Raw genomic sequence first — 144,179 nt, 5'->3', positions numbered from 1 at the left:
ACTTGTATTTTAGCATTGTACAGGTTATAAAATGTACAATATTTTTGTACATGTTACAACCTGTACAAAATTGCAACTTGTACACGACATATACAAATCAAAATAAATTAAAAAGGTTAACTCATATACATGTTCAAGGTGGCCAGGTGTATTTACATCCTTGGTTTAACCCATACCACTACTAAAGAATGAATAGGTCCATAGGGAAACGTAGTGGTTTGGGAAGAAATGATGATTTAATGATTGACAAATGATAGTGACATTGAGTCAGAGAACACAGTCTTGCAAAAAAACTTTCATTCTGAAATAATGAAATGTATTTTGATGTGGTATTCATATAACATTACAAAATGCTCCTTTTATTAGGTACAATCAAAGCCCAAGTGTTATTATTGTGTGTGTGCCATAAATCATCAATATGTTAGATTTTCAGTTATGAATTCGGACAAGTGAGTTCAGAGTTCGGACAAGCTGATTTTCTTGCCACTTGTCCAAAGGGACAAGTTAGAAAAAATGTTAATGTAGAGGCCTGTTATCGCGTCCACACACTCTTCTTTTTTAATTCGAATTGATTCGAGTTAACTAATTCAAATTAGTCAATTCGCACTAGAAATAAGTTTTTGTTAATACGAATTAAAAGCTAACGTCGTTTGGACAGTAAAGCAAATTTGACGCACATTGTAATTCGAATTAGAATTGACGTTAGGACGTAAAACGTTTCTAATGCGAATTAAACTAATTCGAATTAGTTAATGCGTATCATGCGTAACTCAGCATGATATGAATTCACTTTGGCCTATTCATTATAATAACTTATAAATGAGTATTTAACTTAATTTTCTTTTTCTTTTAATTTAATCAGTACTACCTCAGCAGGGTTGAACGCACTGGATGTTATTTGAAACAAAGTCCTCTTGAAATACTTTCCACTGTGGAAATTTGGCTTACAGAAAGAAAATGAAATTTACTACAGTCGATTACTAGTTGTAAAGTGTTAATTTCGGAACAGAATAGTTCATCATATAGCTGTGTTGAAACTGACTGACTCATTAAGGATTTTAAGCTTTGTAAAAAGTTATATCTTGTTGACTCAAGTTTACAGCACCTTAAAATAAAATGTATACGGTTCTCTTTTTCCAAGCCGCACAGCGGACATATATATATTGTTCACTTGAAATTTACTAAATTTAGCTTTATCACATTGAAGTGTATACGCATTACACGCAAGTTTAGATTTAATACAAGCACGAAGAGTCGAATAAGGATCCGATCCACATGTATTCTAGATGGAATGAATATTTCCAAATACATGTACATGTAGCATCATCACAGTTCAAAAGATTAAGAGATGATTTTCCTGATGCCTCAGATTTTAGTTTAGCAGACCAGTAATAATTTACAGAGCAATCAATACAAACAATTTTTTCTAACTAGCTTTAGATGGTGGATGATTTAGTAAGTCGTATGGTGACGGGAGATCATAGAGATCTGTGATAGTAACGAGTTCACGAAACCAGCTGTTTGACGACTCTGTTTTCATTGCCAGTTGACGGAAGGCTAATTCTCGTTCAACAGAATTTTTATTATCAATAATGTTTTCTAAATATACCTAGTGTTCTTTTATGAAGCTCTGCTTCAATAGGAATTTGTCCTAAAAGTAGATAAGCTGCAGCATTAGCTGTACGGTCTGGAAGATGTTGAATACGCTTAAGAAATTTTATAAAGTATGTAGAGAGATAACTAATGTCAGTTTTAGAGAGTAAAATAACCTCTAGCCCATATAACAGTCTTGGAATTACGTAGCAACGGATTAAATGAAGGGACACTTTTGGATTAACACCGTTGAGTCCATATAACCCAGCGCCCATGAGAGAATAAACAGTCTGTCGAGCTAATTGTATGCGACATGGGACTACATCCTTAGTTCCAGAACGGGAGAGCTTATCTCGCTGAATTCCTAAATGAACAGCATTAACTGGAGTATCCAAAAGTTCTCCATTGATGGACCAGTCGTGAGAGTCCCGACATCTGTAATTCTGTACACAAGATTTTTGATTGCTTATCAAATAACTGAATTTATTTGCATGAGAAGTTTGTAAAACTAGCATAGTCTGTATTTCATATGGACAATTAGAAACTAATGTGACATCGTCAGCTACAGTAGGCACGCCTACATAATGAGGCCAATATGCGAACCAATACTATATATATGTTCAAGGTTAAGTTTGTTAAGGGTGGCCTAGTCCAAATAATTATGAAGTAAGGCGTCAAAGAAAAAAATCATTACAGCCTTTCAAGACGTCATAATTATTTCCAAGTAAGGCGTCAAAGAAAAAAATTATAATAGCCTTTCAAGACGTCATAATTATTTGGACTATTTAAAGGGTGGCCTCGTGAATTTGTCAGTATTGTTTTTATATCTGTAAAAAAACAATTCTATTGATTTACCTTATATTTTATGACAATTTGATTTTAACATAACATACCTTTGAATGTGAACAGCTCTATTTATGTGACATATATGTATGTTTTCATATTGGCTATTGTACTGTTTTCTGGTTTTTGCGCCAAGCAACATAACGGAAGTTTAAGGATTTCCAAATCGTACCGGTATTTAACGACTTAAACGAGTCGCCACAAACGAAGTCGTCCTTTTACGAGGGTTGTAATGGGATTAACTCTTCTTCTTCTTCTTTCGTTAATTAATGAAGGATTTGTATATCCATCACATTAATGATGTGTCATCTAAGTGCAGGAACTTGCTAACACCACGGTATTTCCGGACAAGTGTTTTAAAAATCTAAAGTTGTTTAATTTCTGAGGGCCCTCATGGGGTTTTTGATTATGTGATTACTTGGCCGTTTTTTTTAATGATTATTTGATTATTAAGCCAAATATTTCATGATTATTTGATTACCTAGGACTGTATTTTTAGTTTATGATTATTTGATTACTAAAGATAAGCAAATATTTAATGATTATGTGATTATATTGGCAAAAAAATGGTGATAATGTGATTACTAGGACCCCCCCATGAGGGGCCTCATTTCTTACCTTCTTCTTCTTCTTCTTTCAGTATCTTCCTCCTGTGGTTAGGAGCACATCAATTTCTTGATTTTACACAATGGGCTTATATTACACGGACTTTAATATACAGCTAAAATCACTTTGTTATTTCACAGTATAAAAAGCAATTGCATCTATTAAAAGACGATGGGCTTATTTTACATGGACGATATTAAAAGTTATTCACTTTGATACTTCGTTAAAAATAGTCTAAAATCTAAAATGACACTGATTCACTTCAGTAATGATATTAGTAAAACCGTGGTCTGACACTATTATATATGACTCTATATTCTAGAAGGCATCAGCTACCACTTTGATACGGCAATTGTCTGTATATTCCGTATATTATTGATAATATCAACGTATTCCCAAGTACATATATATCTCAACTGTCCTCCATGTACTTCTCACTTCTAACTGTTCTTTATGTTCACTATTTTATGCTCTGAAAAGGATCGAAAGAAAGCTCAATTCCATGTTATTGTTAATGGATGTATATATTATGATAGAGCATTAATCTGACTTAACCTCTGTTGATGTAATTTATAACACAGATTCCTAGAAATTGTTTCAACCATATTTAAAAAATTGTTGTCGTTTGGAAGTATAGAACCCGCTAGTTTTCTGCAGTCAACAATTAATTGGCTTAATGTTTCCCTATTTTGAAAATTTGTTTTCCACTGAACGATCCCAATTTTATTTATAACAGCCTGTTTTAGTGGGGCATAAAAAGTCCTACGGACCCCTTCCAGAGATGGACATCTAGTTAGGAAATGTAGAAGGTTTTCAAGTTCCTCGAGTTTGCAGAGGGGGCAAATTGGGTCTGTACTTCCTATATTAAATTTAGCTTTGGTTGCCTGTAAAAGGTAGGTCCCAGTTAGTATTCTAGCTTTTGTTATGGCTTTCTTTGTATCCCCCGGAATTTCTGTTGCTGTTTTCCAAACTGGATGTATTTCTCCTATATTGATAATGTCAGTACAGAGCCTAATCAGGGTTGATTTTTCTTTACTTAGAGACCTAAATTTATTACTCCAAAATGTATTGATAGCATGTCTAACGGATTGTTTCCACTTAATTTTTGTTGGAAGAAATATTAGAAGCTCATCAATGCTTGGTAGGCTATATTGAAGCAGGACATTTTCAGTTCTGTGTAGAAAAGTTCCATTGCAGATTTCTAGCCGATACTGACGCAACAAGATATCCCTAAGATTTTGATTTTCAGACGCTAGGATTGAATGCAGAAGGCTTAATTGTCTTTTGTGAAGCTCGGCCTCTATAGGGAGGGCACCCAGTAGTGAAAATACTGCAGCAGAAGCTGTTCTTGTTGGAAGAGCCTGAATATTTTTTAAGAAGGATAAATGGAAGTCACTCAAGTCGTTGATTTGGCTGTTCGTAAGAGGCAAAACTTCTAGACTGTAGAGCAGACGGGGTAATATGTAGATTCTATAAATGTTATAGGAAATCCTTGGATTCAAGCCGTTTGTACCATGTACACCTGTTGACATAATTATATGAGTGAATAGGTTGTTTTTCGAGCTAAACTAATGCGGTCTTTCACATTTATTATATTTTCATTTTTTGATGATCTTATAATACCTAGATGTGAGGCCTTATCTGACTCTGCAACAGACTTATCCCCAAGAGACCAGGAGCATATGGATGATTTTCTAGAATTTGTGGAGTTTTCATTTTGTTTAATGAGAACACTCTTTTCAGGGTGGATATTATATTGATGTTCTTTCGAATATGAGTCTACTACATTGAGCATGATTTGCATTTCTTCATCCGAGTTAGATAAGAGTAGGATATCATCTGCGCAAGTAGGACATCCTGCATAGTTTGTGCCTAGATATAAACCAATATTTGAATCTTCTAACTGTCTTAAAAGGTCTTCAATATAGATTTTATAGAGATGCGTGGACAGGATACCACCTTGACGGACTCCCTGTTGAACTGGAAAGCTGTTGCTATGTTAACCCTTGAAGTAAGGTCATTGTACATTTCGTATATATATAGTTTCCCAAATCTCAGGAGGAATGTCTTTTTGGAACAGTTTATCAAGAAGGATGCTGTGGTTGACTACGTCAAAAGCTTTTTGAGTATCCAATGCTGTCAAGAAGAGAATTTCCTTCATCCTTTTTGCATTCATATGTGCCTCAGATATCAACAGAGCAGCCATGGTGGGGGAGAGACCGGAGGTAAAACCAAATTGTTGAGAAGATACATTCGAGATTGGATCTATAATTTTTTCCAGAAGTGCATGTTCAAATAGTTTTCCAAGAACAGATGAAACCGTTATACCACGATAGCTATTCATAATTTTGCCGTCTTTTCCTTTTTTACAAACTGGTGTTATTATGCCAGATTTAAAATGTTCTGGGGTTTTTCTGTCAGCTAATATTTGATTAAAAAGATTCTGTATATATGGGATGATTACTTTATCAGCCAATTTTAAATGCTCTGCAAAAAGGCCATATTCATCTCCAGCTTTTCCTGAATTAAGATTTTTAATAGATTGAATTATTTCTTCCTCTGTAAAATTAATTTTAGTTTCTATATTATTTTCTGAGAGTTCCTTAATTATGTTACAACGGAGCTAGCACATACGAAGATATTCCTCATTAAAATTTGTATCATCTTTTGGCGTGGCTAGATTTTTATAATACTTGGCCAGGACTTCTCTTTGTTCATCTGGGCAAGTAATGTCTTTTTCTTCATGACGGATGACTTGGGTTACAGAAGTTTTGTTATTGCCTAGATTCCTTTTTATGAGTTGGAAAAAGGTTTTTGATGAGGGTTTCTGTTTTAATTGACTAAAAAAGTTTTCCCTTTCCATAGCTCTTTCCTTCCGGATCATTTTCCTGGCATTATATTTCGCTTTCTTAAGTTGTTTAAAGGAGTCATCTAAGCCTCTTTTTCGACCACCAATATCCCATATCCTGTGTTTTTGTTTACTGATGTTTAGCAAAATTTTGGATTCGGCTGAGACCTTCAGTTTGGGGCCATTTAGTTTAATGATCCTTGACGGTATAGCAAATGTTTCTCCTTTTTTTAAACAGTATATTAAATTTCCAACCAGTTCAGTAGAGGTTAAATTTGGAGATTGGTTTTCTTGAAGTGTTTCTTTTAATTTTCCTTGGTACTTATTTAAATCCGCCCTATCCCATTCAATTTTAAACTTTTTCCCTGAATTAGAACTTTTTTTAATGTTGTTAGATTGTATTTTAGCAGCCAGGACGCAGAAGACTGGAACATGAGTTGATAGATTGTTTCCACAAGTGTTTTCTATTAAGATTTTATCTACTATATCCAAATCCTGAGTCAGTATATAGTCAATTTGAGATGAAGATAACCCATTGTGATGGAAAAAAGTATCGTTATCCAAATGATTGCCTTTATTTATCCATTTGCCTTGAGTTTTGAATGCTCTTAAAAGCTTATCATGGGGGTTTTTCCTTGATGTTTTGAGAGTTCCGTTCAAGTCGCCACAGAGGATATGAGTAAGATCAGAATATTTTTCGGTTATATGTGACACTATGTCTAGATGTTCTCTATAGCCTATTTGTGAATTTTGTGCCAGGGTTGGCATGTATGCATTTATGAGACATACTGTATGGTTTTCTAACTCTATCTTTATAGCTATTACTCTTGAATTACCATCTGGAAGTTTATGAATAAATTTATTAAGAGAAGAAGGCCACATGATTGCTGTACCTGCTTGTCCTCTGCGTGCTTTAAAATTAGGAATTGGATCATTGTCGTCATGGGAGCGTGAAAAAATGGTGTGTAGAGGAAAATGCTTTTCGAAGAAATTTGTTTCATATCCCCAAAGCCAGTGTTCTTGTAAACATATAATAAGATTATGGTCTTTAGCATGGTCTTGGAGATAGTTAAAATTTGATTTTATCCCTTCAATGTTGAGAGTCATTATTCTAAGTCCCGGGTGCCTGTCCACTGGAACTGGTTTATATTTGGTGGTTTCTACGATGGAGGAAGATATAAAAAAAATGGTGTGTAGGATCTGTATGAGCGACATCTTTCTCAGGAGACATAGTTTGTATTGAATCATTAAGCAGATCTAATTCATTGACTGATTTTTGAATTACATTTATTGTTATAGGATGACTGGTTGATGATTTGATTTGGTGGTCATTTTGGATATTGGATATTGTGCTCTCAGTTGATGATTGAGTACGATGGTTAATTTGGGCCTCAGTCAGTTTAGCTTACCGTTATTCGTCTTTAACCTGCACCGTACGTGGAACACTACTCCAATATTTTTAGGAAAAACGACACATAAGAAACGTACAAATAAAACCACAGTGATCATAAAAATAACTATCAAACTTAAGAATAGTATGAACCAGGAATGAAAGCTATCGAACTAGCCATAGCAAAAAAAAATCAAAATCTTATAGTTGGTTACTTATCAATTAAACATCGTCATCATACCACCATGAACCTGTACCAAGTGAACCTCATATAATATATATATAACCCCTCAATGCTTGATGCATTTTTGTGCTGCTCGTGATAAAAATAAGAAGATGTAGTATGAGTGACATGCAATTAGACAACTCTCAATCCAAGATAGTCTTAAGCAACTATAGTTTATGGTACTACCTTCAACACGGAGCTTTCAAGTGTGAACGCATTCATTTCTGTAATTTATGAACTTCAAGGTTAAATAGTTAGAAATAATATTACGTTTAAAAAAAAAATCATTTGTATTTAATCGTTCATTCTGACAGGGACGTATATGTATTATAGGTCCCTGATTCTGATAATAATAATTTCTCACTCAGTTCAAGTTTCACCATGATCGAGTGCTTATTTTATAGAATCTGTCAGTTAATTTGTTATTTACTGAATTATCTCTTTAATTAAACGAGTGTATTACTTATCTAATGCATTTGATTAACTAGGGGGGCTAGGATGAAATTTAAAAAAAAAGGCAGGATGAGCAAGTGGGCAGAAAAAAACAGGATAAAGTTGTAAGAAAAAGGCAGGACCAAACATAGTGAAAAATAAAAAGGCAGGACCGAGATCACAACTAAAAAATATGCAGGACAAAATGTTTCATCCTAGCACTGAAACGACATATATGTCGCCTTGGCATTAAGAGGGTTAAATGGTTATGGCATACAGAAAATTATAAGAACATTTGAAACTAGTAGAGAATTGAAGGTCTTTCAACTAAAAGCTGCTAAACTGATCTATGAATACGAGAAGTATTTTTTTTTATCATAGGCTGTGTCGTGGACGTGGTTTGTTGATAGTTATTTCGTTCTTATTGACGATACTCTACTACATTTCTGGTTAAATAGACCTTTTGTCTTGACCATACATCACTAGCGGATTTAGGGGGGTAGGGGGTTCGGGAACCCCCCCCCCCCCCCCGGTAGGAAATCTTAAAAATATTTTGACCAAAAATTTGTGAACTAACCGTATACCATCTTGGTCAAATATCAATTTCATTCAAATTTGATATCATGCAATAAATCTAATTATCAAAGTGGCATGTTTTCATAAGACTCTGTTATATACACAAATATCATAATCACATTAAAAGAGGGAGAGTCAAACTCGTAAATCTAAAACAAACTGACAACGCCATGGCTAAAAATGAAAAAGACAAACAGAAAACCCCGCTGTATACCTGTTTATTAATTAGGCTATCAGCCTGGCTACAAAGGACTAAATGAATATGTCATTATTCCGTTTTAGGTAATGAGGGTTTTTTTTAATACAAAGAAAAATAGGTAAAATTTTTTGTTAAAGTAAGTCAACATGATGAACAAATTGTGAAAATGTCTTTAAAGGGCAATAACTCCTTAAGGGGTCGATTGACAATTTTGGTCATTTGACTTATTTGTAGATCTTACTTTGCTTAACATTTTTGCTGTTATAGTTTATCTGTATCCATAATAATATTCAAGATAATAACCAAAAACTGCCAAATTTCTTTAAAATCATCAATTCAGGGGCAATAACTGAAAAACCAGTTACCCAATTTGGCTGAAAATTTCAGGAAAGGTAGACCTTGACCTAATTAATACTTTAACTTCTTGTTTTATTTGCTCTAAATGCTGGAGTTTTTGAGATATAAGCCAAAAACTGCATTTTACCCTGTGTTCTATTTTTAGCCATGACGGCCATGTTTTTTGACGAAATAAAAAACAAAACAAACAGTTTATTTTATACACCCTACTGATCATTCAGTTGAAGTTTGGTTGAATTTGGTTGAGTAGTTTCAGAGGAGAAAATTTTTGTAAGTTAGCAAATATGATGAACAAATTGTGCAAAATTGTCATTAAAGGACAATAACTCCTTAAGGGGTCAATTGACAATTTTGGTCATTTAATTTTTTTAAAGATCTTACTTTGCTGATCATTTTTGCTGTTTACAGTTTATCTTTATCTATAATAATATTCAAGATAATGACCAAAAACTGCAAAATTTCCTTAAAATTACCAATTAAGTGGCAGCAACCCAACAATGGGTTGTTTGATTCATCTGCAAATTTCAGGGCTAATAGACCTTGACCTAATGAACATTTTTACCTCATGTCAGATTTGCTCTAAATGCTTTAGTTTTTGAGATATAAGCCGAAAACTGCATTTTACCCCTATGTTCTATTTTTAGCCATGGCGGCCATGTTTTTTGACAAAATGGAAAATAAAACACAAACTTTATTCTAGATACCCTATGGATCATTCAGCTAAAGTTTGGTTGTAATTGGTTCAGTAGTTTCAGAGGAGAAGATCTTTGAAATAATTTACGACGACGACGGACGCCAAGTGATGGCAAAAGCTCACATTTCCTTTTAGGAAAGGTGAGCTAAAAAGAGTAAACCAAAAGAAAGTTAAACATCAAATGCATGTTCATGTAACATAGGCAGGTGTTACCTGAAGAGCTCCCGAGTTTTTTTTTAAAAGAAACCTTTCATTCAACAATTGTCAATATTGTTAACAAAGGTTGGGAACAAATCCAGGGACAAACTACGTATCTTGGTGCGATTGAACCTTTTTGTCATAGTGCGAATTGCCAGAAGTGGTTTCTACAGTTAGTGAGTACATCCGGAATTGAAAAAAAAATCGTGTAAGTGCAGTAGCTACTTGACACTTTTTTCCATAATATCCGGCTCCCTTTGGGAGCTTATGAACCTAGTATTGTCCTTACCACAATCCTCAGCTGGGCACAATAATTTACTTCTAATATAAGTTATAATTTTTATTTGTAAACACAAAACATGAAAAATATATATACAGTATAAGGCACAATTCCCAAGAATTAAATAACACTTTTAAAGATGTATATATAACATAACAAGAGTGGATACACTGAAATGTCTTGCCTGTTCTAGTGTTCATAATATAATTTATGTTGAAAATTTAAAAAGAAGTATTATTTATGTTGAAAGTATATAAAAAAAGTTTATACCACAAACATAACATTAAATTAAATATAACATTAAATGACCAATGTACATGAGGTCAAGGTGAGATAATCCCTTTCAGACAGACAGTTAACCTATTGCTAAAAGTATCTCCAAAATCAACCTCATAAAAAAATTAACTTGACCAATGAACCATTAAGATTAGGTCAAGATCAACTAACAATTGTTAAACAGACATACACATCATCCTACATTTATTCCCTACATCAAATGTAGTTCTACTATCCCTAAAGTATCTGAAAATATACCAAATCAGAGAAATTTATTTTTGACCAATAACCATGAAAATGAGGTCAAGTTCAGATTATTATTACCAGACAGACATTTTCACCTTACAAACATTCCATATACTAAATATAATTGACTGGATGCTTATAGTATCTGAGAAATAGACCAAAACACAAAAATTTAACTTTGACCAATGAACTATGAATATGAGGTCAAGATCAGTTGATTATTGCCAGACAGACATGTACACCTTAAAAACATTTCATACACCAAATATAATTGACTGGATGCTTATAGTTTCTGAGAAATAAAGCAAAACACAAAAACTACTTTGACCACTGAACCAGGGATATGAGGTCAAGGTCAAATTACACCTGTTGGGCAAGTACACCTTACAATCATTCCATACATCAAATATGGAAGAGCTATTGCTTATAATTTCAGAGATATGGACCTAACCCTGTAAACTTAACCTTGTTCACTGATCCATGAAATGAGGTTGAGGTCAAGTGAAAACTGACGGACTGACATGAGGGCCTTGCAACATACGCACATACCAAATATAGCTATCTTATTACTTATAATAAGTGAGAAATTAACATTGCAAAAAAATTGAACTTTTTTGAAAATGAAGTCAAGGAAAATGGTCATATGACAGACGGAAAGTTCATAACAAAATGCATCTATATACAAAGTATGAGGTATCTGGGTCTTCTACCTTCTAAAATTTTAAGCTTTTAAGTTAAGAGCTAACACCGCCATCAACGCCTTCACCGCCTGATCACTATCTCTAAGTCTCGCTTTCTGCAACAGAAGTCGCAGGCGAGACAAATACTTACAGAACGCAAGAAAACATATTTAATTTGACTCTAGTAAATATAAACTAGAGGCTCATGAGAGCTTGAATCACTCACCTGGCTTTGATAAGATTAATTGAACATTTGTATGTATTAATTACCCTTAGGGTCCTATGTTAAACAAACTCCCCCTGCTGGCAGCCATCTTGTATGATGGATCGGCTACAAAGTAACAACACTTAGTCAGCACCTTATAATGATCATTCATGCCATGTTTGGTTTCCATTTAGTGGCTCTCTAAAAGAAGACATTTGTAATTTATTCCCATAGGGTCATATGATAAGCTTAGTCCGCTGCTGGTCACCATCTTGGGTGATGGATCAACAACAAAGTAGCAACACTTGGTCAGCAACTCATAAAAACATTCATTTCATGTTTGGTTTCAATTCCTGAAGCGGTTTTCTAAAAGAAGAAATTTGTAAGTATTTCCTATAGGTTCCTATGTTAAACTAAGTCACCCACTGGAGGCCATATGGGAGTATGGCATAGGCTACAAAGTAACAACACTTAGTCAGCACTTTATAAGGAACAATCATGACATGTTTGGTTTCATTCCATTTAGTGGTTCTCTAAAAGAAGAATGTATGTATTTTCCATGGGATCCTATGTTAAACTAGGTTCCTGATGGCGGCCATATTGGGTGATGGATCAGATACAAATTAACACTTGGTCAGCACTTCATAAAGAACATTCATGCCATGTTTGGTTTCATACCATTTGGTGCTTCTCTAAAAAGGAGATTTGCATGTATTTCCTATAGGTTCCTTTGTTAAACTAATTCCCATGCTGGCGGCCATCTTGGATTATGGAATCGACTACAAAGTAACAATACTTAGTCAGCACCTTATAAGGAACATTCATTATATGTTAGGTTTCATTCCATTTAGTGGTTCTGTAAAAGAAGACTGTATGCATTTTCCATGGGATCCTATGTTAAACTAGGTCCCTGATGGCGGCCATATTGGGTGATCGATCAGATACAAAGTAACGACACTTGGTCAGCACCTGATAAGATAATTCATGTCATGTTTGGTTTCATTCAATTTGGTTGTTCTCTAACAGAAGACATTTGTATTTCCCATAGGGTCCTATGTTAAACTAAGCCCCCCTCTGGTGGCCATCTTTGATGATGGATTGGCTACAAAGTAACAACACTTGGAACATTTATGCCATATTTGGTGTCCTTCCATTCAGTGGTTCTCTAGAAGAAGTTAAAAATGTAAAAAGTTAACGGAGGATGCACGCAAATTGATGAGAAAAGCTCACTTGACCTTTTAGGTCAGATGAGCTAAAATATAAAAATATATATGCAGGAAAGGATTCAAATGAACAAGTTTCAGATAACTTACTAAATTCTGGCTAATGACGCTAAACAGCATAAGGAAAAAAACATCCGAAAATTTTTATTCAACCTTTTTTCATTAACTTAGAAAACTTATCTTTCTGACATTAAATCAATTTTTAGTAATAAAATCAAAACCATTTCTTGAATCTCAATCAAAATGAGTTCTGGTGTTACTTTCCACATTCTGGCTAATGACGCTAACAGTATGAGGAAAATTACATCCGAAATCTTTACTAAACATCTTTCATAATCTAAGAAAACTTATCTTTCTGACATTAAATCAATTTTTAGTAATAAAGTCAACATTTCTTAAATCTCAATCAAAGTGAGTTCTGGTGTTACTTTCCACATTCTGGCTAATGACCCTAACAGCATGAGGAAAGTTACATCCGAAATCATTACTAAACATCTTTCATAATATAAGAAAACTTATCTTTCTGACATTAAATCAATTTTTAGTAAAAAAAATCAAAACCATTTCTTGAATCTCAATCAAAATGAGTCCTTGCCATGCATTATTATATCTATATTTAATCTTATTATGCAGTAGCATATTTTTTTCGTTGAATTTACAGAAAGTCAGTTCTGTGTATTTCTAGCTGTTTTGTTCTTCCTTCTTTTTGTAATTACCTAAAACAAACAAGAACAGATCTAGCATAAATTGGGTATTAAAAAAACAGAAAACATAGCCCAAACAATTTAAAACATGTAACATTTAAATCAAAAACAGGAATTAAGTGATTAAAATATGGGCACACCTCTTATATTATATGGTCCATGACATATTTGAATTCAACAATGATTAAGTTACATTTAAAGTAAAGAAAAATATCAGCTATTCACTATCAGTATTCATAAAAAAATATGTGAAGATGTGGTATGATTGCCAATGAAACCACAATGAACAGACAGACAATCTGTTGGCATGAACAATACTATATAATATATATACCCTCTCATTCTAGTTACCTACAGGGATAATAATGAACCATCACTATCATTTACTATCAATATGTGGAAAAGTAAATGTTAAATTTTGATTGTGCTACTTGAATTAAAATCCATACCATATTGAATAAACACAACCATAACTTGTACCTTTACTTATTCCTATTAATATTGGAATTAAACTAGAGGCTCATGAGAGCCGGAATCGCTCACCTGGCTTTGATAAGATTATTTGAACAATTGTATGTATAACCCATAGAGTACTATGTTAAACAAAGTCCCACTGACAGCCATGGATGATGGATCTGCTACAAAGTAACAACACTTAGTCAGCACCTTCTAATGATTATTCATGCCATATTTGGTTTCATTCTATTCAGTGATTCTCTAGAAGAAGACATTTGTATTTAATTCCCATCTTAATTTCTGCAAATAGGTGAAACATTTCTTTGTGTTAAAAGTTTTTTTACTATGAAAATTAAAAGTCTCAGGCTAAAGCTGCAAAGTCAAACGCCGAGGAATTAGTTTGGCGCTGAAATTTAATTAGCGCTAAAATTTAAAGTTTACCGCTGGGGTTGTATAGTATTGCTCTGAATATGTTGGGATCAGCGCTGAAGAATTATATAGTCTAGCTCTGACGATATTGAGATCAGAACTGACGATTTAATGTCCAGCGCTGATGATGGTAAGTCTTGCGCTGAAGATATAACTGAAAACTCAAGCGCTGCAAATATAAAGCTGTAGATATATTTAAAATTCTGCAATGGATATGGAAAGACTGGCGCTACAGATGTGAAATGCGCGGTGGAGATAAAGTTCAGCGTTAAAAATATAAACCCAAGGGCTGAAAATGTAAAGTATAGTACTGTAGATTTAAAAGTCTAGAGCTCGAAATAGGAGTATGGTGCTCTAAATGAAACGCAGTGGTGGATCCAAAAGGGGGGGGGTGTCGGGAGTTGGACCCCCTTTTTTTGGTACGATCATTGCATTTGAATGGGGACGTATGGTTGAAACCCCCTTTATCCTGTGTTGGGAACTTGGGACCCCCATCCCCCTTTTTAAAAATTGCTGGATGACTGCCCCTGTAACTTCTAGCGCTCGGTGTTTAACTTTATGTTTTTTTTAAACTGCAATGTATATTTAGTAATTATATAAAATCCACAGTGCTGTTTCGCCGATGTACAACCCACAAATTCTTTTATTTATATCTGAATTATGAACTAAATTGAAAGAAGTATTTTTATTATTCTAAAAAGGTCCTGTGTATGAGAGGTCACCTTTAACAAACAAGTTAATAAAGAAATGCAATTGTTAAAATACTTTAATTGTCAGATCAAGACTTAGAGATTTAGTTATATAACGTGTTTTTGGATGGCATTTCCCAATACAAAGTCTTGTGTAAAACCCATATCTTTTACACCAACACGAAATTGTTCTCCCAATTATATTCACGTATACAAACACCTTGTTTTATTTTTAGACTAAGCGGGAAATATAACTGCTTTAACCCAACTAACATTATTTAGATGGTGTCGAAAATCGTTAAACGAGCGGGAAATATAACTGTAAGCTATATACATAATGCTGATTATGCATTTCTCACGGATATTTGATACAGCGAAGGTCGTTGTTTTATCATCACTCCTACATCATGTACATTCCATCCTCTAGTTTCCGCCGTAATTTATAATTAATCTGACAGTGCTCGACATCATTTTAAAGTCACTGCTACACCGACAAAGTAGTTTGTTGCATTTTAGATATGACATAAAAAAAACATTTTGTCAATATGATATTTTATATATTAACTATTCTAAGACGACGACAATGGAACCATGACGTTTCTTAAAAATAAAAAATCATATTTCTGAAGTGAATTGAAATAAATATAAATTGTTTCTTTTAGAAACATAAATTGTTTCTATTAGAAACAAGAACATTGATTTAAAAAAGTTTCATCCTGTGTGTTTTGGAAAAAGAAAGGTTTTTCCTTTATTTTTAATAGGAAAATAATGTTTGTCCCATGCAAGGATAACCATACCCCCTTAAACAGATGAACTGCCGGGCCAAAATTGTATTTGGCTTTCATTTATTTAATTTTAATCATGCCTTATGAAAAGGTGATTCAGCTTTTAGGCTCGGAGAAGATTAGCTCATAAATATTATACCGTACTACAATCAGTATCTTCTAAGGAGGCTAATTAGCACCACACATTTTTTTTTAAATTTCTTCCTAGGTTTGCGTTTTCAATTCTTAATTTATTTTTGTATATGTTATTATCAGACACTATAATATTGGATTTACATTTACATTCATGATATAATTTTAAATTTTATAAATTTAACAAGAAAATAGATATGGTAGCAGGTACAGCCAATTCTTATTGAAAGAGACAAAATAACAAAAAGGACGCGGGTATAGTAGATTAGAGCAAAAATAATGACAAACAATTGTGAAACTATAAGTCAAATAGAAACAATGATGTTTTTACTTTAAAATGAATTATTTAGAACAAAGATTTTTTTTAATTTTGATGTTAGAAAAAGTTTGTTGAAATTTCAGAATACGACAGATTCTTTGTTATTTCGAAAATGTCTGCGTTATTCCGCAAAAGTTTGCGTTATATCGCAAAGGTCTACGTTATATCTCAAATGTTTGCGTTATTTCACAAAGGTTTGCCGTTTAGCACAAAGGTTTGCCGTTTAGCGCAAAGGTTTGCGTTCAAACGCAAACATACATGTAGGAAGAAATGTGAGGCGCTGATAGGCTTCTGTAATCTTCCGCCTATACATTAAATCTTTATTATAGGGAAATGAGTAGGTCCGGTAAGGGCCAGATTTGGCCTCAAATTTCAAGTTCATCTGACGAAAGATTTTGGACACTTTTTAAACACTTAAATGTCTATTTCAATTGATTCAATTATTTTTTTGTGAAAGATTTCAACTGATTCACTCATTAAAAACGCTCCTATTCAAGCTTAAATATGAAAAATCTATCAAATATGCCAAAAACTGTCACTTTTCATATGGTTTTTGTCAAAAATTAAAGTGGCCGCATCTGTGTTCATCCTCGACCTTTATACATGTTAAGTATTATCATCAAACACAACTTCTATTTCAATATCTAGAATGAACACGAATGCGGCCAATTTCATTTAAGACGGAAACTGTCTAAAATTTAACTAAAATGCTGAAATTGTGAAGATTTCAGTAATTTAGTATGACTTAATGATGCAAGTACCCGTTATATGTGAATTGTCAAAAAAACAGCCCATATTTATGTAGCAGAGGCATTATACCTTCCCAAAAATAACTCAATGTTTACATTCAAACAATTTTGTAAAACTGCTATATTTTGGGGCCGAAAAGGGGTCTTACTGAACCTACTCCTTTCTCAACTGGACATTCAGTTTGATTTATTCCACTCCCAATTATTTTATTACCTTTTAGAATAAATAAATGTAGATTGTGCGCTTATCCCAGAGATTCGGACACAGATCCAGAGTAACCAACAGTTATAAATAATATAACGCTGCAATATACCAAAGTCGAAATATAAGAGTTCTTATATTCAGTCATTGGCTGAAAAAGTTCAACCCCGCTGATACTTTTTTGCTCTACATATTTAAGCTTTGGTCTAAAGCATAAAATATGAGTAACACAAGCTTTACAAAATTAATTATTTTCATGACAGTATCGAATCGTTAATAAAAGGAGGACTTCTGTTCTATAATCCCTGAGAGTATCAAAATGTGTTTCGGTACTGACATACTTTTCACAATTTCGCCGATGATAAAACTTCGAAATTATTTTAATAGAAACTAGTGTTCTAACTCCATAAGGGATAGCTGAACTTACGTATATTTTTCTATTCTTTGTATGTTCCTTTTGGTCATAACGCTTAGCATATACCAATATATCTATACATTATAAAATTGAGAATGGTAATGGGGAACATGTCAAATAGATAACAACCAGACCAAGGAGCAGACATCAAAAGTGGCTTTGAACTAGCTGTCAGTAACTGTGAGTACTCTCAGATCTGTACTCAGTGTCTTTTTGTTGTTGGAATGTAAAAGTACACGGCCAAGTTCACTTGTATGTATAGTATTTGTATTTTTATCCATCTGATGAGTTAATAGATGTAGGAAGACGTGGTGTGAGTGCCAATGAGACAACTCTCCATCCAAATAACAATTTATAAAAGTAAACCATTTTAGGCAATGTACGGCCTTCAATGCGTCCTAGCTTTGGCTCACACCGAACAAAAAGCTATAAAAGGCCCCAAAATTACTAGTGTGCAACCATTTTACCGGGAAAACCAACGGTCTAATCTATATAAAAAACGAGAAACGAGAAACAAGTATAAATTCATTTACATAAATACACGACAACTACTGTATATCAGTAATCCTTTTATAATTTTCAACTGATTTTTTATATTTGTTCTTATGTTGTACTGTTACACCACTGTCCCAGGTTAGGGGGATGGATGCACTGCATGAAATGATGCATTTAATATAAAATTAAATGCATATGTTATGCATATTAAATTTCAAATTACAAAAAATATTATGCATTTACTTTGCTGGAAAATTTCTAATTTAATATAGATTTAAACTAAATTTAATATTGCAAATAAATTCCCAAATTTCAACCTAGTTTAAAGGTATTTTTAAATCTAAATAAATTTCAAATTTAGAGAATTTAAGTATTCACTAAATTTGAATAAATTTCTAATTTAAAGAAATGTTTATGTAAATTAAATTTGAATAAATTTGAGATTTAAAGAATTTTTAATATAAATTAAATTTGAATAAATTTCAAATTTAAAGAAGTTTTGATATAATTTAAATTTGAATAAATTTGAGATTTAAAGATCTTTTAATATAAATTTAATTTCAATAAATTTCAAATTTAAAGAATTTTAAATATAAATTAAATTTAATTAATTATGTAATTTAATTACATGTAAATTCAAATAAATTTCTTGTTTATGACTTATTTAAATTAGAACTTCCATCAAATTTAATGCAATTTAAAGTCAATATAATCCTGTATAACTACTTACAAAACAATAGGGCAAATGAATAATAAAGAAAAGGCAGAATTTTTCCCTCTGCTTTTTGGAAAAGGGATGTTGGGGATTTGTTTTTACTTTAACCCAAATATCTGGTTTGAAAATTAAATAAAAAAACAAAAATTAGGAAAAACAGGAATTTTTAATGGTGATAACTTTGTAGCTACTGTACATATAAAATTGATCCTCCAACTTTTCTGATCCATGTTTACAAAGTATTAGACTTGAAAGGCATGGATTGCTGCTCTGTGTATTTACAGTAGAATAATATTTGTGGTTTCAAATGGCAATGTGCAAATGTATAATTTGTCAGTAACATTGAAGACTGTATTTTTCAGATGAAACTTAAACAATAATCCAACGAATACATGTCACTCATTTGCAAAGCTCAATACCATTTTGTAAATATGCCTTTACCTATATGTAAAGAATTGCAACGCATCTGAATTTATATAAGAACTTGAAGAGTTAGAATCTAAGACATACAAAAAACACAAACACCAGATATAAACTATAGGACAAGGCTATCTATGTGTGATTTGGATTTTGACAATGGCAGCAATATACAATACAGGAGATAACAAAAACTTTTGGACAAAGCATAACCATACACAACAATTTCTAGCATTTTCTTATTGTCATCCTGTCTTGGGCATAGTTATTTTCACTTCTAATCGGGTCAGAATAATAAAAAAAAACAATTTTGAGTTATCTCCCTTTGTACTTTATACTTCAATAAAAGAAACAAAGTATCTAACAAATTAATTTTATTCAGATACTGACAAATTAGAGTTGTTTTGGTGATAAATTAAAATAAAATGTCAAAAAGTTTGTTATACAATTTTAAAAACATTTAAAACAAATAAAAAAACACTTTTGTTTAAAAAAAGTCAAGTTCTACATCAAAGAACCTCATCAAATTCAAACTAATTAATAAAATAATGGTTATTGACAAATTAACATGCTTACTTGTATAGATTATTTAAGAATCATAACAATTGGGTTATAACAAAAAGCAAACATAGGCACCTCTAAATTTCAAGTTTGGCATCATAAAAATATTAATGAATAATCTCCCCTGCTAGCATTATTGATCAATTTTAAAAACTTCAAAAAGCAAAAAACAAAAAACATAACATTATTTACATGATTAACATAATTCGTAAATTCACAAGAGTGCACACACTGAAATGTCTCGTCTTCTTTACTTATCATTGATATTATGTTGATAGTCCTAAGTATAAAGCTTTATTAAAAACTGTCACATAAACTTAACATTAACCAAGATAACTAAACAAAGAGTAATGAACCATGAAAATGAGGTCAAGGTCAGATGAACCATGCCAGGCAGACATGTACAGCTAACAATGCTTCCATACAACAAATATAGTTGACCTATTACTTATAGTTTTAAAAAAATAGACCAAAACACAAGAACTTAACACTGAGCAATGAACCGTGAAAATGAGGTCGAGGTCAAATAAAACCTGCGCGACTGACATATAGATCATAAAATATTTCCATACACCAAATATAGTTGACCTATGGCATATAGTATTAGATAAAAAGACCAAAACTCAAAAACTTAACTTTGACCACTCAACCATGAAAATGAGGTCCAGGTCAGATGACATCTGCTCGCTAGACATGTACACCTTACAATCATTCCATACAACAAATATAGTAGATCTATTGCATAAAGTATGAGAAAAACAGACCAAAACACAAAAACTTAACTATAACCACTGAACCATGAAAATGAAGTCAAGGTCAGATGACACCTGCCAGTTGGACATGTACACCTTACAGTCCTTCCATACACCAAATATACTAGCCCTATTGCTTATAGTATCTGAGATATGGACTTGACCACCAAAACTTAACCTTGTTCACTGATCCATGAAATGAGGTCAGGTCAAGTGAAAACCGTCTGACGGACATGAGGACCTTGCAAGGTACGCACATACCAAATATAATTATTCTATTACTTATAATAAGAGAGAATTCAACATTACAAAAACTCTGATCTTTTTTTTCAAGTGGTCACTGAACCATGAAAATGAGGTCAAGGACATTTGACATGTGACTGACGGAAACTTCGTAACATGAGGCATCTATATACAAAGTATGAAGCATCCAGGTCTTCCACCTTCTAAAATATTAAGCTTTAAAAAAGTTAGCTAACGCCGCCGCCCGATCACTATCCCTATGTCGAGCTTTCTGCAACAAAAGTTGCAGGCTCGACAAAAAAAACATCCTGCTGCTCGAACATTGATTAAAATTTCATTCCAAATGCTGTATGCAAGAATAAAAATAATAAGGTGTAATGAAATACTTCAAATATGTACAATTGAATAAAATAGCACACAAATAAACTTTTATCAACAAAATTATGTAATGTCAAGCAAAAAATTATCAATATTGAATATGTACTTGGACAATTGAAGAAAATAATAAGTTTATATGCTTATAAATATATTTGGTGTATTGACTGTCTCCTGATTAGTTAAAATTTTTTAGTTTTATTTTCAATTTTTTTTGTTTACAAATTTTATGAAGTCAACATGTGCATGATGTGTGTACTTTGTTATTATTTATATAAATAAAATAAAAAAATTCTTTGAGCCTTATTTTTGATAGAAATTTATAATGAATGGCAATAACTTATTTTGATTTTATTGAACCATAAAATTAATTTTCAACTATTTACATTTTACATAATCCTCTTCGCAGATTATCTAATGTAAAGATTCAAAAAGTTATCTCCCTTTGACCAAGCGATTATAAATAATGTGAAATCTTACAGGAAAAATCTTGACAGCAAATACAAGACACTGAAATGAGCCACACTCAAATTATTATTCAGCATTTAATTAATTAGAAAAGGCAACAGAAAGTTTAAGTAAAAAGAAATATGTGTAGCTTAACCAAACACATTAACATAATCTGATGTCACCGATATGCTGCACTTGTAAATAATTTTAATAAAAAATGCAAATGTTGAAATAAAAGAGCAGTAATTCATTTTTTTACTTTAAAAAATAATCAAATTCAATAAACCAAACCACTTCATTTTAAGGGTTCCCCCCTTAAACTGAAAACTGTCAACTATAATTCAAAAGTAAACATGAAGGTATTTTTGTTCTTGCAAATTCCAAAAGTGTACCTTTGAATTGGTCCTTATTAAAATTTAAAGAAATTTTTATTGATATCTCTCAATTTTGTGTCATATGCCCGTAAGTAAAAATCCATGCAAGTTCTGTACATTTCTTGTGACAAGGCCTCTCTGATTTACTTGGACCTCAGCTCTTTGCCTTGTGCATTCAGCTGTCTCTGGTATTTACAGTCTAGTAAATGACTTTAGTTTATCCATGTAAGATTTAAAATCTTGTGACAGTCAAATCCCAGTTGTGATCAGGCGAGTTTATCTACAGAATCACTGTCCCAACTTGACATTAAATCAATTTGCATGGCCTTTCTAAGTTTGTCCTTTTCTGACACTGGCAGTTTCTTGGTTTAAAGGGCCTTAGCTCTATTTTGTAGCTTCTGTAATAAAGTAATAAAAAAAAATGTTTAATTTTATTAAATTGACAAGTGATATATATGTGACAAAACCAATAATTTTCTGCATGCAATTATTCTATCTTAATGCAGTTGTAATCAAAATCATATATTTAAAAGATATTCTAATGAGTGACCCAAAAATATCTCGTGGAATAACTCTATAAAAAGAATAGCTAGAAGTTGTGATAAATTTTCTATTTTCAATGGACCATGAAATTGGGGTCAAACCATTAATTTATCCTTAGAAAGATCATAACATAAGGCACATGTATATTCATTTTTAAGTTGATTGGTCGTTAACATCATTAACAACTATCCTGACCAAAAACTTTTACCAAAACTTGAACCTAAAGCAGAACAGATGAAAGAATAAACAAACAAAAGCATGGATCATTAAACATAAACCCCTTCTACTATTGTAGGCTGGCATAACAATTTATTACAACTATTACACATTGTGATTTATTTATCAACATCAAAAAAATTATTGATTTGTATCAGTTTAGTTTTTCAATTATATTTTAAAACTAACTCCTTCTATCATTGTTTGGTCTTATTCACGGTGTAGAATATATACAACTTTTATAATTTGATGTGTGATCCCCTCAGGGGTTCAGGCTTATATTTTGGCAAGTGTTTGATGTGTCTATGGGCACTATGGAGGTCTAAAATTAGGTAGCACCCCATTTTTTCCCTAGGGAGATTGATATTGGAATAGCTCATTATTGAGTTTGTTGTCTTTATCAATTTCAATATAAATCACAATATCAGGTACAGCAATTTTTTTTTCTTTTGACATATAAGAAGTATTTGTAAATAGTATTAAAATACAATCAGCTGTATACAATATAACCAAAACAAAAATCTGAGACTGGATTACTGCCCTTTTATCTATTTATTATTTGATCTATAAAATAATATTTAATCAATAGAAATGTGAAAATTTCAAACAAGATTTAAGTCAGTTATTGTTTGATTTGGCTAATTCTACTAAATACACAATTATTTTGATTTTTGTTGTTGTTTTTTGTTTTCCTGCAATTATTTTGAAACACTCTAATAAAAATGAGTATGAATTCAATCCTCCATGATTCTATTCATGCTATTTGTTAGATGTCTCTACTCTCATTGGCAACAACACTTCATCTCCTTATAAATTAATTTTTGCAGGCCTCAACTAACAGTATTTTCCATAAAATATATAAAACAATAAAAAGCTAGTACAATCATGACAATGAGTACTATTAATTTATCCCAAGACTTGGTCTGGTCATGTCAAATTAATGTAATCATCAAATAGCTTACTTCAAAATAGAACCAGCTGCTGTTTTACATGTCCAGACTAGATTGTTTATGCCTATAAGCATCACAAACAGCTGCTTACTGGAAAATAAAACATAAAAAGTTCCTAAAATAAATGTGTATTGCCAGGAGATAATTAGTTGAATTTAAACATTCATATTATATTTGTTAAACTTGGTCTAAGGAAAGGGTGTACAGGATTTCCAATACTCAATATATATATATATGTCTAGCGGGACGGCTGCAGTGCAGGCGATTTGGTGTCACGATATCACAGTAGCATGGGTTCGAATACCCGCGAGGGAAGAACCAAAAATTTGTGAAAGCAAATTTACATGTACAGATCTAACATTGTTAGGTTGATATTTAGACGAGTTGTATATATATATATACATGTATATAGCCCAGGTGGTCGTGTGGTCTAGCGGGACGGCTGCAGTGCAGGCGATTGGGTGTCACGATATCACAGTAGCATGGGTTCTAATCCCGGCGAGGGAAGAACCAAAAATTTGCGAAAGCAAATTTACAGATCTAACATTGTTGGGTTGATGTTTAGACTAGTTGTATATGGCAGATTCCATATAAGAAAGTGAAACAACTCCCATAAGCATGTTAGGCAAAAATCATACGCAATGAACTTCTGTTTTTGAATATATGCTTTACTAATAAAGATAAAGACAATTTGACCCCAAAAAAATTTATGAGCATCATCCTTTTAAAATAAACGAAGCCTTAAATGTTATGTTTCTGACATAAGATTTGACAGACTTTATTATTTCTGACATAAGATTTGACAGACTTTATTTTTTCATACATAAGATTTGACAGACTTTATTTTTTTCATACATAAGATTTGACAGACTTTATTTTTTTATACATAAGATTTGACAGACTTTATTTTTTCTGACATAAGATTAGACAGACAAATTGAGTTTCTGACATAAGATTTTGACAGACTTGATTCTGACATAAGATTTTTCATACATAAGATATTTTGACAGACAATATATATTTGTTTTTTTTTGACTGACATTGGAAATCAAATCCTAGTTGAAAGTCATTTTTAAAACTCCTGGAAAATACTGCAGCCTAACATCTAACAAGATTTCACCTCAGGTCAAATTACTTAAATTGTTAGCACATTCAAATGTTTCAGACATAAGAAAACAAGTTAGACAGATCTTATGTAGGAAACATATAAGTTTAAATTATTGCTTGAATAAAGTTAAATAAATGAATCAACATGGGTTTTTTCTTATGCACAGCATGATTTACAGTTTTAACTGGCATATATTGGAACCAACAATGATTTTGAAAGTTTTTACAGCGATGTTCCTGACGTAAGATTTATTGACAGACACCGAGCTATAAAGCAAGATATTTGAAAGAGAAAAAAAATATATATCACAGATGTTTTTGACTAAAAAAAGTAACAGATTTGGGAACAGGGATGTTTGAATAACCTGACTACACTAGTAAATACCAGTATACAAGTGTCAACATAAAGCATTGCAACACATAAACATTGTGTAAAAAAAATGGGAGTTAATTCTGTCAAAATTTTTGCATTTTTTCAACTTGTTTTTATCATTTCTACTTTAAACAGAAACAATCATATCCAAAAATTATTTTTATAATTTCATCTAACATCATTATTCATCAAAACATTCACAGATTATCTTTCAAATAACAGTAATTATTATTTTTATCTATTTATTCATTTTGACAGACATTAATTCCATTTCTTACATGGAATCTGCCATATATATATATATATATATATATACATGTATATATATTTTACAATGTTTGGCTATTTGAAACATTATGATCACATGCATATATGTATATATTCTGACAGACATTTCAACATACATGTAATATACATAAGGTATATTTATAGATTTTAACAAGGCTAAGTAAGTATATAAGCTGATAATACTAAAAAGGCATATATGTACATGTAACTCTATCTTTTATCAAAGACAATGGCACGTCTCTATTTGAATTACATGACTTACAATGTACATTTATATCTTTTGAAAGATTTTTAAAATCATAAATTCAGAAAATGTAGACAAAATATATATATATACAATATACAATGATATATACCTTTATATGTGAAGGAACATGGATGGCTGTTGTATTCCCTTATCTTTGAGCATCTGTTTCTGCTTGAAATCGATTATCTGTAACAATTGGTGCAATTCTTCAATTTTTTCACTGTCATCAAGATTTCTGTTTGGGAATCCATCATCTTCTTTATTAGCTAAGTAAAATAAAAACTTTTTGAGAAAATGTAAATATTCAACATGATGTTCATACAAAGTGATATTAAGTTTAAATTCTTTTATATAAATGCCTTTTAAACTTGAGTCGCTGAACTGTAGTAACATGTATATGTTACAGTAAATAGGTGAAATTAGGAATTACATGTAATTACTAAACACTTCAGTAAATACCTGTAATTACTAGCCAATTTAGTAATTACATGTATTTACTAGTTGTTTCAGTGATTACTGGTAATCACTGATTTTTTTTGTCATTTTTACAGCTATTTACTAACTTGATGTTTTTGTTTTAAAATTAAAAACATAATTCAAGATATCAAATAAGAAAGTAAAGGGGTAGGGATTTTAACGGCGCTAACTTAAGGATGTAGGAATATAATGCACATCCAAAGTGCATACTCTTTAGTGTTTGTGAATTGAAACTGGAAAATGGTTGTTTTATAGCTTTTGAAACTCCGTAAATATATGTATGCAAGACAATGATATCTATCCAAAATCAAACTAAAATCTCCATCATGCACTGTGGCTCAAAACTTTAAAAAAAACTTTCTCCAAATATCCTGGATTTCTACCAAACTTCATGAACTTGGACAGAAGCTAAATGTTTATGATCATAAAATAATATCCAAAAGTAAAGTTTGAAAAAAAAATCCTTTTTTTCGTATATTACTTATAAATGGACTAGTTTTGTCCCAGTTAACATTACATACACTCTGTAGTTAAAGTTTTTAAAACATTAGATTTTATAAACCATCCTGGATTTTTACCCAATTTTGACTGAAGCTTCTTACAGTACTAGTCAACAGATAGTATCTAGAGGAAAATTTTAATATTTTTTCCTCATTTTTGTTGAGCCTGCGATTAACAGCAAAAGTAACCGAGACTACATGTATTTGTTCTGCAAAAACCCTTACAATTTTAATAGCTTAATACATCGATAACCCATCTTCAGCTAGGGGTTGATTTGAAGGTCACATGAATACGTATTCAATGAGGTCCAAATATTCACTTGCAAGTGCACAACTCATCAACCTTGTTTCTCAGCTAATTTAACAAAATAAAACCAGAATGGCTGCTAACAGTGAATTATAATTTTACAATATCATTTTTATAAATGATTTAACAACAAAAAAAAAGATATTTTTTTTATATATCTCGAAGCTAATGCACATACCAGGCCAACCTTAAAAATATGTTTGTTTGCAGTTTACCGACTGTACCTTCAGACTGAAGGGTCGGTAGGTAGGAAAAATATTTTATTTTATCAGCCAAAATACAGTTTAAACAAGCAGTTAGACTAAACCAAGTTTCTTGTGAAGAAAAAAAAAACGTTTTAAAACAACAAACACTGGACATGCTGAAAACCAACATCAAATTCAGATAAAAAAACTTTTTAACCAAAACTGAAACTTTAACATAGTGTCATTATCCAATTTATGACATAAAATATGGTATAATTATTAAATACTGGAACACTTATAAACAAGGAATGTCATTATGACTAGAACTGTTTTAAAGAAATATATTCAGACATGTATGCTTCTTGACTAGAATGTTTTCACGAGTAGAGTATTTTCATCAGAAAAATGTAGATATTAAAGATTTATAAGACAATGTATTAAAGAGTGTATTTTTAATAAAAAAAATTACCATTGAATCATCCTCAATTGAAAAAAAGGCAACTTGAAAATAAAGTATTAAGACATTCGACTGTTTTCATATTTCTAACAATATTTAATTATATGTGATAAGGTTATATTTTTGCCAGGCTTTAATGAAAACCAAAGAAATCTAAAGTTTGGGGTGAAATCCATAGCACCCCATTAAAAGTAAACGGTCTGTACTGAAATGTTTTTAATGCATAAAAAAAATTGGCAGCATAGCTCCTAAGGACATGTTTTAATTGAATTCACACAGGCCACACAGTTTGGGTATATTTAATATTGTAAGAAAGAGAATAATTGCAATGAGTGGGGCAGCCCCCCCTTAAATTAAAGCCTTATCCTAAAGGAGCATACAGAAATTACTCATTGCAATCGAAGATAGATTTAATATAGAGAGAGTATATTTATTTTTCAAGCTAACCATTCATTTTCTCTACATCTTTGTGTAGTTAGGGTTGCTTCTTATTGATTTGGCATGATCTATATCCATTAACATTTCAAATGAGCCCATTTCTCCGTACAGGCGTGTTTACCACAGGCACTTGTCTCAGAAATTTTTTTTCCTATATACCTTAATATTAAGGTATATAGGAAAAAAAATTTCTGAGACAAGTGCCTGTGGTGTTTACAGATATCCATGAAGATTTAAGTCAAGGAGGAGTGGTTTCATCTTTGTCGTCTTCACAACGATTTGTAGAAAATATGCCATACTTCAAGCTGCTGTCGAATTATTTAACCACTGAAATTTGGGGTGAAATCCATAGCACCCCATTAAAAGTAAATGGTCTGTACTGAAATGTTTTTAATGCATAAAAAAAATTGGCAGCATAGCTCCTAAGGACATGTTTTAATTGAATTCACACAGGCCACACAGTTTGGGTATATTTAATATTGTAAGAAAGAATAATTGCAATGAGTGGGGCAGCCCCCCCTTATCCTAAAGGAGCATACTCATTGCAATCGAAGATAGATTTAATATAGAGAGAGTATATTTATTTTTCAAGCTAACCATTCATTTTCTCTACATCTTTGTGTAGTTAGGGTTGCTTCTTATTGATTTGGCATGATCTATATCCATTAACATTTCAAATGAGCCCATTTCTCCGTACAGGCGTGTTTACCACAGGCACTTGTCTCAGAAAATTTTTTTCCTATATACCTTAATATTAAGGTATATAGGAAAAAATTTTTCTGAGACAAGTGCCTGTGGTGTTTACAGATATCCATGAAGATTTAAGTCACGGAGGAGTGGTTTCATCTTTGTCGTCTTCACAACGATTTGTAGAAAATATGCCATACTTCAAGCTGCTGTCGAATTATTTAACCACTGAAATTGGTTCCATAAAGTCAGGCTCCACAGATTCTGTACCCGATTTGTTTGAGACAGAATGGTTATCGTGTCAGTTATGAATATCCGCTGCATCATCGTCAATGATATCATCACACATCATTACATGTGCCTGAATCTGTATAAACAGTTTACTAATAAACTTTTTTTGTTTGTTATTTGTCTTAAAATTGACACGAGACGACAGCGTAAAGTACTCCTCCGTGACTTCATGGATACCTATAAACAATTTCCATGTGCTTTATCATTAAATGGTCACATGAACGCTTGACGGGAAGCTAAGAAAAACCGTTCTTGAAATGCGTAATTGACCCAGACTTTAAATCATTTCCGGAAAGGACCCAAAGTTCCGGATCGCGTCAATAGAAGTATTAAAAAAAATTTCTTCAAATTTAAAGCAATAAAATTTTCACAGTCGGGAGGATTTTCAAGGGTCGGTCGGTAAACTGCAAACAAACAATATTTTAATTTAAGCCCCAGTTCATTCCAGTTCTTAACCTACATAACGTTATCTTATCTTTATAAGGTAATAAGTCTAAATATTCTTCATATTCAAAGAGTTCTTTAAAAAGTTAAGACCATGAAGACATAATGCTTTGGGAGAATTTTCCATTTCTGATTTCCATGTCTGCTGAAGTTGGTCAAAAATTATCTGTATTATAATGCTCAACTTAAACCATTTTGGATTAAAACTAAAGTTACTCTGATTTAACCAAATATTTGAAAGTCCATATTTATTCAAGATATTTTTTATACATATCAACCATTCAAAATTTTAAGTGTACTAACTGATCTTCTAGTTAGTATTACACAGCTAAAACAATGTTGTATTATGGTCAGGTGATCAAAAGTTATGGTTGTGTTAGCAGTCAGTAAATAGGTGTAAATATTCATTTTAAATTTAGTAATTACTGGTAATAACTGGGCCGTTTAAGGAATTACTTGTATTAACTAAGTGCATGAAGTGCATCGGGAATTACCTGTAATTCCTAAATTTTAGTAATTACATGTAATTCCTAATTTCACCTATTTACTGTAACATATATAAACAGCATGTAAAGGTTTGGAATGTTTCCAAAAAAATACTCAATAATCATAATATAAATGAAGGAAGTATGGTAACCTACATGTATGTATCATTTGTTTGGCTATAGTAATTGGATCAACATCAGTTGGTCTTTAGCGGATAGCATTTATTTTGGAAACATACCACATTGTTTACTTTAATCTAATTAATCTTCATATACAACATGTACAATGTACATATACATGTATCTTAGTTTTCTCGTTTGAATTGTTTTACATTGTCATATCGGGGCCTTTGTGGTATGGGCTATTGTTGAAGGCTGTACAGTGACCTATAGTTGTTAATGTCTGTGTCATTTTGGTCTCTTGTGGACAGCTGTCTCATTGGCAATCATACCACATCTTCTTTTAATATATCATTAAGCATTTGAATCACAGGCACTTGTTTCTATCCATTGGAAGACCCACTATCAACGTATATTTTCGAGAAGGTACCCAAGTAATTTTTTCACCTCTCCGCTTAAAACCATTATTTCTGGTAAATATATACGTTAATAGTGGGTCTTCAAATGGATAGACACAAGTGCCTGTGATTTGAATTTATACCAATATCAAGGGTACAACTGATACGTCACCTGGGTAAGTAAGGTACATATACCTATAGAACAAGTCAATTATCCCATAATCTTAAAAACTATAGCACAGTTTGTTATTATTCCGTGACAATAAACAATAATTTGGTTTGCACGACACTTTGACCATGTCCCCTCCTTTTTAAATAAGGTTTTGGGAATAAAATATATTGGGCATGAATATCAGATTAATCATAAAAAGTAAATTGATTGTGTAAGGTTATGTAATATATATAAATGATCTATATTAAAGTAATGCGGTTACCAAATCGAAAATCATGTTGAATTTGAAGTGTGTTCTTCTTTTGGGATTTGAAAATCCCGCAACATGACGACTTAAACATTGCTATAATAGAAAACACTCGAGACAACCGAAAGGTGCACGGTCGCACTAAATACCAATAATATGTTATTAAGCCAAATAAAATAATGTATCCTAATTGATAGATTGATATGATGCGTATATAATATAATTGTTTAAAAGATGTGAATAACAGAATAAATGAGAGACACATGATCTCCAGAAATTAACTAGTAAAGATAATAAAGTATTTTCCTGGTCTACTTTTTGGTCTTAACTTACACTGTTATTATAACAACATTACAAAAAAAAAAACGCGGGACATGACCAGATAATAAATATAATTTTTCATACGTACAAATCAAGTTGATCGAGTTACCTGGACTCATAATATTCACATATTAGTATAACCCTTAATATATATTTCTCAAATTATTGCTTTAATAGTAAGCATAGGTACTTGGGTACAGGACATTTTTTTTACCCTACCCTTTTTTTCCAAAATCTGTTATATTTTCGTTTTCTCACTTTCGTATTATTTATTTTTTTCGCGTCTGTCTGTACGTGTCATTAGAACATAAATACACTACAAAATACTTGGTTTTGCTATTTACTATCAATTCCAAGTTTACTATCCACAGCGGTCACGGATATATTACTAAAGAGAGTGAATTTTAAAATAGAAAACGAAAAATAACGGATATTGGAAAAAAGGGGGAGGGTAAAAAAAATGGTGACATCCCATTAGTCTGACAACCATTATTCGGACAGCCCAATACTCCGACAACATGTACTATTCTGACAGCCCATTATTACGACAACCCATTACTCCGACAGCCCATTATTCCGACAATTCGGTTTTTCTTAGTGTATGGATAAATTTTCTCAAAAAAAAAAAAAAAAACCAACTCCGCTCTCTGATATTTGTGGTTGTCCGTTTTGATTCCAATTATTTTTTGCATGCGGACATTAATTTTGTCTCAGTATATTGGAGTTGATACACATGATTATAGCAACTGCTCAGTCCTTAACCTCGTCCCTCTTTCGTTTTGCGTGTCTAGTTACTTTATTTATCTTTATATTTCGTTGTTTGTGTGTCTACTATCAGTCTGTGCTGTTCTAGCTCGCTATTTCTTGCATGTGTGTCTTTATCTACCTTCTTTTCACTAGATCTTCGAATCCCCCTTTTCGCGTATCAGGGGAGTGAGGTTCCCCCACTATGAACTACATAAATAAATAATACATCGGAGTTGGAAAACACTACCCGCCCTCTTTGGTCGCAACACTGTCTCTCCTTGTATCACTCATCTGAGTTTTATTTAAATTTATTTTGTTGCAGAAATAATGGGATAAAATAGCGTCAGTCAAAATTAGAAAAACAAACGGAGACAAATACGTACCCAGAACCTAAAAAATAAGAAGACAAATAGGACGAAATATGTGCTCAGAAAAGATGAGCAATTCCAATCATGAATACGGTATCATGTTCGGGAATGAAAATCCACGAAATACGGAGACAGTACATGTAGCACTTCTAATAGCGATCGTTCAGACATAATCCGAGAGATGACACTCAATATTTTGTTGGGAGACCGATTTTGTATCCTAAGATTATTTTAAATTCTAGAAAGATATGCCTCTTTTTTAATGATTGGTGGAGATGCAGGACTGCATGATGATTTACAACAAAACTTATTACGAAAAACAAATATGACGGACATGAATATTTCGGCAATTTCTATCTAAATATGCATAAGGAAAAGTGATATCGGGTCAGTGACTGTATATGTCATAGAAATATACAGTCAACGCATTTTGACTGCTCAAGTAGAACGAGTGCAGCATAAAAGACAATAACAAACTAGTAGAATAAGACAATGTGTGACATTCTTGTCCTTGTGTCTTTGTCAAATTGTTTAATTGTAAAAACTTAGTAATATGTGTTTTGTGGGAAACTTATTTTTCATTTAAAAATTGGTTTCAAGAAGAAACATATTTAGATATCATTGATTTTAAGAAAGGTAATTTATAAGTTAATTCAGAATCGGTGCTCTTCCATTACATGAAGAATTGAAAATGCTAAATACTCAAAAAATCGTATTGTACAGCTGATAAAGTTTAGGATGAGCGTCATTTTTCAATCGAATGCTCACTTCATTATAATTTGAGGGAGGAATTCTTTCGCCATATTTCTAGCACATATCAGAACTTTAAAACGTTAGACAATTATGATTAATTTCGAAGTGAACACAAGAAAACTTTACTATTATGGAGAAAAAAATGAGGATCATATCGTCAGTTCTTTTGAATAATGTAGTACATGTCTGGATACTGACTGTTAATTGATATTAATACGTATTTTTTTTTATATTTTGTCTTAGCTCCGATTGTGACTGAGGCTTATAGTGCTATAAATATAATTATATCATATTAGTATTGTAATGTCTTAATGTTGACACAATCATTAGACTGGCCGCCGCTTCGAAAAAGTGGGGGTATACTGTTTTATCTCTGTTTATTTGTCTGTCCGTCCGTCCAACCGTCCATCCGTCAGTTCGCCGCCCGTCCCATAACTATTTTCGTTGCATCTTTTTCATGAACTACATTACAAGGATTTCTGAAAGGTTTATTGAAGTCAGTTATATCGTGTGATGCTTTTTCAAACTCATTACTCATTACATGACAGCCAAGTTGAAAACTTTTGTCACATTTTTCTCAGGTACTACAATACCATGATTTCTGATATTTAACTTCAAGGTTTATATAAGTCAGTTATACTGTGTAATGCTTTTTCAGATTCACAACTCAAAAACTTTCTATCTACCGAAATATTTGGGCAGGGTATCATCAGTAGCTCGCGCCATCAATGCTTGTTGTTGATTTACATAGATTCTTTAATTTGGAAAATAAAATATTATTTTCTGTTTTATTCTATATACAGATTTCGAATTGAGAATTAACATTGAAAGTATACGAACTACCTTAGCCTTGTATTATATATACGGAGTTATTTCTTAAAATATGTTATTACAAATATAAACGTAATAATACAGACAGACACATTTTATTTTACCCTGATATCCTGATACTTGACTTGATAAGTGTCGGAATTATAGGTTGTCGGAGTATTGGGCTGTCGGAGTAATGTGTTGTCGGACTATTGGGTTGTCAGACTAATTGGTTGTCGGACCAATAGGCTGTCGGATTAATGGGCTGTCGGAATAATGGCGTGTTACCAAAAAAAACAAAGTTCCGATGATAGTAAGACCCTTATTACTATACACATCCTTGATTCATGACAGTGATATATGCATTATAAACTGTATACAGAAATATACAAGATATTGACTTCTAAATTAACTTAATGTTACCTCAGTTACTGACTCCATGTTGACATTATTGTGTAATGTTGGTGTTAAATGAGATAGGTGTTGAAATTTTTCGTCGAATAACTGAATTTGGTGTGTCGATATCTTCTGATCCTCCACATGCCCCGGGCAAATCCAGAGGCGCTAACCGGGCATTCTTTTGCATCTGACCGAGAAGACTTTCAGAAGGACTGTATAGACGAATCTTTAATTGTTTTAGAACCTTCATCAGACCCGAGTCTTGCATGGAGATGGACACTGATAGACTTAAGTACTGGTACATTGTATTAACGATTTCACTACGAGGAATATCATCATCTTCAGAATGTGAGAGACAAGCAAATCCGCCAGACGACATATCCAGACAGACTTAGTCAATGATGCAAATAATATTCTTGTAGACTTGTAGCCAGACTGGTATATATATATATATAAGCAGACTGGTGGACGTGTAGGACATGAAGGCAAACTGTTAGAAACGTAATCTGGCGGGTAAACATGTATATCGACTTGTAAACACGGAGACAGACTGACGGACACATAGAGACCGCGGTTAAAACGTAGTGACTTGTGGACATAGCCAGACTGTTGAAAATCATATGGACATGCAGACTAGGGGTCTATAAGAAAGACTTGTGAAAGTAAAAACAGACTAGTGGATGATTGAAAAACTGGTGAACATGTAGACAGACTTGTGCAAATGTAAATTGACAGAAAATATTTCAGTGTCAGCCTAAAAATCTAATTCTAACTCTATTGGGTTTGATTTTCAGACTTACATGTATATGAATACGAAATCTATATTCTTTGGGGGGGGGGGGGGTATTATGTTGTAGTGCAAGCTAGGGTAACAGTTATCAAAGCCCCCCCCCCTTTTTTTCAAATAAACGATTTTTTTTATTAATCTTCATTTTGTCGGATTAGAAATGTTCTATGATCTCATCTATGATTTAAGTATAAACTAAAGGACACTTTTTTACTTGGTTGTGCTATAATGGATTTAGTATTACCATTTTTTTCAGTTAAGAACAAAAATGAAAATAATGGATTATTTAAGGTTCTCTCATTAAAATATTCAACATAATGATTCTTTATTTGCAAAACAAACAAAAAACAATTTTGATTATGGCAAATACATAGACTAAACAAACATAATGAAAAATTGTAAGGTTAAATTAACTGTAATATTTATTTCCAAAATAAATTCAACATCATGTCAGCTCATCGGGTCAATTTAATTAGCCGGATATCGTTGCCTTTACCAATTATTTCACACCACATTTTACACTAGTTTAACAAATAATTCATACTTTTTATACTGATTCAGAAGCGTTGTCTATGTGGTTTATTTATTATAAAAGTTGTAGGTCACTGGGTCATTATCAAACACTACAGGAAATTAAACAATGTATAAATTTGTCTTTGGTATACACGTCTATATACTATACTGACTAATATAAGTTCAGCAGCGCATATTTTAATATATTTCAACAAATAAACAAGTGTGGACACAGATGAGTGTGGATAGTATGTATGGATGTTTGACAGTGTCTTATGACAAAATGAGTTCTATGTTTTTTCTATATGGTGTTATTAACTATGTTGCACGATGACAACCAATCTGAGCATTATGAGTGTTATTTATTAAATTTTTTATGCCCCCACCTACAATAGTAGATAGGCATTATGTTTTCTGGTCTGTGGGTCCGTTCGTTCGTTTGTCCCGCTTTAGGTTAAAGTTTTTGGTCAAGGTAATTTTTGATGAAGCTGAAGTCCAATCAACTCGAAACTTAGTACACATGTTCATTATGATATGATCTTTCTAATTTTAAAGCCAAATTAGACTTTTGACCCCAATTTCACGGTCCATTGAACATAGAAAATGGAAGTGGGAGTTTCAGGTTAAAGTTTTTGGTCAAAGTAGTTTTTGATGAAGCTGAATTCCAATCAACTTGAAACTTACTACACTTGTTGCATATGATATGATCTTTCTAATTTCAAAACTCATAACTGCTCCAAAAGTAATCTGATAGAATTTCAAGCATTTTAAGCCAATATTATCAACATCTACTAATGAGTCTTAATATGTCTACATATCTAAAAAGTCATAGTATTCAAAAGGTAATGCAAAATTATTCCTTTTCATTTTTTTTGTTATATGGATACACATTTGAGTGATACATGTACCAATACAATATTTGTTGTGGTATGAAAGTGCAGTAATTAGCATTTACTGTAACTATGTTAATTCACACAAATTGAAAAATAAACAAATGAATGGACCAGATGCTCCGCAGAGCCCAGCTTTATACGACTGCAGAGGTCGAAGCCTGAACAGTTGGGGCTAGTATTGACACAACATTCAAGCTGGAAACAGCTCTGAGTTTGAATTGTGATTAAATAGATGACACAGCTTAGGTTTCTGACACAGAATGAATGTGGTCTAATGAACTTAAATATTTGTTTTGCTTTTGTGTTAGGAGCAATTCACTATGCTGCTGAATATTAATCCTTTCAAACAAAAATATCTAAAGAAATTTTCTTTTTAATTTCTGAAATGAGAAACATTTAGAGGAGACAAACTTCAGTTAAGAGATCAGAAACTAAAAAAATGTATAATTTTTCCATTTGTAAAAGGGCATACCCTAGAAAGTGCTTGCAATCACTGAATGGTTATTAATGACTGCTTTAATTTATCAGTTGGTAATAAAGTGAATATTGCATTGTATATTGTATAATTGATTTAAGTTGACTGAACAAAGAAAGATAACTCCAATTTTCAAAGAAGATTTCATAAAGCATTGGTATTAGGTAATTCAAGAACCATTCTGGACAAACTCCAATTAAGGGTCTTGAATTTACAAAAATGTTTGTTTTTGGTCCGTAATTATTAGACTGTTTGTCCCATAACCCACACAATATATCCGAACCTTCTACTTATGGTATTAAACATTGTGGTACAATTTCAGAACAATTGAAATACTTATACACAACTTTTTAAACCGACACTAGATTAAAGCTTGTTTTGGGCACCTTTGTACCCCTTATTCCTAAACCTTAGGGACCATAACCCCCAAAATCAATCCCAAGCTTCTTTGTGGTTATAAACGTTGTGTTATAATTTTGTTGATTTCTGTTGACTTATAATAAAGTTATTATCCAGAAACCATCTTTCGGACAGGATACCAATTTACGACCCCAAATTTTTTGTGGTTGTATAAAAATGTTGAACATGTGCAATGAAGTATAGTTTTAGAAATCGATTAGGGAGCTACCATTTGAATTTTATGGGGGGGGGGGGGGGCTAGTTCAACAAATAAACAATACATATTGTCTGTGTGTGTGTTACAAGTATGCAAGTGATCTAATTATTACAGGAAATAAATGGAACCATAATGCGTGATTTTCTTTACTTGAAAATGGAAAAACTTGACAGAAATTAAGATAGATTTGACTTGAATGTATCTGTTGTTTTACCTTTTTTGTAAAGCAGTATATTTTGAATTTGTTAATAGTATAGAATTTTTTATTAATCTAATCAAGAACCCATAAAGGGCATCATTTTACAACACAATATGTTAGTATACTAGTATATATAATGCGACGTAGGTAAAGATTTTTCTTTATAAAATATTATCATTTCCAATTTTGATGAAAACACATTATGTGGTCAAGAGGATAGCGTTTAAAAACTAAAAAAATGCTTGCACTTCGCCATTTTTTAAGTTAAATGGTCAGTTTCATTTGGCCTTATTAACATTTTTTAGTCGAGCGTCAATGATGAGTCTTTTGTAGTCGAAATACCCGTCTGTCGTGAATGTAAAATTTCAATCCTGGTATTTATGATGAGTTTATTTACCATATTTACAAATATCTTTCTATTAAATATACCAACCGAGCTATACACTAGCTGTTGGCGCTTTTAATCTTGGTTGCAGTATTGAAAATAAATTGTAAAAATGAAACAATGTTACTTTTCTTAAAAGAGGATTTACGTATTCAACTTCTTTTTTTAGAGTGAATGGCAATATATTTTTTTTTTAAACAAATACATGACAGGGTGCTGCCTGAACTAAAGTGAGGGGTATCTCCAGTCAGTTATTCCCTTTATGGTATATAATCAATAAAAAAAAATCCCACAAATGGGGGACCCGGACCCGGGCCCGCCCCCCCCCCCCCAAAAAAAATGGATTCAAATATACATTCATATACATTATAACTAATAATTGGACTAAATCAACTATGGCTGGGGTATTTAAACGTGTCTTATAGACACACATAATTTACGTTTTACTTCTGTATTGCTTTTTGCTAAATGAAATGTATGCAAACCTATGTTGTTTTATGCAGTGGTGTCACAAGGGGGATGGGGAGGGATCTTCTGCATGCATATGTAGTTCCTAAAATTTTATACTATATTCATTTAAATCTGAATTACCCGGCATAGTTTTCTCGTTTGAATTGTTTTACATTCTCTTATCGGGGCCTTTTATAGCCGACTATGCGGTATGGGCTTTGCTCATTGTTGAAGGCCGTACGGTGACCTATAGTTGTTAATATTTGTGTCATTTTGGTCTTTTGTGGATAGTTGTCTCATTGGTAATTATACCACATCACCTTTTTTATGTAGTCTTTCTAAAACATTCGATGAACATCTTTTCATTTTCGCCAATACATTATTTTTTTTCATTCGCCGAAATTTTAGATACATGGCGTAAACACACACTAGTTAATTAATAAAAAAAAACACACTTCTTTCTGCTATTTGCACCCGCCTTGTTCGCCATGGGACATGAATGTGTGATAATCATATATAGGCGGTATGATATAACTTATAATTTTTTGTGAACGGGATGACGATCGGAATTCATTTTTTTTAACTTCGGAAATTAGTACATACATGTACATGTAAAAAAAAAAGTTCTTATTAATAATCGTGTCAAAAATATCGCTCTAATATATATTTTGACAACCTGGCAGTCAGCACTGTTCTTCTTTATAATTCTTAAATGTATCACCCTACGCGACATGCGTTGCGGTAGAAATAAAACTTTTTCATGGGCGTCCGAACGTGTCCGTGTTTCTGTCCAGCCACCTCTCATGTAAAATTCTTTGTCAATTGTGAATCAAACTTATATCAGAGATGAATCGTCACAAATGGCTCGGACCAGTATTGAGTTTCAACATTTTTTAAAATATTCGATCTCTCTTTTGCACCGATTATTATTACTATTATCATCATTATTGAGGGGGGGGGGGGGGGGCAAGGGGTTTAACTGTTATGCTGTTATGGGGCATTTTAATTCTTTGTTATCTGTTATTCTGAAAATATATTTACTGTTAGCTGTTATTGTCTTATTCTTTGTTAGCTGTTATATGACTATTATCTATTTTGTTATCTGTTATTGTGAGAATCTATTTGCTGTTAACTGTTATTGAAAATTGGAATGTTAGCATTTTGACAGCCAATCTTCCGTAGAAATTGAAGATTATTGAAAATTGTGATTTGAATGGATAATAGTCTCATTGACACGCTTACCACATCTTCTTACAATGTATATCTATTGGGGTCTTTCTACTGGTATTATAGGGTGGCCCTGTATTTGCAGAAGAATTTCAGTAACATACATCACATAAACATATAAAATCAATTGGACCCAGGACCATTCTAGTATATATTATTATTATCCTTTGTAATAAATTCCATTGTCTGTGAACATGTAGCATTTTGTACAAATTATAATTCACTTATTACTTGTACAATAACTCATAGTATGGATTTTGTTATAAAAAAAGCATTGGTACACCCTATAGATTTTTTTATTCAATGACCACATAATAATCTTTATGTTGTACTATTACACCACTGTCCCTGATTAGGGGAGGATTAGACACCAACTAGCATGCTAAAGTTGATGCAGTCACATTCTGTATTTGCCTATTTCCACGTCAGGAGCCTGGATTCAGTGGTTGTACATGTAGTTTGTAACTGTGTTACTAAGTTTCTCGTTCACTATTTTGTGGATAAATTAGGCAGTTAGTTTTCTCCTTTGAATTGTTTTACATTACTAAGTGGTGTGGGTTTGAATTATGGCTTTGGGAATTATACAACATCTTTTTCTTTTAGTATTTAAATTATAAGTGCTACTCCCTCTCTTTTCATTAACATGAAAGAGAACCCTGATCACCATATATTTAAAAGCTTTTTAACTGCTTCACATGGCGAAAATTGAAGCTCAGAAACCATTGATGCAAACACAGATGTGTCTTCAGTTTAATTTTTCGGTAAATACCCTTTTTAAAATCCCACAGCTTCTCCAATGCTGTACCCAAATTTTTCATATTCTATAATTTCACATAAGATACATGATTGGTGTTTCACTTGGTGTCATCCAAATTTTCACTATGTCCAATTTCTATTATACTATCAGAATTTTCACTTCAGTCAATTTCTATTATCAGAATAATCATAACTGGTATGCGTGTTTCAGTTACATGTCCTGTCTCCACTGATCTGGGTATTTTTGTATTTTATAAGTAAGTTTTATCATAAGGTCATTAAATAAAAAAAATATATTGTGCATCAATGTTTTTTTTTATTACTTGTAAAGTATATATATGACATATATTGCTTTTCAGAAGAAAAAAAATCAAAAAATCAAATTGATAATAAAGTGTCACTGGCTGCACTATTTTTAAAAATTAAATAAAAATACCTAAATCATTAAAAATTGATCCCTCAAATGCCGTGGATTAAAAATATCCCTATATCAAAAACAGAAACCAGTAATTTCGTTCAGAAAAATTCAACATCCATACTATAACTTATTGTACAAGTTACGGAAAAAAATCAACCAAGGCAGAACTGCCTCAACGGCCGGAACGTCTTGTTTACACAAATTACAATTTTCTAGGTCCATACCACAAGTTATATACTAAGATCTACGAGTCATCTACTGGATTGGTCCTGCACAGATCTATTTTCATATTTCATTTACTGTTATCTGTTATTATCCCTTTTCAATTCCTTGTTATCTGTTTTTCACCAAATCAATTCACTGTTTTGCTGTTATGGGGACCCCCCTTGCCCCCCCCCCTCATTATTATTACAAACCTCTACTGTTCGCTATTTATATACACATGTTATAAATTGTCATAATAATTGTTGTTCCTTGCAAATAGGCTGCTGTCGTTTTCATCTGGCGCAGAAATAACTGGTTTGTGTGTGTGTGTGTGGGGGGGGGGGGGGTCCAGTCTGTTGGGCTAGTAGAGAGAAAACTCAAGTGAAATTGGTAAATGGCTATCGCAGTTTTGCGGTGACCATTCCTTCCCCCATGAAATCGAGGATTGCTTCACGTTTGACATTATATCTGACGCTCGAAGCCGTCATCCATGCATTCTAAGATGTTGTACTTGTATATGCTGAACTTCAAGTTAGCCATCTCATTGCTGGTCGGCTGCACGCGTTGAAAACTGTAAGAATAACGGTGCAGTTTTTCATGGATGTAAACAGAGTGCTTTTATCTTAATTTTACTGGTATGTTTTTAAACAGTTATACCATTGGCATTGTCCCACGTTAGGGCGATGGTTGGGATCCCGCTAACATGTTTAACCCCGAAACATTATGTCGGTAATGTGCCTGTCATAAGTCAGGAGCTTGTTATTCAATGGTTGTCGTTTGTATATGTGTTTCATATTTGTTTTTCGTTCATTTATTGTACAAAAATTAAGCCGTTCGTTTTCTCGTTTGAATTTTTTTACATTGTCAGATAGGGACCTTTTTTAAGCTGATTATGAGGTATCGACTTTGCTCATTGTCGAAGGCCAAATGGTGACCCATAGTTGTTAATTTCTGTGTCATTTTTGTCTTTTGTGGGGAGTTGTTTCATTGGCAACCATACCACATCTAAATTCTTTTTTATAATCCTGCTCAGAAGCCTACTTTCACCTCCTCTTGAGTATGTTACAACAGTTATATACATGTTATGATTGACAATTTATAACTTATGTACTGGCTAACGGAAGAGATTTATAATGATCAAAACGACCCTGTAAGTAACATGTACACAAACAACGCAAATGAAACACAAATTCGGCAAAAAAGAAATAAAAAAAAATCAGCGAAAAAGAAATGCAGATCAGACGTGTGCAAATGATGAGTAATCAATGATAGCGTTAAATTAGAATTTGAATGTTATGGTCCCATATCATGGTTTAAAAGAATTAGGGACCAAAAACTGGCCATAATAAGCAAAACAACGTTTTTCTGGTTTCCGGACAATAACTTGTGTAAAAGTGTATTGATATCTATAAAATTATACTACAAATATTTGCACAAGGGAGGGAGGGTTGGGTTTTATTTTGTTGGTTATAGCTCAAACCGTTCAGGAGTAAAGTGCAAACAAGAATGTAAACACAATACACGGATGCCCAACTCGCACTATCATTATCTATTTTCAGTAGATAGTGAAATTGAAGCCAGAACTCTAATTTGGCATTAAAATTAGAAATATCATAGTATAGGGAAAATGTGTACTTAGTTTCGAGTTGATTGGACTTCAACTTTATAAAAACTACCTTGACCAAAAACTTTAACCTAAAGCGGGACAGACGGACGACGAACAGACGAATGGACGCACAAAGCAGAAAACATAATGCCCCTCTGCTAGCGTTGGTGAAGAATACAAATGGGTATTTTTAATGATTTTCGGAATATCAGTATACTAGTAATAATATCTATAATTTAAAGCACAAGATTCATAAGACCCAGAGGCCCCCTCCCCATTTTTGTGGGAACAAAATGGTTGATTGTATAGGGAATCACTGAATCATGAATTGAGCGCCCCCTTTTAGGTCAGTCGACGGGCCCCTCCTTATGAAAAATTATGCATGGATCCGCCACTGAGGTTTCATTCCACAAAAGAAAGGTTGGGTCGATTTAGGGGTTAAGGATATATTGCTTAAAATTGTTATAATAATAGAGGCCAAAACAAGACTTTTTGAATACTTTGTAAAACCTAGATAGTTATTAATCAAAGAAACAAAAACCCTTTACTTCTCCGAAATCATTCCAACTGAAAATGTCAGTTTAGTTGTATACATAGAGATGAACGCGTTACGGACATAATTTTGCATTTACTAATCAATACTTGTTGAGTTGTACAATTCATATTTCACTAACTGTTTTTCAATTTTCACTGAAGTTATATAAATATAATATATATATATGTTCGTGTTCCTAAATTCATGTCTTTAATGTGTAAAGATGTTTAGTAACTTTTTATCACAGTAGTATTGTCAGTTAAAATATTTTGGTTAATCTTTGGTGATGTATTTTTTTCCCTTAAGTTAAAGGTACATAGAGCAATATGATCTCTTTTTAAAATGCATCAATATACTTTTCTATTGAACCGTCTAAAATATATTATAAGCTTATATAACACATTCACCTTTTAAATAATTTCAATACATCAGTTTTATTTAAAATTAAAGATCATTCTTCTTCTGAACACCCCCCCCCTTTTTTCTTCTTTTTTTATATGTTGTATCGAAAAGAAAGGATCTGAATCAGAATTTACATCTATTTTTATCTGTGATCATGTTTCATTGAACGCAGCTGTGTACCTAGTTGCATGGGGTTGATATAAATGACATGTTAATTGGAAGTTATGCAGTTACTGATAAGTTTCCTTGTCAGTTTTACTGGATAATTTAAGAGTGTTAAGGCCAATTCAGACTGAAGCGTTGTCAATGTGCACAACTTGTGTTTTTAAATTATAAAATTTCAATAGCAAGGTCAACATTCCAAAACTGAATGATTACCTTTGGAAGACAAAAGTTTAGTCGGAAGAATAGCCTGCTACAATATTGTACAGATGCTCGAAAAGCATCTTTAACTGTTGTTTTTGGGAGAGGAGTCGTCAAAATTATAAAAGAGGATGTGTCAAATTTAGAGGCGGATTTAGAGGGGACCAGGGAGCCCCCCGGGTTTCTGGGGGAAGTTTGGTTGATTATATAGGGAATCACTGAAGCATGACCAGAGCGGACACCCCCCCCCCTAATCTTAGGCAGTCAGTGTGCCCCCCACGTATAACATTTCTGGATCCGTTAGTTAAGTTCCCTATTCTCATACTATATATTTTTCTTATCATGGAACTTAATGCATTAATTCCCAGGGGAAGGCTATAGGGATAGCTTGAATAGGTCTTTCAAGCTTCATTAATATATGAAAAGGGTGGGAAATTTAAAACGGTCAGGGTTATTTCTAATTAAGTGTCTGATGCTAGTAGTATTTATCGTGTTGCGGTTAAAACCACATTAAAATTTTGTAAATGTGTCAGATGTTTCCGGCATTATTTGTAAATTTGCACCCATTTGACATCAAAAATAGACTGTAGGAATTTGCAAGTGTCGATAAGCTTTGTTTTAAAAATGTTTTAAGAGGGAATGGCAATGTAGCGCAAATCAGATCATTATATAGGTGTAGGTCTCCATTTTGGTATATAAATATCTGGAAATATACATAGACATGTATATCATGTTTAAACAAAAATATACATTAGAAAAGGGACAGGGTTATAAGCAGATCCGGGTGGGTGGGGTTAGGGGGGGGGGGGGTCGACGGGGTCGCCCCCCCCCCCATTTCCTGAAGAAAAGGGTTGATTATATAGGAAATCACTGAAGCATGACTAGAGCGCCCTCCCCTTAAGGTCAGTCATTGCCCCAAACCCCTAATGAAAAGTTCTGGATCGCCACTGCAGGTATATGGAGTCTTAATGGCTGACATCTACCTCCAAATAAATGAACAAATTAAATTCAAGATTAAACGGCCTTTTGGGAATAACTTTTTTGAAATGCCTATTTATTTTGATATTTATAAACATCATACAATAATATTTCAATAAAATCTTACTCGCAATGGGGAATCCTTGAAAATAAAGAGAAATTGTCTTTCAAATGACAGCACGCAGAACATGTATCTATATACATGTATGTTACTGTACGGCTTCGTTATCGATCCGTAGCATACCACATCGTCTTGGTTACATGTATATGCATAATTGTGTAAATTATGTTTGCATTTTAACCCGTTTGGGTATTATGGTTTGCAAAAAGATTATCAGCTAATTAAACTACTTATTTGGGTTTTTTGGGCCGCTAATTTGGGCTTAAATTTTATTTAAAAATTACCAACTTGACTGCCAAAAAAAATCTAAAAATGTATATATTATAGTCCAGGCATGTTTCATATTAAAGAATTCCCATAATCAAGTTCTTATCAATATTAAAGTCAAACATCGAGTAAGAAAAGAGAAGATAAATGTTTAAGTATCGAGTTAACAAAGTAGGTTCACATTGTCGATCGGACTCAATCAACACTGATCGATGAAGCCACCAGAAGATTGATTTGACTCGTTCAACGAAAATGTTCGGGTGTCTATCTTGCTTGACACTGATTCCAATTTCTATGCGATAACCTTTGAAAGTCAATAAAATTCGAATAGCGATCAAGAAGTAGAATCCATGCACTAGATATTCGTCGGGAAATGTTAGTATATATATAGAGAGATCAAGAAAGGTCATCATACAAATACTTGAGGTAAACGGACAGAAAGTCACAGGACAAAAGTCACAAGACAGAAAGTGAAAATTTGATAGGACAAACTAAGTCACACTTACAATCAGTCACGCCGTTGCCGAGGAGGCATTAATTTTTAACCTTGTCTGTTCGTACGTATACGTAAAAATGTACTAATCTTATCGGGGCCTTTTATAGCTGACTAGGCGGTATGGGCTTTGCTCATTGTTGAAGGTCGCATGATGACCTAAAGTTGTTAATGTCTGTGTCATTTTAGTCTCTTGTGGACAGTTGTCTCATTGGCAATCATACCACATCCTCTTTTTTATAAATACGTCCGTACGTTCAAAAAATGTATCCGTTCTTTAACTTTAGTTTGCCTTAACCAAATGTAAGAATCTCACACACAATGCTTATCACCACATAACACACATCAAGTTTGAATTTTGGTCTCAATAATTTTCACCGTTCCAGAGTTATGCCTTTTACAAATATGCAAAATTGCTGAATATTTCGTTTCCTGTCTCTAACTCAAATTTGCCTCAATCAAATGTTATGAAGTTTAAAAATGCTTACTGCCACAAAACTCACATCAGGAACACACTTTTAATGTATTGATTAAAAGATTTATGAGCCTTTATAACGTCTTATGCAAGCGGGGGGATTATCTGCATATGGCCCATGCACACATTCCCTATTTAGTTTTTTTATTAAGTGTTTTCTTTTTCAAAGAAAACTAATCTCAGAACTAAATTGTGACTATTTTGCCAAGTGACTTTTTGTCCGTGACTTTTTGTCTAGTGACTTTCTGTCCTACATATTTTAATGGTCAGTACTTGATAAGCTTGACTTTTACTTGATAAATAAATATATACGACGCTTAAAGCTCAATGCCATTAATCTGCGTTTTGTCTGTTTTCTAGATTTATTCGAACAATACTTCTTTATCACTGGCTGACTACTGCCACCATTAATAAATCCAAACCTGACCTATATTCGACTCTACCAAACTCGATCGCCTTTTGATTCCTATACTTAACCATGCACATGCACGAGTACAAATGATCGCTACAAGACTCTATGAAAGATATCCACATAGATAGGAAGATGTGGTATGAGTGCCAATGAGACAACTCTGCATCCAAGTCACAATTTATAAAAGTAAACCATTATAGGTCAAGGTACGGTCTTCAACACGGGGCCTATGCTCACACCCAACAACAAGATATAAAGGTCGATAAAAAATTACTGGTGCAAAACCATTCAAACGGGAAAAACCAACGGTCCAGGTCTGATCTATATATATAAAAAAAAAACGAGAAACGAGAAACACTCTTTCGATCGAGGTATAATATATATCTGTTATTAAGGGCTGAAGGGTACTGCCAGTCCATTCCATTATTCAAAATATTCATTTCATTATTTAAAATTGGCTATTTTTCAATGTTCACGCGTAATTCGTTAGTTTTCTCGTTTGAATTGTTTTACAATGTCTTATCGGGGCCTTAAATAGCTGACTATGCGGTATGGGCTTTGCTCATTGTTGAAGGCCGTACGGTGACCTACAGTTGTTAATGAGGGCCCTCATGGGGTTTTTGATTATGTGATTACTTGGCCGTTTTTTTAATGATTATTTGATTATTAAACCAAATATTTCATGATTATTTGATTACCTAGGACTGTATTTTTAGTTTATGATTATTTGATTACTAAAGATAAGCAAATATTTAATGATTATGTGATTATATTGGCAAAAAAAATGGTGATTATGTGATTACTAGGACCCCCCCATGAGGGGCCTCGTTGATGTCTGTGTCATTTTGGTCTTTTGTGGATATTTTTCTCATTGGCAATCATACCACATCTTCTTTTTTTATATTTCCTCATTTTTACGCATGTTGTTGCATTTAGGTCCTCCGTAAACCCTCTTATAGTCATTGTGAATCAAAATATAGCTATAGTGTCACAGTCAATTTTTTTTTATATTTATTTCACTATTCACCGCTTCGATTTGAATAATGAAACATAAACCATTTTATTATTCATCATTCATTTTTTAATATTGAATAGTGAATAGTGAACTATGAATAATGGACGTACTTCAGCGCGGTTCATATATGATATATGGGTAGGCCCAAATTGAATACTAACTTTTTTGCAATCTTTATAATGTTCATGTCGTGTTTTTGATACTTTTCGTATTTCATCGAGCACCCATAATATTTCATAATTGAAGGATGGCTAAAATATAGAAATAAGAAATATATTGTTTATTTTCAAATACCACAAATATCTGCCAAAGACCAAACGACGGTAAATTAAACAAACAAGTTGATAGACGGCCTTCAACAATGAGCAAAAGCCATAAAATGTAATAAATTGTTAGACAATTCAAACGAAGATCACCAACAGCCTTCGGTATGTTATGATAAAACATGATAAGACAGAAAGCAAAAAATCAGGTCCCTGAAAATTTGATTTTACCCTGAACACAGACTTTAATTTTACATGTGACAGAATCACGTTGTTTTATACTTCGTGCTTATAAGAAAATAGACACATGCATGGCCCAGAGGCGGATTTAGAGGTTTTTTTTTAAGTTGGCAGCCCCCCCCCCCCCCCCTTCCCAATTTTTGGTAAAACAAAAATGGTTGGTCAAACAGGGAATTGCCGAGGCATGATTGCAGCGTACCCCTCTTCGGCAGTCAGTGATCCTCCCCCTTATGAACATTTCTAAATCCGCCACTGCATGCATGGCAAATCAGAAAATAAAAGTCAGGAATAAAAGACCAGTTTAAAAATCTTTGTTTTCTACTAACACTGTCTATATTTTAAAAAGAATATTTAAGATAATATCTTATTTGAAAACTATTTACTAGTAGGTTTGTTTGAAATTGGTGAGAGAAAACAATGTTGCAGGGAGAATAAAGATTTTCATTGAACTTTATATTTCACTCTAAGTCATAAGCCCTGATTTTACACATAATTTACAGTTTTATCTCAGCATGTTATCAGTAATCTGTTACATATATAAACTTTGTGGTCACACTTTCTCTATGGTTCACTAATTGTAACCAGATGTATGTTGACTAAGTAAACCTCAATGTTAAACCATAGATGTAATACCATTACATCTATGGTTAAACTGTTTTTATCAGAAATTGTTTTGTATAATTGGTATGTCCCTGTCCTTCCACAGGTCTCATTGTATTTTCTGCTCTCTCTGGTCAAAAATATGATGATTTTGAAAAAAAATCTGGGACTATTAGACCCCGTTTACACTGACAAATAAGATCGATCTTATCGAACGCGGCCCTTGTCTTTTTAAGATCGATTCAAATAAAGATCGATTCAGTTTCGTTGCCAGTGTAAACAGGGTCTTATACTATTAGTATAATAGTCCAGATAACATTTATAATAAGAAAAAAAATACAAGATTGATAATGAAAAAACGAATATTTATTTTCTATTCCTTGTATTTCTTAATCTAATTTAATTTAATCAAATGTATGGAAAAAAAATTCTAGATAAATTTCTCATAACTTAATGACTTCCTATTTTTTTTAAACTATTGTTGAAGTGAATTCAGGAAAAAACAAAGATGTACCATAAACAATTATTCCAGCATCGACAAAGGATCTGATATATAAAAATATATTTTCGTGCGTAAAAATTAACTCTTAAGTAGGCACGAGGTATGCATTGCCCTGCCTGTCTAGTTTGTTTAAATGATCAAACAAACTTTCAATTCCAAGTGTAATACGTAGCTGTAATTAATAGAAAACAAAAACTAACAGATCTTGGAAAAAGGGGGAGGGCTTAACAAAAATATTGTCCTTGATCTATGGATTCATTTTTTATTTATTTTAAATTTTAGATATTGATTGAACTTAAACATACTTTGGAGTAAAGTAGTTTTGAGATTTTAGCTACCATTTATTTTACTTAAACTGTGGAGTCCTTGGGACTTTTCTGCGTGACAATTTCTTTTTGGCTTACGGTAATTCATCTTCTTGAATATTTTGTTTTCTTGGGAAAAAAGTTCTCCCTTGATGTCTTTAGCAAAGGTTTTAGGTACAAAGTTGCATTCAATTTCTCCTGATTATAATTTTGATAGACACCCTTGACCCTAAACAAGAAAATCTGGAATAGGTGCAAAATGAAGACTTGCTGACAAGAAACCTGTATTTGAAAGACAATCTACTGTAACATTTTTTGCAAGTGTCTGAACGGTTTATTCAATTTCATTTCATTTTGAATATTTTATAAGTTAGTATAAACTATACGAAGATTTCAATTGAACAATTTGTTTAACTTTAAAAATCATCAGAATTAATTAATCTATAAGTAAATTTGATAATTTCCAAGCTGGAAACGTTACAAGGTTTAAAGAAAATCCATAAAATAGGGTAACAAGAATTCTGATGATTTGTGACCATAACGAATCACCTTCACAATGTTATTCTATGAAACCCTACTATAGAAAATTCTAAAAGGTTCTATACGGAACTAGATACTAGCTTTTGATCATAAACAAGGTTCTATCCAAGTTTGGCAGAAATCAATGACAGTTTGAGAAGGTTATTATCATTTTTAAACCTTTTACCACAGAATGAATATTTGTGGAGGCCGCAACCAACTACGACGGAATGTAGGATGGCTATGTATCGCTTTTGCGACTAAAGTTGCAGGCTCGACAAAAAGGGAGAAATATTAAAAACAAGAAAAATATCTGAAAAAACTGAAGAAAATAAAACATAGTAAATTAACTAACATGCGATACAAAATTTCAAGAAATTCCATCAAGTAATATGGGAGAATATTACAGCACACACAACTATATAAATCGAGATATAAATGTTGAAAAATAAACTTTGAAGTCCAAAGAGAATTTGAGCAAACTGGATTTTATGACAATATGCACATGACTTTGTTTCATTTTAAGATAACAAATCCATATTTATTTAAGTACAAATGCAGTAACAGCAACACATGATTTTCAAAAACTTGAAAAACATGAACTTGTTTCAGCTACCTGTATTTACCTATCTGGTTAATTAGTATGATTGATTTGATAAGCATTCCTTTTTGTTGTAATAACTACTTGCACCTTTTTTTTTTGGCATTTCTAAAGATATCTTACATATGTCTTCCTATGTAAGTCAATAAAGGCATATTGCCAAATTCCATTTCTACAAAAACTGAGGTAAATATGTCATTTGATATATAACATGGTGTAGCTTTTGGTGTCATTTCAACGTCGCACACGCCCTTGTCAAAATCAATTTTATCAAAAGATAAACGAAAAATATTAATTACACCCCAAATGACTATCCCCCTTTCTCCCCCATAACAGTACAATGTATTTATCAATTTCTTCTTTTCCAGCCTTGCCCATTAATGCTTGACAATATCTGAACCTATGTCATTCTCTTTTTAAAAGTGTGTAATATCAACTTCTGATATCAAACTTTCACATAGAATCGATTCTAAATTGGCTAGATTTGATTTAGTCAGTTCTATACATAGAACAGTATTAAGAACTCTTTATCTTAAATGTAAATAAGTCTTATTAATAATAATATATACATATTGTGAAGCCAAGGTGGTCGAGTGGTATATATAAATATATAAATATATACAACTCGTCTAAACATCAACCTAACAATATTAGATCTGTAACTTTGCGTTCGCAAATTTTTTGTTCTTCCCTCGCCGGGATTCGATTAAAACTGACGAGGAAAGGTAACACACGGCCGCTGAAAGCTTTATTATTGTGGAGCCCAGGTGGTCTTGTGGTCTAGCGGGACGGCTACAGTGCAGGCGATTTGGTGCCACGATATGTCAGTAGCATGGGTTCGAATCTCGGCGAACCCATGCTACTGAGATATCGTGGCACCAAATCGCCTGCACTGTAACCGGCGCGCTAGATCACACGAACACATGGGCTTCATAAAAATGAAGCTTTCGCTGGCCGGGTGTTACCTTTCTTCGCCAGTTTTAATCTAGCATCGTACTACAGTACATGCTATAAAAGGCATGAAGATGTTATTTTTACAGATCAGCTAAATTATCTATATATATAGTGAAGGATCCTACAAATTAATGTAAGATACAGTCACAGAAATAATTATATTTACAAGTACGTCTGAACCAGTGACAATTTTACAACAGATGTATCTATCGGATCACCAGCAGTGATGGTGATACATGACTGTGTACATTCTGTATATACAACTCGTCTAAACATCAACTCAATAATGTAAGATCTGTAAATTTGCTTTCGCAATTGTTTTGTTCTTGTTATATATATATATATATATACAACTCGTCTAAACATCAACCCAACAATGTTAGATCTGTAAATTTGCTTTCGCAAATTTTTGGTTCTTCCCTCGCCGGGATTCGAACCCATGCTACTGTGATATCGTGACACCAAATCGCCTGCACTGCAGCCGTCCCGCTAGACCACACGACCACCTGGGCTCTCAAAAAAAGAGCTTTCGGTGGTCATGTGTTACCTTTCCACGTCAGTTTTTAATCTAGCGGCGTACTACAGTACATGATATATAAGGCATGAAGATGTTATTGTTACAGATCAGCTAAATTATCTATAGTAAAGGATCCTACAAATTAATGTAAGATACAGTCACAGAAAATAATTATATTCATAAGTACGTCTGAGTCAGTGACAACCCTACAACAGATGTATCCATCGGATCGCCATCAATGATGTTGATACATGGCTGTGTACATAATGTATATACAACTCGTCTAAACATCAACCCAACAATGTTAGATCTGTAAATTTGCTTTCGCAAATTTTTGGTTCTTCCCTCGGTCGTGTGGTCTAGCGGGACGGCTGCAGTGCAGGCGATTTGGTGTCACGATATCACAGTAGCATGGGTTCGAATCCCGGCGAGGGAAGAACCAAAAATTTGCGAAAGCAAATTTACAGATCTAACATTGTTGGGTTGATGTTTAGACGAGTTGTATATACATTATGTACACAGCCATGTATCAACATCATTGATGGCGATCCGATGGATACATCTGTTGTAGGGTTGTCACTGACTCAGACGCACTTATGTATATATATATATATATATATATATATATAGGGCAGAACAAACAAAAAATGCGAGAGTAAATTTACAGATCTAACAGTTCTACCTATAACAGTTTAATACAGTTCTATCTAAAACTGGTTCTGACAGTTCTACTAAGAACAGTTTTTGGGGTAGAACTGTTCTAGGTAGAACTGTTCTAGGAGAGTTTACAACAGCTCTATGACAGATTATTCTGACAATTCTAACGAGAGATCAGAAGTTATATCCACTGTATGATTCCAAAAGAAGGTCCTGTATTTATTGTTCCCCTTCTTTTTTTTTCTAATCAGGTCGTCATTTTGCACTTTTTTTTGAATGACTCAGAGGACATAAGAGAAAAAGGTAAGCACGTGTAACCTGCCCCAAACGTTAGATTGTGTTTACGATAGAAACAAAAAGAAAAAAAAAGCTGTTTACTTAATAAAACAGAATAAAAAGGGTGGGTTACGCCAACCTTGATATCCCTTTCCCAGTCTAGGCGTATCAGTGCATGTTCATAGATCTCCGTTGTAGAAAAACATCTTCCTATATCTATTTGAAATACATCCAATTTGGGGTCCTCATTGCGGTCTGCTTTTAAATCATTTCGATTTCTTTCAGAAACAAATAAAATACAGAATTGTGAAAAATATAAAATTCAACTTTTGAACATGTTCAGTTCAATATAACTACATATGTACAGTCATTTTAAAAATGAATTATCTTAATTTACTTGTCATAGTGTTTCTGAAAAACTAATGCGCGTCAATGTAATTACGCAAACGTAAAAAAACAAGGAGTAATTGTAACAGGATGCTGTTACGAAGTCTCCCAAACAAAGCTCCCATAACTCGCCATTCCTATGGTACCATCCATTTACAAGTATTCAAACAGGAGGGGGTGGTGGTGAACAGCAGGGACTTGACCTACATTTCATTAGATTTGTTTTATCGTCCCATACAAGAATATATATGGTTTAGGGGTGGGGATCTCAATCATTTAAAAGTTGTGGGGTGGGGGTGACCCCATGGACTCTCCCTATATTTCATTTGATGTGCTTTATTCTTCCATTGAAGAATATATATGGTTTAGGGGTGGGGATCTTGACCGTTTACAAGTTTTCTATCAAGATGGGGTGGGGTGACTCTCTAGGGACTTCCCTTTTATTTCATTTCATTTGTTTTATTGACCCCTACAATAATATAGATGGTTAAGGGATGGGGATCTGGACTGTTTACAAGATAATAGCACATTCTCAAATTGAACAGGGTGGGGATGACCCCAGGTACTTCCCTTTAATTTCATTTGATTTGTTTTATCCTCAAATTCAAGAATGTATATGGTTTAGGGGTGGGGATCTGGACCGTTTACAAGTTCTCAAACAAGAGGGGGTGGGGTGACTCCCTAGGGACTTCTCTTTTATTTCATTGCATTTGTTTTATTGTCCCCTACAATAATATAGATGGTTAAGGGATGGGGATCTGGGCCGTTTACTAGTTGATAGCACGTTCTCAAATTGAATGGGTTGGGGGTGACCCCCCATGACATTCCCTTTGTTTTATTTCATTTGTTTTATTGTCCCATTCAAGAATATATATGGTTTAGGGATGGGGATCTGAATGGTTTACAAAATAATAGCATATTCTCAAATTGAAAGGGGTGGGGGTGACCCCATGGACTTCCCTTTTCTTACATTTGATTTGTTTTATTGTCCTCTACAAGAATATATATGGTTTAGGGGTGGGGATCTGGACCGTTTAAAAGATAATAGCACATTCTCAAATTGAATGGGGTGGGAGTGACCCCCGGGACTTCCTATTAGTTTCATTTGATTTGTTTTATTGTCCCATTCAAGAATATATATGGTTTAGGGGTGGGTATCTGGGTCGTTTACAAGATAATAGCATATTCTCAAATTGAAGGGGGTGGGGATGACCCCCATGGGACTTGCCCTATGTTTTATGCAATTTGTTTTATTGTCCTTTGAGCATTTCTGACGACTGCATGTGTCTATCACTTATAGTTTTCAAGTAATATTCCTTGAAAATTTTAGAAAATAAAATCCCATAGGATTCTATTGTAAACCCCTCCCTTCTTTCTGCCCCCCCCCCAAAAAAAAAATACCCCTAAATAGACCCCAATGCACAAACGAACAATAAATTGCTCATCTAGACATATGTCTAACATTCTATGAAACCCTAAGTTAATCTGACAAGCGATTTTTAGGAACGCTGCGGACAAGTTCATTTTTAAAGTGGCGGAAGAAGAGGAAGAAGGAGAAGAAGAAGAGGAAGAAGAAGAATAATAAAAATAATAAGAACTGAGCAAAAACAATAAGTCTCCAAACTTTGTTTGAGAGACTTAATAATCACAAAATGCGCGCAAATGAAATGCGTCCGCATAACTTTCACTTACGGAAAAGCGATTTATGTTGTACAAACGGGTATCATTATTTGCGAAAGAGTCGTTAGCAAAATACGACGACTGGGGAAAAAAATCCCGTTTACTTCGTGAATATTGTGAAATTTGCGCTAAAACAGCTTTTACTTTTTTTTTAGTGTGCCCTTTTATACTAGTATGCGGCACATTTGGTTATTTTTTTTTAAAGAATTATCCACCCATCTGTAAAACTGTGTTGAATATATTAAAAAGAAAGACAAATTTTAAAATGTATAATCTTAAATCTTTACGCTTTCCAATGTAATGGGAGATAACTTATTTTTAAAATAAATATTTTCCTCTGAAACAGATATGATTGTTGACAAAAAGAGTTACATCCCATCATAAATATTATCAAAAAAGTAATACGATAATTAAAAAATATCTGACAAAGTGCACTGTATAGAAGTAAATTTCGTATATATATGATTATTATAAATATCAAATGAAAGAAAAATGTCAAAATGTCAAAATATATTTAGTTTATAATAAGGGGGATAAGGCAGCAACCATTTGATTTTCGGGGGGGGGGCTATGGTTTTTTTTTCTGTACAAACTTTTTTTTTCGCCTGCGGCGAAAAACAATCTATTTTTTTCGCGACAAGTCGAAAACAATTTTTTTCTTTCAATTTTAGCATTACATATAGTGGCAGCTGAGGGTGAAACAAACAATTTTTTTTTCTCAGAATCAAAAACAAATTATTTTTTTCTCCAAAAACTGGAAACAAACTTTTTTTTCCAAAAAAAACCATAGCCCCCCCCCAGAAAATCAAATGGTTGCTGCCTAATCAAAACTGCTTGTTTCTAAAAATATATTCTATTTGTGTTGTTGATATGTACATATGTACTTCGATAAATACATGTTGTTTAAACTATTCATAACTGAATTATTCCTTATAAAAGACGATAAAAATCAATCAATGAAATTTAGCCATTATCCAAGCTCTTGTTATTTGTTGTGTTTTGTATTTTCTGTTACTGGGATAAAAGATAAACAGAACGTCCATGGAAATCTGACGAAGACCTTTACTTACTTGAAAATCTCTAAAGGTTTGGGGGATTTTCAAGATTTAAATATTGATTTACGTAAGTTGTAAATATTTTTTCAACGAAAGTTTCTTTTTTCTTCTTCTTCCTTTTGAACAATTATAATAAGCCCGATCGTAAAGTCGTCTTGTTTTCTTAATAACGTTTTCGCTCCATTTTATTTTGTACAACATGTATTCATATGACAATAGTGAAGCCTTGTTGACCCTTAAGAAGAAGAGTTACTTCATCATTGAAATTAAACAAGAAACATAATATAAAAAAGAAGATGTGGTATGATTGCCAATGAGACAACTATCCATAAAAGACCAAAATGACACAGACATTAACAACTATAGGTCACCGTTCGGCCTTCAGCAATGAGCAAAGCCCATACCGCATAGTCAGCTATAAATGGCCCCGATAAAACAATGTAAAACACGTTACCAAAACTGGCATTAAATTTCAAATTTACCGAAAAAAAATTGATCCGTATAAACTTGTTATTTAATCTAAATTAAATTTCAGTTAAATCGTCTGATATTAGTAGTTTCGATAAAAAATAAACGTATACCAAAACTGGCATTAAATTTCAAATTTACCGAACAAAAATTGATCAGTATAAACTTGTTATTTAATCTAAATTAAATTTCAGTTAAATCGTCTGATATTAGTAGTTTTGATAAAAAATAAACGTATATTTAAACGAAAAATTTAACGGTGATAAACTAGATTTAAACCTTTTAAATAACAAATTTAAACTGCTATTATTTTTCAAATAAATAACACGTTTAATAACCCATAAATCGGAATTAAACTTAAGAAAATAAGAAATTTAAAAAAATTATTAAACTTTCATAAACTACTAAAATAATTCTTCATAAATCAGACCTGAAATTCAAAACCAGAAATTTAATTTATGAATAAATTTTGTAAACGTATCATTTCATGCAGTGATGGGATCCCGCTAACATGTTTAACCCCGCCACATTCTCTATGTATGTGCCTGTTCTAAGCAAGGAGCCTGCAATTCAGTGATTGTCGTTTGTTTATGTGTTACATATTTGTTTTTCGTTCAATTATAGTACATAAATTAGCCGTTAGTTCTCTCGTTTGAATTATTTTACGTTGTCATTTCGGGGTCTGTTATATATATAGCTGACTATGCGGTATGGGCTTTGTTCATTGTTGAAGGCCGTACGGTAACATAAAGTTGTTAATTTCTGTGTCATTTTGGTCTCTGGTGGAAATTTGTCTCATTGGCAATCATTCCACATCTGCTCTTTAATATCAGCCGAAGACGACCAATAGGTCTTAGTTTGCTTTCAAAGTTCTGGTTCTGGCCGTTCCTGATAAAAGTCATTGAAGTAAGGTGCTTCAGATGTAGACTTTTATTACCCTCTAGAAGACTTTTAGTTTAATGTGTTGCTGGATTGGTATATCATCTACCGTGGTATGTCCCTCATCGCCTGTTATATGCCTGTTATACGTGTTTAAGCTAAATAATATTACACTATTAATTATAATATCAAAAAAATACAAAAACGGTAGTAGACATCGTTTTTGCATGAACATGCAGGTACGATGGTAAAGCCTTTCTTAACTTGATCGAATTCGAAATAATTTTAAATCAACGGACAATCGTTATACTTTTAATAAAATCGTTTCACTTTAATACATTTCAATAATCAAGATAATAAGAGAAAAGAGACAACAGCGTAGTCAGGGGCGGATCCAGCTATGTTTCAACCACATGTCCCCATTGAAAATGCATTGATTCTCCAAAAAAGGAAAGTTCCAAACCCCGCCCGCCCCCTATTTTGGGATAATCCACTAGTACTACACTTAAACCTATCGCCATTCGTATTTACTTGTTAGTTTTCAGTTACAAGGGTTGATTTCAATATCGTAGCAGCTACACGTAGTGCTACGTAGATTTTGACTATTGAACGTGTAGCTATAGCTAGTTGGTACAGAGATATTGATAGCAGCTACGTAGCCGATACGATATTGAACTCAACCCAGGGTTGACTTCAATATCGTAGCTGGTACGTAGCGGCTACGTAGCTGCTATCAATATCTATGTGACAACTAGTCTATTTAATAATCAAAATCTACGTAGCACTACGTAGCTGCTATGTGATATTGAACTCAACCCAGTAGTTTATATTAGATAGACTTCTAAGTACAATTAACCCCAACTTTGTAAGGGGTATAGAAATATGGTTTCACCTGAGCCGCGTTCAATATAGTAGCTGCTACATAGTGCTACGCAGTGCTACGTAGATTTTGACTATTGAACGTGTAGCTATAGACTAGCTGCTACGTAGCTTCTATGATATTGATCTCAACCCAGGCTTTCACATTTCTTGATCGATGTAAGAGAAATATTTCCCATCACTTGTGAAATAGCCCTGGTTTGTGATCAATATCATAGCAGCTAGCATAGCCACTAACTATGTCTTGGGTATCTATCTATGTTGAACGATCAGGGTTGGGTTAGATATCGTAGCAGCTATGTAGTGCTAGGTAGATTTTGTCTATTGAACGTGTAGCTATATACTAGCTGGGTTATGTTCCATATTCGTAGCAGCTACGTAGCGGCTACGTAGCTGCTATCAATATATTTGTTACAACTAGTATATAGCTACACGTTTAATAGTCAAAATCTACGTAGCACTACGTAGTCGCTACGATATTGACCGCAACCCTGCTACATAAATATTGATAGCAGGGTTGAATACAATATAGTAGCAGCTACGTAGCGGCTACGTAGCTGCTATCAATTGTAGCAGCTAGTCTATGATCAGTCTATAGCAACTCGTTCAATAGTCAAAACCTACGTAGCAGCTACGATATTGAACGCAGCCTAGTTACGTAGCCGTTAGTAGCAGCTACGATATTGAACGCAGCCCAGTTACGTAGCCGCTAGTAGCAGCTACGATATTGAACTCAACAATGCTGTGTAGCTAGCAAAATGGCGTCATTAGTAATAACCTTCCCGACGCCATTTTGTATTCGCTAAATAGAATGATTGGTTAATTGGGCCAGGGTTCAGTTTAATATCGTATCAGCTACGTAGCGGCTACATAGTTGCTATCAACATCTATGTAACAACTAGCTATAGGTAGCTACAAGCTCAATAGTCAAAATCTACGTAATACTATGTAGCCGCTACGATATTGAACTCAACCCAGCAGTTTATATTGGATAGACTTCAAAGTACAAATGACCATTACTTTGTAAGGGGTATAGAAATCTACTTAGCGGCTAGGCTAGCTATACGTGCAATAGCCAATTTCTAGGTAAATTTAGCGCTTCGTAGCAGCTACGATATTGAACGCAACCTGGGCGAATTGTGAAAAATGCCGGGTTGGGTTCAATATCATAGACACTAAGTAATGCTACGAAGATTTGACTATTGAATGTGTAGCTATGGACTAGCTGGGTTGAGTTCAATATCGTAGCATCTACGTAGCTGCTATCAATATCTACGTAACTGAAAGTCTATAGCTAATACTCACACTATTCACTGATTAATCTTCTTTTTGTCAAATTTGATTGAATTCTCAAGGGTACAAATAGTCTTAAAATGTCTGATGTTGATGTTCGAGGACAAAGGCTCGTTATTATATTGAATTAAACAAGTGAATCTGTGAGTTGTAGACTTCTCACTTTAAGGACACCTCCGTCTACTAAAAGTATATTAAGGTAAACAGGAAGTTGTTGTGTGATGAATCCGAAAACATATCCGACTCATATAAACTTTAAAACCGAATTTCAGAAATCTTTGTAATGTAGTTCCTGAGAAAGATGCGACGAAATATATTCATTGGACGGACGGACAGACCGAGGTAAAAAAGTATACCCCCATTTTTTTTTAAAGCGGAGTATATAATTACTCGAGGTGATAGCAAGCGATAACATAAATATTACATATTTTATATATCAATATGTATAGAACACGGTGATACATAGCTGGAACCTAGTCTACGTCCGGTCGGAATGGGAACGTTATTTCCGAAAAGTTTCTCAGGCTCCTTACGTTAAAGAACATTTGCAAGAACTCTTTGAGAGCTGAAAAAAGTTATGACTATTTTATATTTTTCTTATAGTATTTGTTATGACATATTGTATAACAATTGCATTATGAATTTATGTTCTTGTATTTTCAAATTTGCAAAAGTATCACCTCCTCCAAAACATCTTAATATATAGTCTTATAAAATATGAATGTTGTTTAAATTTCAATATTGTATGTTTGTAATGATTGTCATGTTATCCAATATTTGGATTTTACACAAGTAAAATGATTTGAATCATAATGAAACTTCTCTGTTTATATGATACAATGTATACATGAAAGTCATGAAGTGTGTGTGTACACATGTTTGCATTCTTTCACTTTCAAATGTCAGAAGGTGCATTTTAAATGACAGATTTTATTAGCTTGGCAAGAAATAATTACAAATCCAGTAGTTCATTACTGATAACAAAATTTTAGTTGTAACGGGCTGTGTGTTAGAGTGTATATATTATAATATATGCATTAAGGACTCATGCATGCAACAACCAATTGCAATTTTGTTAATTAAAACAGTTGTATTTGTATTACACGTACAAATTATCTACTTAGGATTTATACAGTTTGGATTAATCGGCTGTGCATTGATATTAATCTATTTAAGAAATAATAATTCACTTTTGAATCAATGATTGATCGATTTTTGGTTGCTTAACGTCCAGTCGCAAATATTTCATGCATGTTCAGGACGAGAACGAGACGAGATTTAATCAAACACGACATATGATATTTATCAATTGTAATTGGAGTGACAGTTTAATTTGAAAAAATGGTGTTTTCCTTCGTGTTGCAGATAACGTCAAGTTCAGATATACCGCCAACATTGCGCAGGGGCGGATCCAGCCATTTTAAAAGGGGGGGGGTCCCATCCCAGAGTAAAAGGGGGGTTCCAACTATATGCTCCCATTTAAATGCATTGATCGTCCGAAAAAAGGGTGGGGTTCCAACTCCCGGACCCCACCCCACCCCCTGGATTGTGGCGATTGATTGATTGTTAAGACAGAATGCTAAAATGCTTGGTTAAGATTTTTGTCATGAAATATACTATATATACAGTCCTACATCTAGTAATAATTCTATTTCTACGGGTTTTTTTTCGAAGTACATTCGACTTGATCTAACAAAAAAAATCATTCCAAACCTGTAGCGTTATCTATTGTTCATTAATATAACTGAATTCTTATTAAGAGGATGTTGATTTATAAGTAACAGGTGGGATTATCGTGTGTTAAATCTAAGACTAGACATTCTAGAATTTCGGGCCCATTTTAATATTACATCATTATACAATCATTGACATTTGATTGAGGTTGATACATACAGATTAATAGAAAATGATAATGCTTAGATTATCAAGTTACTGTAAAACTTATGTGTAAAATTGAAGTTCCTTTTCTATGTCTTTTATTCTTTTAAATGTATAATGTGTATAAATAATCTATTGAAGTTGTCCCATCATCACATATAAAAAAAAGAAGATGTGGTATATGATTGCCAATGACAGACATTAACAACTATAGGTCACCATACGGCCTTCAACAATGTACAAAGCCCTTACCGCATGTATATTATTTTCTTTCTTTGGATGGTTATCAGAAAAAACTTAAAACCTCTATTATTATTACGTTTACTGTTTTAATAAAATGAACGGTACTAATTTTCTTGCACCAGATGCGCATTTCGACAATGTCTCTTCAGTGATGCTCGTGGCCAAAATAATTGAAATCCAATTATGCATGTTACTATCTACATGCCATAACAGATTTATAGCTCTACTTTGCCATTTCAAAACTGAGAAAATATATGAATTGTAAGCTGTAACATGTAGATTTTGTTTTCACTCTCAACGACTGTATACCATTGAAAGTAAAGTTTTTCAAAATACTTGACAAGTCACCATTCTAAATTACATCACTTCGCTCCTTTGATGAAACTGTTGCATATAAACTTTTATCAATACTGAAATGTTACTAATATTATCTTTGGCGTTTTTCTGATGATATAAGTGCGAGAAGTACTATAGACAGTGCATCATTTAACTGAATTGACCTGCGTAGGCGTAAACGGACAATAAAGCTGCCATTTCACTTATCACGCATTTAACCACTTAATCATTTCACCATGCTTGCATGATGTTGAACACGCGCGTCTTATCGATCAGCCCCTTTAACAAATACCGCTGCTTTAAAAGAAATAAAGCTTCTTTCAGCTGCTATCATTCTTATTAATTTTAACTAAAATATTTATTTCTTCCGAATTATTATTAACAAGAATGTGTCCACAGTACACGGATGCCCCACTCGCACTATCATTTTCTATGTTAACTGGACCGTGAAATTGAAATAAATTCTCTAATTTGGCATTAAAATTAGAATGATCTTATCAAAGGGAACATGTATACTAAGTTTCAAGTTGATTGGACTTCAGTCAACTTCATCAAAAACTACCTTGACCAAAAACTTTAACCTGAAGTGTAACAGACGGACGAACGGACAAACGAACGGACGAACGGACGTAAGACCAGAAAACATAATGCCCCTCTACTATCGTAGGTAGGGCATAAAAATGCTTTGTTATGTATACAATCAATAGGTTTTTGTCGAACTATAGTTAAACTCAACATTTTGATTGCAACAGGCGATACACGTATTAATTAATAAACGTCTCTTTATATAAGATAAGATAAGATATATTTTATTTCCAATAGTGGACTCATTACAGGCATAATCAGCACATTGATTTTTTATCACACAATTGCAATAGACAATAAACAAAAATAAAAATAGAAATACGTTTGACAAAAACATGAAATATAAATTGAGTTAATAGTACATGTAGTCACATGTATATCAAAATCTATATATTTAGTGATTATTGACCATGCACTAGAACCAGCATGACATCCATTATAGAAAAGAAAAACACTTTGAGTTAAGTCCTTCCTCGTGGCTGGTGCAAATTAGCAAATAGTATTGTTGTTCATATTATATGGAATGTGATATAACTATTGTGTCTGCCCTTTCTACATATAGTTTCTTCGTATATTGCATCAACCCGTTTAAGAGCATTGTAAATGGTATATTTTCGATCTAATTTTCTTAGATGAATGTTTAATTATTTTGAGAACAAATGTTATTTTGAGGGTGACAAACAAATTCTGTCGCACACGTAATTTTCCGTATATCGTCAAGTTATACGGAATTCCTATGGCCGTCACTAAGTGTGCACCGCTTATTGGGGACCTGCTTCTGTATTGTTACAATTTATTACGAAAATAAGCAAAGACCTTTAAGAAATTTATTCTGCCGAACTGACTTTAAATAAAGATAATGCTGTTGTCTGTTCTATGGTCGGGTTGTGTTCTCTTTGATACATTCCCCATTTCCATTCTCACTTTTAACAATGAACACTACACCCTTTCCTGGATCATGATATCTTTAACGGGAAGCTCAGTCATACCAAAATTTATGATAAAAGAGATGATTTTTCATTTCCCATTGTTAATTGTCCATTGTTACCATTGTACCTTTGTCACCATCTTATGGTGTTTATATATATCAACTTGTTCGATTCGCTCGTGTAGCGTATTTAATTTCAACGCAAGACATCTCTGTATTACTGAAAAGTTATTACACCAAGGATTTTCGATATCGCAAACTAGTCTACATTAGTGTAGAGTAGTATGCTGATCGGAACTGGAACCGCATGGGATTTTGTAGCCTCTGGCCTTTGATAGTCTTGTATATTTTTAATTTTACTACATTTATATATTTTGAAGTTTAGTGTGACGTCCATTTTCACTGAACTAGTACACAATTGTATTAAGGGCCAGTCGAGGACCACCTCCGGGTGCACCGGGAATTTTCTCGCTGACGGTTGAAGACCCATTGGTGGCCTTCGGCTGTTCTCTGCTTGTTGTCTCTTCGAAATATTCCCTAATTTCCATTCTCAATTTTATCATAATATTAGAAGAGTTATCTGTTTATTTATGATTAAATTAAAATTAAAAAAAAAAAAAATCTAGTTTATACCCTCAACATATTCCTGTGACAGTCCTTACCTCGTCAGTTTTTGTCTTAATAAGATATTTAATCCGGAGAATATGGTAATGATGATAGATATTTGATGTTAAATTATGTTTAATTATAACCTTCATATACTTGAGGTAATTTGCATGTGTAATTGTTTAAAATCCTACATTGATAAAAGCTGACTGACGACCTATGTCGTGTATTCTTTTAAATAAAATTGAGAATGGAAATGGGGAATGTATCAAAGAGACAACAACCCGACCATAGTAAAAACAACAGCAGAAGGTCACCAACCTTCAATGTAACGAGAAATTATTAAAGTATTTTGTTGAAACACTATAAATCAAACACGGCTTATCATATTTTCCGAAACCAAACCATTATGTTATGCATTTATCTTTTTTAAATCGTGAACAACAGAAGTCTTTTTTTTTTAAATCTCTGATAACCAATTTCTCTTACACCCCATTTACACTGGCAACGAAATTGGAGCGATCTTTATTTGAATTGATCTTAAAATGACCAGTTCGCGTTTACATTGCACAAGCAAGATCGTCTTAGTTAATCCAGTGCGTTTACACTATAACATAAAAAGCACCGATCTGACCTTTATTTCCATATCTAACTATAACATTCACCGGAAAAAAAGATCGATCGCAATCAATCTAAACGTTACACCAAAAAATAATCGATTCAAATAAGAATCTTTTTCAAACCACCTCAAGAGGTACAGTCGGTATATAGGTATAACCCTTTTCCGTTAATATTTCCTTGCGACCTGTCAGATACTGACAATATCAATTCAGATAGTGAAATATGCTGCATGTAACCTTTTATTGTTAGATCATAACGGAAAGAAGTGTTACATTTTGTTAATTTTATTTGCTTTGTTTATCTGTACTAATATGTTTGCATTTTAACCCGCCAGGAATTCATGTTTTGCGAGATGTTTTGCAATAAAGATTATTTATTTGATAAATTTCCTTTTTTTTTTTTAACTTGCCTATGTCTGCCGAAACATAGATGTAATAGTCGAAACAATTTAATTAAAGGGAGATAATACTTTCTACTCGTCTATATTACAAATATTCGTAATAAAGGTCAAATTACTTGTTTAAGTAATAGTACCCATCCAAATAATATTACACGAATACTTTATATCACGAACTATAAATGAGGATACACAAAATAAAAAAAACTAAGCGAAATTGTGAATCCCGCATTGCACGAAAAAATGTGTTGTATTTCGGTAAATAACACGTGTTTTGGTTGATTGTAAACACGTAGTCATTGTGACTCATTTACTGGATTGGTAAAAAAAACTAGGTAAAAATAAATTGCGACACATGTAAATAAACAATTACATGTGCGAGAACATAAGTATGCTAATTTATGCATTTCCATATACATTGTAAGGTAGTGGTCCCGACCTGTTTAAAGTGTTTACGATGATTTAAACGTGTCTCTTCGAAAAGTTTTATGCACAATAGCTTAGGGAGCTACCATTTGATTTTTAGGGGGGGGGGGGGGGCTAGGATGAAATTAAAAAAAAAAAAAGGCAGTCGAGGTTGATCCTGTCAGTCAGCGATGGTCATGTCACGTTTTCGAAAGTTTTTGAAAATAAATCTATATTTTTTATAACATTTTGGTTTCAAAATATGGCATATCATTTTATATTTCAAATCTGAGATAATTTCTTAGAAAAATAAAAAAGTTATTAGCATTTTTATTTGGTCCTGTCATTCTCGATGTTGGTCCTGTCATTATCAGAATTGGTCATGTCACGTTTTCTAAAGTTTCTTACCAAAATTTTTATTTTTTTTCTTAAATCTATTTATCAAATGATGAAATCTTATTATATTTCAAATTTGAGATCAATCCTTTAAGAAATGAAAAAGTTATTAGCATTTTTCATTTGGTCCTGTCATTCGGTCCTGTCATTCGGTCCAGTCAATAGTGTAACCCAAAAAAACTGGCGCAAAAATAGTTACTTCCGTCTGACTGTGTATCATTTACTAGTCTCGTTACACCAGAGTTATCATTCTTACTGCGAACTATAACGTCTGGTTGCGATTGTTGAAGTTGATGTAAATATTCAATTATTCATGAGCCTCTTGTTGGATTCCCAACAAATTTTTCTTATTACGGGATTGGATGATATTATTATAAACACACCCATCTTTATTTATATCAACATGGCGGAAGACCTCTTTAACCATGCCTTAAACGCTGCATTAAGAAAAAGAAATATATAACGTATAATCTTAAAACATTACAAAAAGAATGCATACAATCAGTTTTAGAACATAAAGATGTTTTTGGTATGTTGCCAACTGGCTACGGCAAAAGCCTTATTTACACTGTCCTACCGGATTTATTTTTTATACACCAGCAGCTTTCAATTGTCAGCAATATCACACCTGTACTTGAGCGTGATACTTCTATTATAATTGTAATTTCACCTCTCGCTAGTTTAATGAAGGACCAAGAAATCGCTTTCAACACTATGGGTATCGACTGTGCCTATCTTGGTGACATGGACGATAAAGGTAAATACATGTATGCCCTCCTTCCCCAAACTCGCCCCCCCCTAAAAAAAAACCACACCAACCAATAAATAAATCTTTGTTTACAGCAGAGACATATATACAGTATATATGTCTCTGTTTACAGTAAGCTATACAAATTAAATTATTCACTTATGGTATCTTACTTGGGTCAATCACAAAAGCAGTACAAAGTGTTAAAGTACATGAATACAAGTCTTTTGTTATAAACAACATTAAAAATACAATGTGCATGCAAGCAGTATAAGATAAACATTATAGATTTCATAATCTATCTCTGTTTGACTTGAGGTTACAGCAATATTAGAAGAAATTATATTTAGATAAACAAAAATATGTTGCTGCTTTTATGTATGTTCATTAACGATTCTATTCTAAAAGAATTGCAGGACTGAAAGTAAAAGATTGTTTCATATCATTCATATTTTGCAAATTAACTTCCAATTTGAAATTTAAAATGGGTCTTAGATTTTTTTTATAAATTTCACTCAGAGTTTTGAATACAAGCTATAAACCATGCAATGACCATGTTAAATAATTCAGATGAGTAAACCAATGGACACATTTAAATGTGTGTACACAACAATTTTGAAATACATTTTACACCATTAAGCAACATGCACTAGATTACAGGCTTCTGTTTTGTGGGACAGGTACATATATATTAAAATAAAATTATAAGTACGTCTGAACAAGTGACAACTCTAAAAAAAAACTCTAAGTAAAAATTATATATATATAATATAAGACTATATAATTACTCTAAATAACAGCCCAACCATGTTAGATCTGTACACTTGCTTTTGTTTATGTATACATATATAAAGTCTGTGATGGATTCTATAAAAATCTATAACACATATTATAATGTATATGTACAATATAAATAAGAAGATGCGGTATGAGTGCCAATGAGACAACTCTCCATCCAAGTAACAATGTATAAAAAATTAAACAGTTATAGGTCAAAGTACGGCCTTCAACACGGAGCAAAAGCTCACACCGAACAGTAAGCTATAAAGGGCCCCATAATAACCAGTGTAACACAATTCAAACAGAAAAACCAACGGTCTAATCTATTTACAAAACGAGAAACGAGAAACATATATGAAATATACTAACAAAAGACAACCACTGAACAACAGGTTCCTGACTTAGGACAGGTGAATATAATATATGCAGTGGGTTTAAACGTTTTACCTGGCGCCAACCTTCACCCTAGACCTGATACAGCAGAACAACATTACAACAATAAAAGACGCACTATAAAATATTAATTGAAATGGCTTAACTCTATCAAAAATATTCATATGAATAAAAAAAAAATACAAACACGAGAACAACACATCTCGTGACAAAGCACAAATACAACAATAAAAACCATGTGTCCATACAATAACGACGTTGGAGTAATAATAAAAAAGGGGGGGGGGGTCATGAAGTAATTGTCTTTACAAAATGGCTGTCGAAAAATCACAACATAGTTTAAGAAATATGTATTATGACAATGCATGTATATAAAAAAATACTTATAGTTATATATAAATACAAAAACTTTCAAAATAACAAAAGAAAATGATTACTTTGTTTTCCAACATGTCAGTAATTTTGATGGTCTCAAAGAATCGTTTACCTCTATTTTATGTCTTGTTCAATGTTGTGTGTGGACCTAAAAACACAAAATGAAATTTAATTAAAAATGCTTTAACTGACTTCAGATTGACTGTGTTAAAGACTTAAAAATATTTAATAAACAATTGAATTGGTTATACTACACAATACAAGACAGACAATCAAACTGAAATGTGGAAAAACAAACAACATTTTCTTGTTTTGTCATTTTGAAAGTTTTTGTATTACAAAGATTATTCATATATATACAAGTATTTCTACATGTATTCTAATCAGCACAACGATTTAAGATTATGTGCAAATTTGGGCAATCAATTATATATAAATTCATTTGTTTTTTTGTAACCTTTTCAGTGAAACTTAAAAACATAGAGAATGGTCTGGTACCAATATTATTAATGAGTCCAGAGAGTCTATTTAGTGGTAAATGGAGAAATTTGTTGACAAATAAAGTATATCAGTGTCATTTATCAGCAATTGTAATAGATGAAGCTCACTGTGTTGAAGAATGGTGTGTTATTAGATTAGTTCAATAATGGAATAATGTTATTAAAACATCACTCTTGCATTAAGAAAATATCACTTTTTAGTTATATACTTATAGTCTTCATTCCTGATTTTCAAAGAAGCAGTATAGGATATTTTAAAAATTAAATACACAAAAAACAGTTTAAAAACCATACACTGCTGCTTTCAAAACTATTTTTGTGTATTTGATTTCTAATATATAATTCTGTGCAACTCAAGAAACTTTTTTGTATATATATACATTGTATATATATGTGTGTGCGTTGTGTAATTAAAGAGACCATTGTCACCAAAATATGTTACAATGGGTGATTCTTTCTCTTAGGGACATAATAATAAAATAAAAGCTGTTTGTCATAGGATTTTATTTTGAAATTTGAGGGTGAAATTGCTATAAGAATTTTTAGTCAATCTCTTAGACATAGATATATACATAAATTAAATAATGTTTGAAGAATATGCAGCACCCTGCCTTTATTTTAGGCCAGTAAACAGGATGAAGACTTAAGTTTTTCTCACTTTTCATTTGAAAATTATGATACATTTGATGGGATATTAATTTGGTTATTTAATATATAAGATATTAAATTAATCAATTAAAATGTGCTTGTTCTATCAGCTACAATCCCAACAATTGTCACACTTTTTTTAATGAAATAGGGAAACTTTCACAATATTTCAGGACTGTTCCATTAAATCATACTTGTAACACAGGGAAGACACATCAAAGTTTCATACATTGATACGTGTTCAACTTACATTTAAAATGGAAAAGAAATCCAAGTCTATCATATTGTTACCCTTTTTGAAAGTGTTTTTCCTGGTATCAAGTCTGTTTTAATGGAAAGCTCTAAGATAATTTAAATGCTATAAAAAAATCATCACTTAATCAATTCACTATCACCAATGCTTTCCACTCACTCACCTGCAATTAAGAAAGAAGGACCATGTCATAGTTCAGAAAAAGACAAGACAAAGACAAAATACATGTATATGTATTGAAGTCTCCAAACAATGATGATGATACAAGCATCTATTTTGGATTTGACAAATGTAAGTAGATCTATACTATAAAATATATATCAAGATATTCTCCATACTTATTTTAAAAAGGCAAGTAAAAAAAAGTTATCAGAAAGTAAATGTACAGCTAAAAGATGAAGAAAAACTGTTGTATGCAAAAACAAATAAAATAATAATAAAGTTGAAAGGAATTTTAGGTTTGCACTCTATCCGTCTGTCAATCTGTCTGTGTGGCAAATCATCTTTCCAAACTTTTTTTGTCATGCTTGAAGATATTAGTTTGATATTTAGTATATAGTATAACCATGACAACTTACAGATCAAGTTATAATTTGGTTCGGTCTGATGATTTTTTGCAGAGTTATTGTCCTTGGACTTAAAATTCATGTAAGAAATAAATTTTCAACTGTTTTTTTTTGTATAATTTAAATTTATGTGGCGTCACCTTTTAAAATAATCCATTATCACATTTCTTTCCAACTCTGATAGTGTCCACACCTGCATTACATGTTACAGGTTTTACTGAACCTCTTTCAAGCTGTTATTAGTCCCCTACCAATGAAGTTGAAGGGGGCTTTATGTTTGCACTCTGTTCGTCAGTCCGTCCGTCTGTCTGTCAGTCCGGCAAATCAGCTTTCCAAACTTTTTATGCCCCACCTACGATAGTAGAGGGGCATTATGTTTTCTGGTCTGTGCGTTTGTCTGTCTGTCCTGTGTCAGATTAAAGTTTTTGGTGAAGGTAGTTTTTGATGAAGTTGCCAAACAACTTGAAACTTAATACACATGTTCCTAATGATATGATCTTTTTAATTTAAATGCCAAATTAGAGTTTCGACCCCAATTTTGTGGTCCACTGAACATAGAACATGATAGTGCTAGTGGGGCATCTATGTACTATGGACACATTCTTGTTTAAACATGCTTGAAGATATTGGTTTGATAGTTGGTATATAGTATAACCATGACAAGTTACAGATCAAGTTCTAATTTTGTTCTGGTCGCATAATTTTTTTCAGAGTTAAGGCCCTTGGAAAATTCACATAATCTGTTTAACAAAAAATGTTTTTCATCATGCTTGAAGATATTGACTTCATATTTGCCACATTCTTTAAAAATGACAAGTTATAGATCAAGTGAGAATTTTGATCTGGTCTGATGATTTTTTTTTGCAGAGTTATGGTCCTTGGACTTGGAAAAATCGCATAATCTGTTTTCCAAAAAAAAATTTCATCATGCTTGAAGATATTGACTTCATATTTGCCACATTCTTTAACAATGACAAATTATAGAACAAGTTAGAATTTTTTCTGGTCTGAGATTTTTTTTGCAGAGTTATGGTCCTTGGACATAGAAAATTCATGCAAGAAATAGATTTTCTACTCCTAACAATTATTAACAGTTGTAATGTTGTAGATGTCCTGAAGATGTCCATGATGAAGGATATTTCTTGGTATTTTTTTTCAAGGGAGATAATTGAAATTACTTTGTTTAAAGATGACAATATGTGGCATTAGGTCTTGTAACTCCTCTTAATGACTTTAGCAATATTAATAAAACTTAATTGTACTCAATTCCAGTACATGACCAGAGAATGTGCATAAAGGAAGATATAATTGGTCTGAAATATTTAAAAGGAGATGCTTAACTTACTTATATAGATGTAGTTATTATTTTTTTCACACATGAACACAGAGATATTTCTAATCAGTATCTATTTAAAATATTCTTTCATTGTGAATATAGCAATATATAAATGTTTATGTATTTCTTCTATTAAAAGTCATTAATAGTAATAACACATTCATTCTGTGTCAGAAACTATGCTGTGTTAAATATTTAATCACAATCCAAATTCACAGCGCTTCTCCAAAACCGCTTGTCAGATTTACTTAGGGTTTCATAAAATGTTAGACTTATATGTCTAGGGGAGCCATCAATCTTTCGTTTGTGCATTGGGGTATATTTAGAGGTATTTTTAGTGGCCAAAAGAACAGAGGGGTTTACTATAGAACCCTATGGGATTTTATTTTTTTTTAATTTTTCAAATGACTATAACTTAAAAACAGGAAGTGATGAAGACACGCGGTGTGCAGTAATGATCACAGGACAATAAAACAAAGCAAATACAATATAAGGTGAGTCACTAGGGGTCAACCCCATCCCCTTCAATTTGAGAATGTTCTAATATCTTGTAAACAGTACAGATCCCCACCCTTAAATCATATATATTCTTGTTTGGGACAATAAAACAAATCAAATGAAATATAGGGGAGTCCCTCGGGGTTACCACCACCCCCTCCTGTTTGATAACTTGTAAACGTTCGAGATCACCACCCCTTAACCATATATATTCTTGTATGGATCAATAAAACAAATCAAATGAAATAAAGGGGGAGTCCCCGTGGGGTCACCATTACCCCATTCTGTTTGAGAACTTTTAAATGGTAAAGATATATATTCTTGTATAGGACAATAAAACAAATCAAATGAAATATAAGGAGTCTCTGGGGTCACACCACCCCCCCCCCCCCCCCCCCCCCCCCCCCACACACACTTTTTTGAAGTCTAGATCCCCACAAAACTCATCACAAAATACAATCATTTCAAATTTTCATTGTCATCAAATCCTTTATATGCGTGAGATCGGACAGTTATAATGGGAAAAATTATAGGAGTAGTACCACAGGGTTTATAATTACAGGGGCTTTGTTTTGGGAGACTTTGTAACAGCATCCTGTTATAATTATGTATTTTCCATTATAGGATGGGGTATCCTTAGTGAGTTGACTCACAGTTTTATGCAATACTCACATAATGCATAATACTGTCCACACTCATCAGTGTCCACTACATTGTTTAAGTATTTATTTATTCTGTCTGTATCCTCATACAGTTAAATTTCGTACCTTCATACCCAGAAAGCAGTCCTTAATTTAATAAAGAACACTGATCATATTTGCACATTCTTACTTTTTTGCAGGTTTATAAACAGGGATTGGGTTATGTATATGCATGTTTAAGAAGATTCTAACCAGCTACTCATGCATTATATGATTAGCTTGTGTTATAAATTAAAATCACATGCTATTTGTATGATCATTTGAGTTGCTAAATTAATCAACTAAGGATCATGATACAACATTGACAGCAAAAATTACAGTATTCTTCTTCTTCTGGTTAAGTACAGTCCTCCCAGGAGATTATTATTGTACATTGAATATTTACATATTCAATGTAAGGAAAACATTGTGTAGAACGTGCATATTTATACAGTGCAGTTGTGCTTAATTTAAATCTGGCTAAAAACCACTTAGCCATCTTACATATCTGGACACCCTGCACTCCTGGTTTGAATGACACTAAGGTGGTGCAGGTAACTAGGGACGCTGGTAGTCCATTCCAACTAATTATGGTTTGTATTTTCTAGTACATTATAGGATGTTGAACAAGGTAAAGTATCCATTTCTGATAGTTGCATGCTTTTATATTGAATCACAATATCACACAATTTAAATGCACTATTTACCAATACATCAATAGATCTCCATCTGTTCATTGGACACAAATTATAAAACAACTGCTAATTTTCGTTAACTTATTGTAACATTTATTTTAAGACATCTTTGCACCATATGCTGACTTACAGAAATGTTGTACAGTTATATAGTTTAATCATCGCAAGTATTTGATTGTTATTTATTTTATTCCTTTCCACCAAGCATGTAACATTTACATATAAGGGCAACTGGTTGACATAAAAATCATAAAAACATATACAAATGATGTATGCTGGAAAAGGGATCTGTAACATTCTAAGAACATATTCAGTTTTCTGAAGTAGATTGAGAAACCAGGGTTTATATTCCTTTGGAATTATCATTGCATTAAAAGAATTTGGTTATGATATTTTATGTTGGTCATTCAATCAATGAATATTTTAAAACTTAGATTACATCACAAGTTTATACTTTTAAAAGGATGAATTTTTATAAAATTCAACTTCAATAAATAAAATTTTGTCATCAGAAAGATATAACTACAACCTGTATTTTAGGCAAAAGAATTTAATTTGGCTTTGTTTTAAGATTTTACAAATCTGTTGCAATAAGAATAACAAAGAGTGGTTCATTGATTTTGTTCTCTGATTTTTTCATTAATGACTTATTGTTGCCTTTTATTTAAGAGACTAAATTATACCAATTATTTATTCTCTTTAGGGGTAACAAGTTTCGCACAGACTATTATAGAATTGGAGAGTTGAGGAGTTTAGTACCAAAAGCTGTTATATTAGCATTGACCGCTACATCGACATATTCATCAAGAAAGACAATAGCTCATATACTTGGGATGAATGAATATAAACTGGTAATGGGAAGTTGTGATAGGAGTAATATAAACTATTTTGCCCAAAAGGTATCATTTAGATTACATGACAGTTTTCATTGGGTAGTTTCCAGTCTTCGGGACAATTGTGAGCAATCACCAAAAACAATTATATATTGTAGAAACATAAAATCATGTTCACAAATATATTTATATTTTTTATCTGAACTAAGTGAAGCAGCATACATAGGCACCCCATGTGCAAAAAATTGTCTATTTGCCATGTTCCACCATTCCACACCAGACAAAAATAAAAAAAATATTGAAAATATGAGAAAAAACAGTATTACACGTGTTGTTATTGCAACAACAGCTTTTGGGATGGGAGTAGATATCCCAGATGTTCGATTTGTTATTCATTGGGGTGCATCCCGTAGCATACAAGGATTTATGCAAGAAAGTGGGAGAGCAGGAAGAGATGGTATTACATCAACATCTGTATGTTATTATCATCCTGTTGATACAGCAAAAAATAGTGCAGATGAACAAATGATCAACTACTGTAAAACAAGTGCATGTAGGAGAAATATTCTGGTTCAACATTTTTCTCCAGATATACCTCAATCTAACACCTCACATCCATGTTGTGATAACTGTATAAAGGAGTGTTCATGTTGTGATTGTTTAATGTTAAACAAAGATTTTATAACAGACAAAGAAGATAACATGCTTTGCGAAATTGATGGTATTAAACCTTATAGGCAAGTCTCTAGTGATCAAAGAAATGCAATTCAAATAGATTTAGAGAAAATGGTCGCTGAATTAGCCAAAGAACATGATCACCTTTCTGTTTTGAGTGTAGACATTTTAACCCATTTTAGCAAACAGATGATATCTGATATTGTAAACAACATTCATTACATTTTTGAAATTTCAGATCTGATGGATAACTTTGTTTATGAAAGAAGAATAGCTGATATGATCATGAATATTATAGACACCCAGTTAGATTGAAACTTAACTTGCATTAGCAAGAGATGTGGTAGTATTGCCAATGATACAATTATTTAGCAGAGACTGATTTACAAACAAAAGCCTTATTGTTACAATGTTGCTAATGAAACACCTATCCATCAGTTCAAATGAACTTGTTATTTACTTTGAAACTATTGACCAGTTGTGATTAGACAATTTTGTAAAATTATTAAAGGAGTAGGTCTGGTAAGAGCCAATTTTGGCCTCCAATTTCAGGTTCATCTAACGAAATATTTTGGACACTTTGTAAACACTTAAGTGTCTATTTCAATTGATTAGATTAATTTTTGTGAAAGATTTAAACAGATTTAGTCATTAAAGATGCTCTGATTCAAGCTTAAATAAGAAAAACATATCAAATATGCCAAAAAATGTCACTTTTCAGATGGTTTTTGTCAAAAATGAAAGTGGCCGCATCTGTGTTCATCGTTAACCTTTATATATATGTTATGTATAATCATCAAATTCAACTTACATTTCAGTATTATGAATGAACACGAATGTGACCACTTTTATTTAAGAAGGAAACCATCTTAAATTTAACTAAAATGTTAAAATACATATATGTAGTGAAGATTTCAGTAATTTAGCATAACTTTAAATTTTGCTAATACCTGATATATGTACATTGTATTGTCAAAAACAGCCTATATTTATGTATCAGAAGCATTCTACTTTCCAATGAATAGCTAAAAGATTACAATTTCACAATTTTGTAAAACTGCTATATTTTGGAGCAAAAAACGGGTCTTACTGAACCTACTCCTTTATTCACATCTTTCATATTATTAAAAAGCACAAACCGAGGTCTAATAATATTTGTTATCATTTCAGTTAATTCTGTTGGGTTGTACTCTTGAATATAAAATAATAGAATTTTGTATGATTGCCTATGCATTAGTTCAAATGAAGTGAGTGTAAGCAATTATAGGTCAACATATAGCCTTCAAACATGAGAAAAACATATACCATATGTAGCTATAAAAGGTCACTTTTCTTGAATTTACCTTGCTTTCCACAGGAGAACCATCATACAAAATCATCACCCAAGTTGGCACTATATAGAGGGTGTGGAGCAAGAGGGTGAAATTTGGTTGATGGTTATTAATGGTACCACTAAACTTGATGCTAGGGGATGTCTTGACCTTGTTGTAGGGTATGATTCATTCATTGTTATCTGTCTAATTTATTAAAAAAATATTTTTTTAAAAAGTGATCATCTGATGGGATACTCAAGTAAAGGCTCCTGACTAGGGACAGGCAAATATCAAATGTGGAAGGGTTAAACATGGTTAAGCGCTCTACCCTCCCCTAACCTGGAACTGTGGTGTAACAGTACAGAATAAGGACATAAGAACAAGCTTTGATAATTACGGCGTTATTTTTTCATCTTAAATGCCAAAAGTGAAAATTTTATTTGAATGTTTTATAGATGTTTCTTGTTTTGTTAATAAATTAGAGTGTTGGTTTTCCCGTTTGAATGTGTTTCACTGGTCATTTTGGGGCTCTTTATAGCTTCCTGTTCTGTGTGAGCCACATCTCCTTGTTGGAGGGCATACTTTGACCTATAATTGTTTAACTTTAAATACTTTTTGACTAGGATGGAGATTTGTCTGATTGGCACTCATACCACCTCTTCTTATTTATATATGTATAATGATAAAAACTTGTAACATAAGTGTAATAAAAATTTGCCTTTATATATTGCTATCACGTTGTCGTCGTAGACATTTTAGTTTCCGGACAATAACTTTACTTTAAAACAAGGAATTATTTGAATCTAGAATAATTTTCAATTCTGGAAAATTGAACAAAAATTATGATGAAAACTAAACCAACTAAATAGGGTTAGCCATACGTGCATGGCTAAGGGTGGTAGGTTAGTTCATACCGAAATAATAGTGAAAGTAAAATTAGCATTAGCCATGCATGCATGGCTAACCCTATTTAGTTGGATTACTTTTCTTCATATATTTTTATCAATTTTCCAGAATTCAAAATTATTCCTAATGCAAATAATTCCTTGTTTTAAGTGGTTGGATCTCTATGAAACTTCAACAAAAGGTTCAATACCCAAAAATGAAGGTTGGGATTGGTTTTGGGGGTGATGGTTCCACTCGTTTAGGGAAAAGGGGCCAAAACGAGCATTTTTCTGGTTTCTGCACAATATCTTGTGAATAACTTCTTTTTTGATTGCTCCAAAATTGTACCACAAGGTTAAATACCACAAGTAGAAGGTTTGGATTGATTTTGGGGGTAATTGCCAAAACCGTTCAGGAAAGAGGGGCAAAAAAGGGTCAAAAAGAAACATTTTTCTAGTTTTCAGACAATAACTTGTGTGAAAGTGTATGGATATCTTTTAAATTGTACCACATTATACAAAATAAAATTTCTTTGAATAAAAAAAAATTTTGGGGTGTAAATTTTTTTTTTGGTGATGGGGGGTGGGCCATTTTTATTTTTTCAAATTATAGGTTTTTCTCAAAACTCATTTTGTATATAACAGTTTGACTAAGTATTGAGTAAAACTACAACTGAAAATAAATTCAAATTATTTAACCAATTTCAAGTTTTTGACTACATTTATTTTTTGTAAAATATTTAATTAAAATCCAAATTCAGACCTGCATCAAGCTTGAATATTGTGTCCATTTTTGACCTTACTGTTCAGCATTGGACATCTGCAGACATATCTAGCTGCACTAGGCAAGGCACATTTTTAGCCAATGGTATTTAGATAAGAAATACTTTACAGCAGGACAAGGGAGAATTTAACTTCAATGTTCTTATAGGCATAGCTAAAAAGCAAGGAAGGTTTTCATAATTTAATTGAAGCATACTCCTAATAATTATTAGGTATCTGATTGAATGTTATGATTTTTATAAGTTATAATAACAAAATAGTTTCTGACAATAGAAATAGTATAATTGTGATTATAATAACAGATCTATTACAGATAAATACAATGTAAATGTTTGAAATACAAATTAAACTAATTGAAAACTTAGAATTGTTTTTTACTGCTCAATCAAAAAATTAACTGAATTAATGAGTATAATAACTTTGCCATGTCACTGAGAGATGACTAATGCGTTATTTTTTCATCTTAAATGCCAAAAGTGAAAAAGTTGAATACGGACATTTTTTTTGGGTAACTTTTTTCAAACAACAAGTGGTATAACAAGTATAAATCAAAAACATCAAAGTAACAAAGAATGACAAAATTAGGTTTATCATAAAAACTAAAAATTAAATACTACATCAAAAACTATATTTACTGATCATGCCAAAATAATCAAAGATGAAAAAAAACACATTTATGAAGTGAATTATTTATAAAATGAGTATTATTTCAATGAAAGACAATTCTTTGCTTTTAATTTTTATAATTAACTCAATTTGGACAATGTATTTTTTTATTGATATGTACATGTTAAGTTTATTTTTTTGTTCTTATTCATTTTAGAATTTTTTTAACATCAGAATGATTCTGTATTGTAAATAGACATCTGTAATAAAATAATGAAAGGAAGAAAGATCCACCCACTACTCATTGACTATTTTTTAGCTCATCTTTCATTCTTTCTTTTTTTCACTTGACCCATTTAAGACCATTTTTCACATTTAATTTTCCATTTTCCTTAACTTGTAAATATCTGTCAAACAACTTAAACAATAACAAGTCAACTTGAACTGAATGTTTGTAAGTGTATCTAGTATACATTTTATAATTTAATTCTAACTCATATAAAAAAAGACAGATGTTGCTTAATAGAATATAGGTATAAAAACATTTTTCTACTTCATGTATCTTAAAAACTAAATCACATAGAGCAAACCAGGTTGTGAAGTAAAATGATCTACAGGTAAAGTTCTTCATGAAAATGAGAAGTAAAACTGATACCTAGCACAACATACATAAATATATACCAAAATAAAGTATGGATTATTATCCAATATAAGCTTCAGATAAAATAACATTTTTAAAGCATCATATAAAATTTTAAAAAGTTATTTCCAGTACAACATGAGTGTGGTGGAGGTGCACTTCCAAAAATTCTAGGTTACTTTACTTATAAAATTATTTTTACAAAAACAACATAAAAAGATAAAAATCTCCAAATGTATTGTTCATAGCCTTCTTTACAAATTGAATCCAACATGATTGTTTTAGTTAGATTATCATGTACTATTATGAATAACTGTCAATTGTTTGTTAAAAGTGCTATAGTATTTAACGTATTTAATGTACAAGAACAATACTTTTATTTGTGTAATTAAATGTTATTAATGTTATTTTATGTACACAGTGAAATCTGTCTAAACAGAACCTAGTACAATGTATAAACAAAAAAAATGTCTTCACAAAACATGTTTTTAAGTTCAGTTATTTCAAATATTATGCAATTTGAACATGAATAAACCAATTATATTTCAAAACTGAACAAAAACTGGTCCCTACAAAGTTATGTTTAGACAGATTTCACTGTACTAGTATAGCTACTAAAGTATACTGTATTTTCTTTTATAAATCCACACTTTCAAATAACTAAAAAACATAAAACATCATATAAAATTTCAAAAAGTAATTTCAAGTACAACCTTTAAATAATCAACATGTTAGTAACATGAGCATGGTGGAAGTAAAACTAGAAAAAATATTAAAAATAAAATTTGTTTTTTGCACAAGTTTCCAAAACTTCTTGGATACTTTACTTTGAAATTGATTTTAGATAAAAACATAATAAAAATGATAAGAATCTCTTGTTAAGTTTTATATAACTTGAACTACATTTTAAGAGAAAAAACATGCAATTCACTTAATATTCATGGCCAAAAACTGCACATCAGTTTTCAAAAAGGTGATATTGATTTGATATACATTTCATTATCTATAAATGATACATTGGAAAAAAACTACACTTATACAATTTTAAAGATATTTGATTTCAAAATAATGTTAGTTTTTGTAGCTTACTAAACAAAGAACAATTTTAAATGTTCCTTTATTATGTTCATATAATTAAAATCAGATTTATATTTTGGTAGTCTTGAAAAAAATCAGTCTTCACTCTTCTGTATTTTTGTTTATATATTTAATAAATTTTGAACATTTATTTTGTTTATACTTTATATTTAGAATTATATATATTAGCTGTCTAAAGAATAGGGATATATTTTAATGCTTAAGCTACAAATGTAGTTATAAAATTAAATATAGATATGACATTAAAATGCATTTTTGCGCAAGGCATACTCTCCCTTTTTTTGGATGATGTATGTTTGAAATTCCTTAATGTCAATACTTTGAAACATATCTTTTTTGTCTTGTTTAATTGCAGAATGCTCCCTTCCTGGTACTTTCTTGAAGACATTCACATCTACCAGCTGTTTCACCAAAGTTTTTCTATCTTTGTCAAGCTTTTGTGTACGGTGAAAAGCAGATACTGGTGCAAGTTTTAATTGGGAATGTAAATTTTCTTCTATGGCATTTATTGCCATCATAGTTTTCCCGATTCTTTCTACCACTTCTGCTGAATGGTTTGGACCGAGTAACTTTACTCTTTGTTTAGCATATTTATTAAGAAGTTCCATAACATAGTCGCCATCTAGGTTGTGACCTTCTCCACCCCTGAGGTTAATGAAGCGGTTATGGATAACTTCATGCCTTTGCCTAGGGGTGTACAAGGCATTAACACCTGCCATTAAAAGAAATCCTTCGAGACGATATTTAGTTTTATGTGCCTGATGGTAAAGAAGTGTGGCATACTTCCAGTGTCGAAGAATCCTAATTCCATCTCCATATCTGGTTGCTAAAATAGATATTTTCCTTAGCATTCCCAGCTTGCAGAAATTAGTGGCATAACTATAAACATAATCATCCTGTTGGTGCAATTCGTTGGTGTCTTCCCCTGATTCTAAATTATCAATCGAACTTTCAATGTCATTTAAAAAATATTTATCTACAATTTGTCCACATAATTGGAAAATGTAATGTTTTTGTGTATGGGCATCTGCCAAGTGCAAACCTTTTGGCAGTTTTGGACACTTACTGGACATATCATTCATTTCCAAATGCTTCAAAGCAGCAGCAATTACATGGGCTTCTGTTGTTAAATCAATGAATTCACCATCAGCATGGTAATCCTTTGAAACTTTGGTAACTACATTTCGTCTATTTATCAGATTTCGGAGCTGATATAGAGTTCCAGCATCTCTACAGCTTGTAGTCAAATAGAACTTGTCCATAATTACCTGAAATAAATAACACATACATGTATAAAATAAAGGATTAGATACATAGAAATGTTACAGGGAAACCTTTGTAAAGCAAATCCCATAGGGCAACAAACCTTTAAAGGGACTGATTAAAATTTATCTAGGCATGGGACCAGTGCAAATTGGAATGGGACATGCACTGTTTTAAAGCAAAATTTCCAGGGGAAGTTTTTTGGTATTTGGTTTAATGCTGTCAATCCTATTATGTTATAAAAAATAAGTAAAAAAGCTACAAACTTCTGTTTGAATAAAATACAGATGGTCACGTTTAAAATTTTAAATACCTTTTCAAAATCAACTTTGATTTTTATGAAATTTATCTTGTATCTCTTTCATATACTCTTTTAAAAATCTGTATATCAAAGTATCAATGTGATTTAAACTTTTTTATAGCTCATTCAATTTCGCACTGGTCCAATGCCTTGAAAACTTTTGACCGGTACTTTATACTATCACTTGTCCTCTGTCATCTTTCTTCCTAAACTTTTCATACAGGTCCACTGTTTCAGGTAAGGGTGAGGGGTGGCGCCTTTTTATACATCTAAACCAACTGCCTTTAAATGTACCCGTCTTATGTCAGGAGCCTGTTGTTCAGTGGTGTGTTTTTAGGGTGTGGTTTGTTTGTGTATCTTGTTTCTCATGTGTATGTAGATTAGACAGTTGGTTTTCTTGTTTGATTTGTTTTAAACTGGTAATTTTGGTGCCCTTTACAGCTTGCTGTTTGTTGTTAGGTATAAGGCTCAACTTTGAAAGCCATACTTTGACTTACAATTGTTAACTTTAAATACATTGTGACATGGACACAGAGTTGTCTCATTGGCACTCATACCACATCTTCTGATTTATAATGTAGTAAAAAAAATCTATTTCACCAGAATTGGATAAAAAATTGTTTATCCTGGTTAAAAATTTCAAAAACTCAATCTATCTAAAATAAATAACCTGCAAAAAGTTCATCTTTTCATGGAAATCTTCCACCATTGCAAAAACTCCTTCCAATCTTTCCTCTGGGGTGTCTCCATCTAGTCTGGCCATATGAGCACACCTAATTCTCTCTACAGACAACTGATCACCTCCAACTGCTATAGGTCTGAGACCTGCATTAGTTTCATCTCTTCAAAATAGTTTTAAAAAATAATTATTTTTGAGGTAAAAATATTACAGTTATTTGCACTTTTGGACACTCATTAGGAAGGTATTGCTTATAAATACAATAGGACCACTATTTTTTGTTGTCCCCTTGCTGGCCAAATTATTTATTTTCTCTAAATTCAGAATCAAAATCTTTATTTACGAAAAAACCATTCCCTGCCCCCTGCAAGTTAAATGGTCCATTCCTTAGTCCTTATGAAAATCTATAACTATATTGAAGTTCAAGGTCATAGGTCAGTGGCACAGTGGTACTTACAATTTACTTTACCACCCTTGTGAATACACAAGAATCTAAATTTTTTAATGAGTTTTGACATACTTTATCTTTAGAAAAATCTTGAGCTATTTTAATTTTCAAGGTCAAAAGTAAAGGTCACAGAGTTAAATCTTTCAACATTATATGTCAAAGGTCATTAACATTGTCAAGTCTTTACACAGCAAGGGGATACCAGGCTTCATGTAAATATGAATTGGTAAATATTAGCTTAATAGATGCATTGTATAGAACCTTTAAGGCTGTAAAAGGATACATTCAATTTTGGTTATAACAAAGAGTTTTTAAGGCAAATGCAATGCCCATAGTGTTATTATTTTTATACTGTATGTGTCATTTCTTTTTAAACTTAGACAGAATCCAGACTGTAATTCGCAGCAGCAATCACCTTATATCCTCTTTAGCAAGTTCTTCTTCTGATCTTGTACCAGGAACGTATTGTTGCAGATACCTCAAAATCTCAATCATTTCACTTGTTTTATTTTCATTGAGGGGTAGAATGCCTAGTGGTACCTAAAATTAAAATTATTCATTTATGTTAAGATTATTGTCAAGACATTTTTCAATTGTTATTAAATGAAAATAAATATTTGAGTCTTTAAATTGGTGGATTAATAGGTGTTAAACATTAAGTGTCATATTGGAAGAGCATGTAATTGATTTTCAAACAGACCATTTACGGATTTACATGCTGACTTCACAATGAAACAATATTGCCCTTGACAAATATTTGGTACTATTTTTAGATATGAGCATATCTGTCATTTTTCAAAGTAAGAAGTACAATGTGTAGAGCTTAGAATGTGCAAAATGTAAATCCAACTGTTTGCCAAGATAAATCCAATAAGACTAGCTGGCATCCACAAGACATATATAGAGTCATGTGTCCATTGTTGATGGCAAAGACAGTTAATGCTGGACCTTTTTGTTGTGAACTCAAATATTTGGCTTTTCACTCCAGTTATTTAAACTTATTTTGTAGCATTGGTGTTTCTCGTTCCTATATTACCTATGCAGTATTTTGCGGAATGATTTTTTTGTCTTTGAAGGGTTATTCATTTTTACCTTATTGTTGTAGATTTTACTTAAAAAATTATTTTTTTATTATTGTCTTCTGCTTTTTTTTTATAAATTTTGAATGTTTAATATATCAGATGTTCTCAATTATGTATGTGTATAAAGCCTTACCACTGTTGATTTTTGTTTCATCTGCTCGCTATATTGGTGGTAGAAACCTTCGGGTATACATTTCTGGTATGGCATAAAACTTGTAAGGTGTTTTGTTAGAATTGAAGCTGTAACCTGAATCATATCAGTCCTTAATGAGGATATGTCATCACAGTTTGGCAGAAAATCTCCAATTGGAATATGCTGTAAATTTCCAATTGGTCTCTCATTAGGAAGGTCTTCACAAATAACTCTGTCTTTAATTGCCATTAATTGTATGTAATGCTTCGATTCATTTTGATGGTCTTCTGTCATATTACGCACTTTGATGTGGAAATCTAAGTTGTCTAAATTAAACCTATATGCAGGATTTAAATCACTGGTGTTTGTTTGCGATTTGGTTTCATTTGGTTTTGAATAGCCATGATCTGTATCGACAGTTGTAGAAGAAACAGTGCCAGGTCTTGAATATGAATGATCCATGCTAGAATCATTACAAAGGTTTTTATTGATGGAAGATCTTATATTGTCCTCAACATTTTTTTTTAGTTCAAGCATACACTTTTCGGTTTTCACTTTGAGCTTATGCAAATCTTTATTGACAGTACTGTATGAATTGCAAATACCAAGCTTTGAAAGCAGAAAGTATCCCTTCTTTTGCAGTTGGTTGTTGTACAGGGATATGCCAACAGATCTTTGTAATGAATTCAAAAAAACATTGCGGGTATGAAATAAAATGGAAGCAGCTGTTACTATTCTGATGTCATTAGTAACACCTCTCCCATTCATCCCTGCAGAACTTAAAATAGACCAAAACAGAGGATTGTCCCTTTGCAATTCATCAGACATACTCTTAAAGTTCAGTTTATCTATATCCTCTATTTGTTCTGTGAAGCATGTTTTTTTCTTTTTTTGCACAATTTGAGCATATCTTTTTAATTACATTACATATACCAGTAATGGTCTGTTTTCTGATGTCTTCAGATTGGTGGTTTAACAAAGATTTTACGGCCAAAAAAACACTGCCATTTGCAATGTGGTGAATTGTTTTAGACAATTTTCTTTTATTGTTAACTGATCTGTACTGTACCATTTCATATCTGTAATTTTCACCTGTTAGGTTCTTCTTTGAAGATTTATCAAGAGAAGGACATGGTTCAAATGTTTGACATGATTTTTCTATTGTAGAAGGTGCTTGACAAGATTTTCCAACATCATGTGCAAATTCTGTTTGACAATACTGGTTGACATTGAGATTTATTTTGCAGTGTGGAGTCTTTTCTGGTATTAATTCCTGTTTGTTTGTTTCAAAACCTATAATAATATATACTATGCATTATAACCAGCTGAATAAAAAGGTTGAAATATTTGATTTCAGTAAATTGAAAAGATCATTGATTAGATTTATATCCCAAGAAGATAAATATGTTTTTCAACCTAGTTTTATGACCGTTCTTGTAAATAAGTCAACCTGCTCTGGTTCACATTTTTCCAAAAAATAATATATAAAGCGTACTTACTTGATCAGTAAAGATTTATATTAATATCTCGCAATTCATATTACATAAAAGATTACTGCTCATAACTTGTATTCCATTTCTTGTCCATGTAATATCCATTTGTAATGTGCTTCTTGATCAAAAGTTGCTGATATTTGACTCATTCAAAATAATGTCTGCACTGCAAACTTATATTTAAAAATAACAGTTTGACAGATGCATAACTATTTAAGAATGGCCAGTATTAAAAGCTTTGTGAACATGCAGTGCTTGAACTGAAAAGAAACTAGAGTGGTCATTAAGAAATGATATGCATTGCTATATTTAGTAAACAATATCTCATATATAGGGATTTTGATACAGTGTCCATAGGCTAATTAAAGCTAACAACTTGGCCCATTATTTATACAAAAATTAGCAGAGTGGAATGAAACATGTAATCTATCTTTAAACCTTCATATTAGGCAAAGATAAAAAAATAACTTCAATATCTTAAGAAATTTTGAAAAACTTCATATTAACATATTTGTTTTCTCAAGTGCACAAATACATGTCCAAAACCCGTTATTTTAGCATAAATCAGCACAGCAGAAAAACTATTATTTTATAGTATAACTATTATTTTAATTAAATTTTACAACTCAAAAGCCGGTTATTTTGGCCAAGATCAGCAGAATGGAAACGTTAACTTTATCTGTAAGTTTTATAAGTGGACCTGAATAAACAAAAAAATCAAGTACTGTAAATATCTTTAGTTGTTTAAAAAAGTGAGCATATTTGGTTTTGATGGAATGACAGAATAGCACTGTAAATTACTCACTGCCCATATTCAAACTCTGTCAGAGTGTTTTAGTTGTTAGGATTGTATACAAGTTTAATAAAATTTGAAACAAGTGTGGACACAGATCAGCATGGATAGTATCCAGCATTCTGAGAGTATTGCATGGCAATACATAGTCCCCTACCAGTAAAAATTCATTTTTCCCGAAAACAAAATTTGAACTTGATGTGTAAATTGTCATGTTAAAACTATTAATACCAAATATCAAATCAATATAACGGTAGTCAGGCATGACCAACAAAGAGTGCAGAAAATTGGTTAATAATGTGATTTTTCTAGGTCTAAGGATCATATAACGCTGCAAAATATCATCAAATCAGAACAAAATTTAAACTTGATCTGTAACTTGTAATGGTAAAACTATAAACAAAATATCAATCAAACTCTTTAAGTATGACAAAAAAAATAGTGAAAAATTTATTTCTTGCATGATTTTTTTAAGTCCCAAGGACCATAATTTGCAAAAAAATCATCAGACCGGAACAAAATTCTAACTTGATCTATAACTTGTCATGGTTAAACAATATGGCAAATATGAGGTCAATATCTTCAAGTGTGACAAAAAAAAGTGTCGAAAACAGATTACTTATGTGATTTTTCTAAGTCCAAGGGCCATAACTCTGCAAAAAATCCCCAGACCGGAACAAAATTAGAACTTGATCTGTAACTTATCATGGTTATACTATATACCAAATATCAAACCACTAACTTCAAGCATGACAAAAAAAGTGTGTAAAGCTGATTTGCCGGACTGAAGGATTGACAGACGGACTGACTGACGGACAGAGTGCAAACCTAAAGTCCCCTTCAACTTCGTTGGTAGGGGACTACTTAGGACAGACCGAAGGATGGACAGATAACAAGGGTAACACTTAAATGTACCCTTTGCCTTGCTGCAGGGACATAAAAAGACACAATTATGAAGTAGAATGCTTACTCATTGCCCATTAAAAGGATATTTGTTGTATCATAACAGTTTGATATGAATTAAATGTACTACAAATGTATTTATTCAGTTACAACTTCTGATTTTTAAAGTGATTATTGAACTGAAAAAATGTTTTTTTCTTGCACTAGTTTGTATAATAAAAGTTGTTTTATATGCATTGTAGTTTTCCCCCTTTTAAAAAACATGCTAAAATTTACACCAACACTTAAAATACAAAGTAAATTCATTTGTTAACATTTCCAATTTTGATTATTTATAAGAGAATCTTCTTAGATGTTTTCTTAAAAAAGATTTGTAATTTAGAGAGTTAAGTTGCTTGAAATTTTAATGCCTAATTTCAGGATAGCAAAATCCAGTTTAGGCAGTTATAATTTTTAAATGATGACATGCAAAATAGAATACAGAATAGAAAATGGGTATGTCAAAGAGACGACATTCCAATCAACGGACACATAACAGCCAAAACCCTAATGATAATAACATCCAAGGCAACATCAAAATTCATGTAAATGCTTTCTTATGATTATTAATAACAGTTTTATTTCCCTGAGCAAACATTAACCATTGCACATTCATTTAGTATCTGCATGCATTAATTAAAAATGGATATATATTTGTCGAATTGCAATGTGAAAAACTGAGGGGTATATACATGTATAATTGTCAATTCGTTCTGATGAACCTTAACATTTTTAGATACATGTACATGTATGTAAAAGTGAAAAACAAGCTGATTCCTTTTTTCATAAATGTGAATAATTTATCATAAATTAACTTAATTTTGGTTAAATCGAAACTATTATTACTGGTATATAATTCTGATGATGTTGTACAAAAATATGAGGTTTGTAATGATATTGACATTAAGACGTTTATTGAAATTCAAATAACCATAATAAAAAATTGATGTTGCCTTTATATAAACAGTTAGTAAAATATTCATGCAATAACTTTTTTTTCTTTTACCTCTAACATCATGTTGCAAAGCTGATTTGTGTCTTTTCCCAGATGGTTGTTGTAAGGAACATAAGCGCTTTCTTGGTACATTTTCTTGCAGCTGCTGTGATTTGGATTCTATTTTTTCTGTCAAATCGTCTGCTTTTGCATATAGATTTAGAGCTTTTTCAATTGACCTGAATATTAAAGAAATTTCATATTTATAATTATGGGTAGCCAAATGAACAGACAAATGACAGACTAAGTTATCAGTATAAATAATGTATGTATTAAAAGTTTTAAATAATTTATATATATATTATGAGACTATTTAATGTTTGAATAATAGCCAATGATAAATCTTACGAGGCGATAGATCATATAAATATGATGCAGTACACTACCAAATATAAAATGCAAGTCTATAAATGTACAACATCACCAAAAAATGTGCTTAGCCAAGCGCAGCTGGATACGACCGCAGAGGTCCAATCCTGAACAGTTTGGGCAATTAGGACAATATTCAAGCTTGATACAGGTCTGAATTTGGATTTTAATTAAATATTTGACACATAATAGTTTTCTGTCACAGAATAAATGTAGTCAAAGAACTTGAAATTGGTTAAATGATACGAATTTATTTTCAATTTCATGCTGTTGCGCAATACACTGTGCTGTAGTGCAATACACTGCGCTGTTGTGCAATACTTAGTAAATCTGTTTTTAGACTATAGACAAAGAAATAGCAAAATAAATTGTGAGAAAAACCTAAAATATAAAAAAATAAATTAAAAAAAATTGCCCCCCCCCCCCATAAAAAAAATGTTACCCCCTAAATTTTTTTCCCAAAAAAGTGGTTATTTCGTAAATCTTGAAGAAGAAAAAAATGTGCCCCCCCCAAAAAAGATTTATTTTTACCCCCCCAAAAAAAAAATTGATAAGAAATTGTATTTTTGTAAAATGTGGTACAATTTCAGAGATATCCATACACTTTAACACAAGTTATAGTCGTTAACTAGAAAAATGCTTGTTTTTGTCCCCTAATTCCTAAACGGTTGGGACCATTACCCCCAAAAACAATCCCAACCTTCCTTTTGTGGTATTGAACCTTTTGCTTAAGTTTCATAGAGATCCATACACTTAAACTAAAGTTATTGTCTGGAAACCAATGTGTCTACGGACGACGACGACGTGATAGCAATATATGAACGCAAATTTTTTCGGTCGTATAAAAAACAATTTGGTGATGTTGTATGTACATTTTTAGACTTATATTATGGAACTATATAGTTATTTTGTGTACACTGTACATGTATCATATACATTTGATTGTTAGATGTGAATGCATATCAGCATGATCAGTGTGTTTTAGGGAGGCAACAATTTGTAGTCATTGCGCTAAGCTGTGCATACCATTACCAATAATTTGCTATTATGGTGTTTTACAAATTAAAGAAGTGTACTGTGAGTCATTAGCCTAATTTCTCCACAAAAATAAACTTAATTGTCATGTACTGTTTTCAACATATCATACATTTTTGTGGTGTTTTAAAAATATGACTGAGACTCTTTAATTTAATATTGAAAAAGGAAATTCCAAGTTACATTTAATAATGAAAAATGGTCATTTGAGTATCCCTTATCCACTTCAAATACACATGCTGACTTCATTATTATTATGACATGTTCATGAAGTGTTTGAAGAATGGAGTTGAAAACTGTAAAAGGAGTTAATTATACAAATTTTTAACCCTCTTTCTGCAAAAATATAAATTTTCAAATCTAATAAATAAAAAGTTCTTCAAACATTTCCAAATAGCATGTGTAAAGGTGTAATATTTTCCTTTGATAATTCAGAGATATTGGTAAAAAACTGTATGAGAAGATTTCATAAAGTTTGAGATATTGTGTGTTTTTAAAAATTAATAAGTTTCACATTCACCTAAAAATTAGTTTAAAAATGAGGGGCCAGATTGGGGGGGGGGGGGGGGGGGGGGGGGGGGGGGTGGGCTCATCATGATTCACAAGTTGATTTTTTTGTCAATCATGATTCACAGAAAATAAATTTCCATGATCACGGATCACGAAAAAAATATAATAAGGGAAAAAATCTGTAGAAAAACGGGTAACGATAGTGAAAATACACCAATCACGAAGAACGAAAATAATCCATCAGGCCCCTCAATAATATTGGAACTATAACAGGTATAGAATTTCAACATGTGCTTTTCAAGATAATTTTGACCACTTGAAATGCTATTTCAAAGTTTGTGCTTCTGTCTTAAACTGTGATTAGAAGATAATCAGGTTTTTAATGTGTTGGTAAATTTATTAAAAAGAATATGAGTTAATAATGTAATAATTGTATTTTAACTGTATTTAAATTGTATGTATCTACATACATGATATATATATGTATCTATGCAAATAAATATTCTTTTTCCTTATTAATGTATGCTCTGTATGATCCTTGTGTGCCCCTAATTGAAAATAAAATATGTTGTGTTCTTTTCAAGATACAACTCTCCTTCCAAGTCACATTGTATTAATAGTTCACAACTATAGGTAAAATATGGCCTTCAACAAGGAGCCTTAGCCAGTCAGGGGAACACAACTTGACAATTAAAACCTATTTTGTTGTTCTCTCGTGAGTAAATTCCCATTGATCAGCATTAAACAGTACCAAATATATATTTAATTTGTTTTCATAGCTTTTAAATTTTCATTTGCTTCTTAGTTGCTTTAGTCATGATTGTGGTTATTGTTTTTTGGATTGCTTTGCATAGTGCTATTCTATTCATTTTGTGTGTGCTTATATGCTATTCTTAAATATGTATGCTTTGTTTGCCTTGCACGTATATCATATTCATTCTATGTCTGTATGTATGTATGTCTGTTCTATGTTTGTGTTTTGTTTTATATATTCGGTGAAAAGCTCACAAGAGGTTATCATAGGCGGATTTGGTGGTGGGCTCGGGGGGCCCTGGCCCCCCCTTGCGTGGGAAAAATTTGGTTGATTATATAGGGAATCACTGAAGCATGACTGGAGCGGGCCCCCCCTTAGGTCAGTCAGCGGGCCCCCCTTTATGAAAAGTTCTGGATCCGCCACTGCTTATGTTTTTGTATGTTGTAAACCATGCCGAATGAAATTAAAGTTTTCTTATCTTATCTTATATAAAAATTAAAAGGCTGGGGCGATCTGTGACGAATGAGCGTTTGGGTACCCTGAAGTTACAGCTAAAACTGCACCTATAATCACAGGAATCAGAAATTCTATCAATTTGGGGGTCTGTAAAAGTTGAACTACACTATCACAGGAGAGCTTCTCTCGTACATACCATTTACATTGATGACAAACGTAACTGCCAAAGTTCTCTTTGCACTGTAGATTAGTTTCATAAAATTTACAACAGTTTTCGAATGCGGAACCAACAGAGCCACTTTTAGATAAGGGAGCTACCATTTGATTTTTATGGGGGGGCTAGGATGAAAAATTTTGTCCTGCTTTTTTTTTAGTTGTAATCCCTGTCCTGCCTTTTTATTTTTTACTCTATTTGGTACTGCCTTTTTTTTTACTAGTTTATCCTGACTTTTTTTTACACAAATTGTCATCCTGCCTTTTTTTTTTACCAAGTTGCTCATCCTGCCTTTTTTTTTTACTCAAAACTCCTGTCCTGCCTATTTTTTTCAAATTTCATCCTAGCCCCCCCATAAAAATCAAATGGTAGCTCCCTAATATGAGATACTTTCTTGAACCAACTGTTGAACAAGAAACACATAGAGATGTGTTTGGCACAACTGAGTGAGAAATGTATAAACTTGAGATAGACTCAGCTGATTTGGATGCCACGTCCATTGATAGTCCATTTCCTCTGTTCGGTTTTATCTAGTGTTAACATGAATAGAAGATAAATCTTGAAACTTTCCGAAAAATTAAAACTAGCTCATTTGCATATTTTGTCACGCCCCAACTTAACAATTATTCAATGCAATTGAATCCAGACTCTACATATAGGATATGGAGCGTCTGGATGATCGAGACTAATCATTTACCAAAGTGGCTAAATTACAAAATTTATCCTTTTTTTACCATTAATAGGATTGAAGACTGCAAGCTGTTCTTTAGAGAGGTAATTAGACCTTTTAAGTACATGTCCGTGTAAGAGGCAAATCAAATAAAAACTGATAAGTCCATAAACACGGAAATTTATGTTGAAATTTTGGGAACTTTGTAATCATTTATAAAAGTGACAAAACCATAGTCTTACATCGATTTATGCCATATTTGTCTTGAAAAAAAATAGGTTGAATGCATTCGCCGTCCGCATATATACAACTGTGTAATGGCATTGAAAGTACATGAAGTAGGTCAACATCGATATATTTGATTTTCTGTATAAAACAGCAGATGCTAGCACACAATTTTTTTTATATTTGAAATCAGTTGATACATATCTTCTCTTTCAATGAATAAAAAGTTTGGAAATTTTTATTTGAAAAATGTTATTCACTAAAGTAAAGTCATCGAAACGCATCATTCACCGTATTGTTTATCTCCCTTGCTTGGTTACCTCTTTTTAAAAAAAGGCGCGTAGTCTGCACAACAACAATAACAAATGGCAGACGAGATGGTCCCGCCAGACATGAAGGGCAGTATAAGTCTGTCTTAACCCATTCATGTGGGATTTAATCCTGTATGTAATCAGGATAAAAGTGTACAAAAGCTTGCTGAATGTAATGAAGACATAACGCCGCGGCATTGACAGACCTCAGACTGCATGGAGGTTGCCAGACTATCCATGAACCAGCCGTGGACAATGCCAATGAAGGAGAGTTGATTATGATATCACTGAGATGTGTTTTTTTCAGGTAAATCAATATGCTGTCTCTGTCCCCACACTCTGTTTGCACAATAAGTAATACCAACTGGAGTCTTCAACAAAGAGCCTTGGCTCACACCGAACAACAAGCTATGAAGGGCCCCAAAATTACTAGTGTAAAATTATTCAAACGGGAAAACCAAAATATGCTTATTTGTAAATCATGTATAAGGTTGTTCTGAGTTTGAGACTGTTTAGCAATTTTTTTATATATATAAAACATGATCAATTGGAACTTTATATAATTTCTCATTGTGTTCTTACATGTATCACACTAACTATAAAAAACAAAAAATTCCTTGATTTAAGATTCTAATGGAATAGATTCTTATGAAGTGAATATAAATAAATGTACATGTAGTCTTTTATTTGGAATGAATTCAGTATCAATTTACATCTATAAAAATTGTCTTGTGCATTTCTTTTTCAGCATACAATTTTCACCCATGTTTTAGAATCTGTGAAACAGGATTGGTCGTGTGTGGCTTCACTTCTTGAGAATTTTATAATGACTATAAATATCAACTTCTTTAAAGTAAGACGTTGTTCTTCTATCAGATAATGCAGCATGCTACATGTACCACTGTGGACATATCTGGTTATGCTTACAAGAAGTAAGAGAAGTAAAAGAACGTACAGGTAACATACAATGTATATTACAGAAAAAATTGTGCTAAGTAAATATATGATTTAAAATTTTAGTTTCTTGTGTATAATTCGAACGTCCATTATCACTGTACTAGTATGCATATTTTTAGGGGCCAGCTGAAGGACACCTACGGGTGCGGGAATTCTCGCTACATTGAATACCCATTGGTTACCTTCAGCTGTTGTCTGCTCTATGGTCGGGTGGTCGTCGCTTTGATATATTCACCATTTCCTTTCTCAATTTTATATGGTAAAAGCAGAAGACAACAATTGAGAATTAGCATGATTAGGGTCGAAATCAAAAGTTCAATGTAGGATAAACACTGACCCCCTTACTCTCCTCTTAACTTAATTTGGGAAAAATAGATTGACCACAGGAAAGTATAAAATCATTTCAATTAAAGAAAAATTGCAGCAATTTTTACCCCCACCCCAAACTATTTGAATTAAGTTTATTATCCTTCATTGATTTTTTTTTATGTTTTCCCTAAGCATGCTAAGTGACAGCAGTTTAATGTTCATCTTACAGCTAATTTCTTGTAGCGTAGAATTTTGATTTTGAAACGTTTACCCAAGCTTTGTACAACGTAAGACTGACATCTTCATACAATAAATATAGGCAAACGTAAACCTGTAAATATAATGGTTAAAAGCAATTGGATGTTATCTAAATTACTATTGTACAATATACAAAGTAAAAAAGTCTTGCCCTTCATGCATTAGGAAATTAGCTATAATCTTTATTTTTATTAAAGCACATATGTTTCTTGAGACATTGCTTTGGAAAAAACAACCTAGAGATATCATTTAAGTTATATCTATAAAATAATATAATTATAGTTTTGGGAAAACTAAAGTAGTAAAATTGTTCACCATGTCAAAAGCTTTCTAACAAGAAATTTAATCAGACAACACTTGAAGGGTTATTGCTCTTTTTCTAAAGAAAATTTGAGTGCATTTTGTTATAACCTTGATATTATTCTAGATTTACAAATGTACAAATGTTACGTACATGTACAATGTACATGTATGTATACTCATAAACTTATTTTATGCCCCATGCCATAGTGGAGGTGCTTTAAGTTTAACCCTTGTTTATAAAAAAAAAAGATGTGGTATGATTGCCAATAAGACAACTCTCCACAAGGGACCAAATGAGTGAAATGACACATAAAGTAACAACTATAGGTCACAGTACAGCCTTCAAGAATGAGCAAAGTCCAAACCACACAGTCAGCTATAAAAAGCCTGGAAATGGCGAGGTAAATCAATTCAAAAGAGAAAACTTACAGCCTGATAAATGAACCAATATTGAGAGAAAAACAAATATGTAACACATAAACCAGTCTGCACCAAAAACTTTTTCAACTACTAGTCCGAAGACCAATATAAAGACATTTTTCTTATTTGTCCAAACAATGTTTTGTTAAAAACTCACTAGTCCGAATGAAATTTTACTAGTCTGGGGCATCAGACTAGTGGCTAACCGTGCAGACTGATAAACACAGTCTGCGACGTTAATCGGTAGCCCGAAGCCTGTGTCTAGTTTAATTAAGCTCGGACTAGTAAAAGTACACTGCCGATTGTCCGACCGGTCTAGTGCATATCTGTGTGCATTTTTTTAATCGTTACCGTAAGTTAACTGCCGAATGTGTCAATACAACGCCATCGAGATCAATAAACTGATACTCACTTCCTTGCAAAAGTAGCGTAAACCAGTTTTTACGGTCTCCCTAATAACCGATTGTTCAAAATAAATAAAAAAAAGCGCAAAAACGGTCAGTACCACGTGTTTTCAAAATTTCAAATTTCGGTAGTTATTGATTAATTTGTGTTGCATAAACTAAATAAAATATAATCATAACAGAAAATAAAAAAAAAATGTTCATATTTGCATCGGAAGACATTAATTCGTAACTGTCCGCTTGACATCTTGTGTATTTAGACGATTGGTTATTAGGACGACCTCGGTGACTGGTTACCGTTAATTTTATGAAGAAGTGGTGCCAGTTTTGTTTTCATATCGAAAGATAAAAGTACACACATAATTTTACATCGTTACATGGCTTCATTGTTGAGGTGGTTGGATAGTGCGAGACCTGGAAAGGCACCAAAAAGACCGTCTCGCACTTCTGACCAAGTTACAGAAGCAAAGAAAAAATACGAGGACAAGCGCGTCAGAGAGTTCAAAACCCATTGGACGGACGGTCGTCCCTGGCTCAAGTATGATAATGAGAATTCCGTTATGTATTGTACATACTGTAAGGAGCAGGGAAAGGGAGGGAAATTCGTATCTGGGTGTACGAATTTTAGGATTGACACCATCCAAAATCATGAAGTCAGTTCGCCTCACATCAGTGCAACATCTGTTGCCGAGAGGCCACTTCCTCAGAATTCACTGGCTGCAAAGGCCATTAACTCTATAAAACAAACTGAATATGACAGACTTAGCATTCTCTTTCGTAATGCCCATGCTGTTGCTAAACATTATCTACAATGTAAGCTTTAAAACTTATAACGTTATATGTAAACTGGATCAAGCTAAAGGTCTTGATGTTGGCAATAGCTACCTGAATGACAAAAAGGCCTGTGAATTTGTCAAAAATATAGCCTGTGTTTCCAGAAATGAGACCAGAGACATTTTGAAAAAAACACCATTTCTGAGCCTCACCTGTGATGGGTCGTCTGACTTCATGGGGGATGAATATGAGTCATTGTGGGTAAGAAGTGCCCAAAATGGAAAGATAATTGAAAAGTTTTTAGATTTGGGTACTGCTGAATCTGCAGGATCTCAGGACATATTTAATTACATGAAAGCTGTTTGCTTTGAAAATTCAGAGGACAATACCAACCAACTGTGGAGTAAACTTATTGGCTTTTGCTCAGACGGTGCATCAAACATGCAAGGTAAATTTATTTTTTAATTTATTTATTATGTAATATACAATGTGGATGGGGTTGGTATGGTCTTTGCTCATTGTTGAAGGCTGTACGGTGTCCTATAGTTGTTAATGACTGTCAGTGTCATTTTGGTCTTTTGTAGATAGTTGTCCCATTGGCTATCATACCGCATCTTCTTTTTTATATTTACAGTAGAAAAAATGGTATCCATGTTGTAGACTGTACTATGACTTATAATGGTTTACTTTTACAATTTGTGACTTGGATTGAGAGTTGTCTCATTGACACTCTGACTCATGCCACATTTTCTTATCCATATAGATAAAATAATGAGGTGTAGATACAGTTATTTATTTTCACCTGTGCTTGGTGCGTAGCAAATATGTGTATGTTCTCTGTAGCTATATGTGTGACAGTGTATGTACGTACTTGTTTATAAACATGAAATCCTTCATTCATCATGTTCATATAATATAAAGAATACAAAATAATGGGTATAAAGAAAAGACAAATGACCTAAAAAATTAAAAGAATATTATACTGAAACATGTGTAATGAAAGAACCTCAATCTAGACCTTCATATTGATTTAAAGTAAACATGGACCGTGGTAAACATATAGAATTTGAAAAAATTCTAAACATGATAAAGGAATTAAAACATTTTTACAGTATATGATTAAAATTAATTTAATGTACAATGTCAATGTAATGTTACAAAAATAGTTTGTTTTAAAGACATATTTTTTTCAGGTATAAGAAATGGTGTGGCTGCTTTGATGAAAAGAGAAAACCCAGAAATAGTTGTTACTCATTGCTTGGCTCACAGAGTTGAGTTAAGCTTTAAGCATGTTAAGGATGATATTAAGTCATCTAAATTGTATGATAAAACCATAACTCTTCTTCTTGGTAAGTTATTATGTTTCATGTGTTTGGCAATAAAACAATTAATAATTATCATGATTAAAAAGTCCTAGTTCATTCAATTCAAATGCATTTAGCTTATTATATTTTACATTTATGCATATGCAATGTATGTCATGCATTGATGTATAGCAATTTAATGTCAAAAATTTATACATATACACCATGGCATACATTGTACCCTTATTTATTAATCATGTAAATTTATTTACATAAATTTGTCTTACAGAAGATGTCTTAAGTCAAATTTTCAAATAACTATTTTACAGGTCTTTACTACTTGTACCGCAGAGGTCCCAAACAGAAGAAAGCCTTAAAACGAGCTTTCAGTGCACTTAACATGACGAAAATACTTCCAACCCGTGTAGGAGGAACTCGTTGGATGCCACACATGCTTAGAGCAATACATGTTATTATCAAAGGTTACAGGGGATTTAAAGCTCACCTAGAAAGTGCTTCACATGAAAATCCAAAAGCTGAAGGACTTGCCAAAATTCTAACTGATGTAGCGGTTGTCACATTCATGTTAAATTTAAAGGTATACATGTAGAATAATAAATCATTATTAAAAACATACATTTAGAAGTCAAAATATTTGTAAGATTGCTTTATTGATTTTTGGTTTTCTTTATCTTGACATGTCTGTTTTGATTTTGACAATTGTTACTACTCTTATATGTACAATGTAATTACTGCTTTACAAATAATGAATGTGAATATGAACTGCATATTTAAATTTCCATGTATATGACGAACTTATATATGTATTGAATTTTAATTAATTGCATTTCATTTAGGAAATCATATCACCTTTGAACAGACTATCCTTGATTCTGCAGAAACAGAACCTAACATTGTATAATGGACATGCACAGATCAAAGCAACTACAGAAGTTCTAAAAATATGCAAACCCAAGTAAGTTATCTTGTAATTGCATATATGTCATAGCATAACTGTCTCTGATTGTACAGGTTATAATAAGTAATTAAATAAATACCTGTAATCATCAATATCTCAGTCTATAAGCAAATTGTGTTTTATGGTGCAAGCAAAAATATGTTTCTCATTTTTTAACATGTTTAATGAATAAGTTTTTTTTGTCATTTTAGAGTACGGGGACCATGAGATTCATCTTGTAAAGAAAAATCTCAAGTCCACCTTAATAAGGTCAGGCATGGATATAGAGGAAGTTAACACAGAGTGGGCCATTTTGAAATCTTTAACATATCAAAGGTAATTAATGTTTCTGCTCATTGTTTGGGTTGTTGTCTTTTTGGCACAATGTTTCCATTCTCTATTCTATAAAAACTAATTTTAGCTTAATGTTACCTATAGGGTAAACAACTCCTAACTCTGTATTCATTTACTCCAATTTTTTTTTTTTTAAAATAAAATATCCATATATGTCTGATATTGAATATTTACAATTTTGTGTATTAATTTTTTAGGTACAGTAACAGACTTATAGATGGTGCCTTGACATGGGGATCTGTTTTTGAAACATTCAGGGGTTTCAGATTGATCACTTGACAACTTCCTGTTTACCGAACACTTGTATGATTTTACACATGATAGCCAAGTTGAAAATTTTCGTCACATTTTTCTCAGAAACTACAATACAAGGATTTCTGTAATTTGGTTTCAGGGTTTATCTAAGTCAGCTATACTGTGTGATGCGTTTTCAGATTGATCACTTGACAACTTCCTGTTTACCGAACACTTGTATGATTTTACACATGATAGCCAAGTTGAAAATTTTCGTCACATTTTTCTCAGGAACTACAATACAAGGATTTCTGTAATTTGGTTTCAGGGTTTATCTAAGTCAGCTATACCGTGTGATGCGTTTTCAGATTGATCACTTGACAACTTCCTGTTTACCGAACACTTGTATGATTTTACACATGATAGCCAAGTTGAAAATTTTCGTCACATTTTTCTCAGGAAATACAATACAAGGATTTCTGAAATTTGGTTTCAGGATTTATATAAGTCAGCTATACCGTGTGATGCGTTTTCAGATTCATCACTCAACAACTTCCTGTTTACCGAACACTTGCATATTTTTACACTATTAATATTATCCACTTGCGGGGGGGGGGGGGGGGGGGGTATCATCAGTGAGCAGTAGCTCGCAGTTTACTTGTATTCAACCATGATGTACATCCACATCAAATTGAAATGATTAATATTACAAGGTTTTGATATATATTTTTTTCAGATGATTGTTATCAACCAAGAAGAAGATTGCAGTACAGATGAGGATGAGGACAGTGGTGAAGAAAGTGAAGATGAAAATGAACTTACTGAACAGGAGTTGTTCAGCAAACTGAAAAAAATCATGAAAAATTATGAAGAATAAATATATAATCAATTGATATAAGCTTTCTTCTATTTTTGGTCTGCATCAGAAAGGGTGATCTCTTTAACTTTCCAAAGTCAAATTTGAATAAACAATATGTGATGGCAAGGGGTTTATATCTGCATGTATACATTTAATTTACATTTACATGTTTGTCTTCAATTCAAAGAATGGAGTCAGTCTTGTCAACAGTTTTGAGAAGGTTTTTATTGAAGGAAAGTAGAATTTTTCATATAACATGGAGAAAAAACTCTACATTTTTGACAAGATATATACACAAAAATGTAACCTCAGAATGCAGGATTTTACATCTAATATTCCAAAATTTTCTTGGGGGGGCCCAAACCTCCCTAGCTGGTTCGGATCACTTCGTGATCCTCACCGGGGACACAGATTTTATCCGGTCCAGTACATATAAATTCAGGCTAGTATTTTTTTTTTACTACCCCATAGGGCTAGTTATTCAAATAGTTTTGGGCACAGACTGTAAACAAACAACAACCACTGTATGTCTGTACTCTAACTATTTATAGAGAAAAGAAGATGTGGTATGATTGCCAATGAGATAACTTGCCACAAGAGACCAAATTGACACAGAAATTAACAACTATAGTTAACTTTAGATTGCCTTAACCAAATGTTAGGAAACTGTTATACAATGCTTATTACCACTAAACACAATCAAGTTTGAATATTGGGGGCGTCACTTTAGTCGTTCTAAAGTTATGCCCCTTTACAAATGGTAAAATTGCTATTTTTTTTAGTTTTCTTCCTATTTCTGTAGTTTGCCTTAATCTAATGTGATAAAACTTTTATACAATACTTTTTAGTTATTTTGTGTATATTTAAATTGCAGAGTAATGAATATCTTATATTTCATAGGGATCAATATTCAGGGATATTGCTACTCTGAGGCCCATGCAGGAAAGTCATATTGTGATTCAAAGATGGCAAATAAGCGCAAAAAGATAAAAAGTTGGGTTGCAAGTTGAAAAAAAACATTGTAACAGCAGCTGATATGAAAACTGTCCTTGACTCTAGAACAGGTAAATTAACAAAATGTACATTGTTCAAACAGAAAACATAATTACAACACAAACTCACCGCGATCTAAATGTGACCTGTTAAAATAAGCAAATCTGGTTCTATACACAATTTCAGAGACAGTCTGATTCTCTTAAGTAAATTTCATTTCACAAATAAATCTGACATGATAATGACAAAATGTTAGACAAGTCACAGACTGAGGCTCACATACACAACAGGGGCGGATCCAGCCATTTTAAAAAGGGGGGTTTCAACTATATGTCCCCATTAAAATGCATTGATCGGCCATAAAAAAAGGGGGGGTTGCAACCCCAAGACTCCCCCCCCCCCCTGGATCTGCCAAAGCACATGTTACATAACCCATATTTAACAGAAAAAATTAAAGCATTGGATAAAATGATCCATGACATGTTGTTTGAAGCCCCATGTGTGATAATTTTTCTGGTCTGTGTATTCATCTGCTTGACTGTTTGTCTGTCTGTTCCTTATTATACCTACCCCCACAACAGAATTTTATGATACTTGGTAGATAATAAGGACAAACTATGTAGATGTGCATATCAACAGGAAATTACGATTCGATTTTTTTCTATGAGTTACTCCCCTTTGAACTTATTTGCTTTAACCCTTCATGCCGAATGTATCCTTTTGGTACACCCGCGCGCATGCCGAATATATCCTTTTGGCACACCGGTGTAGATGCCGAATGTATCCTTTTGGCACACCGGTGTAGATGCCGAATATTTCTATTTTTAGACGGTCACAGTGCAAACAGTAAAAATAATGTTTAAACATGTTTCTTGGCCACGTTGCTTCATGGATGTTATGATAAACATCAAATGCATTCGATATTTTAGTATTGGGCGTAAAAACACTGTTGAAATATGTTTTTTATACGACCGCAAAATTTGAAAAAATTTTCGTCATATATTGTTATCACGTTGGCATCGTCGTCTGCGTCGTCTTCGTCGTCGTCGTCGTCCGAATACTTTTAGTTTTCGCACTCTAACTTTAGTAAAAGTGAATGGAAATCTATGAAATTTTAACACAAGGTTTATGACCACAAAAGGAAGGTTGGTATTGATTTTGGGAGTTTTGGTCCCAACATTTTAGGAATTAGGGGCCAAAAAGGGCCCAAATAAGCATTTTCTTGGTTTTCGCACTATAACTTTAGTTTAAGTTAATAGAAATCTATGAAATTTTGACACAAGGTTTATGACCACAAAAGAACGGTTGGGATTGATTTTGGGAGTTTTGGTTTCAACAGTTTAGGAATTAGGGGCCAAAAAAGGGCCCAAATAAGCATTATTCTTGGTTTTCGCACAATAACTTTAGTTTAAGTGAATAGAAATCAATGAAATTTAAACACAATGTTAATGACTACAAAAGGAAGGTTGGTATTGATTTTGGGAGTTTAGGTCCCAACAGTTTAGGAATTGTAGGGGCCAAAAAGGGACCCAAATAAGCATTTTTCTTGGTTTTCGCACCATAACGTTAGTATAAGTAAATAGAAATCTATGAAATTTAAACACAAGGTTTATGACCATAAAAGGAAGGTTGGTATTGATTTTGGGAGTTTTGGTCCCAACAGAATAAGGGTCCCAAAGGGTCCAAAATTAAACTTTGTTTGATTTCATCAAAATTGAATAATTGGGGTTCTTTGATATCTGAATCTAACTGTCATGACTGTGTATGTAGATTCTTAACTTTTGGTCCCGTTTTCAAATTGGTCTACATTAAGGTCCAAAGGGTCCAAAATTAAACTTAGTTTGATTTTGACAAAAAATGAATCAGTTAGGTTCTTTGATATGCTGAATCTAAAAATGTACTTAGATTCTTGATTATTGGCCCAGTTTTCAAGTTGGTCCAAATCGGGGTCCAAAATTAAACTTTGATTTCATCAAAAATTGAATAAATGGGGTTCTTTGATATACCAAATCTAACTGTGTATGTACACTACAGTCCAGGTGGACTTTGTCATTTCCACTCGCCCACGGTGGACAAACCAATGCCGTCCACTCTCTGTCCACGTCCGTTGTCCACCGTGGGCGTGGTGCCCACCCTATGCCGTGGACTTCCGTGGGCGTATTGCCCACCCTATACCGAGGACAGCCGTGGGCGTGGTGTCCACCCTATACCGAGGACAGCCGTGGACATACAATGCCCACGCCGGTAAACGGTGGGAAGAAGTATGCACAATTCTATATATAACTCTGATTTTCGGATACGTTTGATGCTTTTTAAGGGGTTTATTCCAATAAAATCTTTTTGTAAAGTAGTTTGCAATATTTCATGCACTTTTTATCTTTGTAAGAGACGTTTAAGGGTCATAACCTTTACCAGTTCACCGAATGAATCAACTTTGCCAACAGGTGATAATAAAATTGACAAGTTTGTGGAATGTGGAAGGTTACCGAAGTAGATTTCGCTTAACAACATATTTTTATTTTTTAATCATTAGAGAAAAAGATTCTCGCATAGTAGCTCATGGGTTTTCACTTGCCGATATCGGACTTTAAAATTGGAAATTAAACTGTCGCAGACATTTGTACCCACGTTACTTGCGTTTTTGGTTGATAACCGGACGTATTTCGTATAATAACGTGGAAATTATCAAGTGCAAAATAACATTCCTTATCGCTTATGCATATTAGTGAAAATATTTTTTAAGGAACAGTCTTGTAGATAAATGATGTGAAAATATTTTGTCGTTACAAATATATAATCAATATTATATCAAGGATACCAATAATTTGTGTTAACGTTGCAAAAGAATATCTCAAGAAGGTTTTCCAAAAATTGCGGGAAAATTTGAATGCCTACTCAAGGCCGTTAGTTTTCTCGTTTGAATTGTTTTACATTGTCTTATCGGGGCCTATTATAGCTGACTATGCGGTATGGGCTTTGCTCATTGTTGAAGGCCGTACGGTGACCTATAGTTGTTAATGTCTGTGTCATTTTGGTCTTTTGTGGATAGTTGTCTCATTGGCAATCATACCACATCTTCTTATTTATACTTACTCAAATCCAATCTATTAGAAAAACTAATTATTTCAAAAGAATGACCACTATGCACTTCCACTGCACTATCATTAGAATACTAGTAGAATAGAATGACATAAGAAAAAAAAATTACATATAACTGTTATACATATATTTGTCGTATTATAAAGCCGTAGTTTACAGATTGTCACCTTATTGTAAGCAATCAGTAAAGAAACATGGTTAATGAGCACGTGTATAACATGTACAATAAGATTATAGTTTATTTAAATGACATATCGATGCGTATTGTGATCGATTGATTTTAACGAGAAAGGTCACGCTAAGATTACTAGCATACGGAAAATATGTCGGCGAATTGCATCCTTTTGAACAACTGGCCCCTGAAATCAAGCAATTTAAAAAGGAATCTTCTTCTAAATGTGGACAAGTTAAAGAATTTTCTTCAGAAAAAAGTATATGGCAGTACATAAGTCTTAGCATGAAAACTATACTTATAGTTATAACAAAACATATATATGCATCCTTTTTTATTTTAATTAGAGGTTTCATATGACTTTAATATAATATATAACAACAAACAAGAGTATACTGATTAACAATATAATAGTTGTTACGGTGAGGTTGAATTCCCGGTCATTTATTCATCATCCACACAGGAACTTGTCTCCGGAAAACATGTGTCTGTGAAGTGTACCTTAACCTCACTTTTGGGTATAGAGATGCGATTTTTTTTTCTGATACAAATGCTTGTCACCACCCAAAAAGAATTTGTAGTCATCCGATGTTTTGTCAGTACATTGATTATTTCAAGATTGGTGAATGCTTGATTTCAACGTCTGTTTAAAGACAAAAATGGATATGAATAGTAAACGGCACTGGAGAAAAAAAAATTACTTTTATTTAAGCTCGAAGACAATTTTGCATAATTCTTTCAACATGAGGTTTCTAGCACACTGCACTTGAGATATGTTTCATTTTTATTCAATTGCAAACTTTTGATAAGAAGCTCGAAGATGTACTTTCCCTAATACAATGAATCGACATACATGTTACGTTCCCCGTAAGAGCCTTAATCATTTCCGGCCAATCTGAGCTCGTCTAGTCAGCAATCTATTGTAGAATGATGTCAATTCTTGGTTATAACAATTTTAAATTTAACATGAATGATTGATGTCAAGTTCGTTTTACGATTTAAAATTGTGCAATAATATTTTATCAAACGATTTTAAATCAATTTCACGGATTTTAAAATTTATTAGAATCGATCAGAGATTCGATCTAATTAGTGTATTCATATTGTTTAACATGTCGTTAATATCAAATGTGTTCTTTCTTTGTTTGATGAATACTTTATTGTATTTTTTTCAAATGTTTTATTGGTGCTAATTTGTGATGTCAGGACAGTTCAACTATCTATGAGGTATTGAATTTGCTTCAACCCATCACTTAAGACTTTATGGTATCCACTCAAAAGGCAGATATTCATTTTTGAGGATCATGCAAAGAGAACTTTATTATCCTAATCGCTATCAGTATTTCTTTTATATACATGAACACCTGCTCCAATGTTTTTTGGTTTTTTTCCCGTCTTTTTAATGCTGAGATACCTCCTTAACAGTTAAAAAAAAACTAGATTTACGGCATGAATATAGTTTTAATCAAAAGGTTACACAAGATGCATATATACACATTATATATAATCTCGGTAAAATATCATATATGCATTTGAGAAAACCAAACAGAATAGAATTTGAATCTAATATGTACTGAGTCATTTCTTTTAATATAATTCCTCATAGTTGACAAATACTAGTATACAAGAAACCATAAGAAGAAACAATCCTGCTATTATATTAGTGTATATATATATATATATATATATATATATATATATATATATATATATATATATATATATAAAATTATACAAAATTTATAAGTTCAAAAGCCCTTATACATACGAATTATTCCAGAGACTTCAGTTCCAATGTTCTTATAATCTAATCTGAAATTTATTGGTTATTTTAAAGGAACAGATATAATTTTGTCAGAAGAAATATGATTCGTACCAATTTTAATAGTTAATAAAACTATCCTTTTACCAAATAATGAGAAATATGATTCGTACCAATTTTGATAGGTAATAAAAATATTCTTTTACCAAATAATGAGAAATTCCTAACCGGGAGCGTCTAAACACCACCTAGGCCATCTTGGTGCACTAAGCTCCTGAAACTGCACTAAGCCCATGGTGAGATGGTGTTATGAATAAAACAATCATACCATCGGATGTATTTTTTCCTCAAGATAATATATCTGAATTTTTTGTCAGTACATTTTGTTGTTTTGTGAGGGCCCTCATGGGGTTTTTGATTATGTGATTACTTGGCCGTTTTTTTAATGATTATTTGATTATTAAGCCAAATATTTCATGATTATTTGATTACCTAGGACTGTATTTTTAGTTTATGATTATTTGATTACTAAAGATAAGCAAATATTTAATGATTATGTGATTATATTGGCAAAAAAATGGTGATTATGTGATTACTAGGACCCCCCCATGAGGGGCCTCTTTTGTCGTAATATGATTTTTTCTGTCATCAAAGGTTTTGTCCGACAGCACGTGCAAGTAATTAACAGGTAATAAAACCACTGATCCATGAAGAAATAAAGAAAGGTTATTATATAATAACGGTGTCTTCCTCAAATGCCAACATTTTATATGTTACCTATACCTAAGGAGGTTATATTAGAAGGAGAGTGAACACTCTGCATGATACAAAATTAGCATCCCCAGGATATCAGTTCGATCCGAGAAAAATGATAAAATTATAAAGAAACCGACATGTTTATCACCCACTTGACATGGCCCTCTGATGTACCGGGCTGTTACCGCTAGCAGTTCGGGCTATTGGATAAATCGCATATGTCACGTGATTGTTATCAGTGACTGGGTCATATAGTTCAGGTGAAATTTTGGTAGCAATGCAGTGTAGAGGTGTTTATGATATGATATCGTAATATAACTCCTTGCTATACCTTAAATACCATTTTTTTAATAAGAGAAAATGGCAGATATTGGGGTTAAAAAGAGAGAAAGAAAATTAAAACATTTTAAAATCTTTTAATAAAAAAAATTTGAAATGAATTTTTTTATTCTGACACATAAGAAATTCGAAATATTAAAGAAATTTAAGTGAAATATTTTAAACTTTAATTTAAGTGGGCTGTATGGTAGGGGTGCGTCTAAACACTGCTAAGGAGTCCTTAGTCCTTAGTGGACTAAGGACTTATAACATGTCACTAAGGACTAGATGGGGTGCTATTAAATGTAATTTCTTTTCATATTATGGTAGATATTGATATCTAATGCATAAATTTCAAATTTTATAGAAAAATAATCTTAGATAAACGAGATATTCAACATAATTTAGACACGTGCCTGTTTTTCTTTGATATGCTGAAAATCAATGAACCGTTTGACACGTGTCAACTGATTACACGGGAATCCTGCTATATCTATAGTGTTTAATCGACAAGATTGGTAAAGTTGGATACTAATAAATGAATTGTTGTTGAAATTTTATTCATGTTTTTTTTTCAGAATGATGAAGTATTTTCTCAAGTGTATTTTGTAATTATTTCATATAAATTATAAATTTGTCACCAGAGCAATATATCTAATGCCGGGTTTTTAAATTGATGTTCAAATTAATAAAAGACTAAAATATATAAAAAAAATGATAACAAAATAAAGTGTTCGAACAATAGAAAGGTATGGAGCTGAAACACTTTATTTTGTTTCTTGTGGTGCACTTTTCAAAATTTATTTTCATATATAAAGACTTTAAGCAATGTATTATTGGACAAAAAGAAATTAGATAATAAATCTTTACTACATGCAACCACACTGAGTTCATATATGAACTGGTTTGACAGAGATTATCTTATGCGACCATTTTCAATTTTTTTTAAATATGAAGAAAACGTTTGAGCAATATATTTTAGGGCACAAACGAACTCATTTGCTAAAAAAATATTGACTACATGTACATGTAACCAAACTGAACTTACATGTAAACGGACGTATTTGGACGGAGTTTATATCTTTTGCCTTTGCTATGGTTCATTTAAAATTTATTATCATATGAAAAACACGTTCGAGCAATATATTTCTGGACAAAAACGAGTTCGCTATGATAATAAATTTTTACTACATGCAACATAGACAAGACGATGTGGTATGATTGGACGGTTTCGATTGGACAACTCTTCCCTAGAGACACAATGACACAGAAATTAATAACCATAAGACCCCGTACGGTCTTCAACAATGAGTAAAGCACATAGTCATTATTTCATAAATCATTTCAAACAATATCTTAAAGAGACAATTTGGTAAAAAAAAATCGGATTTCCTTATAACATACTTGTTCTTCTTTAAGAAAAATAGATATAAAGAAATTATATATGAAATTATTTCTGTCGGCTCTTTTCATTTTTTCACGTGATAGGTTTGGATATAAATATTCAGATTTTATTGTATTACAAAAACTAATATTTTCACATTATGTGCAATTAGCACTCACACCACATCTTCCTATATCTATGGTAAAGGCATATTTGTAAGGCATTCGTACGACGCATTCTCTTTTGTCAAAATTATATATTTAGCTCTGAATTAACACATAAGGGAAAATTTGCGTAAATAATGCTTAAAACTGTGGAACATTTTCAAAAACATTTGTCTCTTTTATATAGTTAAAAATGAAACAAAAACTCGATAAATGATTTTTTAAACTTTACTCTTAGAAAAAAAAAACAAATGTTGAACAATTACGAACACATGAGTACCGTATGAAGTCTTTTTAAACAGACCTTTTGTCTTGATATCTCTTACATAAACATTTTAACAAGCTGACCACACTCTAAACTGACCAAATTCATGCACCTATTGCAAATAACTTTGTCGGGAATGAAATAAAACAAAAGCAACATTATTTGTTCTTTTAATCATTTTAAATAAGAACAACACATCTACTTATAAATATTAAGCATTTTTTTGATACAACTGTTAATTATTTAAAATAAAAATATTATGATTGTTTAATTAGTTGTTTTGTTATTTGGAACGTGTCAATCGCTTCACGGATGTTCGGAATATCAAAGAAACACTGGCACGTGCCTAAATAATGTTGAATATTTCTTTTATTTATGATTATTTTTCTATAAAATTTGATTATGTAATTTATGCATTTAATATCAATCTCTATCTTAATATGGAAAAATTATACAAAAAAAGACATATAACATCACTCCTTCTAGTCCTTAGTGGCATTGTATATGACTGTCCTGGGTGCACTAAGGTAATGCACCGACTAAGGCGTCCTTAATTAGCAGTTTTTAAACGTACCGTGTTTGGTGTGAGCCAAGGCTCCGTGTTGAAAACCGTACTTTGACCGATATTAAATGGTTTACTTTTATAATTGTGACTTCGATGGAGATTTGTCCCATTGGTTTTCATACCACATCATCGTATTTGTATAAAAAAGCTCGGACATAAGAGATTTTTTAATTCCATATCATCATGATTAAGGCAGTGGCTATTTTGCCGACTCTGATTAAATATATTTAGTTCGGTAAAGTACAGGGAATTTGTTATTTTGCAGGTTCTTTGTAAACAGCTGACAACATTTGAAACACATATAATTGTTTAAAAACTGTTATCAGTCAAATTTACATTACATGTTATGCATGTTATGACAATATTTTCTCTAATTTTTTAAACTTTTGGAACAAAAAAAAACAATGAATATACATAAAGATGACTAGACGATATGGATTTTCTCGTCGTTTAAGGCTGTCCTGCGACCTGTCATTGCTTAAATCTTTGTCATTTCAACTCTGGTATATAGTTACATTTCTATATATATCTTCATTCTCACAAGCCAAATTACAAAGGTATAATCTGATAATGTTAATACGTCTTTAATTTCTGAATATATTTACACCAAAATTTAAATATATGCTCTTTATTCAAAACTTTATCATACTGAATGACCTTGGTGCTTATATGACTGTTCCAACATGGGCTTAGTGCAGTTTCAGGAGCTTAGTGCACCAAGGCGGCCTAGGTGGTGTTTAGACGTTTACCGTTTCTAACGTAGTACTTCATAATCTTTTTCTTTTTTTCTAATACGACTTGCCGTCCTGATTGCGCATGAGATTTTTGCCACAACACGTTAAGCAATCAACAAATTAAAGTTGTCTATTAAAAAAATACTCAATTATGATGAAATATAGAAACTGAGATTAAAATGATGATACATGTATAGTCATTATTCAGACTTTATTTATATTCCATCAAGGCTTTCTAACTGGGCCCGTATGCAAAATGGCTTGTGTACTCAAGTTAAGATTTGTTCCGAACGGACGGATTTTTCAACACTTTCAACGATGAATTACGTTACAAACGGAACCTTGCTTCAGTATAAGAATGTTTAGCAGTAGACAAAAGTGGACAACGCTATCAAAAGGGGGTTTTGATCCATAAGAAAGCCACATTTTGTTTCAAATTTGATCTGTAATTTCATTTACCGTTTTCAAAAGAAATAAATTGAATGGAAAATTTTACGACTTTGTGGAGATTTTTCAATTGGTTGTAAATATATAACATAATTGAAACAAAACTTTAAGTATTTTTTTATTTTTTTTGGCAACCTTATATGTTTAATATTTTTCAAATGAAACCGTCTGTATTTGTTTACCGAGTAAACTTGTACATGTATGTGTTTATTTGACTTTAATAAACTATTAAATCTATCACCATCGCTAATCACCGTGACACGACTCTTTAATAATTATTAAAGATCAAACGACTAATCAACACGCTAATTGGTAAAGAATAAAATCGTAGGTCGTGGATAAATAATCCCATGTAACGGCGCGTCCTGATAATTCTATCTAACTCTTTATTACTCTAAGCACAGACATTAAGCTTATCAGTGCAATAAATACAAATACATTTTTAATATGACAACATGGCATACTACATCAGAGAAGCGAATAAATATCAAGTATTGATCAATAACATTTTGGTCCTATGATTAAGTGCATTAATCAAGAGTTTACACAAATTACGCAAATGTTGTATTTTTAGTGCTGAGGAGTTGCACTACTTTGAACGACAATGGACGTCTATAATAATAAGGTTTCATAAAATGCCTCCTTAAGTCTCTGCAGCATTCACATTGTAAAACAAAATGGACTTCATCTTCAGTAATATTCAAAGTACAGAGAGTACACTTTCGATCTAACCTGAGACTACTATAACGTTGTTTTCACGTTACACTTTGTACGCGTATTTCCCTAAAACTCGCTTGATTCAGACTAAAACCGGGGATAAATTCGCCTCAGGGTCTTCTGGGGTACTTCAGGGTGTTAAAATACCCACATCTCATTCTGTATAAAAATGCTCAAATTCATAGATATTAAAGTTTTATTCCGCTAGATAAGCGATCACCATCGATTTTAAATTTAGAGTATCAATTCTCTGCGATCCGCAATTTTGTCTAATAAAAACGATATGTCTATAAACCACAAAGAAACAAAACTACAGTAACCGATGTAGTCGTACACTGTAAAAATAGTGCTTAGAATTTAAACGTGTTGCAAGACTTATGTGCTTAGGAAAGTGTTTAATTTCTAAGCATTAAAAACTAAACATGTTTTGACTCTCAGCACTTCGCACTAAACATGTTTTGGCTCTCAGCACTTTGCAAAAAACATGTTGTTGTGCTAAACATGTTTAGCTACATCGTCAAGTATATGAAGCTAAACGTGTTTAAATTCTTAGCACTTTCAATATTTAGGCACTTTCCTAAACACGTTTAGAATTACAACACATTTAGGCCGAAGACGGCATGCATACCACGTGCTAATTTTTGAGCGGGAAGAAGAAACAAAGAACCCGAAGTCAAAGGCCACGCTGTTTACTTCTGACCATAACTGACCGTAACTTAACTGTTTCAGAAAGGTAAGGAGTTATAATTATACTGATTTTTATTTTGTACTGCCAATTTTAAATGATTATTGACAGTTATAAGTATTATGTACAAGTACACTACCGTATAGTCAATGCAGGAGAAGAAAAGGGGGACCATCACACGAAACAAGTGCTTGTAAGAGATTTTAGTGTTCAAACTATCTTGTGTAAAGATAAGAGTTGTTTAATGTTCTATCATGCAAGCTAGCACTTATTATTATATTTATATATATATGTTCTTGGAAAGAAGTTCGTGAGGACAATTTTCATTTGGTACTCCTCGGCAGATTATAATGGAACATGAAGGGAAGCGGAATCTGCCGAGTGCATCATTCGCAAAACCAGTGTCATATCGAGTTCATTGTTTTAGTAAGCATTTCCTAAATGCACAATCAATATTTGCTCAAAATAAATAAAAAGATGCTTGTTTTTCTTCAATAGTTATAAGCCGTTGTGCGTTCTTATATTTTTATTGATATGTATTGTTTTATTCTAGATGAGAGAAGTGCAGAGGAAATCATTTGTCTTGACATGCTAAAAGAGGAGATAATGCACAGTAGCAACTATATTGCTAGGTAAGAATCCGAAGTGTATTTGATTTTAAAAATGTCAATATATATTTGATCAAATGAATGATATTAAGCATGAAAAGAAGTTTTATATTAAAAATATCAATTTACTCATCAGTACATTTATGCTTTTATACCACGGTTCTAATGTTGTTATCTTGATCTTAAATCATGCATTTACTTTTTGGTGTTGTAGTTCGTATACTTATATTTTTAGATTATTTCTACTTAGTTGCTTATCAATATTTTTCTATCTTTCAGGCCAGTGACCAGCAGTAGGGTACTAGGAGAAGCTCTTATCGACTTGTAAAATGAAAACAGGACATTTTCAAATTGTTTTGATTGGTCAATATTATGTATATGTACGTTGCTATGAATTTATGATTTTATGAGTTTTTATTTGATTGTGTTCAATGATTAACTGGAAATAAACAATTACATAAATTCCTTTGTTTTATATCTTGTAATTTTGTTTTTAATCCTAGAATTAGTATAATAATAATTTCATTTCAAAAGTTCTAGACTGTTTAATGAATATTTGAAGTGAAGAAAAAATGCAATAGTCGAAATTCATTGTTGACAATTGAATTAAAGAAAATACTCATTCAGATTGAAAAGGTATTAGTCACAATCAATTTGAATTGGAAATTCAAGTTTCTTAGTTTGATGCGTTTGGCTCCTTTTGTGATGGTATGAACACATGTAGTATTGAAAGCTATCATACGTTTTACAGTCTAGCCTTCCGGAATATTAGTTTATTTGGGGTCTAATGAAGTAACGGCTTATCGCACTAAAACGATAAACATGTTTCTTCACGACCCTTTATGGTCTAAACATGTTTACTCTAAACATGTTTACATTCAAAACACTTCACAGCTAAACGTGTTTCCTGACAAAACACTTCAGAACTAAACACGTTTCCAGATACAACACTTTACAACTAAACATGTTTACAGTCTAAGCACATTTTAGCAAAACATGTTTCTAGTCTAAACACTTTACATCTAAACATGTTTACAGTCTAAGCACTTTATAGCTTGACACGTTTAGGCTGTTAGCACATAAAATATTAAACATGTTTAGATTTAAAACATGTCAAAAATCGGTTTCACAAATGTGTTTAGGAAAGTGTTTAGGCTCTAAACACAATTTTTAGAGTGTAATTGCGTGTCGATATCTTGTCAATCGTACGGTTGTTTTATCCGACTAACTAACTTGATACGAAAAATATTCTTACTTTTTTTAAATTACCATGGTCTGTTGTTTTTAAACTGTTGATATTGGAATTAGGTGAAAAGTCAAAGTTGAAATCATAAATAAGTGTTCCGTGAAAATTGTTTTCGAAAATCTAATTTGTTCATAATTCTTTAAAGTAATAAACAAATATATTTTGATCTTCCCTCATCTGATCACCAGCATGGCTAAAGGTATTACTTCCAAAGGTATTGTGAGGGGTGTGAGGTGACACGTCCAGGTATTCAAGCGATTTCCTGTCGGGCTTGCAAGTTCATGCATCGTTTCACTTCTGCAGGTATTGATCAGTGTACACGGCTGATAACTTATAACTTATAACTTTCCATTTTGAACTATCAGATGAATAATATACAACTCTGTCTTACTTGTCATTACTAAACTCATACGCTTGTTTATAAATAACATTTCTGGTGTAAAGAATATCATAAACATATAAATAATACCCAAAAAATAAGATTTGATGAAATTAAAATCTATTTAAATATTTTTTCCAAGGGTGAATTTGGGAAAATGTAATATATAGTCATTGTCAATAGTGAAGGACAGATTGGAACAGACCAGAAATATTGATTTAAAAAAAAGTACGCACTTGCCGACGATTCGTTTATACGACTGGATAGAAAGTTACGGAACTATAGCGCAATTTAAAAATATATACATGTATACATTGAACATAAGAAAAAAACATATATTTTGAATAAATAGGGGTAAAAGTGTTGTAAATAGACTAGTCCACGTATGCCAACAGTATGTAATCATCGAAGAAGAAGAGAACCAATTTGATTTAAATACAGGTCGGTGTATAACTTTTGCTTTGGTTCATTGAAGCTGTGGACCTAGTAAAATCACAGATTTATATTTCAATAAGATTGTTCTCGAACAAAGGAAGTAATTCGTCATCACAATTGTTATATATGCCACTGGACGAACACTAATTATCCCCAGGGAATGTGAATATTTTGCTGGGAAACTTTTGAGTATCAAAGTTTCAAATTAATTTCGGGATTTATTTTCTTTCTCCGTTATTAGAAGGAATATAAATTTAAAACTTTGCAAATGTGTTTTTTATGTTAAGATGAACATAATTAGATGATAAGTAAAAAATCGCGGAATTTCCCTTTAACACTTAGATGAAATTTTCATTTGATAAAACCTTAAATAACTTCTCAAAAATATTGAATATATTTTAATAAAAACAAAGTGTTTAAGATCAAACAATAAATTATCCATCGAATGCATACAAACGCTCCCTAAAACATCTATGAAAGTTCCTGTTTTAATTATATAACAAATCAAATACGAGAATTTGAGTGCAAGCAGTGGACCGTGTATATTTGCGTGAAAAAAGAAGAAACTATTGTCGTTTTTGTAATAGAAATTCGGAGTTATAGATTAAGTTATTTCATTGATCAGAGCTCTGGTCATTGATATAAGAAAATATATTTAAAAAATCGTTACTAGTATTCTGCATGTTCATTAGTTTACTTTTGGCGTTCGACTTTCTATGTAAACCAATGATAATATACCTGATAACTGGAAGACCGCCCACAGATTAGGTTTGACCAATCAGATTTGGAATTTCATCGAAGTAGTCTCTGTTTAAAGACAAATGAATTGAAATAGAAATTCCCTTTACAGGGAATCGCCTTTTTGTATGATAAGGACCTTGGAGAAAGGAACGGATTTTATTTTTTAATTCACAAACCTAAATACACAAAAAGAAAAAGATATCTATATTTCTGTACTATTTTCCTTTCATTTATTTAGAGGTTAGCCATTTTTCTCCAAACAGTATTTTCTAAATCATCATTTACAAGGTTAAGAGTTTCTTTTTGAAATACATGTAGAATTATTGCGATTTGTACTGTATGAATACTTTTGTTTAATTCATTATGTGTCGTTTGGTTGCCGTCTCATTGACGAATAAACCACATCTCCTTTATTTTCGTATGGCATATTCAAACACAAATTTTAATATAAATCTTTCTATTTGTATACATTATGCATAGAAATTTCAACCCGCTAGAAAGACAAGGAATGTCGTAAAAGTGCTAATTGACAAGTTGAGCGTTAACTCGAATAATTCAAGCCCTTTCCGTGTCCGATTTTCTCCCACACAAGGGTTAATGTAGCCTTCGTAGATCAGCGGAATATAACGACTGAATTATTCGGGTTAGTTGAGCGTATCAAATTTATTACATGTATATACGAACGTTCATTCAAGGTCAGACATGATTACACATGTGTAACTGTTACACTAGTTAGTTTAAATCTGTTTTGCTTAAAGAATAAACTATCAGATTCAAACCATACATTTGATTACGGATTTTATAATTACAAATGTACATATATAATTGAAACATTTAAAATTTATTTTGAGAATTTTTTGTCTGAATTGAGGGATTCTAGTTGAAATGGATTACAGAATTCACTTGAACAGGCACATACATGTACATATAATTAGCAATAGATAATTTTAATAAAGATGAAACTATTGATATAGAACATTAAACAGAAGGTAGAAACACACAAAGTAACGGTCTTCTTTTCTAAAATGTAAAGAATTCCAATACACGTATCATATTTGTATAGGATTTTGAAGCTTGTCGGTTCTCGTGTTTTTACAAACCGGACTTGAAAGAAATTATATATCTGAAATTAAGCTCTAGACCTGAAACGGCCTGTGTCATAATATTCTTATTGTAATCTAATCAAACTATGCTGACGTCCAAGATTTTACACGATAAATCTGTTTGGTTTTTAAGCCTATGCATACTCTGTCATTCACGTGTTCAAATAAACCACGATCTTGCTATGCAGATTTCTTTTGACATGACTTTAAATGGTTACGAAACTACATTTAATATGTATATAAATAAGTATACGAAATTTAGATATAAAAAAGAGACAAATCAGACATCAATCCATCAGATCCGAAATAAGGAGATGTGGCATTATTTTAAATAAACAACAGTTTAACAGAGTCATATTATACGGCCTTCAACAATGAAAATATAATTGTGTCAAACTGCATTTTAAAATATCCTGTGACTTTGAGTAAAAAAATAAATCACATCTTATTTTTTTAATATTTGTGCCTTGCTTTGCGCAGATTAGTTTCTTTATATGCATATACCTCCTCGAGATTGGTCACATACACGAAATTAACAAAATGATGCTGACATACTATAGTTAAACGAATCATGCTAGTGTCATGTCTTCTCACAAAAGAATAAAACCAAAAAATCAAAATCATCTAAATCATCTTTATTTAAATAGGTATATTTAACTTTCTGTAAACATTACAAGTGCCAAGGTTAACTACATGTATCTATTATTGTTGAGTATTCGTCTTGAATATGTATAATAAATTACGCATTGGAAAACAGTCTATCAGGAACAAAAAAAAAATAATAGAAAACTAGTTGCGCAATTCAAACCCAAAAAATAACAGTCGTCAGCTTTTAATAAAATTACGTATAAATGACCATACATGTAACTTTGAAAAATAAAATAGGCTTATTTAAGAAAAATCAAAGAGAAAATAGAGCGGGTAAAGCTCGCCAATTAGATGATGAGGAACACTTAAACCTTCATCAGCAAACCAGCAGTAAAACTAGAAATATATGTTAAATGAAGTTGAAACTAAGCATCATAATTTTAATAAACTTGACTCTGAATCTCATTTGAAAACTGTTTTACAAAATGTAGTTCACAAAGAAGACATTTTGTCTAGTGGTGTGGCTGACTGCATAAAGCAATCCAGGGTGTTGCGAAAGTAAGGTCCATTTTGGTCAATTATCTAATATGTACTAATATATTATTGATATTAACTACTTGTTTAGAACTTTTCCCAACGTATTGTACACATGTTGTATATTTCTTGTGTACAAATCTACAAAGTTTGCATTTTAACCTGTTAGGGTTATTTTGATATAAAGTTGTAAATTAAACTTGTACCTGTATGAAATATTTGCTACTGGACGTTAAAAAGCTTCAGTCAATCAATGATACCAATATTAAGTGTTGCTTCAACTAAATTGAAGAGCGGTTAACTTATGCAATAGACAATCTAACCGAATTCTAACATCGCAATTCAAATCACAAAATCTTTTATTACTATATCTGATGATCGAATCACAGCTCAATGAATACGTACAAACAACGCTAATATCTTGTGTGGTTTATTACCTGTCAATGATAATGAAGATAATTAACAACCGATGTTTTAACAAGAATTTGATTTTAACACTGGTACATATATAAGCGTCCGTCAGTGATCTTTTCTTTCATTTTTGTATTCTTTAAAGTTCATAGTATTTTTATTTGTCCTTCTGGAAATAACGAAATGAGGTCGAAAAAAAAAGAAATTTCACGGCATAATGTTTATATAATAAGCAATATTTTTTTTTCGGTTTATTAACAAGGTTTTTCCATGACTTTTTTTATTCAAATATGTTCGGGTTGAATCAGTTGTAAGTGACAAATGGGACATATATTTAAGATTAAACGAATATAGTGAACAGCTGACGACTTGTAAGCACGTGGCAATAACTGCCTTCTAAGGCAGCAACCATTTGATTTTCGGGGGGGGGGGGGGGGGGGGGGGGGGGGGGGCTATGGATTTTTTTTCCCGTACAAACTTTTTTTTTCACCTTCGGCGAAATACAATCTATTTTTTTGCCGACAAGTCGAAAACAATTTTTTTTCTTTCAATTTTAGCATTACATATAGTGGCAGCTGAGGGTGTAACAAACAATTGTTTTTTCTCAGGGTCAAAAACAAATTATTTTTTTTTCTCCAAAAACTGGAAACAAACTTTTTTTCTCCGAAAAAATCCATAGCCCCCCCCCCCCCCCCCCCGAAAATCAAATGGTTGCTGCCTAAGAGCACATGTTATTCTATTGAAATAATTCAGGTGGCATCTTGGTTTATTGTATCTACACGTCAATCAGTATTTACGACAACAATTTTAAAATGGCAAATTCACATAATTTCAATTTAAGTTTATTCATTGGTGTCAAATCAATACAAACTGAACTGTAAACAAAACATTAAGCTAAGGCTTCCTAATTCACGTACAAAACAATGCAAAAATTTCACAATGTTTTATTATAGGATAAATTACTCCATGTACAAAGTGTTACAAGTGCATATCAATACATTTACAAATCAATAAACATATGGCAACCACTTTACCGATATATAACGTTCATGGATCGACCCCGCCCACCCGATCTCCCGTGGACAGCAGTGGGCGTGGATTCCACGCTATACCGTGGACCGGTCGGTGGGCGTGGACCACAGATGTCCACCCAATGCACACGACATACCGTGGACAAGTGGACACGTGGGCGGGCGTGGACCGAAATGTCCACCCAATGCACACGCCCACCGTGGGCGCGTGGAAATGACAAAGTCCACGTGGGCTGTAGTGTAGATTCTTCATTTTTGGTCCTGTTTTCAAATTGGTCTACACTAAAGTCCAAAGGGTCCAAAATTAAACTTAGTCTGATTTTAACAAAAATTGAAATCTTGGGGTTCTTTGATATGCTGAATCCAAAAATGTACTTAGATTTTTTATTATGGGCCCAGTTTTCAAGTTGGTCCAAATCAGGATCTAAAATTATTATATTAAGTATTGTGCAATAGCAAGTCTTTTCAATTGCACAGTATTGCGCAATGGCAAGAAATATCTAATTGCACAATATTGTGAAATAGCAATTTTTTTTTTAATTTGAGTTATCTTTCTTTGTCCAGAATAGTAAGCAAGAAATATCTAATTGCAAAATATTGTGCAATAGCAAGATTTTTTTTTAATTGGAGTTATCTTTCTTTGTCCAGAATCAACTTAAATCTTTGTTATATACAATATACAATGTATATTCAACTTTTACTACCAACTGATAAATTAAAATAATCTTTACCATTCAGTGATAACAAGCAGTTTTTTTACATCTTAATATTTTATGATGTATTTAAATGAGTAGTTATTGTTGCAAACTCCATTAGAAATTTTAATTGAGATTAGTTTTGGAATAAGGGAAAGGGGGATGTGATTAAAAAAAAATTGGGTTCAATTTTTCTCATTTGAAATTTCATAAATAAAAAAGAAAATTTCTTCAAACATTTTTTTGAGAGGATTAATATTCAACAGCATAGTGAATTGCTCTAAGAGAAAACAAAAATTTTAAGTTCATTAGAACACATTCATTCTGTGTCAGAAACCTATGCTGTGTCAACTATTTAATCACAATCCAAATTTAGAGCTGAATCCAGCTTGAATGTTGTGTCCATACTTGCCCCAACCGTTCAGGGTTCAACCTCTGCGGTCGTATAAAGCTACGCCCTGCGGAGCATCTGGTTTAAAGATTGTTGAGGAAAAAAAAAACTCGTGAAAAACAAAATGGCGGAATCATAAACAATCGTGGTCAGGAGTTTCATTTCGAGTTGAAACATTTAGAAAACTTGACCTGCGGTCATGAAAGTGGCTTAACTTGAACAAAAGTAGTTATTGTACGTATATTTTGGAGTTGTGAGAAGGATATTTGTAAAACAATCTGAAATCGAGACTTTGATTGTCGCCATCAGGTGCACGACTGTAAATTATTATTTCTCGTTGCCGTTTGACAGTCAACCTTTCATTACCGATTGAGGCAGAGTCTTTTGTCATCGTTTCAGACACTCTCATGAGTCTGTAGTGCTACAGGTTTTCTTTCTTTTCATTGAAAGGCTGTACTGCAGTATGTACTAAGGTCGACAAAACGAAAGTCCAATTTCATTTAAAATAGAACCGGATATTGACAAAATTGACAGCTGAGTATAAATAGTGTGGTTCATAAAACATGTGTTGTTACATCTCAAAGCTTTATTATTTTACATAAAAGTGGTTTCGAAAGATGAGACAATATTCTGCAATCTTATTCGTATTTTAATCGAATGTAAATTTATTTTCCATGATGTATCTCGTCTTGTGACAGAGGTTTTTAAAAGTCTTGTTCAGCATACAAAAATTTTACAAGTTGTTTTGAAAAACAAATTATGTTGACCAGAGACATGTATACTATATATGTCTCTGTGTTGACAGAGAAAAAAAATACTGAAAAATGCCAAGATGATTATTTTATTTTAACAAATTGTTTTCTTTCTCATTTAAAAAAATATTGTAAAAGAAGGGAAGTAAAAAAAAAATTGTTTTGGAAGGGAAGGGAAAATTATTTTTTTAGAATTGGAAAGGGGAAAAAAAATTTGCTGAAGGGTAGTGATTTTTCCCCAAAGTGAAATAACATAATGTGTTGTCAGCTGCTTCTGATTAATCTTGAGATTGCATCATTTATTATTGTAAAATAATACTGTTCCTGTATGTTTCTGAAAACAATAGGGGTTCAATTTTTTGTTTTGGAAATTATGAGGAAGAACTCCCCCCTTATGTTGCACACACAAAAGATGAATGACCAGTGTAGCAGTGCCTAAAGTTTATTACAATTTGTAATGCCAATATAAGCAACCATTTTTAACACTAGGAAACATCTTTTTCGTGTTCAAAAAGTGACTTTAAATGGTATATAAATTGCTTCTTCTCTCAGATGCCAAGTCATATACATGTAGTAGTAAAAAGTAAGAGAAAAAAGTAATCAAATTGGAAATGGGATAATGTACCACATTAGGGTCTTGTAGCTGTCACCTTGTAAGTCAGCTTCTTTAAAAATGTACACTGTTAATGGGACTAGCACACATGATAAGCAGGGTATCTTCATACCACATTAATATATAGGCTTATATTGTAAGTAACACTTGCTGCTGGATGCAATAGATTAATTAATAGACTGGTTTAATACAATGGTTATATTCTAATAACAACCTCACTCAAGTAATTTTTATTCACTTTTTGACAAATCATTCCATTAAATAACCCAACAATATAAACAGAAATAAAAAAAAAACAGTTTCCATTGTCCTCACTCAATTTCAAAATCAAAATTTATGATATGAATCCTCCTTTTCAATGAGTACACAGCAATATAAACTAAAACAAATTTCATAGCTTCCAAATATTATTACAAACTATATCCGCTCCCCGATGTAGCTTTCCATCAATGAATTTTAAAACTGAATTTTGCAGTAAAACATGTACATGATTTATTAATTTAATCTCTTTTGGCAATTGTTTTCAACGACTTGCATCTGTGTGTACATACCATGAGTTTAAATAAAACAGTAACTAGTAGTTGTCTGCATATTTTCTATCCTTTACCTCTACTGCATGTGATTAATAAATTTAATTATGATGAAAATAAATTTATAAAATATTAGTTATCAGCTTTTGGTATTTATTTGTGCTGCTTTAACAAACATCAGTTGATGTATTTGTCAATTTCATGTTATCTTATACATCCTTAATTTTGACTACTTAGTTTCAACAATTTTCAAAAAAATAAATAATTCAGTAGGCTCTTTATCTTGAGATCTATACAGCTGAATATTTGCTTATTTCTTGTACATTTATTTATGCTTATTTATTTTTTATATATTATAAAACCACCATGACCCAAATCAATTTTTTTGGAAATTTCATGGATTTAGAACTTTGAAAAAAATCACTTAATGGGTTTATTTACTAACTTTTATTTATTGGAAAGCTTTATCTCATTCACATGTGGAAGAATTAAGGCATTACTGGGATTAAGTCATAAAGTAAAGAAGTCCCATCGATTATTATTGCAGTTAAACAATATTTTTAACTAGTTCAGTAATCGCACATCAACGCTGGGGGTATTATACAACTCGTCTGGAAGAGTTATTGTCCGTTATCGAACCCAAGTTATCTTTCTTCTTTCGAAACCGTAAACAAATGGCGGCCAAAAATCTACGTGAACGACAGTCTCGATTTTCAAGTATTTTTGCCAAGAAAACGAAAACAGAAACAGGTTTTGAAAGAAAATAATTCAGTAGCTCATAGAAATAGAATTTCGAATCACACGTGTGCTTAAGAAATGTTGCCGAATGGAAGTGAAAGTGATATACGGTCATGACGGTAGGCAATGACAAAAATTATCTTCCGACTCAATCAATCTACGTTTTCAACACGCGTTTTTAAGGTAAACTAATTTTCACTCTATGAAAAGGTTACGGATCAACCTATGATATTTATCTACATTTTATCAAAATTTGACCGCATAACTCGCTACGGTTGCCGAGTTTTCAATGACCCAAACTACGAGGTCGTTTTTGCTGAAGCACATGTCAAATTAATCCTGGTCAGGCAAACGGCTCGTGCAAATATATTTCGGCCAGGAAATCCCGCGAAAAAAATAAATTCAGTAGCGAAAGTGTTAATGTACTTCTGCAAAAGTGTCATTGCAACTCCTCTGAAACTACACAACAGAACTTCATGAAACTTTGTAGATAATAAGGACATACTATGCAGATGTGCATATCAACAGGAAATTATGATTCAATATTTTTTCTTGCACAATTTTTTTTTACTTACACTTACTATATTTCTTTAATGATAATTTGCAAATGATTTGGGGATGTGGGGTATGTCCAGGATTTTGGCCAACCAACCAAGATGGCCGCCATGGCTAAAAATAGATGATAGGGGTAAAATGCAGTTTTTGGCTTGTAACTCAAAAACCAAAGCATTTAGAGCGAATCTGACATGGGGGTAAAATTGTTTATTAGGTCATGATTTATCTGCCCTGAAATTTTCAGATGAATCAGACAACCCGTTTTGAATTGGTAATTTTAAGGAAATTTTGCTGTTTTTTGGTTATTATCTTGAATATTATTATAGATAGAGATATTAATAACTGTAAACAGCAATCATGTTCGGCAAAGTAAGATTTACAAATAAGTCAACATGACTGTAATGGTCAATTGACCCCCTAAGGAGTTATTGTCCTTTATAGTCAATTTTAACAATTTTCATAAAATTTGTAAATTTTTACTAACATTTTCCACTGAAACTACTGGTACAAGTTCATTATAGATAGAGATAATTGTAAGCAGCAAGAATTTTCGGTAAAGTTAGATGTACAAACACATCACCATCACCAAAACACAATTTTGTCATGAATCCATCTGCTTCCTTCACATAGACCAAGGTGAGCGACACTGGCTCTTTAGAGCCTTTAGTTTGAATAATGTTATAGATAGAGATAAACTGTAAACAGCCATAACATTCAGCAAAGTGAGCTCTACAAATCAGTGAACAGGATCAAAATTGACAATTGACTTCATAAGGAGTTATTGCACTTTAAAGTCAAATTTTACAATTTTTCGTAAATTTTTGCAATCTTTTTCAAAAATCTTTCCTGAAACAACTGAGACAAATTTAAATGTACTTGGACCCAAATAAACATTATGGTATTTATTTAAAAAAAAAATGTAAAATGTGTCCAGTGACCCTGTCTGCCTAAAACATGGCAGACATGGCTAAAAATAGAACATAGGTAAAAAATGCAGTTTTTGACTTTTCCATACATGTATCTCTGAAACTAGAGCAAAAGTATAAAGGTTGCATTATTCCATGCATCAATTGTAAATAAAAATAGCATGTGCACAACACAGGCTCCTTGGAGCCTCTAGTTTAAAATGTTTTTCTTTTCTTCAAAATATCATGTTGATCTATGCTGTAATGTACACACATTTTGTTGAAGTTGAAAACATGACCTTTGAAACGGTTTATAATTCCCCTCATTATTATTTCTGTTCACAGGTGTTGCTGGATGTCAAGTCTCTAAATGTGCTAACAACACATCATAACACAAACTGATAACACACAAGTTAGAAGGAATAAATGATTTTAATGAGTTGTGAGTTGAAAAAGATGGTATACTACTGAGGAAAGCCTACAACATCGGCAAGGTAAAATTTATTCCTAATAAATCCATAGACCAAATGGATTTTGGTAAACGACAGGAAAATAAAACAGAATAATGTGTGATAATATCAGGATTTGATTTACCTGTTAATGTAACTGGAAAAATCAAAATGCCTAAAACAGTTGGTGCAGTTAATCTCCATGAAGGACCAGAAATAAAAAACAGAAAATTGTGAAGACTCATCCAGTTAACCTCTCGTCACTCAGAAAGTTCTGATTATACAGTGATTGGGAAGGACGTGCGCCCTGCGCCTATAGCGCATATTGACAATAAATGGCGCATACAGTGACAAATGTTAGCGCCCACGTGGCGCACAATATTTTTCACTTCGTTTCGAAACGTTTAGATATCATCAAATGAATTTCCGATCGTGTTCCGTGCGCCATGTGTATGTACACAACTGCGTAATGTTCCTCCAATAATAGGAGCACCTATATATTTTTGGGACGTCTCGGGTGTTTCCCTATGATAATAGAACCATGCAATGTAACATCTCGGGTGTTTTCCTATTGTAATAATAGAACCATGCGGTCTAACTGATAACCCGAAAAACATAATTAAGCATCATTCATGATATATATTTTTTTGTAAACAACTTTACATTTGTGAAATTTGGCTAGTACAGACGAGATCTAACTCTAATAATAATCTCATGTAGTTTAGCTTGTTATTATTTCGATTAAAGAACCCGAAAGACTTTTTAGGAATATAGTTTTTGTCTCCATAAAAGACGCTTTATTGTCCTTGTCATTTTTTGGTCTTTGGCTCGTTTTGACATTTTGCAAACATGACTTCAGCGATTTGTTGTTTTGTTCTATGAATTAATGGTACTCTATACTGTTATTCTTGTCACCGTGATGACGTTTTAATAATACAAGAAGTGCAGAGGAAATGCCTGAAATGTCCTCTGATACGGAACGTCTGGAATAAGTATGGTATCGACGAACACCCAAATTTAATGTACAAAAAAAACCCCATGAACATGAACAAGGCAACAGTACCAGTTTAAACATTGTAAATAAAGGTTAACTTAATTACAATGTATTGTTGGGATTGGAAGAAGTTATTGTGTATTCATTGAAATTGAAATTACAAAATCACAGGAACAATATATATCAATGATTTTATTTAAAATCATAAAGGTAAGTACCAACACCTCTTTGCCAAAATATACTGATACTTTTTTTTTTTTTTTTTTACAGAAGTCAATTCAAAGGGCCCACTCATTTGACAACATGGCCCATTATTTTTTAAAATGGCCCATTGAATTCATTTTTGAGGGGCCCTGGGCCCATAGTAAAAAAAACCTTCCAGATCACTGATTATATGCTGTTCTTTTGCTCAAAAGTTGGCTGTGTCATTAGATTTGCTACCTTAAATTGACTTGAAAACCATCTATTGATAGCTATATATATATATATGTAGGAAAGCATTGTTAACAGTTGCAACAGGAAACAACCTGACACTAGTGGGCCAGGTTGTGAAATGAAGTGGTATTTACAACCAAAAAATAAACCAACATCAACAGATGGGACTGAAAATGAATTTTCTATAAGTAATAGGAGATAGGCTTTAAAGAAAGACAGGAGAATATCAAGATTTCCTTATTATTTTTTTTATAAAAGTATTTGTCACATATTATTAAAGTACATTTTACTAAGCATGCTAAGCAATCACTCTTTTGAATAGAAGGTTAAGATACATATTTGATCAATGAAAACTAAGTTATATTAGAATATATGTTAAAATAATTTTGCTTGTACCATCATGACCATATAATTATTTAGTTTTGAGAAAATTAAACATTTGAACAACTTATTATCTATCTTTTTTGTTATTCTTTACTTCCATTATCTCCAATTGACTTTCTTGCTTGTAATAAACATTGAATTTAAGTTCAATATTATCAATATGCAAATAAGGGTGGTTTCACTTTATACATGTTAGTTCACTAAAGGGATAAAATTCAGTATGCAAGACCATTGACTTTTGCATATTTACACATTGACGAAGAAAATGGGGGCACCTGTTTATATTTGATTTAACTGCTTGTAACACTAAACAAATATTTTGCAGGAGTACATGTTTATCACATCTTAAATAAAAAAAATCAATGTGGGAGACACAAAACATAGTAATCGTTTGCTAAAATTTCTACACTAAAGTGCTGTGTGATATTTGGATCAATATATTGAGAAAACTATTTGGTTCTAAGAAATCAAATCCTTCATTTATATCAATTCAGACCCTGTTGATGCTTGCAAGATAACAACACAATTATTGTGGACTTTGGCTCATTACTAATGTAAATCATAACATTTTTCCCCATGGAAATAGTTCAAGCGACCCTCCTCCCCAATCTTACACAAACAAACTATATATTGTTCCACTCAAAATGCAAAATATTAACCCTTTAAACCCTGATATATCATATGTATAGGAATTAGCATGACATAAGTGAATATTTCACCTATATTTGATCAACATGGGGCGTAAAAATCATAAATAACTCTGAAAAATTGACGATTTTGATGGTGCTGCCACCTACAACAGCGAAATATTTCCAAACTTTTTTTGTTTCGATTTATTCTATAGGGCTTCTACTAAAAGGGAATATATAATAAAAGTGTGTATACTGTTGCTGTTTCTTAAAAAAATATAATGAAATTAGATGAAATTTGCATTTTTCTAAAATTCATTTTGATCACATTTCCATGGTTACGGTTGCTAGGGAAGAAAATATTTGAAATCAATTTTTAATCTGTTTTCATATTACTATACATATGAACTCTATTTAAAGTATAAACTTGCAACAAAAATTCTATTATTTAAGCAAGATAAATTACTTTAAAAACGTGCATTTTTGTAGTTTTTCTTGCTCATTTTTAGCGGCCATCAAGGGGAAATTTGAAAATGAATATTTTTCACACAAAAATTATTTAAAAAAAAAAAAATCATATTCAAGTTCTAATAGGGTAAATCCATATCTAGACTATGAAATTTGATCAATTTGCCAACATGGACTTATCACTGTTTGCCTGATTCTTACATGGACCTGTACTTAATATATATGAGACAATATCTGAAAAAGTAGTTTTTGGCAATAAGAAAAAACCAAAAAAAAAATCTTTAGACCGGGTATTTTAATAGCACAAATCGAAGAACACGCATTGGGGATCTAGGAACTGTTGTCTGTAATTCAAACAATTGTTTAAAAAGGAAACAATGGTAATTTTAAAATTAGTACAAAAAAATCCAGTTCTTTCCTGTTACCAAAGTGAATCAATTTAAAAAAGTTTCTATTGGGAATACAGAATAAGTTTCAGACACTATTTGTGGTTTACTAGTATATCCTGCAATAGTTTATCAAATGCCAATTATTGATTTTAGCATTTGCAATACAAAAGGTTTAGAAATATACTTTAATATAGTCAGATATGTCGGTAACATGAAAGAATCTTGAGTAACAAGACAACGGTAACAGGACAGAGTTGGTAACAGAAAGGATTTTTCTGCTTTATTTTAAGAAAAATACATCATTTTAGATTGGTCACAATTGGAAGATAACAGCAAACAATGTCATTTATTCTTTGAAACTGTATTCATGATATTTGCAAGATGAAAAATCTGCCTAGGTAATGAAAAATGCTAATATAAATTCCTTTCTGTTACTATCTACTATACATTTGTACTAGAATTGCACAATGTTCTCTGCTGTTATCAAAAGCAAAAAACCTATTTTTTTATTCAATATACTGTATATTATTTTGAAATTTATTTGATATGGTGGTGGTAACTTGTATTAAATGAAATGGTTGGCATATAGTAGATTAACTTTTCGATTCTTCTGTGAAAATGTCTTAAACATCCTTCCTGTTACTGATGATGGTTATGCTGTTACTTTTTATCAGGTAACATGACAGAACGTAACAGAAAGGAATTTTTGATAGTTTTTGTCCTTTTTATCACATTATTAAATGTAAGTGTATTTCCTGTGACATATAACTTTTAAAAAGATGATATAAAAACACACCTAATGTTGTGGTGCACACTTAAAAATATTCTCAGAAAGTGTAAGAAAAGGCTATAACAGGATAGGACACTAATAAGTATTTTTCTATAAATTCTTACGTTGGATGGGCTTGAATTTTCAAACTATTTCTTTGTACTAATGCATTCAGAAAATGATGCTCTTCACAATACATAATGGGAAAATAACTATTGGTCTTGTAAACGTTTCCACAAGTAAAAAAAACTCAGTGGTAACAGGAGGGAAATCACCCCTGGGGACAAATTTTTTTTTCTCTTAAAATTTGCAAAATTTTATTACATGCTTTAGTTATAATATAAAAAAGACAAATGAGGGGCAAGTTTATTATATAATATATCATATATGTGAGGATCAGACGCCTGTTTAATTAATTTGGATATTATTTAAATGATTTAGTTTTCAAAAAAACACAGGGGACAACATGATTTTCGGGGGGGTTGAACATTTAAATTACTTATAGTATAACTAATCGCCGTATTTGAATATCAAAAATAAGACAACGCGTGACCGAACGACACATGGATTAAACGAGTGCGCATCACGAGTTTAATCCATAGCGGCGTTCGGTCACAAGTTGTTTTATTGTACTTTTGAAATTCTTCAAAATTAACCATTTTTATCAAACATTACTGTACAGAACTGTTAACACATTTTGTGTTATTAGCACATATATTTAGCCAGTTATTTTGGCTTCTTTTTAATGTTTGTTGTACATTGTTCAGGGAGTTTTAATGTCACTTTAAATTTACAGGGCTTCCAAAAAATATTTGAGCCAGCCGGACATTTTTTTTTTCAATCCCTTTTTTATCACTGTAGACCTTGGTTGTTTTCGGGTTATCTACATGTAGGTACTGTAGATTAACTGGAAAATAAAAGTCTTTCAACCCCAAATATTATGGGCTGTTTATTTAGCTCAATGTTCAAAGTTTTGGTTTCCAAAATAATAGAGCTGTGGATAATCCAGTTTTGTCTACTTAACTTTTAATCAATGTCATAATATTTTCTTACCAGTGTCCTTTTTCGCTTATTTAAACGAGTACCATGTTAAGTTTTTATAAGAAATGGCTTTTATACTATTCAAAACAACAACCTGAACACACTCATCCATTTTGTCATGCCAGGTATTTGCAAGGGATGACTAACATGACTAATAAGAAAAACACACAATTTTTGGACACGGTTATGAACAATTTTTTGTTCATAAAACTTATCATTATGTTCCCTGTGTGAAAGATCAAATATATCAATCACTTCCTTGTTGAAGTAGTTGCATCAAACAATACCATACAACAGCTTTAAGACATGACAGCTATCATTATGTGAATAAAATCTGAAAATCATGAATACATGCAACTAAAAAATAAACGTTCATAAAAATATATCTAAATTTGGTATCCATTGTGACGACCTCATTTTCATGGTTCAGTGGTCTTAGTTAATTTTTTTTGTTTTGGTCAATTTCTCAGATACTATTAGCATCCAGTCTAATTATATTTGGTGAATGGAATGTTTGTAAGGTGTACATGTCTGTCTGGCAATAATCATCTGACCTTGACCTCATTTTCAGGGTTCATTGGTCAAAGTTAAAGTTTGTGATTTGGTCTATTTCTCGGATACTATAAGCATCAAGTCTATTATATTTGGTTTGTGGAATGTTTGTAAGGTGTACAATTCTGTCTGGCAATAATCATCTGACCTTGACCTCATTATCATGGTTCATTGGTCAATGTTAAATCATCAATGATTTGGTCTTTTTTCAGATACTATAGGGATAGTAGAACTATATTTGGTAAAGGCAATAATTGTAAAGGTGTGTATGTCTGTTAAGTAGGTGTTAGTTGATCTTAACCTAATTTTCATGGTTCATTTGTGAAGTTTATTTTTTAATGAGGTTAATTCGAGATACTTTTAACAATAGGAAAACTTTTGTTGTATGGAATGAGTCTATAAACTACATTTCTGTCTGAAAGGGTTTAGTTCACCTTCATCTCATGTACAGCTTATTTAATGTAATGCTTGTGGTATAAACTTCTTTTTTATACTTTCAACATAAATTATATTATGCGTGTCCACTCTTGTTTTAAAAGATTTCAGGCAATTTAAACAACTTTTGATGTTAAAATGATACAATTGAAACTTTCCTGAATTTCATTAACTAATTTATGAATTTATTAATTGCTAAGAATTACAAATGAGAAACTACATTGTTCATAACAACAGACACAGAAATATCGGGACACTGATGATACAAACATTGAAAATTTACCCTAAATGCCAAAAGTAATTTATGTGTGACATGATAAAATAAAATCATAATACATCATTTACATGTAATATGTGCATTTGTAATCCATGGAATAAATACGTAGTTTATACATGTAAAATGTTTATTACATTTGTTCATAACCTCCTTGTGTCTGAGTTATGAACACCATAATTCACCTGTTCAAATGGAGTTTATTGTACACTTGGAACTTATGCCTTGTTCACATGTAATGCAAATTAATTCTCATTATCGAATGCGCATTAGAAAATGATTAACATTTCAATATTTTCAATGTGCATTGAATTCGCTTTGATGTCTGTGTGAAAGCGTTTGACGTCGTCAATTCACATTTGAATGCCCATTCAATTCACATTATATGTCCGTGTGAACTCACAGACGCTTGTGGAGTGGACCCCCCTTTTTTATTTGTTACTGTTTATGTCAGTGAGTAAGTATATGACCTGATGTTCAATTACTCATATGGCCACTTGTTTGTTCATACCAATAATCATGAGGAATTGTTCAGCATTTAGTCCAGTAGTGTTTGTTCATACCAACAACCATGAGTAATTGTTCAGCATTTTTACCATGATTACTGTCTCTGGATCAGTATATAATGCTATCTCCAGTTTCTCATACACTAAGGCACTTATTTGTTCATACCAATAATCATGACATGACTGAGGAATTGTTCAGCATTTATTTCTGTTAATTTCTCTGAGTCAGTATTTGATCCTATGCCCAGAGTCCCATATAACCACTTGTTTGTATTTTACCAATAACCATGATCACCATGAGAAATCTTTCAGCATTTATTACTGTTTATGTCTGATCAGTCCATAGGTGGATTTTTGAAAGGTCAAATTTCTGATCATATGGGCTATCCAATTTACCAGCCAGTGATCATGGTGATAGTCCAAATTTCCTCCTCATCAAGTCCTATTACAGGACCTACCTGTTGTCTATTTATTTGTTCTTGTCTTGAAAGTGCATGAATTAGTTGCCACTGAACATTAAACAACCAACAATCAATTAAACTTAAGGTTAACAGGGGTAATGCCATCTGCGGTGTTAAAATACATGTAACTACGCTAAAGTCTATTTTTCTTTGCAATATAATGTTTTTTCAAATGCTAAAATTTTATCTTTGTATACATGTTTGCTAAAATTTTATCAATTTTCTGCAAAACTAAAATTTTATCTAAGTTGTGGATGCTAAAATTTTAGCTTTTGGTCTGAAAAAGAACCAGCTAAAATTTTAGCTCTCCTTTACATTACTTACTGATTTAAGCTAAAATTTTATTTTTTGCTTCAGGACTGATGAAGATTGTGCAGCAGAATAAAAATGATTGCTCATTTGGGATTATCTCTTGTCCTTGATATATAGTTAAACAAGTGCAGAGATATTTTTGCCTGAGCTTTTGTTCTTTTTCATCAATGTTCAGAAAGAAGAAATATAGAAGAATAAAGAAAAAATTGGTAAGTTTTTGAATATTGATAAAGTTATAAAATTTTGAGGTAAAATTTTAGTTTTTTGCAATTTTCTTTAAAAAATCTACTCTTGAGAAAATGAGACAGTCTCAAAATATAAAATCCTCCCTTTCCTACGATTTTGTTTATAAAAATTCAAAATATTATTCCATATTCGACATGTCGATTGTTTACAAACGTGTAAACTAACCATGAATTGACGTTACAGTAAACAATAAAGTGATATTCATATATGATAATATTATTTTAATATAAATACATCAAGATCAGTGACATATATGTGTTTTCCAAAGATAATTGTGAATATCTTAAGTAGTTATCTAGCCGTGTCTTTCCCTCTTTGTCTTTATAAAAAGACAATGATAATGTATATTATGGAGCCAAACTGGTATACAAGATGAGCATTTGTGTATATAGGTTGAATGCAGATGGCGATGAATCCTACATTGCTGACAAACGTAGTAGACGTTATATAAACAGTCAAATGTCAAAAGTGTTTAAACATTTGAATATTCCCCAGTATATTTATTTTCTTAATTTAATAGAATTCATTATAGTTGTTGTTCTCTCGGTTATTTCTTGTCTCAACTGAAAACTCATGTTTACCACTCAAGACAGACATATATGTTAATTTAGAAAAAGTAAAAGAATTGTATTAATGTTTGATTTACACATTTAGTGATATGAATGGTCAAATCCAAATGAGAATTACTGCACAGAAACAACGTTTGGTTCAATAAAAAAAAATGCTCATCAATTCAGAATATGTATGCAAACATCTTAATCAGGAATGACCAAAGACATATTTCATATCAACCATATTAACTGTATACAGTTATTAACTTAAACGTATACATGTCACCAAGAAGTGACCACAAAAGGGTTTCTTGCATTGTCCAAAAGTACAAGAAATATAACATGTATAACGAGTAATATCATAGAAGTGATTAACCGTTAAAATTAGCTTGTATGGATCATAATTTGATCTGTGCAACTTACTGGATTGTTCTGTAACACGTGGTTTGTAACATCTTTCATTATCGTCCTACGTCTTGTCGTTCTTGTATATTTTCATAAACTGAAATCAATTTCAACGGCAATTAAAGAACACAATAATGCACAGCAGACGGAAGGATGAGAGGGATGAAATTGAAAATATACTATATTATGAATAAACAAAACACCCAATAAAGCAATTTTTTTATGTCCGTATAGGGACATTGCAGATCAAATATGAAAAAGAAGTAACACACGTGTTTTAATTTAAACCTAAATAACAAATTGGAACAGTTTTGTTGAAGTTTAACAATAATATTTAGTACCTAAATGTATGTTTTAAATTGGTAACACCATTGACACGATTCTATCAAAGGATGACCTACAATAATTGTTAAAAATGAAGGATCTCTTCATTTCCCCCATTTCATACTTCTGAATATCATTGCTACCATACTATAGAATAGAGGGCCACATTCAAATATTTTAAACAATGACATCATCTTTCAAAATATAACCTCGTCTAAATTTGCATTCTTTTTTTATAATGATCCATATGAAATCCTATTAAGATACGTTTGATGTAAATTACCATTGGGATAATGCACTTGATATGGCAACCGATCAGTATAAAGTTGGACAGTCTTTTGCAAGTTGATCAAATGTGGTTAGGGTGAACTGTGGTTTATAGATGTGTATCTATATATGAGACTTCCCCAATTACGTTTTTTTACAGGGGTGCTACACCTGCTAACATACTACTGAAATATCGAGGCATCAAATCGACTTGCACTATGCCCGACGAACTTCACCACTTGACCACCTAGGCTCTACTTTCATAAAGATTTCAGTGGTGTAACAACCGGCCACCGACAGCTTTATTAAAGTAAAGCCTAGGTTGTTCTAGGTAGCATGATATCGAATCCTGCGAGGGCAGGACGAACAATGTCCGAAAGAAAATTTATAGATCTAACATTATTGGGCTGATGTTTGGATGAATTATGTATATGTTCCAGACCATATGAGTATTTGGACCGTACGGGTACGGTCCGGACCGTATACGTTTACTCGTACGGTCCGACCATACGCGTACGGTCGGACCGTATGAGTATACGCATATGGTCCAGTAAGAGCTGACCATACATGTTATTGGATCATATGGGTTAAATTTAAACAAACATTTATCACTATCTTTATTTTTAGTTTTATAAATTGTTGTCATTGCAATTAGATGGATAAAATGAACAAATGAACAATTGAAATTCAATATTTGTTTAATTGTATATTTAAATCCTATTTTGGTATTCTCGCCCAAGGTGACACTTGCTACCACAAGTAATGTAATACATTTTCATTTACATGTTTGCAGTTCATTCATGTTCCTTTGCATTTGCATTTTTTTGTAAAGTTTCTAATATTCTAAAACATTTGTCCTCCCACATTATGTTTACTTCCGATATCGTCAATTTAATGATTCAATTAATGTATTACTGATCGACATGCTAAAAACAAGATAGTAACAGATTTAATTAGCGTGAATTGTTTAAATAGTTAAAAAATAAGATTTTTATTTCATACAATTGAACTTTTCCATATTAATTTGGGAGTTAGTTATGTTGATCTGTTACATGCATTTGCAACTTATAAACTTAAGCAACTTCTTAATCATATTAATCAGACCGTACGCGAACGGTCCAAATACTCATACGGTCTGGAACATATATACAAGTATATAGGAACGTTTAATTTCTTCAAATATCAGAATATAGAAACACTGTATACTGTTGTCTTTATTTTAAACGTGTTTAATGGTTTGATTGATAAATCTTCTTAACTTGTGTTTATAAAGTTATTGGTATCATATGTCCATGTATTGTGTATGCTTTGACGACAATGATATCGATAACTTTATCAATAGTTAGATCATGTTAAACATGCAAAACGGTCAAAAACATAACATCAAGTACATGTACAATAAATTACTCCTACGATTTTGTTTATAAAAATTCAAAATATTATTCCATATTCGACATGTCGATTGTTTACAAACGTGTAAACTAACCATGAATTGACGTTACAGTAAACAATAAAGTGATATTCATATATGATAATATTATTTTAATATAAATACATCAAGATCAGTGACATATATATGTTTTCCAAAGATAATTGTGAATAAATTAAGTAGTGATCTAGCCGTGTCTTTCCCTCTTTGTCTTTATAAAAAGACAATGATAATGTATATTATGGAGCCAAACTGGTATACAAGATGAGCATTTGTGTATATAGGTTGAATACAGATGGCGACGAATCCTACATTGCTGACAAACGTAGTAGACGTTATATAAACAGTCAAAAGTCAAAAGTATTTCAACATTTGAATATTTCCCAGTATATTTATTTTCTTATTTCAATCAAATTCATTATAGTTGTTGTTCTCTCGGTTATTTCTTGTCTCAACTGAAAACACTTTTTCACCACTCAAGACAGACATATATGTTTAATATAGAAAAATTAAAGAATTGTATGAATGTTTGATTTACACATTTAATGACATAAATGGTCAAATCCAAATGAGAATTTCTGCACAGAAACAACGTTTGGTTCAATAAGAAAATACTCATCAATTCAGAATATGTATGTAAACATCTTATAATTATTAAGGAATGACCAAAGACATATTTCATATCAACCATATCAACCATATCAACTGTATACAGTTATTAACTTAAACGTATACATGTCACCAAGAAGTGACCACAAAAGGATTTTTTGCATTGTCCAAAAGTACATAAGATATGACATGTATAACGAGGAATAACACAAAGGTGATTTACCTTTCACCTTGACTTGTATAGATATTGATTTGATCTGTCAAACTTCCTGGATAGTTTTGTAACACCTGGTTTGTAACATCTTTCATTACCATCCTTCGTCTTGTCCAACATTCTTGTATATTTTTATAAACTCAAATCAATACCAATGACAATTAAAGAACACAAAAATGCAAAGCAGACACAAGAATGAGAGGGATGCAATTGAACATATACTATAGTATAAAAAAAAACAAACACTAGATTAGGCGATGTCCAATGTCTGTATAGGGACAGTGCAAACGAAATATGGAAAATAAATGATACACGTTTGAGTCTTAATAGCTACACGTTCGCCTTCCTCCAACGTTCTAGTCAATAAATAACTATACCATTAGCATATACATACACGGTCATTGTCGATTGAATGTGCCACTGAAATAAGCAGTCTGTACCAAAAACGTTTTCTGACTTTTTGTAAGAAGACCAGTATTCCAACATTTTTGACTAAGCAAAGTTTTATTAAAAACTTACTAGGCTGAATAAAATATAACTATAGTATAGGGCATCGGACTAGTGGCTTATTGTGAAGAGTGAATAAATACGTTTTTTCTGGCTTGAGAATATAGGTGTGGAAAATCTTAACTATATTTGCTAAGGTCATCTAAGGAATGATCCAATTTCTTGTACATGTACATATGTAAAGCCCTGTCATTTTTTTTCGGCCAGAAGTCTTGCTGTAAATAAAAAATATTACGTGCAGAATCTTGGCCCTAAATATTCCATGCGAAACCAAACCAGTGTAGGAAAAGTTTACAATTTTACCTGAGCAATATCCTCGTCTCAGAGTACGAAAACATGTGGTATGACCCTATATGAAAAGACTTTTAAAGGTATACATTTTCAAGATTTGAACATTTATTATAGGTCTGTGCGTCAGAATCCAAGTAGCATCCCCAGTAAATTAAGTGGCGATCTCGTGGGAAATGATGCTTTTTCATGTTTATTTAGAAAAATTAAAAAATTCTATGAATATTTGATTTTCACAGTTAAGGACATAAATGGTCAAACCCAAATGAGCATTTCTGCACAGAAAAAACACAACATTTGGTTCATTAGGGAAAAAAAAACTCATCTATTCAGAATATGTATGTTAACATCTTATTCAGGAGTGATCAAAGAAATAGTTCATATCAACCATATAAACTGTATACAGTTATTAACTTAAATGTATACATATCATCAAGAAATGACCACAAAATGGTTTTTTACATTGTCCAAAAGTGCATGAAATATAACATGTATAACGAGGAATAACACAGAGGTGATTTACATTTCACCTTGACTTGTATAGATAATGATTTGATCTGTCAAACTTCCTGGATAGTTTTGTAACAGCTGGTTTGTAACATCTTTCATTACCATCATTCGTCTTGTCCAACATTATTGTATTTTTTCATTAACTCAAATCAATACCAATGACAATTCAAGAACACAATAATGCACAGCAGTTAGAATATAAGAGGGATGCAATTAAAAATATACTATAGTATTAAAAAAACTAGGTTAGGCGATTTCCAATGTATGTATAGGGAGAGTACAAACGAAATATGGAAAATACATGATACATATGTGAGAGTTAATAGCTATACGTTTGATTTTTTTCCTGAAAAGTCGAAAACGCATCAACCAGGTGAACACAGAAAATTGCTAGGGGGTCCCAATACACAAATCACGGTAAACACATTCGGCTGAGTACACAGCGACTGTGTTTATACAGATCTAATCGATTCACTATCATCATACAATGTTTTTAAACATCCCAACCAATAGATATATTCAATAGAAAAACGTTATCTCCTTTGATATATACTATCAATGATAATCTATGACATCTTAATGTATATAAATATATTTTTCATGTTTGAAGATAACGAAACATGGGATCATACATTTTTATGGCATATGATTAGTATAAAGTGTGTACAGGTTTTGCAATATGAGTGTTTTTCTATGGCAATTCCAATAAAAGATGGTGGTTGATACTACCAGGAGTTTATATGACACTGTGGCAACATAGGTCTATATAAAAAAAGGAGATGTGGTATGATTGCCAATGAGACACCTGTCCACAAAAGACCAAAATGACACAAGACATTAACAATTATAGGTCACTTTACAGCCTTCAACAATGAACAAAGCCCATACCGCATAGTCAGCTATAAAAGGCCCCGAAATGACAATGTAAAACAATTCAAACGAGAAAACTAATGACCTTGTTTATGTAAAAAAATGAACGAAAATTAAATATATAACACATAAATCAACGACAACCACTGAATTACAGACTCCTGGATTAAATACTTTTTTTTTAATTTTCTTAAAAAATAAAAAGTAGTTTTCAACTTTACCTTGTCCTCGTTATGTCACATTCTCATTGTGTTGATTTTTATAACTAATATCAAAATATCAAGGACTATGCTTATTTAGTAAGTGATATACAATTGGTAAACACAATTGATAAAAACAACAGGCATGTTTAACAATAGTATAATCATCATACTCATCAATGGGTACATAACGATACACAACATGTAAATTATGTTGAGTGTAAACCCATTGCTGTGGTAACTTGAATCACATTTTTTGTAAACCAAAATGCATCCAAATTAAGTAGTTAGCAAACCTACCAAATGATGCAACGGTATTGACTTTTATTAAGTATATGTCATTTTCAAACTCAAATATCTCATAATTTCTCATGTCAAATCATAATTATTTGCTTTACATAAACAATTGACCTGCTTTCCAAACTATTTAAGTCGTTTTCACCTTTACCTTGTCCTCGTTGTTACACATTCTCAACATGTTGATTTTTTGTAGTGAATGTCACATGTGTCCAGGACTTTGAATATTAAATTAGTTATATACAATTGATAAAAATAGTTGTTAAAATGAATTGTTGCCACCATAGGGTATATAATGATATACAACATTTAAATAAGTTAGAATGTACCACAAACCCATTTTTGTTGTAACTTATATCAAATTAATCGGAAACCAAAATGCCTCCAAATTTAGTAATTCACAAATCTAATCATATGAAACAACAGTATTTTTTCAATACATCGTGTTGTTGTTTGTAGCTAAAGGGTATGTGAACAGGTGTTTTAAGAAATTTTGAATACAATTTTAATCATTTGTAAACAATAATAAGTCCATTTAACTTTTCCTTTCAAATCATCATTCCTTTGCTTAACATAGGAAAGTTCTTCTTAGTTCTATAAGGAATTATGATTTCTTGTTCAAACTAAATACACATGTATACCACTCAAGACAAACATACATGTTTATTTCAAAAATGAAAGATCTGTAAAGATGTTTGACTAACACATTTCATGACATGAATAGTCAAACCAAAATGCAAATTTATGATAGGAAAAAATAGAGGGTTCGGGTCAATAAAAAAAAAACACTCATTAATTCAGAACATGTATGTAAACATCTTATTCAGGAATGATTAAAAGAAATATTTCATATCAACCATATCAACTTTATACAGTTATTAACTTCAATGTATACATATCACCAAGAAGTGACCACAAAAAGGTTTTTAACATTGTCCAAAAGTACATGAAATATAACATGTATAACGAGGAATAACACAGAGGTGATTTACCTTTCACCTTGACTTGTATAGATATTGATTTGATCTGTCAAACTTCCTGGATTGTTCTGTAACAACTGGTTTGTAACATCTTTCATTATCGTCCTTCGTCTTGTCCAACATTCTAGTTTATTTTCATAAACCAAAATCAATGTCAACGACAGTTAAAGAACACACAGACACAAGTATAAGACAATTGCAAATATACTATATCGTGAATAAACAAGACACTAGATGAGGCGATTTCCAATGTCTGTATAGGGATAGTTCAAACAAAAATGGGGGGAAAATATAAACGTGTGACTATTTGGGGGTTAACAGCTATACGTTTTATTTTGTTTCCTGAAAGGTTGGAAACGCATTAACCAGGTGAACACTGAAAATGGTGGAAAGTCTCTCTATGTTATCACGGTACACACATTCGGCGGAGTACACACGTCCGTCTGGATTTATAAAGATCTAGCAGATTCACTATGATCATACAATGTTTTTAAATATCCCCATCAATAGATATATTTAATAGAAAAACGTTATCTCTTTTGATATATACTATCTATGCTAATCTATGATCATTTTAATTTATATATATTTTTCATGTTTGAAGATAACGAATCATGGGATCATACATTTTTTATGGCATAGGATTAGTATAAAGTGTGTACAAGTTTTGCAATATGAGTGTTTTTCTGTGGCAATTCCAATAAAAGGTGGGGGTTGTTACTACCAGGAGTTTATATGACACTGTGGCAACATAGGTCTATACAAAAAAAAGGAGATGTGGTATGATTGCCAATTAGACAATTGTCCACAAAATACCAAAATGACTCAAGACATTAACAATTATAGGTCACCGTACGGCCTTCAAGAATGAGCAAAGTTCGTACAGCATAGTCAGCTATAAAAGGCCCCGAAATGACAATGTAAAACAATTCAAACGTAAAAACTAACAACCTTATTTATGTTAAAAAAAAATGAACGAAAAACGAATATATAACACATAAATAAACGACTACCACTGAATTACAGGCTCCTGGATTAATTTATTTTTTTTATTTTTCTTAAAATTTAAAAAGTAGTTTTTAACTTTACCTTGTCCTCGATATGTCACATTCTCATCGTGTTGATTTGTATAACTCATGTCAAGGACTATGCTTATTTAATAAGTGATATACAATTGATAAAAACAATTGATAAAAACAACATGCATGATTAAAAATAGTATAATCATCATGCTCATCAATGGGTATATACACTAGTAACCCGAATTTAGCTTGAACGGACAAAAACGTGTTAACGCTATTTAAATGAGATTAATTGTTATTTGATAAAGATTGACAAAAATTAAAAAATATTTTTAATTCATTTCAATTCATTTCAATTCATTTTAACGCCAGTCAAATAGATTTCTTTGCGGTGAATCAATTAAAATCAAGTTGCTGGTAATGTACGTCAAACTATTAGGCCACGCCCCCGTTAAACTATTTCAATCTGGCATCAATTCGTTTTAAACATCGTTGAGACCCGAGCTTTGTACAGGTAAATCACTCAAGCAAGACAAACTTCATTTATTTATCTTTTTTTTTCATCAAATTTAATCGAATTTAGTTATATGCGTGTATTCTCAGTTAAGTCGCATGCTTCACAATTTTTAACAAATGAATAAAAGAAATTTAGATAAACACATTAAAATATTGATGCACGGTTTAAGAAATGTGAATCTGTTGAAAATAAAATAGTAGTATAACATAATTTGAATTTGCCAAAATGCAGTAGATCTTTATCTCACATATTCGTTTTAAAAATTGCTAATTGCTATGAAAACTCGTGGAATCTAAGTAACGTGTGATACCTTGCAATTGCTTACGAAACTTTAGGTATTCCTGAATATTTATCGTTTCTATTTTTCTGTTTTACTATTTTGTACTCGTAAATTAGATATGTAACGGAAATAAAAGTAACATCACAGAAATTATTGATTGCGTATATAATTTAAATCTTATATTTTCGGTAGACAACAAATATTCACTAGCTGTATATTAATATATGAAATTGCTTGTAATGAAAAACAATGTTTTGTTAAATAATAAAATTGATGAAGATAATGTTGACATTTGTTGAATTTTAATAATAAACAGTTAAGTCTCAAAATTGTAAATAAAGTAACAGATCAATGAGCTTTTAAACTATGTTAAACTGTAATACCGGTCGCTGGAGCAAAACAGGCGTAAATTGTGGAAGAGCATATAGTAGACGAGCATATTGAAGCGTTGCTACGATTCGTATATTATCGTGCTATCATACACCTTGACGTACAAAAATTCTTGTAATAAATGAACATGTATCCTGTATATATGAGATAAATTTTAGTTTGCGATAACAACGGGTAGGTTTAGTTAAACGATCTTGACTGGCTATTAGTCGGCATTCTCTTACGCCTTTTGAAATGCTCTAGCGTTAAATCCAGTCTGTAAAGACTGTTTTGGACAAACCTAGACAAATCATAAAAAGTACCGTTTAAAAGTTTCAGATCGGGTCAAGATCCGTTTAGTGTGTCAGAATGATATTATGAGTTACGCCCTTTTATGTGGAAGATACATTGTATTATAAATGCTAAAATAAAAAAAAAGTATATTATTTTTAATTATGAAACATAAAATCATTCGTTGATATTATTTAAAAAAAAAAAAAAAAAGGAATTCATTCATTTGATTGTATAGCTCAAATTTTGGGCACCTTGATTGGTTAATAAAATTATCTTATCTTATCTTATCTTATAAATTTCATACGTCCAATTCACGTTTCTGGATTTTACTTCATCAGGAACGATCAATAACGCAAAATACAAATAGTTTTATATGTAAGATCATTTATATAGTTAATTTCGTTATCCTCTTTAGGCCGCATCAAGGAACCGTGTCTCCGTTTGAACTAAGCTTCTGAAACTGCTCTTAGGCCGTGAAGTGAGAGTGATAAAACTATAATAAAAACAGAAATGAAGGACCCCGTCAAGATCCTCATAGATTTAAACAATACATATGTATGACCTAAATTTAAGTGTAGCATTGAGTATATGTACATTTGTTTGTAAATACGCTTATCCTATCTTTCATTTGAATAAAAAACTTGTTTAATATAAATATAAATATGTATTTATTTATTTGCTTGTTCAGATTGCACTATTATAAATAATTCTTCTTCGTCTTCTACCTCTAAACTGTAAAATTAGCGTATGTATGCGTTGAATATACGGTCTATAAAGATTAAGTTCGATGGCACTTGTTAATAATCTAAAGGTAATAAAATGAACGATCCATAAAATAACGTGGCAATTACAATGGCTATTTCACATTTATATCATACGTTCACTCGTAATGGTATCATACATGTACCTCCGTATGTGGTGTATAAGGTTTTAAATCATGTTTTATAGCTTC

At 32.1% G+C, this 144,179-nt stretch overlaps 3 protein-coding genes and 2 long non-coding RNA genes across 8 annotated transcripts; 2 read left to right on the top strand and 3 right to left on the bottom strand.

Annotated features, from left to right (window-relative positions):
* Positions 1-19,738: 19,738 nt before the first annotated feature.
* Positions 19,739-31,276, bottom strand: LOC143083443 (uncharacterized). Its single transcript, XR_012980705.1, has 4 exons — positions 31,082-31,276; positions 25,968-26,124; positions 23,856-23,933; positions 19,739-22,532 (listed from the first exon to the last, which is right to left on the bottom strand). It is a non-coding gene; the product is annotated as an uncharacterized LOC143083443 (long non-coding RNA).
* A 37,420-nt stretch (positions 31,277-68,696) lies between these two features.
* Positions 68,697-92,797, bottom strand: LOC143083442 (uncharacterized). Its single transcript, XM_076259703.1, has 3 exons — positions 92,277-92,797; positions 88,969-89,135; positions 68,697-68,968 (listed from the first exon to the last, which is right to left on the bottom strand). The coding sequence occupies exons 1-3, from the start codon at positions 92,399-92,401 to the stop codon at positions 68,940-68,942; spliced, it is 321 nt and encodes a 106-aa protein (XP_076115818.1). The 5' UTR covers positions 92,402-92,797; the 3' UTR covers positions 68,697-68,939.
* Positions 79,791-84,054, bottom strand: LOC143083439 (uncharacterized). Its single transcript, XM_076259697.1, has 3 exons — positions 83,935-84,054; positions 83,063-83,234; positions 79,791-82,096 (listed from the first exon to the last, which is right to left on the bottom strand). The coding sequence occupies exons 1-3, from the start codon at positions 84,012-84,014 to the stop codon at positions 81,071-81,073; spliced, it is 1,278 nt and encodes a 425-aa protein (XP_076115812.1). The 5' UTR covers positions 84,015-84,054; the 3' UTR covers positions 79,791-81,070.
* On the top strand, positions 92,712-126,589 carry LOC143083441 (E3 SUMO-protein ligase KIAA1586-like). Of its 4 annotated transcripts, none has more exons than XM_076259701.1 (8): positions 92,712-93,068; positions 94,249-94,457; positions 98,119-98,274; positions 98,559-98,827; positions 99,087-99,205; positions 99,400-99,523; positions 100,512-101,698; positions 125,296-126,589. In XM_076259701.1, the coding sequence occupies exons 2-6, from the start codon at positions 94,394-94,396 to the stop codon at positions 99,413-99,415; spliced, it is 624 nt and encodes a 207-aa protein (XP_076115816.1). In that variant the 5' UTR covers positions 92,712-93,068; positions 94,249-94,393; the 3' UTR covers positions 99,416-99,523; positions 100,512-101,698; positions 125,296-126,589. The 4 variants fall into 4 exon arrangements, with proteins under 4 accessions (XP_076115816.1, XP_076115815.1, XP_076115813.1 ...); XM_076259700.1 differs by lacking the exon at positions 92,712-93,068 and adding an exon at positions 93,076-93,807; XM_076259698.1 differs by lacking the exons at positions 92,712-93,068; positions 94,249-94,457; positions 125,296-126,589 and adding an exon at positions 94,464-97,373 and having other exon boundaries at positions 100,512-100,783.
* LOC143081857 (uncharacterized) lies at positions 112,191-113,669 on the top strand. The gene is made up of 3 exons (XR_012980124.1): positions 112,191-112,743; positions 113,249-113,327; positions 113,583-113,669. It is a non-coding gene; the product is annotated as an uncharacterized LOC143081857 (long non-coding RNA).
* Positions 126,590-144,179: the final 17,590 nt, after the last annotated feature.

This window comes from Mytilus galloprovincialis, chromosome 7, assembly GCF_965363235.1.
Source record: "Mytilus galloprovincialis chromosome 7, xbMytGall1.hap1.1, whole genome shotgun sequence".
Lineage (NCBI taxonomy): Eukaryota > Metazoa > Mollusca > Bivalvia > Mytilida > Mytilidae > Mytilus > Mytilus galloprovincialis.
The sequence above is the reverse complement of the archived record's forward strand: the minus strand, read 5'-3'. Positions and strand labels throughout refer to the sequence as shown.

Excerpts from the sequence above, each read along its gene's own strand:
- LOC143083439 (XM_076259697.1), bottom strand. The coding sequence starts at position 84,014 with ATGATTGAGATTTTGAGGTATCTGCAACAATACGTTCCTGGTACAAGA. Across the intron at positions 83,235-83,934 it reads CTTGCTAAAGAGGATATAAG|AGATGAAACTAATGCAGGTC; the intron begins GTGATTGCTGCT and ends ACTATTTTGAAG. Across the intron at positions 82,097-83,062 it reads AAAAGATGAACTTTTTGCAG|GTAATTATGGACAAGTTCTA; the intron begins GTTATTTATTTT and ends TATTTATTTCAG.
- LOC143083442 (XM_076259703.1), bottom strand. The coding sequence starts at position 92,401 with ATGGTAGCTCCCTTATCTAAAAGTGGCTCTGTTGGTTCCGCATTCGAA. Across the intron at positions 89,136-92,276 it reads GTTTGTCATCAATGTAAATG|GTCAATTGAAAAAGCTCTAA; the intron begins GTATGTACGAGA and ends TTTAATATTCAG. Across the intron at positions 68,969-88,968 it reads TTTGCAACATGATGTTAGAG|GTCCACACACAACATTGAAC; the intron begins GTAAAAGAAAAA and ends TTGTGTTTTTAG.
- LOC143083441 (XM_076259698.1), top strand. The coding sequence starts at position 96,905 with ATGACAGACTTAGCATTCTCTTTCGTAATGCCCATGCTGTTGCTAAAC. Across the intron at positions 98,275-98,558 it reads AACCATAACTCTTCTTCTTG|GTCTTTACTACTTGTACCGC; the intron begins GTAAGTTATTAT and ends ACTATTTTACAG. Across the intron at positions 98,828-99,086 it reads CATTCATGTTAAATTTAAAG|GAAATCATATCACCTTTGAA; the intron begins GTATACATGTAG and ends CATTTCATTTAG.